Below are 144,179 nucleotides of genomic sequence, written 5' to 3' on the forward strand. Positions count from 1 at the left end.
ATAGTCAGTAGAATATCTGTTGGGGAGCATCACAATAAAGAATTAGCAGATATTAAGCACAGTCTATTTTTTCAGATGTTTAAATGACAAAATACAATTTTTTCAACCGAGTGAATCTACACATGAGAGACCTTCAGAAGTCATAACTTCAGGGGTCAACGGTTTAGGTCAGTTGGCGAAAACATTGCGTGTGTAAAAATCAAATACTGTATTACACTTTACAAAGGATAATCTAGCTTTAAAGTTAGAATAAAAAGTAAAAACCAGACATATCTTCATACCTGTTGTGTTCTGACACAAGGCCATTAACCCTCTGAGGTTGGAAAACGCGCCCCCGCGTTTTGCTGGATTTTCTTCACATTGTAGTACAATAAACTTAAATTACTCCGTCATTTATGGTTATACAGAAAAAAGAAATATAAAAAAAGAATCTGTGATATTTCTACTTTTGTATGTGTCCACTTACAATCAAATCAAAACATTGTGCTTTTGTAAAATAAAGAAAATAAACAGGGTGTGCGTTCTGCCTCTCCGTCGCGGTGAACTTTTTTTTCTTGAGCACGTCTATAAACTGAAACAAAACTCAGCGAATACTTCTCACACATTTATGAGCCATATACCTTTATACACATTTAAGTGTGTACTTTTAAATGATCGGATTCAAACTGAAAACAAATATTCTCTGTTTAAGTAATTTGTATAAAACCAACAGGATGTCCAGTATCTCAAACGCTTGCTAATTACTTTTAATTCGGCCACGCCCACTCGCGCAAAAGAGATTCACATGCAAATCTCCACATGGGACGCGAACGCCCTCGTTACCTCAAACACAAAACACCAAAACACTTCACAAGTCTCTGCTTTTCGTCGAGTTTGGAAGACACGTCTGAGCTTACATTGGATTTACATCAGAAGAAGAAGAACGCGATTTGAAGACAAGAAAGATGTAAGGTAAGAAATTCTTACTTATTAGTTTATGGTATTGTTGCATAAACTTCACATTGCAGTTGAACTGTTGCTAGATATATGGTGAATATTATACTATTTAGACCCGTGTTTACTGTTAAATACTGTTTGTGGATATCTGCTCAAACATAGATATGTATAACCATAATGTTTAATATTTTGGAGCGCGATGGCGTTTGAATGTATCATATTTTGGAGCGCGCTGTGGGTTTGAGTATCATATTTTGGAGTGCGCTGTGGGTTTGAATGTATCATATTTTGGAGCGCGCTGTGGGTTTGAATGTATCATATTTTGGAGCGCGATTGCGTTTGAAAGGAAAAATGCACCAAACATTAGGCTTTATGTTTTTACTATTATCTCATTTCATATCATCATAACGAATGGAAACATTTGAAGTAACATAAGATAATCAATATATTTTTCTCTAGCATTGTTACTGAAATCTTTTGGAAGATTTATAGGCTGCTTTGTAAAATAAAATTATTTTATGCAGTACTGCACATAGCTTATGCCTACAAGGCACAACAAATATGGTGTTCTTTATATTATATATTGTTGGAAACATTTGTTTGTGTGTGTGTGTGTGTGTATTCTGTGAATTTTAAAAAGCAATTTTAACCAGAAAAATCTAAAATGTATTCCCAAAATCGTGCAGGCCTAGTTTCTCTTGATACCAGTATGTTCACTTTTTTCTTTTCTTTCAGGGACCAGATGCAACTAAGTCCTGCTGACTTCAACATTCACATGAGTCTCTGTACATGAACATGGTAAAGTGAAAATCAAACACCTTGGAAATGGTATGTACAATGTTTTTAGGAATGGCACAAAGGTCTCTGTCTTTGGATCATTGTTTTCAATGTGCTCTTTTGTCATTTGTATTTTTGGATTGTGTTGTGTTGTAAATAAATCCAAACAATCTAAAAGCCATTCTTTTTTTAAATCTCCTCATTCTTTGTGCAAGGTTGCTCTGAATGACAGGGCCTGATCGCTCCTAATAGGGCAGTTAGGGGAGTGTCTTTGTCTTTCTCAGGTGTAAAAAGCTTACATATTCATGAGATGATCACGCCTCTTCGAATATGGCTTTGTCACACAAAACACGTCTTAGAAATTTTAAATCAATATATTGTCTTATCTGAATAAGCAGTCAGGGTGATTTTCACATAGTTTTGGAGCAAATATTCTAGGCTACGTCATACAATTTTCAAAAGTCTTGTGAAGAAATAATCAGTATGGGTTTCATGGCCTTATTTCAGTGACAATTTTTTTTTGTATTTTCACAAACCACGCATAAATGTCATTATCTCAAAACTACAAACTTTTACATACATGCTGCTGATATATTATTGTAGCAGAGTTTGTGCTGAATACAGTGTAATTAGACTTTAGCCATGAAAATGTCTCTAGTAACAGAAAAAAACACAAATGTCAGAGCATGTCAGAACACCTCCATGGCCCAGAAAACAGCTCAGACCTCAGAGGGTTAACTTGTTCTTTTTGTTTTATAAATGTATTTCTACAAATATCAACCTGATAAATATGAACTGAATACACGATTAAACAAGATAATCATGCTACCAAATACGTCTGACACAACATTTTTAAGAAAAAACTGTGTTTTAAAATACAACTAAACCATGATAACAGATGATTTTTTGACAGTCCTACAGTTTTTGACAGTCCTACATAAATGCATGTTGATTACTGAGTTTCAGGCATAGTGCAATGTTCGAGAAATCTAATATTGGCGTAATCTTTGCGAGGTCTCACTCACAACGCACAACTTTGTGTTGGGCATACCTTTACTAAAATAAAATATTATGGAAGTCATTTTCAAACTGTAATTATTCCATATTTTATTTATTAATATTATGGCTTCATGTTGATTTTAAGTTTTTTATTTGTTTGTTATTAACTAATACCTTCATCTTTTAACTAACATCCAGCACAAAATTAAAGAGATGTATGAGCTAAGGTTGTTCTCTGACCCCAAATAAACTGATAGTGCAATGTTCACAATCTACAATATACAGTTAGATATTCTCCTACATAGTATGTGTGTAAATAGTTGTGCTTAAATCTTTGGGTGTATTTTTACACACCATAGTGATGCAAAGTTCCACACCCTATGGACTAACTTTAAAACATCATCTTATTCTTTATCTTTAAGATTCAAAAGACCAAATCCCTAAGAAAAGAGGATTGAAAAGCTCCGTTTATAATAAAAAGTATCCAAATGATGGTTTTGTTACTCCGCTAGATTTAGTCATCTTGTTCAGACGACACTGTTTCACATTTTGTATGTTGGACTGTGTGTGTGTGTGTGTGTGTGTGTGTGTGTGTGTGTGTGTGTGTGTGTGTGTGTGTTTTAGGTGAAGACGTTTCTTTGAGAGCAGTCAACATTCAGTGTTTATATAAATAAATGACCATTAAGAATTTAAGTGAAATTTTAAGAAGAAACTTTCCCTCTATCTACGAATCACACAAAGTGCATGCTGTTTTACACTTAAACTATTACAACAGAATCACATCTGACTATGGCACTGAGAGAGGCATATTCATCAAAGCTTGAGGCTGTTAAACAAAGTTCCACACTTTGGTAAAATTGCACAAAAGTAAATTCTAGAGGTCAACTGGGTTAAAAGTAAATGAGCCATTTAAAACAAATACAGAAAAGCCACTATAGTGATCAGTTTTAGCTTTTGAATTCTGTAATTGATCTTGTTTTTGTACAGTTTGCAAAAAGTATATAGTCTCCGAGCGTGGTCAAACATGTTCATATAGGAATGTATGAAAAACATGAAAAAAAATTGCATAAAGAGAATTAAAAGATGGTCCTTCTAGTATGAGAGTGTTTAAGACTAAACAAATCATATTTCTTTTAGAACATCTTTCTACGAAACATCGACATCAAAGATGAGTATTGCACTTCAAACTCGTCTAACTATTACACTTATTTTGTTATTATTACACTGTTATTTTGTGTGTCTGTGTCACTAAACAACAGTTAAGCTAATGAATCACAGTTGATACGTGGTATATTTACGCGAAAGGAGGGTTGATTCATTTTTTATTCTGTCCACACCCGAGTTTTAGGCCCAATCCAGAAAACAGACGTTGTGTTTTATGTCTTAATAATTGTTCTTCTTTTTATGATCTTCTTTTTATTCGGCATAATGCTGAATGTTTGAACATATCGTAAATTTCAATGGTTAGAAAAATCATCTAACTATTATATCTAACAATCAACAGTTATATGTGAAACAAGCTCAGTCGCATTAGAGTCGGATTCTTGTTTATATTGAACATTGTAATTGAACCGCATGTTTAACAGCGCTATTGTTCTCGGCCTCATCAAAGTTTTCACCGGAGCATATCGACTAAGACCAAAGACCAAATATTAGCACGTAACATTTTGGACACCTTTGTTTTTATGCAACTTTGATTTTGTTTGCATTTCTTCTGAAATAACCTGTTTTGAAATTGTTTACCACGGTTTCATTTTTAACATCACTAGCGTAACACTTATCGTATTGCCGGGTGTGATTGTAATGTTTTGTATGGCGTTCTCTTTACACTTTCCCCCGGATATCCGTTTCCTACAGTTAGATGTAATGTTAGTGAACTCTAGGTCTTCTCTTTGTTCGTATACGACAGTATTCACATGAATTGGTTCGATTTGATAAAATGATGGTTTAAACCATCATCTTCACGTGAGACATTATATTATTATACCGTCCTAGTTTTTAAATAGCGCTAAAATGTATATTTTAACCCTTTATGCGGATATAGAATACCACACAAGGTTCTCTGTTCTCTGGTTCTATGTTTTTAAAAATACCGCGAAACAAAGACAAGGACCCTCAAAATCTGTGCATACAACAAAACACATGTAGGTGTACTATGATTTATCAGAAAATTACTTTTGTTTGAAGAAAAACTTCAATCAGCTGGTGCTTGATAACTATTGAAGTTATTAAACACCCCTGAATTAAGTAATGATGCGTTTAATGCGATATCACGTTTTAATTTTAACTCAAAACGCTAAAGGTCTATGAACTTTAACATCTTCATAGTTGGTAAAATTAACTAAAAGCATGCGCAAAATGATTCTTAAAGCACATTAACTTAAAGCATGCACATCCTAACTACTTTCTAAATGTTTGTTACAGAACTTATGGCGAACAATTAACCCATGCATATGTTTTAAACGTGTAATGTTTAATCAGATTTTGTAACTGGATTGAGTAAAAATACTTCTCTCTGGTGGCATGTAGGACTTGTTGTTTATGCAGGAACAAGTTATTTATGGCTTTCCTGATGACGACCCCCGAACATCCTACGCAACAGGGTGGACGGACCCCAATCGCCGTCCTGATAAATATTTCAGGACATCGCACGCTCTAGCTCTACTCTAGCTCTGCTAGCCGCGGACTGCTGTGCTACTGCATCATCTCATTGATCAAAAGCCGCTTCAGCATTCCTGTTTGCCTGAACCTGACGCAAACTACGCTTCTGACCCAAAAACACAAACTTCCGCGCATTAACGCACAAACCCTGGACGATTGTGCCGCAAGGACTCACTCAGGAGATTCCAGGAACATTTCAGGAACGAAAAGCATCTTTCATCATCGAATAGTTGACTATTCGAAAAGTTGGAAAAAATGGCGACACAAAAACAGATGGAGAACGACTCCGCGTTGAGTTCTGGCGATGTGGGGCACAAGTATCATCCGGCGTGTGAGTGCGCCACAGGCAAAGAGTGTCCTTTAACCCTCTGAGGTCTGAGGGGTTTTTGGGGTCCTTGAGATGTTCTGACATGCCCTGACATTTGTGCTTTTTTCAGTTGCTTATAAACATATTAATGGCAAAGGTATAATTACACTCTATTTAGCACAAACAGGGCTACCATAATATGTGAGCAACATGCATATGTTTGTATTTTTGAGAGAATAATGTTTATGCATGGTTATTGAAAAAACTAAAAACTAAAGTTTCTGAAATAAGGCCACAAAACACATACTAAATACGTGTCAATAAGACTTTTGACTAATTGATGTCTTTGCCTAGAGTTTTTTCTTCAAAATGATGTGAAAATCATCCTGCCCTTATCATTCACATAACACAATACATTGATTTAAATCTTGTAAAACACTTTTTGTTTGTAAAGGCAATATGCGCAAGGGGCGTCAACCATTCAACAGCATCATGCATATGTAGTGGTTCACACCTTAGGAGACAATGGGGCCCGCATACTTAATGAGCCATTCATTCAGGTGTGTCACCTATAGCCACAAGAAAGAATGCAAGAGCAATATATATACAGTATATATATATATATATATATATATATATATATATATATTCTACCAAATTGGTTCACAGTTGGAAGCATGTCAATTATTTATTTTTTTCCACAAATTTTGCTTGCAAATTGTATAATATCCAAGGAAAACATGTCTATTAATTGTGCAGTTAATTCTCATACTGTATTTTCAGTTTTGGAATATGTATCCTCTCCCCAAATTTGTCAATAATAAAACACAATAAAAATTATTTAAAGAAAATGCTTATATTTACCTTTTAAAATTTGTTTACATCTACCTTGTAAATATATATATTTTTTATTAAAAAGGTTACAATTACAACAACAATTGAAGTGTAATCTTTCTTTGTAAAAACGAAAGTATACATTTTATCATACATATTTCAAACTTCGAATATAGCCTACATTGACAAAACATACTATATTTAACATATTAGCAAAAATTGGCAAACTAAAGCTTATTTGAGGTGGCAGATATTTTACAGTAAAAATGTGTAATCTATCCAAAACTAATCAACGAAATGTTGTCTTTCATATGTCTGTAACATAGGTCTTTCGTTTTTATTATAAGGAATATAAATGTTAATTTGCAGTTTAATACGTTGCTTATACAAATACATTTTATTTCAACATATTTCAATCGATTTTACTCAGTATAGCAAAATAGTTTGCTAAAAGCAGATCATTTATTCACACACAGAAACGCAATTCAAATTTAAACCGTCTTTTTGCGAGTTGTGGTAAACAGCGCATCTCTGCCGTTCATTCATTCACACAGAAACGCGATTTACTTGAGAATGAAAAAAAAAACTTACTACATTATTCCATCCGTTGCTCCTCGAAATACCAGCACTTCTGAGGTAAGTTTTCCATTATTATTATTCCTCACAGCGCTGCGAGACAGTGTAGACAAGTACACTTATCTGAATAAACTTGATGTGTTTTCTCGAGCTGATATGTGGGCGTTCACAGTTTGTATGGGATCGTCTCAGTCATTTGCGTTTGAATAGCGCGCGCTCTCCGTGGGCGTGGCCGATTAAAACGTAATGAGATGAGATGAGCTCGACTGGAATCGCTCTCTTTTAATACAGATTTCACAAGATGAGAATATTTGTTTTTTATATAAATTACTTCATTTAAAAGAAGAGAATTCAAGCTTCATGCCTGTGTGTCTGTATGCCTGTTTGACTGAGTATTCGCACAGTTATTGTTCATTTTCGGACGCGTTTCAGAATGGACTTCACTGGCAGAGAGAAGGCAGAACTCGCTTCGTGTTTATTTTTCTTTATTTGGCAAAAAGCACAACACTTTGTTTTTATTGTGAGTATACACAAAAATAATACACATTTAACAGAATCGATTGATGTATGAAACTCCTATGGAAAATCAAAGTCAACAGAGTATTTATGAGTTTCTTTTACATTGATAAAAAAAAGCGAGCTGGTATCGCCGTAGACCTCAGGGGGTTAAGAGCTACGCTAGTCTCTATGTTTAAAGATCATTTTAGAGGTCAGATTAGGCTTGATGCACAGGATCATCGATGCTGCGTGTGGTATGAAAAACTATTGTGCGCAGGATACCAAACGTGTGACAAATCTCAAAAATGAAATGGATGTCGTAAGAGGCTTGACAAAGCCATGGACTGATGTAACGCCCATGTTTTTTAACGGCAAAGAGCCGAACGGCGTAATCCTCAAAAAAGTTCTGGATGTGTTGCGTGAATGTTGTGACGAATTCGAAATCACAGAGATACTCGCTATATGGACTTTTGTAACAGATCTCTGCGTGTCACTGGTGTCAAAAAATGCAAAAACTGACGTTGGTGAAATAGTTGAAAGTCTGGTCAACTATACCCTAGACCAAAACATGATAGCCTGCAGAGATTTTCTATTCTTGTTAGACCATCTGTAAACGTCGTTTTACTTTATGTACTGCCGATCTATCATTTTCTTCACTACTTCAATGTATACTCGAAAGTATAATGTTGAAATAAAATTTTCTGAATGAAAAAATGTCTGAGCTCATAAAAATAGTATGACACAACTTATTCTTTAGGAGGTATTAAATAAAATAGTATACATAATAATAATATTTAGAATAATTAAAAAATACTACCTGATTTAAAAGATTAAATATTTAAATATTTGTTTTCTGCATCTTAATTACTGTATTCCTGAGGTGGCAACCATTTCCAAGATGTGTATACCTGAAATTGTGTGGTGATTTTTCAATTTTTTCAATTGTGGTGTTGGACAAAATTTGATTTTGTTCTTAGCATCGGTTCCTGCATCATAGAGGGTATTTAATAAGTTTAATAAGATTATGTGTTCTGTCATGGACGACTAGAGAGGACGACTATGTCCAGCAGAGAGAAGGGCTTGAGTGGACACGCCCTGTGGTCACATTTTTACCCGCTACCGCAAACCTCCTGTCGTCCTCTCACTCTGCCTTTTCCCCCGCTTCACAACGTAGCCATCCTACAGCTTTCTGCCCCTGCGACAGCCGTAACATCGACCACCACGGTATCCGTTTCAGGCCAAATGGAGGAGCAGGTGGGTTACTTAAACACGGCAGTCAGCAACCTGGCCCTCTCCAGTCCTATTTCCTCCCGTGGAGTTGAGGATATGTCTCACCAGCGACCTCCGGCTTGTCACAATCCTGGCATGCGTCGGGAACAGGAACGCCTTGACACCTTTCAGAATTGGACTCTTGCTACAGTAACTCCAGCCGAGCTTGCCAAAAGTGGTTTCTACTACCTTGGTCAGGGCGACAGAGTGGCTTGCTTCAGTTGTGGAGGTCAGCTTAGCAACTGGGAACCGGGAGATCGTGCAGTATCAGAGCACCAGAGGCATTACCCCAACTGCCGCTTCGTTCGAGGTGACCGTGCAGATAATGTACCTTTATCTGGTGGCGGCCTTTCCAATGGATCTAACTCGGCAATGCAACAGTGTGAAGAAAGGTTGCTCACATTTGTCAACTGGCCCTCAAGAATAACTGTTCGACCAGACCAATTGGCTAAGGCTGGTTTTTACTATGTTGGTCGTAATGATGACGTGAAGTGCTTTCGTTGTGATGGTGGACTCAGATGTTGGGAGTCTGGTGATGATCCATGGGTAGAACATTCTAAGTGGTTTCCAAGATGTGAATACCTGTTGCAAGAAAAGGGCCAAGAGTTTGTTCATCAGATTCAAGCAAGATTTCCTTTTGTGTTTGAACAGCTATTGACTAATGGAGACAGCAACTCAAGAGAATTTGTTGATCCACCTGTTGTACACCTGGGTCCTGGAGAAGATGCAGTGATGATGAACAATCCTGTGGTGAAGCAAACCGTTCAAAGCAAGATTCTCGCAAGTGGAGAAAATTACAAAACCGTTCAAGAGTTGGTGTCTGATTTACTACGTGCGGAAGATGAGAAGAGAGAGGAGGAGCGAGAAAGTATGTTTCTTACTTTTCTTAAGAAACATCATCTTGCCGTGTCACAGCAACTAAAAAGTGTGCAGAGCTTAATGGACCGTCTTCTAGAGGAGAACGTCATCTCGCAGAAAGAGTATGGCATTATTCGTAACTGCACTATAGTCAAGCAGCAGACAGGGCAGCTCATTGAGTTAGTCCTGTCGAAAGGAAATGCAGCAGCAGAGGTCTTCTGCAACTGGATCAAGAAGAATGATGTCTGCCTGCTGAGAGAACTGATGGCCCAGACAAGTGAAGCTGCATCCCCGAGTCAAGATCTTTCAGACTTGCCTATGGAAGAACAGTTAAGAAGACTTCAAGAGGAGCGCACATGCAAAGTTTGCATGGATAAGGAAGTGAACACTGTCTTCATCCCCTGTGGTCACCTAGTTGTGTGCAAAGAATGTGCGTCTTCTCTGCGCAAGTGCCCCATATGTAGAGGCTTGGTCAAAGGCGCTGTCCGTACTTTCCTATCATAAAGTTTTCCTATCATTTGGATTTGCAAATTTACATTTAACTTGACGAATAAAAACAATGTAACCAAAAAAAAAAATATATATATATATATATATATATATATATACAACTTAGTCTAAGTAAGAGCAATGTAGAGTCCTCGGATGTCTTAAAAACAACAAAACATTGTGACAGACTTTGACAACATGTTGTATGGACACATTTTTTGTATAAATTAGATCAAAGACGACTAAGTACAGGTTTTCAACCATCTAAAGTTTTTGAACAGACGCTGTTTAGTAACAATTATAATTTAGGTCACCGTTAGACAAAATCATTACATAAGTCTTCTAAGAAGATGAATAGAAGATATGATTTTAATAAAACTTTAAAGATTTTTTCGAGAAAGAAAGTTAAGAACTTTAAACTTCAAACTAAAACAATCTTTCATTTTTAAAATATCTAATTTAAACTTTTAAGGTTATGCTTTTAAATGAATTTAGTGTAAAACTCTGTATGTACTCTGGAACGCAGACTAGATTTACTGTGACATTATCTCCCCGAGTTTTTCAGTTTCAGTTTTTCAACCATCGAAAGTTTTTGAACAGACATTGTCTCACATTATAACAATTATACTTTAGGGTCACCGTTAAACAAAATCATTACAGTAATCTTCTAAAAGATAAATAGAAGATATGAATGTATTCAAACTTTAAAGATTTTTTTAAGAAAGAAAGTTAAGAACTTTAAACTTCAAACTAAAACAACCTTTTATTTTTAAAAGATCATATTGAAACTTTTACGATTATGCTTTGAAATAAATTTAGTACGAACAAAACTTTGGCTCTGGAAAGGCGTTAGCAGACTAACATTACATACGCTGTGACATGATGCACATAGAGATTAGTTCATTTTTAGAACCGTGTGTGTGCGCGCGTGCAATACAGCTTAGAAATGATATTAAATTATTTCTTTATTTTATAGTTTTCTGTGATGGTCGTGTTTAGGTGTACATAATCGAATATGCAGTTACGGTACAAAAATCATCATGGCTATGGAAAGCCATCAAAATTGAAACTCCACACGGACAAAAAATGATGATTGAATCTTTTCATATAAATGAGATTTAAGACGACTAAGTACAGTTTTTCAACCATCTAAAGTTTTTGAACAGACATTGTTTAATAACAATTATACCTTAGTTTCAATTTAAACAAAATCATTACAGTAATCTTCTAAAAGATAAATAGAAGATGTGTATTTATTCAAACTTTAAAAATTTCATTTAAACAATCTTTTATTTTTAAAATATATCATTTAAACTTTTAAGATTATACTTCTTATAAACTCAGCACCTGATATCCTGATCACTGAATTTGTGTGACTCTCTCACAGACAGACAGACACACACACACACACACACACACACACACACACACACACACACACACACACACACACACACACACACACACACACACACACACACACACACACACACACACACACACACACACACACACACACACACACACTTTGGCTGGTGCTTTTTGAAAGCTCCGCAGGTCAAACGCTGGTGTAAAGAGGCCCTTTAGTTATCTAAACATGTAAGATAATTTTTTATTTTCATGAACCCGTTTCATACATTGCGTTGTTTCATGAGCTGTATGTTTTTTCTTCAACTCTCTAAACATTTAACTGATTGTTTCATAACATGTAGGCCTATGTTTTTTTTCTTCTTCAACTCTATAAACATTTAACTCATTGCAATTTTTTTTGTGAATCCATTTGATTTAAACTGGATAGTTGTACATTTATTTCAACTTTTTGTGTGAGGTTTTAGTAAGATCTTTATTTTATATTATTTATTTATAATCATTTAGGGGGGGTGGTGGCGCAATGGATAAGACACATGCCTTTGGTGTGAGAGACCCGGGTTCGAATCCACTGTGAGACACCAATGTGTCCCTGAGCAAGACACTTAACCCCTAGTTGCTCCAGAGGCGTGCGACCTCTGACATATATAGCAATTGTAAGTCGCTTTGAATAAAAGCGTCAGCTAAATGAATAAATGTAAATGTAAATTTATATTCTTTTAAAGAACAGAATGTTTTATGAAAGATGATTTTTTTAGTCTTTTGTTTATCTAAAACTGAAAGAATTGGTTTCAGTAAGATGCTATTTTATATTATTGTATATTATATTATTTGTGTGAAATATACATTATTTTATAAAATCTCTGTTTCTCACTATCACTGTGCTCTGGAATGTGGAGCAGCAGAAGGAGGGGGATGTCAGAATGCGGAGGGCGCGCGCACCACTCAGGCCGGGGCTGTGCTGGAGAGGCGCTTTAGTTATCTAAACATGTGAGATGATTTTTTTATTTTTTATTTTCGTGAACCCGTTTCATTTATTGCGTTGTTTCATAAGCTATATGTTTTTTCTTCAACTCTCTAAACATTTAACTGATTGTTTCATAACCTGTATGGTTTTTTGTTGTTGTTTTTTTAAACTCTATAAACATTTAACTGATTGCAATTGTTTTTGTGACTCCATTTTATTTAAACTTTTTGAGTGAGGTTTTAGTAAGATCTTTATAAACATTTCATTTATATTCTTTTAAAAGAACTGAATGGTTTTTCAACATTTGTGTGAGATAAACTTCCACAGTTTTTTCTTATCAGTTTCACAGTACAGCCCGGATACGCTCAGGAATATGTAGGGAGGATCGTGTGTGTGATACCAACTTCAAAAACACACACTGTCATGTTCAAAAGGCTTCAATAGGCTTCAAACAATTAAAACTAGCTGTCATATAGCCATGACGTATTATTTAATCACAGTGTCTTCAAACGATCAAAAGGCTTCAAAAAAACACTAACTGTCATGTTCAAAAGGCATCAAACTAGCTGTCAGATACCATGACATATTGTTATAACACTTTCTGTCAATATCAAAAGGCTTCAAAAGCCTTCAAAACCTTCTGTCATGTTCAAAAGACTTCAAAAGACTTCAAAAGGCATCAAAACCCGAAACTAGCTGTCAATAACATGATCAAAAGTCATACTAACTGTCAACCTGTCAATCAAAAGTCAAAACTAACTGTCAACCTGTCAATCAAAAGTCAAAACTAACTGTGAACCTGTCAATCAAAAGTCAAAACTAGCTGTCAAAAGCCCTTTGATCCTATGCCAAAAGGGGCGGGACACCTGTCACCGGAAGGGGCGGGACACCGGAAGGGGCGGGACATGTCACCGGAAGGGGCGGGACCTGTCACCGGAAGGGGCGTGGCACCTGTCAATCAATCATTTTTTGACAGGTGTACCAGGGTATCAACTACTTACATGCCTTTATTAGTTCAAGGCTCGATTATTGCAATGCTCTTTATGTCGGTCTGAGTTAGGGATGTTAACCGATGACCGTTTAACCGATGGTTGACCGTATCAACGTTAACCGATCAAAGTTGTCGGTAGTCGGTTAAAAAAAAAAAATCTCTAAATTAGGCTATTATAGACAGTGGACTAAACGCTACTACAGTTAGCCATCTCATTCCAAGATCTTTTTGTGTGAAGTGAACAAATCCCTCACACTCAATTTTTTATAACTCGCCTGTTTGTAGGCGACTTATAATAAACCAATAAAAACATTTGGCGCGAGGTCACAGCGTTTGGGTTTGCGCGCTCACAAGGTTTGCGAAAAGTAAAGGCTACAGGCTAAAACACTCGAGGTTAAGCCGCCTTTCCACTGCGCACGACATTCGCATTCGATTGTCGCATTTCACCCCCTGGTGTCAGTCGCACGGAACTTTGAAATTGGTCGTGATGCAATTACCCTCGGCTATTCACAATGGTAAAATTAATGATTTTAATGAATGTAATGCATGCATGCATATATCCACACAAAACAAATGACCCTCAATACATCTTATATATTAAAAAACTGTCGATTTTATAGAGCTAATCAATATAAATATTGATTTAATATGATACAAATATTTTTTTCAGCCATAATTATTAATAACCATCATTTTGCAGGAATAACGTTTACATTAAAGTATTAAAATATTGGTAATTCTAGCTTCGCGCTCATAGTTTTGATTAGAATACATCACATCCGGTCGACCGGTCGCATACGGTCTAGCCGCAGAAGTTCAGATATTTCAACGCATCCGAAGCTCAAATCGGATCCGAAATTTCCGCATACGCATATGATCGGAACTCCCCGCAGCTCCCGTACGACTCTCCATAGAAAATGAATGACTTCCGGTCCGACGGCTGTCGTTTGTCGTTTGCAGTGGAAAGGCGGCTTTAGAGCCAGGGCAGACGACAGGATGAAGCGTAGCCTACAAAGAAAGGTAGTGTGTGGGACCATTTCACCAAAAAGAATGATGACACAGATGTAAGTTGCAACTTGTGTGATCCAGATCCAGGGCTTAAATACAGTAGTAGCACAGATTTGTCTAAAAAGATCTATTATCTAAATATCGATAAATGACGGCGTTTCCATTAACTGATGTTATGCGACAAAACGTCTTTTTTTCTCTCGCGATTAGTCATTCCAAAAATCACGGCAAAGGACATTGGTAAGTTTATATATATATCACAGCCACCGCATTAGACATTTTTATTATTATTATTAATGGAAGGAGACGTGGCGTGTTATCCAAGCATTAATGGCAGGGAAAGACACTTACTACGAATGACACATAGGAGTTTCTGGGTGTTTCGCCCTCATTCTGCTCCGAGAAGGCTAATTATTGTTTATTTTATAAATTTAATAAAGAACTCTGTCTCGTATTCTGTCCAAACGATCCATGTAGGCTACTTTTGTGTCCATTCGTTTTTCCTTTTTTAACCCGTAATTGAAAAACGAAAAATGAACTGTTGTTGTCTTTTAAAACGTAAAGTTGAACACCAACATTTTAATTTGAACTGGCTACACCAACTGCTGCGCAAAAAAGTAAATAGACGAATTTTCAGATTTTTGTTTATGACTTTTTGCCCCTTTATTAAACATTTAAAATATTCACAAATTAATATGGGAAACATGTCGATTTTACTGGTTTTCTAAGGCCAAATTAGAACCTGGAATTGATATTTTTCCCGCAGTTCTGAATGAGAAGAGCCATTCATATTATTAATAAACTATTGTTTTCTAAGTGTCGGCTAACATCACATCTCCATCGCCGATGTTAAGCAGATGCGCTTTTAGAGAGAAATGCACCTTATACGGATTACATAATCAGAAGGTATTAGCTTTCGATTCGAATTTGTTCGTTTTAAAGTGGACATTTCAAGCTTTAGCCTAGACTATATTTTGTTTAAGTTCTCACGCTCCAGTTTACGGAGATCATGAAAGTGCGTCTGTCTGATTGTTTTATTTTAAATTACAAAAGCACGTTTTCTTGTTATTGTGAGTTCACACAAATAAAAGTAGTTGAGAATAATGTATTATTATTTTCTGTATGACCAGAAATGATAGAGTATTTTAAGATGTTTCCACTGTTGATAGGAAAATGCAAGTGTTCGCGCCCGCGCCTCCGTGCCATGCAGTGCGCGCTCCACACTCAGCTTTGTTCATTTTTTGCATAAAAGCGTCTTCTAAATATAGCCTATTAAATGTTATAATAAAATAATATAAAATTAGTATTATTTGCGTAGCTATGGACATCAAACACACCGCGTCTTCTAAGTCAGGTGACTGTAAATGTTTCCATTGCAGTTTTGCGAAATATTCCTTTTTCGAATTGCCTGAAAAACCACCTCATGCGAGCGTAAAAACTTTTTTGCGATAAACGGGAGTTTATGCGAAATTGACGTGTTTCCATTGTGCGTATTTTCAATTCGCAATTTCAATTTAAAGGGTAATGGAAACGCGGCTTATGATGTATCACCTGAAAACGCGACACCCGCAAGCCTCTTCGGGCGAGAAAGGTAGCCAAAGCCAACCTACCGTGCCATCTATGCTAGCTGGTAGGCAATGTGACAAACAGTGTGTGTGTGTGTGTGTGTGTGTGTGTGTGTGTGTGTGTGTGTGCGCGGGAGGCAGAGCGGCAGAGAGATGAGACAGAGTTGCGAAATTGCAGGCGCAGCTCGAAATGGCTGTTATTTCAAATAGCGCATATTTTAAACTAATCGGTTAACCGGTTTCAACCGACTAATGAGGCTCAGTGGTCGGTCAAGAAAATGTTTAGTTTTCGCCATCCCTAGTCTGAGTCAAACATCTCTTTCCCATCTTCAACTTGTACAAAATGCCGCCGCTTGCTTTTTAACAAGTACACCTAGAAGCGCACACATCACTCCAGTTTTAGCTACTCTACACTGGCTTCCGGTGCATTTTAGGATTGATTTTAAGATTTTATTGTTTGTTTTTAAAGCTGTGAATGGGCTAGCTCCAGAGTACCTGTCTGAGCTCTTAATTCTGGGTGGACAAAATCGGCGGTTGCGGTCTTCTTATAAACGGACTTTACAGGTCCCGAAGTCGAGGTATAAACAGTGGGGCGATAGGGCCTTCGCTGTTGCTGGCCCTAAACTCTGGAACAAGCTCCCACCTGACATTCGTACTGTGACAGACCTTGCACTTTTTAAAACAAAACTTAAAACTTATTTGTTTAAAATGGCTTTTAATACACAGTAGTGGTGCAACTGTTGAAAATTCAACCATCACAACATGGCTTCATGGCGAACAGATCAACTGATACTGCTCTGATTCAAATTTTGCAATCCTGGCATGATGCACTTAACACCAATCCTAAATTGGACATCCATGCTGTTTTTGTTGATTTTACTCGAGCTTTTGACACAATTGATCATTGTCAACTGCTCTATGCTTTAGCTGACATGAATGTCAGACGACCGCTCTGGCTCAGTGTAGGGCTGGGCGATAAAACGATAACGATATGTATCGCGATAGACACGTAATCAATATCAATAAAAAATGCGTTCGATAAAACGTTCGATAATTATTTATTTATTTTTTTCGTTGGAAGAAACCAGCAAAGCAAGTTTGATTGCATTAACAAAGGCACTCACTCTCTAGTAACTAGATAAAACAGAAAAAGTCAGCTCGCCTGACTTAAAGTCTGACCGTAGTCATGCTGCCTTCACGTGCTATGGAAAAGATGATATTTTCCACTTGTGAACTGGTATTTACCAGTGTGTTGTGTTCAAGTGCTTTTGTTGTCGTAATGTAGTACCCGCAAGGTCTGTGTCAGTAGAGTATCTTTTTTATCTTTACAAAAAAAACAAAAACAAAAAAAAACGTAAGTGTGGTGCTTTCTGATGATTAAAACATAATGAATAATAAAAAAATAAATAAAACATGACATAAAATGATTAAATATGAACCAAGGAAATTGCGGCGAAGTTGAAAATTGAGTGTTAACGCATTATATTACAATCGTTAATGACACAACATTGTATAGGCTACAAAAACTATCCGCTAACAGTATTCAAGACTCTTGCGTTGCTCTCCGCCATTTTGAAAAGGTCAAAGGTTATCTCATCTCGGCAACTCGTGCATCAAAATATTCTACGAGTTGCCCAGTTGAAAATACCACATGAGGGGGTGTTCATGTGCATTTTCCATGTCGGCTTTTGGTATTTACCATAATTACCATAGCACGTGAAGGCACCATTAGACCAATGTCGTCTGCAGATTATGCAAGACCGTCGTCAGTTTTTCTGTTATTCGCGTGCTTATGCGCTGTTCTAGCTAGTTTCTCAGCGCATACATGTGAAGCTCACATGCACTAAAAGCCTGTCTACCAGCGCCTGAATACTAAGTTATCTTTCGAGTCTTATTTTGCTAATACTGTTATACACACAAGGTTTACTTAAACTAGTCGGATATGTCTAAAGTGAAAGCAAACTTGAGAAAATTGAGAGAAAATCTGCTTGTCAAATGCGTGTATAATAGACGCGTCGCGCGCAGCTCTTAAAGAGACAGTAGTAATAGTAAACACGCTGCCGCTTGTCCTTAAAGGGATAGTTCACCCAAAAATAAAAATTATCTCATTATTTACGCACTCTAATGTTGTTCCAAACCTGTATTAATTGCCTTCTAATATTTTCTAATATTAATATTTTGAAGAATGTGGGTATCCAAACAGTAGCTGGTCCCCATTGACTTCCATAGGAGGAAAAATATACTATGGAAGTCACTGGGGTACATCAACTGTTTGGTTACCCACATTCTTCCAAATAACTTTTATTTTCAACAGAAGAAAGAAACTTATTCGAGTTTAAAACAACGTGAGAGAGTAAATTATGAAAATTAGAATTTTTAGGAGAACTATCCCTTTAATGTTAATAAAACAACAAAATGTAAAGAGAAAATCACTCACTGCTCTTGACTAATAACTTTATTAATAGCTTTAATAAGTATCAATGTATAATTTATAGAAAATAGAAAGAAATAGATTTATATAATTTATAGAAAGAAATCGTAATATTATATTTTTGCCATATCGCCCACCCCTTTATAAAGCATTTCTTTCGTATTCTTTAATTTTGCACCTTAATGTTAAGAGATAATTGTTAAGTGTTCATTGTGATTTTAGACTTTTGAGTTTTCCATGGTCGTGTTGACATTTCTGCCTTTTTAACTGATGGGATTATAATCAGAGGTAGGTTAAGTTTAAAATAAAAAATCTTTAAATGTAATATATTTGTCTCCTGGACTGGTCCTTATTTTAAATATGTTATAAAAAAATTCAATAATTATCGATATCGACCGATATGAAACACTTATATCGTGATACAGTTTTCAGCCATATCGCCCAGCCCTAGCTCAGTGTAAGGAGCTATCTGAGTAACAGAGAGCAAAAGGTGAAGTGGGGCTCCTGTGTGTCTAACTCCTATCCAGTTTCAGCTGGTGTTCCTCAGGGGGGTCTTCTATCCCCTCTGCTTTTTGTCATCGCCATAAACAGCTTGGATTCCTTTCTGCCTCCTTCAGTAATTCCGGTAAAATATGCTGATGATTTAACAATTACTGAATTTTTAATGGGATCCCTACCAGGATTAACTCAGAGGGCCTTGGATTCAGTGGCAGATTGGGGACAGGAATTTTCATTGGCAATGAATAGAGGTAAGACTGTGGACATGGTCATAAGCGCCAGGAAAGACGAAAACATTCCCTGCCCTTCCTCTCCCGTAATATCAGGACATGCAATTGGCAGAGTTTCCACTTTTAAACTGCTTGGAGTCCAAATTTCCTCTGATCTGTCGTGGGATGCCCACATTAAGTACATGATTTCGAAGGTGCGTCCTAGAATACACTATCTCTGTGTTGCTAAAAATGCGGGTCTCCCTTGTGATGTTTTAATGAAAGTGTATCTAACATTTATACGGCCAGTCCTTGAGTACGCTAGCCCAGTATGGGGTGGACTACCTAAAGGTCTCTCTGATGAGCTAGAGAGGGTCCAAAAACGTTGCTGTCGGATAATAGGTGTTCCAACTTCTACTGTCCCATCACTGAGTGAGAGGCGTGACGAGGCCACTATACGTACTTTTACAAAATTACTCAAAGACAGTTCATCACCACAGCATTGTTTCTTGTCTGTGGCTCCAAGACCTACTTACCTACTACGGCAGCATAGGGAGTTTGTTGTGCCCAGGAGTAAATCAAAAAGACATGAACTTTCTTTTATTCCACGTGCTCTTAAACTGTTTTATAAATAATTTACAGTTTGTTTGTTTTTTGCATGATATCTGATGTATTCCAGGTTTTTTGTGTATCTGTTTTTACTCTACCTGGTTGTTTTATTTATTATTATTTATTTATTTAATTTATTTCAATTAGGTAAGGTTGTTCTGAGTATGTGTTCTGTTTGATACATTTCAGGGTTTTGTCCCTCAATATCCTGCCTTGTCAAACTTTAAATAAAACTAACTAACTAACTAACTAACTAACACCTGATATTAAAATAATGTTTTTGATGCTACATAATTAAGGGACCAGAGACTTTCTCATTTCAATGAGCCACGTGTATTACACCACAAATCAACATACAGTCAGTAACTTACAATGTACATATAGTTACAAAGTTGCATGGGAAAAATCAAACAATTCAGTTCAGACTTTTGTAGCAGTGTCTTTGATAACTCAAGGTTCAGTCTTTAAGTGACGTAGAAGCAAGATGAAATAGTACTTAAGTGCCTTGTTGATGAGGCCCCATCTGCCTGCAACCGAGCTTCCCAGTAACTGTCAATAATGTGAACTGTAGTTATAAAATGAACCATAGATGGCAACAAGATGTTGTGGACAAAACGAAGGCAGTTAATCCCATTTTTGATCAAGGTCCTATCAATAGTTCAGCTTCCAGCTCAGGCCTGCATGTTGAACCCTCTGCATCAAACAAACAGATAAACTTAGTGCCACTATTAACACATTTACTCGTCCCATATTTACATAAACATTACCCAACATCATATATACAAATAAAGTACTAACAAGATCACTTACATTTGAGTTAAAGAACCTCAGGTTCCTCAAATGAGGGGAAAAAAGCATTACAGCATTGGTGAGAAAGCTTCTCCATGTGGTTAACACATACTTCCTACTCCATACTTCTTCTCTTACTCTTTTATGCTACTAGGCATCTCACTGGCTAGAGCGCCCCCTAGTGACAGGATTAAATAACACACGCCCTGAAAGGTAATGGGACAAAATGTAACTGTAAAACTGTTACAAACTAACTAACAATTTTACTCTTTCTTCTGATGATTTTAAGTAATCATACATAGTTATTGTTTTTATGTTTTTCTTCTTATTCTGTTTTTTTTTTTTGTGGTAAATGTGGTGTTTGTTTATTTGTACCTGACGTGAAGCACTTTGGACACCTGGTGGCTGCTGTAAAGTGCTATAGAAAAAAAGTTTGATTGATTGATTGATCATAAAAACAAAACAAAAAAATAGTGTAGCCAATGTGTAGCCTTGTTTTTTACACACGCTTTAACAGATTGACAAAATGATGGGAACATTTTCAGAGACTTTTGATTTAATATTTCTTATTTTGAGACATGGAATGCTTTTATTTGTCAATACAACAGTGCATAGGCCTACATAAAGAACTTTTCAGAGAAAACAAAAAGACATTTTTAGATCTGTTGTCAGACCAAAAATGCATTTACATGAACACAGAAGGAAATCAAATTATCAGCAAACTTAAAGGGTTAGCTTACCCCAAAATGTAAATTCTGTCATTCTTTACTCACCCTCATGTCGTTCCAAACCCACAATACTTTCGTTCATCTTCGGAACACAAATGAAGATATTTTTTAATGACATTTTTGTCCCTCCATTGACAGCTACTTAACTAGCACTTTGATGCTTCAAAAAGTTCATAAAAAGATTGTACAAAAAATTATAATATAAATTGAGTGGTTTAGTCCAAATTTTCTGAAGAGACACGATCACTTTAGATGCTGAACAGATCGAATATAGGCTTTTATTCACATATAAACATTCATCAATGCACACATAAGTTATGGTAAACGGAAGCTCAAGCATGTCGCTTGATGTGCGAGAACCAATGAGGTTCACTCTCGTGTGTTACACAGCACGTTTGAGCTTCCGCAAGAGGTTTGTTCTCGCGCATCAAGCAAGTTTGGTTGAATAAAATCTAGTCTCTTCAGAAAATTTGAACTAAACCGCACAATTCATATGGATTAGTTTTACAATCTCTTTATGTACTTTCTGAAGTGTCAAAGTGGTAGTTGCGTAGCTGTGAATGGATGGACAGAAAACGTTCAGATTTCATTCAAATATCTTCATTTGTGTTCCGAAGATGAACGAAAGTCTTACGGGTTTGGAACAACATGAGGGTGAGTAAATTATGACAGAATATGAATTTTTGGGGTGAATTATCCTTTAAAAAATAAGACTGACCAAATAATTCGATTAGTGCTCAATATATTAGATACTTGTTTATATAAATCACAATCTAATAAAAATCAGCCTTTAAAAGTCCTGTTCTAGCTTCAGCTCTAAACTGCAAAATATTAGACTTTTAATATTTCTGCCTTGTTTTCCAGAAAATCTAAACACCTTTAGGACAAGATATATTTACCTGTTTAGGAAAACAGTTTAAGATAGTAAAATTGTTGTGAAACAATTGCACTGTTGTTTTGCTTAAGTTAAAAAGTTGACAGAACTTCTGCCAGTGACAGAAGACAAATTACACTCACCATCCAATATAGATTTTCTGAAAATTAGTCTTCAGTTTTACACAATTTTCAGGAAAATATATCTTGTTATATGAATGTGTATGTTCTTAGGTACTCCCAAAGAATGATTTTTAGCAGTGCGACTACAGCAAATATTTCCTGACAGTCTTAGGCCAATAAGTGCTGATGATTAATGTGCGAGTTCAAAAGTTTGGTTTGTGTTTCTTGACTTCAACCATCAGATGATGGAGGTTTATGAGCTCAGAGCGCACCGCCAGACTGCGGAATGTTGGCTGGGAGAGGACCTTATGGAAACCATGATAGTACTGGATGAGCTGGGTCAGTGCTCCCTAGTGAATACAACCAGACAAAAATTCATAACATTTAAATGCATAAAATAAATAACTTAATTGGGACACAAACCATCACAAGATTTGTCTCATAAGGTTGTACCTGAATTATGCTGGTTCCGTTTTTAAAGTTGGTGAAGGAACGCATCACATCCTGACTCAGGGCCTCCACAGACTGCTTCCATGTGCTGGAGAAACCCCGCACCAACTGAGTGATACGAGCTGACAAACAGATATAGGCAGACAAATTCTTAAAAAGATGCAGATTCCTGGGATTCACCCAGACCTCTGTGGGTGTTTCTAGGAGCATCCTTTGATGGAAACATTGTAATATGATTAATAAGTTTGGGGACAGGATGATTTTTAAGTTTTTAAAATAAGTCTGTTCACCAATGCAGCATTAATTTGATCAAAAATACAGTAAAAACATGAATACTGTGAAATATTAAATTTCATTTAAAATAATTTCTTGCTATTTAAATTAAGTATTTTTTTGTGATGATAAAGCTGAGTTTTCAGCAGCCATTACTCCAGTCTTTAGTGTCATATGGTCCTTCAGAAATCATTCTATTATGCGGATTTGCTTTGAAACCTTTATTCTAATTTTTATTAGTTGTTGTGCTGCTTAAACTGTGGAAGTGTGGACATGTTTTTTCCCCCAGGACTTTTCTAATGAACAGCATTTATTTGAAACAGAAATCTTTGGTAACATTATAATATATTTAATGCAAGTATTTGCTTTCATTCTTTATTTAAATGTGAATTTAATTTAATTCACCTTAGTTAAATAATTCATCCTAGCTTAAAGTATTAAAGGGATACTTCTCCCCAAAAAGAAAATTTTGTCCTGTATGAGTTTCTCTCTTCAGTTGTACACAAAAGAAGATATTTCAAAGAATGTTGGTAATCAGACAGTAGACGATAGTAGGAAGTCAGTCAATGGCTACAATTTCAATGGCTACGTTGCTGCAATTTCTCAAACAAATGGTCAGAGTAGTCTTTGAATATGGTATGTGAGTGCTGTACGCAGTCAGGTGACGTGTCTGTGGCTGGCAGGCCTAAGCAATGGGCAAGCTTTGAAGCCCAAACTTCTGCCCCTTTAGCTGTGTTTCTATGCTTGTCCTCCTCCCTCTTTTCAAAGGCTTTGTCTCCAAAATGGTTGCTCTTAAAGTGTAACACAGCTCAAAGGCAAAGTAAAATAATTATCTGTAGCAAAGAGGATGTCATCTGCAGGTACCAAGCGTCCTTTTGCGTTAAACGCTGCATTGCGTTGTGTTGTCAACAAGGGCAACAGGCACAGCCATCAAATGCAATGTCACATATACTGTTCTTTGAGTTGAGCTCTCAAGCTACTTACTGGCGGGTATATGGCAAGGCATCTGTACAAACTTTTTGTGACCTACGTGTTTTCCTGCAAGGACAGGGAATAAGAAATTCTGGCCCCATTTTGACAACACAGTGCAGATAAATAAATTTGTAGTAGACGATTGTGTTCAATATCTTTAGGAAGACAAAATCACCTTCAATAACAAAAATCTACATGCTACCTGACAGTTCCAGAGAGGATTCGAATAATAAAAAAAACTAGTAAAGGAACTATATTTCAAGGGAAAGACAGGTTACAACTGAAAAGAATAAATGTAAGGCAGAATTTGCTGTGATTTGTCGGAGCACTGAAGCCACAAGACAGGGTAGCAATATATGCATTATACTGTACCATGAAAATCAGAATGTGCCATTGACAATCAGAACAATCAGTCTGATTGCCAACATTCTTTAAAATATCTTCTTTTGTGTACAACAGGAAAAAGGAACTCATACAGGTTTGGAACAACATGAGCGTGAGTAAGTGATGACAGTATTTTTATTTTTGGGTGACAACATTAAATAGCATTTGAAAAGAAAACATTCACCAGATACAAGTCAAACTAGAAAAAAATTATAATAATATTTTTTTATACTTAAGAGTAAAAAACATTTGTATTTTGCAAATATACGTAAAAAAATAAATAAAGGGGGCAATTGTGTTTAATGATGATGGCGATGCAGATATTACACACCTTAAAAAAAAAAAAAAAAAGATCTGGCCCTTTTGGGTCTGATGCAGCAAACTTAGTTTTAACAAAAGTTTTAATTCAGTTAAACTTTTTTTTTCGAATATGAACTCTACACTGCGTCTTGGATGGATGCTATGGGGACACCATCAGCGTATCCGATGTGTGAAGCACATGTGAAAGCACTCCAATCTGATTGGTTGGCGAAAGTCCATGATGTCATTAGTGGGAGCGCCCGGAAGTATAAGAGGGCATCGTAGCACATGTCATCAGCTTTTTTGTTTTTAGGAGCTGTTTGTTTTGTTAGCGTGTGGTGAAGGCAGGATCATGGAAAATTCTAGCAAACATTTTAGGAAGTTTGTGCCTCCGTAACCCAGGTGTTTGACACCTGAGGACATACACGACCTTGTGCCTTTACTGCTTGGGAGAGGAACATGTGCATTCAGTGCTTGAGGGTTCGGAATGCACCCATTGAGGCTTTGTTCACATTTTTCTCTATTCTTAAGGGATGTGGGACAAGTGTCTGCGCTCTATGGCTCAGGCCCCGCTGTTGTCGGAGCAAAGCGGAGGCTTCAGTTGTGGGGATCGCAGGTCGAGCTCTGGTGCGCTGTCTAGCCAGGATTTGCTGTCTCTCGACATCCAGTCAAGAGAAAGCGGATGTGGTTAAATAAGGTGAGGAAAGTGTGTGTATGGATTCTTCTCAACTTGCCAGCCCAGCATATGGGGAATTGCTGGACCTCATGGCCCGTGCCACAGCCAGATTGGGTAGGCTGATGGTAGGCTGGATAAGTGCTTCCTGTTAGGCCATGGTCTCCCATCCCCCATGAGTCTTCCATTCCTTCCCACCTCCACGCTGAAGTGGAGAAATTGTGGAAGAAGCCATTTTCTGCTCGTATATAACCTTTTCATCATTCTATGGTAAATTATGACAATTTGTAGATTGAAAAGCCTTCTGATTGTATCGTTGTGCAGTGTTTCTCCTGTTTGTCAGTGCTGTTTCACTAGTTTAAATCACAGAGACATTTGTGTTCTTTGCTGAATTCAAACGCTTCTCACTGGATCTCACAGCGCTGTTTAGTGGTCGAGTGACTGAGACCAATCAGCGAGTACACGCATCTCCTCTAGTAAGCTTGTGCTGCCCTGCCGTTTCAACTTTGGGTCGAGCGGATAAATGATTCGTGAGGCAGGCATCCCCGTGGCATGGTGGAGTGGGAATTTTGTTCCCCATAGCGTCCACCCAAGACACAGCTTAGAGTTCCTATTCTAAAGGGAACATCTCAGGTTACTACATTAAATGTGCCTCCATCACAGCAACTTCCCAAACATACACACACAAGCTGGATGTAGGCTTTATTAGTTTATTGTCAAATAGGCTACAGCGCTTCACAGCCGTTACATATCACATAATTGATTGGTCCTGGTTAACTACTTCACTAAAACGCTCCCACATGGTATTTTTCTTTCTTTCCTTCCTTTTGTTTAGTTTGTAATTCTCCTTTTTGAAATTTCTCTAGGATCTGTTTTGCTTCCATTGGATGGACAAAAATGATGAGAGAATCTAAAAAATATCTTAATTTGTGTTCCGAAGATGAATGAAGGACTTAGAACAACATAAGAGTGAGTAAATGATGAAGGGATTTTTGGGTGATGAATAAACCGCATGATAAAAGATGAAAAATAAAGCAGTACAATATAAACCTTAACAGTATAAACAAAGCAGCTCCAGCACTGACCTTCATCATTTTTGAGTTTGTCAAGTTGCCCTTTCTCTATTAGTCCCTCGCTCTCCTTCACAAATGCAATCATCCCTCCAAACGGAGATGAAAGAATCTCCTCTATAAACTCCTGTAAAATTACATATTAACAAACAATGGTTACTTACATGACAATAAGAAAAGCAATGTCCTACTACAAGACAGCTGTCAGTCTGAACCGGTACTTAGTATCCCAGAATGTACCTGTGTTCTAGCCAGCAGGAGCTGCTGAAAGCCCTCAACCTCTTTACTGTCATCAGCTGCTCTCTCCTTTATAACACACACAAAACATATCATCATGATGCATTCTGATACAGTCTTAACAGTGAATAAATAGACTGCGGTGTGCAGTATTTCAGATACATGCATTTAAAATATGTAGGCTATTTGAAACACAAAATGCTATTTTGTATTTTAAAGCCTTTGAAAGAAATCAAATGTATTTTGCATTTAAATACATTTAAGTTGACTATTTTTGTATTTTCAAAATACATAATATACTTTGTGCCAGTCACACTCTTTATTAGGCTGCTGATTTCCTGTACCAACTAGTTAGCCAGTCAGTCTTGATAGTTAATTGGTTTATGGTTATCAACTAGCAACTCAAATGTGTTTAAGAATTACTGCTTGCTACTGATTACTGGGTGATATGACGATATATATCGTGGAATTGATTTAACTTTTTTTTATATCGTTTATATATCGCGTAAGCATATCCATGCAGCTTTTAGTGGGCAGGAGTTATTGACACATTAGAGCAATAAAGAAACATGGACGAATGAGTAATAAAGAGTGGGACGTGCTTGATGTTAAAAAGAGCTATTAAAAGTACAATACAGCACAAAAGAGAACTCGTATTTAGTATTCACACACTGACAGGCAGCTTTCTGTGCACAGGTAAATGGTCAAATGCGCACAAAAATGTGTCAAAATCTGAGTATACACATATACACACAGGTGGTTTATGTTTTGAGTGAAGGTAAACAGATGGGAGAATTTGATATGTATCAATATATTTGGTCCGTGCATAAGCTCTTAAAGTGACTAATATTTTGCTGTTGTCTGTGTCCTTAATCAAACAACAAAAGAAAAAGAAATTCACTCACTGCACTTGATGGAATAACTTTTGTAGCTTTAATAAATATTACTGTGTATTTAATTCATACAGTGAAGACTATGCAGTGTTTTATTTTACTTTATTCAATTTCTGTATTATTTCTGTTAGGTAGACCTACCTGAAAAACTTAGCACACTTTATTTAATTTGTCTCTTTGTTCTACTGTATCTATTTGTCCTATTGCTTTCGTTTTATTTTATTAGTAAAAGGTTTACTTGTCTTCAATAATTACTTGAGAACTTTTTACTTGCATTAATACTTATTATTAGATTTTGCTGTGCTATCGAAACTGGTATTGAAAATAGTGTAATTTCACCTGTATCACTTGGTATCGTAACAACCTTATTTCCCACCCCCAAAAAAAACAAAACAAAACAAAACAAAACATAATATATATTGTTATTGTGAAAATTACTCATATTGTGATATAAGATTTTGGTCATCTAGGCCATTCCTACTCTTTGCTAGATAGCAGGAAATGTTCCCAGTTTTACACGTGATTTAGCGGCATTACATCCAAAAGAGTGGACTTGGATGAAGATTATGAAGGGTTAGGGTTCCATTTGGGACAGGGCCTAAAATAACTTTTCACCACAAGTAATGGGCTGCAGTGTTACCTGGTCAGATATAAATATAGAAGTGGTACCCAGATGACACCTTGAAACCGTCTTTTTTGAAAATTTGGTGGGAGGTAGGTGAAATGAAAACAGTTTCTAAGCAGTTGTACACACCAAAATGTTTTTTGCATTCAGAATAGGTCCAGACAGATTTCAGCCTAATAGTGATACTTCACTGAATGGTCAATTTCACATGTATTCTGTGTATTTCAAAATACAAAAAGTATTTGATATTTCATTTTGATCCATTTCAACTGAGGTATTTTGTATTATATTTTGAAAACATGTATTTATGCCCATTTCTGGCAGCGTGGTATGTGAGTAACCTCACCATGAGCACATTGAGCATCATGTCATAGTTGTTGATGAGGAAGATGAGCTGGTCTCGTCTAGAAGGAAACTCGGCCGCCATTTTCAGCACAAAATTCTCCACCTCAATCTGGAAATCATATCCATGTCAGGTTTCAATATGAGCCACTTCACCTTTCGAGAATACAGAGGGGTTTCTGTTCTGCTTACCTGCAGCTGTCCGAGTAGCGTGTTAGTCCTCTCATTGGGAAAGGTTTGATTTATGCTGACAATAGCAGAGGAGAATTCAGCATACCGGCGTGTAATCTACACAAACAAGAAGCAAAAACAGATGATTTATGCCACATACATGTAAATGTGCATTCATATCACACTGTATGGAAAGAACACAGCACATGTAAGTATCTAAAAATAAAAGTTTTTCTTTAAAATTGAGCATTGATTTTAGGACAGACTTGCTGAATCAGCTGAATCATAAATTTTTCCCTCTTTAATTGAATATTTTATCTTCATACATGGAATGTAAAACTGTAGCTTTGTTACAGTTTTTACTAAGATGTATCTCATATGTTCAATTATCAATACATTTAATGCATGTTTGGTAGGAATAAAAATAAAACTGTTTAAATGGAACAATTGTTATTTCATTTTCAAATCTAAAGACAACATGAGCATAAATGAGCATAATCTTTTAATAATAATTGACGATTGGCTGAGGTCTAGTTGTGAACATACAAAATGTTTGCACTACCAGAAAACCTTTTTTTTGGGTGTGGTATTTCGGCATGTGTTTGTGTATGAGGCTTCGTACATAGTGTGGTCTGGTGTCCAGTACACCCAGTTTCTGAGGGTCAGTGTTTCGAATGCTCTGGATGTTCATCTCCAAAATGAGCTCAAATCTTGGCCACAACAATTCTAGCACAGCCTCCCAGTACCTGCACAATACAAATACAAAAACAAAAAGCCATTTATAAAGATAAATCAACCACAGAAACACACAAGTGTCATGAAACTCGCAGGTAATGCAGAGGAGCTTGTATGTGGGCGATCTGATATCTAATTTCCAGATCCCACCACCTTGTTTCTCCTCATAATTTAAAGTAGTGATGAAATGGAAGTAGTGACTGATTTTTTCTTCTGTATTGTGACGTACTGTATATCAGAGTGAAACAGATTATCAAAAAAGAAAAAAAGTTGTTGACTGGATTTCAGAATGTGAACTAGCAGTCAACTGTAATAGAGGGGTAGGGTTTAAATATATTTATTACCTGTTGCTATAACTTCATTAAACAGCGTTTATTTTGTTATAAACTCTGACGCTAAAGGGAACTTTTTGTGTCTGTATAGTGAAAATATAGTGACTAAAAGCCTGCAAAAGTCTAGGACACATATAGGGAGTGAGAATGTGTTGAACATTCTCTTGTCTCCTCACCAGTGTAACAGAGCATTACGCTTTGTTTTGCTAATGTTGGAGGCTCTTCCTAGAGAAGTGGCTATGATGGCGATGGCATACAAAGTGATAGAATATAATTTAAGAATTATAACCCACTAAATTGCCACTGTTGCCTTTGGGTTGCTTAGTTGGGGTTTAAAATACACTTAATATTCAGTAATATTATCAATTTGGCTACAATGAGACTGTTGGATGAGAACAAAAACTTGAACTGAATTGAGCTGGATGATGACACCACTGTTTTCTGCAAAGCTGCTGGAATATATACTGTAGCTTGCAACATTGACACGGTTATATAAATAAAGGTGATTTGAAGTTAAAAAATAAGATCAAATATAGATGCATGCAGCAATTAAAGGGGCCAAGCAACACAGAGGCAGAATGAGGAGCTACAAATCAAGGCAGCGATCATCAGACAACCACAAAAAGTAAGACATTGTAGCCCATAAATACAATCACTTGTAATGTGACACAATTGGTTATTAGTTTTGAACAATAGGTGACACTCACATCAGATTGATTTGATGTGGTCAGTGTTGGGTGACAATTACACAAAGTTTTGTATCAATATGTTAAATCTTTCCAGAGATACAGCAGGAGATGCAGATTGGCATTATGCCATCAAATTTTAAGATGCGGTATGCTAACACAGTGAAGATGACCTGACTCGAATTTTGTGAAAATTGGGCAAACAATCTAGGAGGAGTTTGAAAAAGTAGGTTTCTACTATGTTCGGTTTATATTCTATGTTCTCAGCATGAACCAAGGAATCTATTAAGACCAGTTTCATAAAAATATGCATGCGCCACTGAATCTAAAGAGACCAGTCTGATGATTTTTGGTCAAACTGTTCAGTTATAAGCAGATACAACTCTATAACTCTATGTATATAAAATGTTCATATCTCATGACTTCTAGGTGGCACTGTGCCAAAACTGTACAGATACTGTCAGCTCATGGTTGTCATTACAAACACCAAGTTTAGTCAGAATACATTAAAGCGTTGTGGAAATATAAACTCACGTCCATTTTGCTGTGTTGTTTGTCAAATTTGTTCTCATGTTAATTTAGAACGGTGTGACAAATTGGCTTGAATGATTTGTTTTTTTGTGTGTGACATTTTCGTGAAAATCAGCACAACGGTTATGCCTGGCTCACACTACAGGAGTTTTAGGCCGATTTATGCCCGATTTCCCCCTCCCGAGAATCGGAGAAAAAATCTTGTCGAGGACCTTGATCGGTTCCGATGTTCGGCGCAGATTATCTGGTAATGTGAGGTGTTCACAGATCGAATCTTGCACCTCCCGATCTGCTCTCACACAAATCGGGCTCGCCCCGATCATATCAAACATGTTTGATATTTAAGATTTTAAATCGGGATGAGCAAGTCTGTGATTACGTCAGTGCTGTCAAAATAGCCAGGAAACAAGTAGGGCTGTTGTGCTGAAGGAATTTCCCTTGAGATAATTTTGAGTGACTCAACTCGATATGCGTTTTTATCTCCATTTATTTATTGCTAAATAAATGAGTGTTACACTGTGGTCAGCAGGCACAAAGACGAGTACATGTTCATGAAACCGAAAGTAAAAAGCGCGTTAAAACGAAGTGGATTAAAATGAAGATACAACACGTCAAAATAAGGGTCGGGGGTCCACATAATATAATAAACACAACATAAACATGACAATGAGCTTGTTAGACCATTGTTATATAACAGTTAATTCCTTGAATCTCACTTTAAGAGAGGCTTTCTGCTGATATTTTTACCAGTATTGACATTGAAAGTCTCTGCGCATTAGAGACTGTCACTCAGTCATTAAACTGTTCTTTCAACGGAAATGTAAAAATGCGGATGCATTCACAGATAGGTGCTAGATGTAATGAAACAAGCTGTTAATTATTTTAATATTTAATTTAAACTTTGAGCTCCACTTTACAAGACTCTGAGCAGGACAACGCTAAAGCTGATGCGTCACTCCATGATCAACGCCGGCATTGATTTATTGTATTGACCAGCGCTGACGCCATTCATGAGAAATATCCTTAAAAGGATGATTTTTGAAAGATTTCGCTTTCCTTGGTCAGGGCTACCTTTTCACCAATATGACTTGATATGAAGGCACACCCGTCGTTTTGGGCGGCCAGGGGGCTGTGGCCGCCCCCAAAAATGCTTGTGTTTTTTTGTGCTATTTGTTAAAATATTATAATGTTATTTTTTTCCATTTAGGCTATGTTGATTATGAAAAGTGAACAGCACGAGTAAGATATGATGTGCAATGTATCGGGAGACATAGAGTGGGTCAGACATGATTTTGACCACTTCATTACGTTTTGCTTTGTAGAAAGCCTTTCTTTAAAGTGAATTTCGTTTTGTATAAATTGTTTCTTAATTTATATAATTTTTTTATCAACCAATTGCCAATTGCCTGGAAGCAAATATAGCAGACAATAATCATGCAACATGACATAGAGGCGCCTGCGCTGTCACTTGCATTGCTCGTGAACTGGAGCGCATCTCATCATAAATTTACCGAAACTCAGTGTATGCCTCACAGACATGAGAAATACATCGAATCTTTAAATGTCTTTAAAAGAAACAATTCAAAACGAAAAGAAATAGGCTACTCTCTGATTATGTAATCCATGTGCATTTCTCTCTATATAGGCGCGTTCACTACGGAGATGGCGATCGTCAACTTCATCTTTGCAGCCGACAGAAAACACTAGTTTATTAATAAAATCAATGCACGCGTCACCGGATTTACAAATGCACATCTAGCTTGTTGCACGCTTGTTGTCGAAATAACGAGATATTATGTTGAAATAACATTATTAGCCTAATAATAATAAATCTTTAATCAATATTTGATTGAATGCTGAATGCTGTGCTTTGGTCAATTTAATAAAATTAATACTTTAATTGTGACAATTAAAATAATTGAATATTAAATATTAAGTGGCCAATTTTTGTAATATGGGCTCGGGTAGGGTCGGGCTTGATTTTTTTGGGCCCGATCTAAGCTCTTAACTCAAAGTACCGGTAGGTTCTTTGTGCGTGTGTGTGTGTGTGTGTGTGTGTCTCATGGCAATGCATGTCCCATATGTTTCCATGCTTTTCCACTTCAGATCTGCTGCTTGAGATCACGTGAGGCGCTTCCTCTGGCACGATAATCTTAATAACATTTTGTAGTGTGTGGTGCACCGCGATTTTCAAACCTTGTAGTGTGAGCATGTTTAAGATTTGAGGGACGAAAATCTGCAAAGATTCTCCTTAAGTGTGTGCTGCAACCAGATTTCAAAATCGGTTAGGATTTTAAAACTCCTGTAGTGTGAGCCAGGCATTAGGTGGAGTTTGAAAAAGTAGGTTTTTAAAATCAGTGTTTGGGGTCCAGCTGACCCCACTGGACTTTTCCTTCATTTAAAAAAAAAAACGTTACCTTCATCTCAGGAGCATGAAACTCTGTGACATTTCCTACATAATCTATCTAAACACGAAAAAAAATAAAAAAAATAATCTGGCCTTGATTTGGTGGTTCTCTGTGTATTATTATTATTATTTTTTTACCGTTTAAGGTGTTTGGAGTCAGATTGCCCCCACATTGAAAATGAATGGGAAAATGAAAAAAAATTACTTTCAAGGTCTGTTTCTAGAGCATAAACACAAAGTGGAACGAACTTTCTATCTCATACACACACACACACACACACACACACACACACACACACACACACACACACACACACACACACACACACACACACACACACACACACACACACACACACGACTGCAACAGAGCATTTTTAGTGTTTTTTTTGTTTGTTTTTTGTGACACACACAAAACTAAAGTCTCATAACTCCAAAACTATAGCAAGGAGATTCAAAAGGTAGGTATCGTTTGATAGAAAACTTTTCAAATTTTTTGAAAATATAAATTACGTTACTTTGACATTCTCATGCTGAGAAACGGCTGAGAAAAGACTATATATATATATATATATATATATATATATATATATATACATAATATATATATATATATATATATATATATATATATATATATATATATATATATATATATATACATATATATATAAAAATATATATATTTTTTTCTTATTATTTGACATGGAATAACTCAGAAAGGAAATAAGGAAATATTTATAAAAAAAAATTGTGAAGTCCCTCTACATGTGAGCTGCATTTGGATCAAATTTTGTGGTGATTGCATAAGTCAAGTCAAGTCAAGTTTATTTGTATAGCGCTTTTCACAATACAGATTGTATCAAAGCAGCTTCACAGTATTAAATTAAAATAATACAACAAAGTTTGTTTCAAGAGGAATTTAATGATTGATAAAATTAGATTAAATATCCCCAAAATATCCCCAACTGAGCAAGCCAAAGGCAACAGTGGCAAGGAACCGAAAAACTCCATCAAGTGACCTAATGGTGTCCTAAAACTCCATCAGGTGACCTAATGGAGAAAGAAAACCTTGGGAGAACACAGGCTCAGTCGGGGGCCAGTTCTCCTCTGGCATTTATGAGCTAGAGGACGGATTGTAGTTTGATCTGTAGGATTATATGAATGCCTGGCTGAAGAGATGCGACTTTAATCTAGTTTTAAACTGGGAGAGCGAGTCTGAGCAACGAACAGTATCAGGAAGACTATTCCAGAGTTTTGGAGCCAAATGTGAAAATGCTCTCCCTCCTTTGGTGGTTCTGGATATCCTAGGTATGACCAAAAGCCTTGAATTTAGTGATCTTAAAGAGCGCGATGGATTATAGGGTGATAGAAGATCCGTTAAATAGACTGGAGCTAAGCCGTTTAGGGCTTTATAAGTCAGTAGCAATACCTTGTAATTAATACAGAACTTTATAGGTAACCAATGCAGTGATGATAAAATCGGTGTTATATGATCATATTTTCTTGATCTCGTAAGAACTCTAGCGGCGGCATTTTGGACTAACTGTAGCTTGTTTATTGAGGATGCAGGACAACCAGCTAATAAAGCATTACAGTAATCCAGTCTCGAGGTCATGAATGCATGAACTAACTTTTCTGCATCAGAAACTGATAGCATGTTACGTAGCTTAGCAATGTTTCTAAGGTGGAAAAAGGCTGTTTTTGTAACATATGAAATATGATTTTCAAAAGACAGGTTGCAATCGAGTATAACACCCAGGTCTTTTACTGTAGAGGATAAAGTAACAGGACATCCTATGATGTTAAAGTTGTATTGTGCAAGGTTTTGTGGGCGTTTTTTTGAACCGATAAGTATTACCTCTGTCTTGTCTGGATTTAATAATAGAAAATTACGCGTCATCCAATCTTTTATATCTTTAACACACTCTGTCAATTTGGAAAATTTAGCGTTTTCATCCGGCCGTGATGAAATATATATTTGAGTGTCATCAGCATAACAATGGAAACTAATTCCATGTTTCCTTATAATATTTCCAAGTGGCATCATATATATGGAAAATAACAGAGGGCCTAATACAGATCCCTGCGGCACTCCATAGTTTACTGGAGTTATGATCGATTTTTCTCCATTTAAATAGACAAAATGGTAGCGGTCAGATAGGTATGATTTGAACCAGCTTAGTGCTTGTCCTTGAACACCAGTATAATTTTGTAGTCGATCTAAGAGTAATGTATGATCTATAGTATCGAACGCAGCACTAAGATCAAGTAAAACTAGTATTGAGATACAGCCTTGGTCAGAAGCTAAAAGTAAATCATTTGTGATTTTAACGAGCGCAGTTTCAGTGCTATGATGCGGTCTGAATCCAGACTGAAACTTTTCATAGATATCATTTTGTTGCAAGAAAGAGCCCAGTTGAGCAGACACCACTTTTTCTAATATTTTAGACATAAATGGAAGATTTGAAATGGGTCTATAATTTGCTAGATTATTATGATCTAATTGTGGTTTCTTAATGAGAGGTTTTATAACTGCCAGTTTAAATGTTCTTGGAACATGACCTAAAGATAAAGACGAGTTAATAATATTAAGGAGAGGCTCTTCCACTACAGGTAACACTTCTTTCAGTAGTTTAGTTGGTATAGGATCTAATAAACATGTTGTTGTTTTAGATGAAGTGATAAGTTTATTTAACTCTTTTTGTTCTATAGTTGTAAAGCACTGTAATTGTTCTTGCGGGGTGATAATTGAAGCTGAATTATAAGGCGCGATTGAAGATTGAACGTTTACAATTGTGGTTCTGATGCTTTCTATTTTCTCAGTGAAGAAGTTCATGAAATCATTACTACTGAACTGTAACGGGATATTTTGTTCGGGTGACATCTGTTTATTTGTTAGTCTAGCCACGGTGTTAAATAAAAACCTTGGATTGTTTTGGTTTTTTTCTATTAGTTTGCGGAGGTGCTCAGCCCTGGCCGCTTTTAGGGCCTTTTTATAACGTGACATACTGTCTTTCCACGCGATTCTAAAGACCTCTAAATTAGTTTGTTTCCATTTACGCTCTAAAATACGGGTTTCTCTCTTTAAAACATGCGTAGTATTGTTATACCATGGTGCTTTATTTTTCTCTCTGACCTTTTTTAATTTAATAGGTGCAACCACATCCAATGTTCTAGAGAGAATGGTGCTCATAGTGCTAGTTAGTTCTTCTAGTTCATCTGTTTGTTTGGGTTCAGGCAGCAGCTGAGACAGATTAGATAAGCAATTTGAGAAATTATCTATGGTGGATGGGAGGATTGTTCTGCCTGGTTGATAACGCGGCGCCGCATGACATATTACAGCAGTACGTAATATGCAAGTTACCATGTAGTGGTCAGTGACATCATCACTTTGTGGAATGATAACTATATCGGTTGGCTCGGTTCCATGTGATATAATTAAATCGAGTGTATGATTAAGACGATGTGTTGGTCCGTTGACGTTTTGCTTGACCCCAAATTAATTTAATAAATCTGTAAACGCAGCTCCTAACGCATCATTTGGATTATCTACGTGTATGTTAAAATCTCCAACAATTAATGCTTTATCGACATTGACTAATAGGTCTGAGAGAAAATCTGCAAACTCTTTTAGGAAATCAGCGTAAGGCCCTGGCGGTCTATATACGGTAGCCAAGGCTAGAGATAATAGGGATGTTTTTCTAACATCTAAGAGCGTAACATTTAGTACAAGTACTTCAAATGAAATAAACGTATAACCCGTTTTCTGAGTAACATTTAGAATATCTTTATAAATGGTTGCAACACCTCCGCCACGACCAATCAGACGGGGCTCATGCTTATAACAGTATCCAGGAGGAGTAGACTCATTAATACCGAAATAATCATTTGGTTTTTAAGCCAGGTTTCAGTAAGGCAAAGTACATCGAAGCTATTATCTGTGACTATTTCATTTACAATAACTGCCTTAGGTGTGAGTGATCTAATGTTTAGAAGACCTAGCTTTAGAAATAGTTTTTGTTTACCAATAGCAACATTTTCTGTTTTAATAACAATTAGATTTTTCCTAGATCCTGCAGTAGATTTACTATTTGATCTCACTAAACGAGGAATAGACACGGTTTCTATGCAATGTTCTACACTAGTATTTATATCAGTTAAATTGGTGCAGCAGAGACTTTGATTTGGACTTTTGGTTACTAGTCAAAGGGTATTTAACATTTTGGAGATGTTATCTGACAGAAGATCCGCATAAAGAACCAAGATAGCATTTTTGTTCAGTCCTTGACACCACCTAATGGGCATTTTTTAAATTGTTACTCCATGAGGAATATCTTGTGATAAACACAATAGATTATGTTCATTTTGGGCTAATTTTAATTGTAATAATATGCTGTATAAAATTATGTGCCATTTTCAACGATCTGTGAATGTTTCCATGAGCTGTATGATGTTTTTGACACATTGCAGTACATAGTAAAAAAATATATATTTTAAAGATTATGAAAAAGAAATTCTATTTATCAGCAAATATCTCTAGGAGTATCACTACTTAGGAGTTAATCAAATTGGCTACATTCACTGTAAACTTCAGACTCTAAGCTTTCAAATGACACCTGTTTTGAGTTGATCTATGTAGTAGTTTAAAAAAAAAAATGTATTATAATTTTTTTCGCAGCTAGGTGTCGCCTGCGGGCGGTACAATCCGTTTTAAAGGGACTACTCAGCAGTCATTAAGAGTTTATCAAAGTGCTAGGATGTATTAAAAAGCTGAGATTCTAAGCTTTAAAATAATACCAATTTTATATCATAAAGTTGTGAGAAATATATATATCATAAAGTTGTGAGGAGAAGTTGAAGCATCAAGAAAAATGAAGTGAAAATGAAATTAGTCCCTATGGACCTCTATTGGATATATGTGGTCATTGCACTTTCTTTCTTTAACTATAATTCCTAAAGTTTTTCCACAAACCTGCAGATGACGTATTCTATCCCTAGTAACACATACAGCAATGTCCAAAAACTATTTAGATTTAATTAAGATCATCATTTAAGTGATTTTTTCACGGAAAAAAAATATTTTTCATCAGCCACTTTATGGCGTAGTGAAGTAATTGTGCAGTAAATAGGTAAAAATACTACTAAATATCCACAAAAACACAGCAATGTGTAGTTGAGAAGAAAAAAAAAGAAAAAAAAAAGATATAAAGTTTGCCATGTAATTTTTTTTTATTTCCTTATGCAATCGCTCTGTAAAAGTCTATCTGACCCCAAACACCAAAAACGTAAACCCTACTTGAACACTGATTAAGGGTTAAAGAAGATCAAAATGGCGGACAGGAAGTTCGGCCAACTATGGCAAAATTGGTATCTATGTTCTTGGCATGACCCACGGAATCTATTAAGACCAGTTTAATTTAGGGGTGTGCACGAATAGTCAAATATTTTATATAAATAAAAATACTATTAAATTTTTACTAAGTTGGTTTGCTGGCCGTAAATGCAGTGAATTTATGATAAATCTCAAGCACTAAAACTTGCAGTTATAATTAAATGCACTGGGTGGCGCTGTGGAGTGCGTTTAACAAGTTTATTGTATTTGATTAGCCTGGGAAAACCCAGACAACTTCCGGCAAATTTAGATTTGCTCTGCAAGTAGTCTGGCAAAGAGCTCATTCAAGCCCATTTCTAATCCGTCGAAATCGCAGCACCAATCAGAAACGTTGGGGCGGGCTTTACACGATGACGATCGCTCTGATTGATTTTAGGTCTATCCAATTGCGCCCAGAGGCATTTGAGCGACGTCCGTTGGTGAAGCGCAGCAACTTTTAAATGCATTATTATATTAAAATTGCAAACACATGAGGACAGTCTCCATTAGTGTTGCACGGTGTACCGATACTTCAAAAGTATCGCGATACTCGGAAATTAAAAACGTCACGATACCTAAATTTATCAGTATCGATACTTAACTTTTTTTTTTTTTTAAAACGCCTCCCTATGGACGTCTGTGTTTTTTTCCTGACGCACGCAGCAAAGAACCTGCCGCTGTCAGTGTCATGTGACAAAACACTACAGTGAGATGGCTGCATGTGCGAGCACAAGTGGTCCACGACTCGTAGAAAAAGATGACGCGAGGAGTGACATATGGAAGTACGTTGCCTACCTTGCTCTGTTGCACGGTGCACCGATACTTCAAAAGTAAATAGGAAATGAAAAACGTCACAATTCCTTAATTTATTAGTATCATACTTCTAAGAATGACCACGTTCCAGATTTGTAAGGCCGGCGACACACTGTCTGCGTGTCGTGTCCTTTTTTATTTCGGCTCCCATGTTAACTGCCTGCGTGACACACGCGTCTGGGCGCAGCTCGAGACGCGCGGAAAACGCGTGTATGCTAGAAATAGAACCGACGCCTATTTTTCACGCGACACGCAAGCCTGTTGGAAGCGTTTCCAGGCAAAATAGAATAGGAAAAGATGTTTCTATGTCATTTTGACACGAATACATATTAATAAATGACATTTTTGATGTTTGAAAGTTTTGACATAAATACAATATAAATGTAATTTAAAAAAATATTATCAATTTTCAAATATTGCACCTCTCAATACAGAACGAATTATTCTGTAGCCTATTGTTGTCTTTGCTGCTATATATTTATGTTTAACATGAAGTATAGGCCTTCCACAACTCTCTCCCCACATGTCAAATATATCACCAATGAGGCTTATCATATGTTACCAATATTAAACATTGTTTAATATAATCGCTGTTCATATTTTTATTCAAAGTTCAGAATCAAGATAAAGCTCTTATGTTTCTTATGATAAATGAGATAATGCTGCTAAATTTATCTTTTTTTTTTCCTTGAATGTCATTGCTCTAATTTATTTTTTATATTTCATATTTCATATTTTGTTCAAATGTTTAATATATCTGCTGTTCATATGTTCATTTATTAGTGTGTTATATGATTAGAATGTTGTCCCGGTTTTAAAATAAAGCACAGCAATGATATTTGAGAGTGTTTCTCCCTTTTCAGGAAAAGTATCGAAATCGCAATACTTGACTTGGTATCGGTATCGAAACAAAAATGTTGGTATCGTGACAACACTAGTCTCCATGAAAGACCCACTGGCAGATGAACGTGCTACTACATTTCTCTCCGAAACGGAAATGAAATTAGATTTAATAGATGATTTTAACTGTGACAAGATGATTGACAGGGCAGTTTACGTGACAGGATGCACGCGACAGATCCGTCCGATAAAGATGACGAAGTAGTATGTCCCAAAGCTTGCCTACTTTTTTGCTACACATTCAAAAGTAAAATACCTTTTCTTCACAAAAAAGAGTACATACTTTTATGGCGTAGTGTAACTTAGGTGAATTGGGACGCAGCATATGGCTTTACACGATGAAGATCGCTCTGATTGGTTTTAGGTCTATCCAATTGTGCCCAGAGGCATTTGAGCGACGTCCGGTTGGTGACGCCCCTTTGGAAATGAGTTATTAATGAAGCTTTGCCAGACCATAACTCAGTTACTACTGAGAATAGTATAGTATAGAATAGTATTTGATCACATAATGCTTTGAATTAGTTTAATGAAAACGATCTTACAAAATGTAATTACTTTTGATCAAATGAATTAATGAAACGGAGTTATCATAATATCACCACCACAATGACAAAATCACATGAAATCCAAACACCAGTCGAATGAGAAAAGACAGCCCATCTCTGCATTCACGACAGGTAAGCGTTACTGTACCCCGAGTGAGCTGAGAAGATAACTTATCTGATAGAAAAATTGTTGTTTTATATTGACGAGAGGACTCTTCATTCTTGTTGCACGTGACTACTACGGATGCCCAACACAATACATCCACATAAATTACATCCCTCTTCTTTTAGCTTTTTGTTATTCTTTTCATTTGCATATAACAAAAAAAATCATAAACAGTTGTAGTGATGACGCTGAAGCCGGGATCGTTCGCCAGCTGTGAAACGGTACGTAATGCGCAAGTTTATGATCGAATCAGAGAAAAAAAAATGCACAAGCGTGGTTTGCAGCTCATAAGCAAACTTAAGACGCTGCGGAGACATTACAAGTCACATCGATGTCACGTGTACTTATGGAATTTTTACGGGTTGTGTGTGAACGCACGCTCTGATTACGGAAAATCACTGGCAGTGTGAATGAACCAAAATCAAACGAACCCGGGTCAAATCCCGGGTCACTTTATCCGTGTATTTTCCGGAATATCTGTGTGAAAGGAGCTTCAGTCTCTGTATCTCACAGGCATTCTCACTAATCTTCCATATCTGGTACGGTATGATTACCTTTGGTCATAATGAGAGTTATCATCAATGTGAGACTCGGGTACTTCCTTGTCGTGAGTATCAGAAACATTTTTCTGTAACTGTTCTACCTCCTACAGACCACTTGTTTCCATGACGATGCCCTTGTCAAATACTGACTTATGGGTCTCTTTTGTTTTCCTTAGATGTTTGCGATTCCTCCTGAACAGGTTTTCATCTGGTACTCTGACCACAAAGGATCTTGGATGCTCTTGTTTCCTTTGGACTACAGCAGGTTGCCAAGACTGTTCTTTCTGCATTCTGATCCTCTCTCCAGGTTGCAGATCCAGTAAGAGTTTGTCTGCCTGTCATAATATAACTTTTGCTTTCTTTGTCATTCTTTGAGCTTTCTTTGCACTTCTTTCATGACATTGGATGCTAGCAGTGCAGATGACGTTGGCAACTTTGTCTTGAGACGTCGCCCCATCAACAGCTGTGCAGGAGACAAGTCAATCCCTTCTTGGTGTGCTGCGATACTCACGCAGTGCAACATATGCATCACTGTTGTTACTTTGTGATTTATTCAACAGATTCTTTATAGTTTGCACAGTCCTTTATGTTTGACCATTAGATCGTACGTAACCAGGACTGAATTTTATATGCTTGAAGTCCCACTTCTCAGCAAGGATAGCAAACTCAGCACTAGCATATTGAGGTCCGTTGTCAGATACTACAACATCTGGAATCCTGTGCCTTGCAAAAGACTTCATCTCCAGGATCACTCCTCGGCTTGTAGTGTCAATGAGCTTTCTAATCTCTGGATATTTTGAAAAGTAATCCACACACAACAGTAATGCAAACCCTTTATGATAAAAAAATGTCTGTCCCAATCTTCTCCCATGGTCGTCCAGGTAATGCGTGTGGCAGCAGTGGCTCTCTCTGGTTGTTGTTTTTGTTATCGTTGCAAACCCCACATTTAGAGACTGTCTCTTTAATATGTGCAGACAAATTGGCCAATACATAATGTCTCTGCCTCTTGTTTTGCACTTCATGATTCCGAGGTGAGACTTTTGCTGAGCATTTCTTGTCTAAGCTGCTGTTGAACAATGAGCTTATTGGCCTTGAATAATAGACCATGAACATAGATGATTTCCTCTCTGAACGTCCAGTAAGGTTGAATTGATCTTGGTAGCGCCAATCTCTCTTTCGATCAGCCATCACTGACAGCGTTCTTTAATGCTTGAATCTCTGCATCATCTGCTGTAGCTCTCTTGAAAACTTCCAGCTTTTTCTCAGAAATAGGAAGTTGTGATGTCACCCAATTCATCTCTAGTTCTTCTCCCAACAGATCCTCTTTTTGCTCTATCAGATAAGCACGGCTCAGAGTATCAGCCATATGTAATTCTTTCCCAGGTTTGTACGTTACATTGAGATTGTACCTCTGCAGACGTGGAAGCAATCTCTGAAGTCTCAACGGAGCTTGATGTAACGGCTTTCTGAAGATGCTTTCTAACTGTTTGTTTTGTTTCTCCCAAGGTTTTTTTCTCCATTCTGTCACCTGATGGAGTTTTGGTTCCTTGCCACTGTTGCCTTGGCTTTTGGCTTGCTTAGTTGGGGACATTTAATATTCAACAATATTATTGATCTGCCTTACTTAAGGTGGACGATGACGCCAATTTTCTTCTAGAAACAAACTTTGTTGTATTATTTTCATGCTATCACTGTGAAGCTGCTTCGATACAATCTGTATTGTAAAAAGCGCTATATAAATAAAGGTGACTTGACTTGACTTGTTTGTGGTCACTTTCAATTGTGATTTATTTTCCATACACATACTGGTGGAATTTCTCACAGCCATATACAATGGCAAGCAGCTCTTTCTCTATTTGTGTGTATCTGTGCTGACAGTCACTCAGGGCTCTAGACCCATAGGCCACTGGCCTTCCTTCTTGTAAGATCGCCGCTCCAATCCCTTCAGAGCTTGCGTCCACCGACAGTGTTAGCCGCTTGCTGACATCACAGAAATTCATCATTGTATTGGACTGTGAGCAATTATCTGTTTATTTTTCAAAACTTCTCTTCTGAGCATCTTCCCAGTGCCATACTGTCTCTTTCTTCAGCAATTTTATCAAAGGTGCACTGATATCAAACAAGTTGGGGATACATTTTGCCAAATATTGAACCACCCCAAGAAATTTCTGCAGCTCCAGTTTGCCCTCTGGTGTTGGTTGCTGAATTACTGCTTTAATATTTTCTTCATCTGTCTTTAGTCCCTGAGCATTGAGGATGTGCCCAATGTATTTGAGTTCTTTCATTCTGATTTTGCATTTGTTTCGGTTTAATTTCAGATTATTTTACCTTGCTCTTCTCAATAACTGCATCAGTCTTTGATCTTACTCTTCAACTGTGTCTCCCCACAGTAATAGGTCATCAATGATGTTCACAACACCTTCCAGACCTTCTATCATTTGGGCAATGGACCTTTGAAAGAACTCTGATGCTGAAGAGATCCCGAAGGGTAAGTGAAGAAAGCGATATCGTCCAATGGGTGTGTTCATTGTGCATAATTTTTAACTCTCTCGATCCAGCTTGATTTGCCAGAAACTTTGGTTTGCATCAAGTACTGAGAAGTACTTTGCATTTGGCATTCTTGAGACCATCTCTTCTACAGTTAACATTTGATAGTGCTCTCATTGTATTTCTTTATTTAGAGCTCTGGGGTCCATGCATATGCAAATTTTGTTTGATGTGACCAGTCACCATGCTGTTGACCCACTCAGTAGGCTCAGTTTGCTTTGCAATAACTCCCATATGTTCCATTCTTTGTAGTTCTTCAATGACTCTATCTCTGAGAGCTACTGGAGCTACTGTTCCTTGGAGCATGTACAACTGGTCTGATGTCTGTGTTTATTTAAATGTGGTGTTCACCGGGTAAGCAGCCTAATCCTACAAACAGATCATCAAACTCTTTGAGAATGTAATTTTTCTCAACTTGATACAGTCTTTTAACAATGCCTAGCTTTTGGCAGGCAGCATGTCCAAGAATTGCTGGTGCAATGATGTTTAGTGCTTTATATGCATTCTCCAACAACACATTGCATTCAGCACCAGTATCAAGTTTAACTGTGACATTTCTCTTATTATTTTGACGTGCTCTTGAACATATCCTCACTCTGTTCAACTGTGTGGATTATTTTACCCTGACTCATATAGCTCTTGGAAGTGCACATTTTAGCGAAGTGATTTTTCTTTTGACAGTTCTTAAATGTTTTCCCAAAGGCAGGACAATTTCTATATTAATGCTTGTTGCCACATTTGCTGCATTTCTTTTTTGTCATTACACTCTGCTCCGATTCACCATCTAATTTCTTTGGCTTCACCGTTTTGACTCTGTGTAGCTCCATCTCGTCGTTCAGCGCTTTCATCTGACACCCTACAGATGTCGATGGCTCGAGAGGTCTGCCTTTCTCAGCAGTCAGCCTTTTAATTGATTGTCTTTTATGTCTTTTAATTGATTGTCCACAATTATAAACGTTCAATCTTCAATCGCGCCTTACAATTCAGCTTCAATTATCACCCCGAAAGAACAATTACAGTGCTTTACAACTATAGAACAAAAAGAGTTAAATAAACTTATCACCTCATCTAAAACAACAACATGTTTATTAGATCCTATACCAACTAAACTACTGAAAGAAGTGTTATCTGTAGTGGAAGAGCCTCTCCTCAATATTATTAACTCGTCTTTATCTTTAGGTCATGTTCCAAGAACATTTAAACTGGCAGTTATAAAACCTCTCATTAAGAAACCACAATTAGATCATAATAATCTAGCAAATTATAGACCCATTTCAAATCTTCCATTTATGTCTAAAATATTAGAAAAAGTGGTGTCCGCTCAACTGGGCTCTTTCTTGCAACAAAATGATATCTATGAAAAGTTTCAGTCTGGATTCAGACCGCATCATAGCACTGAAACTGCGCTCGTTAAAATCACAAATGATTTACTTTTAGCTTCTGACCAAGGCTGTATCTCAATACTAGTTTTACTTGATCTTAGTGCTGCGTTCGATACTATAGATCACACAATACTCTTAGATCGACTACAAAATTATACTGGTGTTCAAGGACAAGCACTAAGCTGGTTCAAATCATACCTATCTGACCGCTACCATTTTGTCTATTTAAATGGAGAAAAATCGATCATAACTCCAGTAAACTATGGAGTGCCGCAGGGATCTGTATTAGGCCCTCTGTTATTTTCAATATATATGATGCCACTTGGAAATATTATAAGGAAACATGGAATTAGTTTCCATTGTTATGCTGATGACACTCAAATATATATTTCATCACGGCCGGATGAAAACGCTACATTTTCCAAATTGACAGAGTGTGTTAAAGATATAAAAGATTGGATGACGCGTAATTTTCTTTTATTAAATCCAGACAAGACAGAGGTAATACTTATCGGTTCAAAAAACCGCCCACAAAACCTCGCACAATACAACTTTAACATCATAGGATGTCCTGTTACTTTATCCTCTACAGTAAAAGACCTGGGTGTTATACTCGATTGCAACCTGTCTTTTGAAAATCATATTTCTTATGTTACAAAAACAGCCTTTTTCCACCTTAGAAACATTGCTAAGCTACGTAATATGCTATCAGTTTCTGATGCAGAAAAGTTAGTTCATGCATTCATGACCTCGAGACTGGATTACTGTAATGCTTTATTAGCTGGTTGTCCTGCATCCTCAATAAACAAGCTACAGTTAGTCCAAAATGCCGCCGCTAGAGTTCTTACGAGATCAAGAAAATATGATCATATAACACCGATTTTATCATCACTGCATTGGTTACCTATAAAGTTCCGTATTAATTACAAGGTATTGCTACTGACTTATAAAGCCCTAAACGGCTTAGCTCCAGTCTATTTAACGGATCTTCTATCGCCCTATAATCCATCGCGCTCTTTGAGATCACTAAATTCAAGGCTTTTGGTCATACCTAGGATATCCAGAACCACCAAAGGAGGGAGAGCATTTTCACATTTGGCTCCAAAACTCTGGAATAGTCTTCCTGATACTGTTCGTTGCTCAGACTCGCTCTCCCAGTTTAAAACTAGATTAAAGTCGCATCTCTTCAGCCAGGCATTCATATAATCCTACAGTTCAAACTACAATCCGGCCTCTATCCAATGCCAGAGGAGAACTGGCCCCCGACTGAGCCTGGGTTCTCCCAAGGTTTTTTTTTCTCCATTAAGGCACCTGATGGAGTTTTAGGACACCATTAGGTCACTTGATGGAGTTTTTCGGTTCCTTGCCACTGTTGCCTTTGGCTTGCTCAGTTGGGGATATTTTGGGGATATTTAATTTAATTTTATCAATCAATAAATTCCTCTTGAAACAAACTTTGTTGTATTATTTTAATTTAATACTGTGAAGCTGCTTTGATGCAATCTGTATTGTGAAAAGCGCTATACAAATAAACTTGACTTGACTTGACTTGACTTATGCCACATACAATTCTGTCACAAATTAATGTCTGGAGATTAAAGTCGTGCAGATCCCCGAACTCACACTTTATTTCTCAGGTCTGTGACATAAGCGCTAATCGTTTCTGTGGGTCCCTGAGAAGTCTTTAAACTTGTTTTTCAGCACTTGTATTTTGTCTTCTCCTGTTCTGCAAAGTGAAACGTGTTACATACTTTAATTTCTCTTTATTTCTCCGTCTCTTCCCCTGCTACATGCAGAAACGTTGCACACCACACCTTCTCGGATTTCTCAGCTATCCCTCGAATCTCTGAATCCAACTCTTCCAATTCTCAGAGAGATTTCCATGCAGGTTTAATGGCGGCGGCTGTAGTTGTGCCATCGTAACTGTAAACTTTTATTCCTAAACTTCTGCAGCCATGTTATGTTTTATATTGACGAGAGGACTCAGAACTGTAGCTCAGATGCCAGTCACTTTTTATTACCTCCATCCTTCTTGTTGCACGTGACTAGTACGAACGCCCAACGGGCACACAATACAGCCACATATATGACATGATTGAGACATAAGCTTCCTTTAAGTTTCGTCGAGGGAGACAGATTTAAGAACAGAAAACACAAAGAGCTCTTAGAAACCTCGCATATCTGTGTCCCTGTAACGTCTGTCAGTGCAGCACATATTTTTCAATGTTTTCAACTAAAAGAAAACCTTAAGATATAACTTAAGCTTGTTGTGTATATTGCCTAATCGTAAGTTTGTTCAGAAATGGTGACAAAAACTTGATGAATAAAACATATTTTTCGTTAAACGTCATGTAAAACGAATATTCGAATATTAGATTTTCATGAGCCCATATATTCGAATACAATATTTTTGAAAAATGCCCATCCCTAGATTCACTACAATAGGCAAAAGTATAATTAAATAATAATGTTTTGAAATTTCATTATAATTCTTGACCACAAGGTGGAGCAGCCCTGAAACTTGTTGAGTACCTTCAGGGCATGGTGCCGATGACACTTAACGATTCGTAACCATACGCCAATGCGTTTGTAAAATATAGAATTTTACAACAGAATTCAAAATATCTGACATCCAAAATTGCAGATATGGGAAAAATGGGAATCATTCGACTTATATGCTATACAAAATCTAAAGAGACCCATTTTTGGTGTGTTGCGATTTTTGGTCAAACCGTTCTGAAGTTATAAGCAAAAATAGCTGTTTTTCATATATCTTGACCACTAAGTAGGACTGCGCCAAAACTGTGCAGGTAACATAGCTCATGGATGTCATAACACACACCAAGTTTGTCAGAATACGCTAAAGCATTGTGGAGGTATGGCCTCACATTCATTTTGGCATGCTCTTTGTCAAATTCGTTTGCGAGTTATTCGAGAACGGTTTAGCTAACCAACTTGAATTCCAAACCATCCAGGAAAAGTTTGAAAAAGATTTTTAGGAAAATTCAAAATGACAGAAAAATTATCATAATGGAAAATGATGTCATAGGGAGCAATAATCTTGAGCCAAGGAATCAGAGGAAAAATAACTTTGTTTCTAGCCCTTAAGTCCTGTTCACAGCCAGCGACACAATGCGACATGATTCCATTAATTTTTTTAATGGAGAGCTGGCGACTTATGGCGAAACAAGCGAAAGTGATCGTTGCCAACAGAATATAAGCGTGTCAAGAAATGCGAGTCATAGACTTCAAGAGCAGGAGGATACAATAGGTGCCTATGCACCTACGGTGCTTAGTCTCTAATAACATGGATTTAGCAAACAGATTATATGACTATATTAAAGTAACACCAAAGCTGTATTGTCCTGTTAAAACTGTTCAGAATGTGAATGTTACATTACTAGAAAGAATAACAACTGTCCTCTTTCCAGGTCTGTGTTAGTGATTCTGTATGTTTGCAATGACAGAGGGACTGACTTGTCAAGTGCAGGGATGTTCCTCTTGGCCGTGATGGCTCTGAAGCGCAGAATGATGTGAATGCAGAGAAACACCGCAATACTGTCATAACAGTCTGACAAGTATGTTGACAGATTCTTCTACAGATAGAGAAAAGAGGGGGAAAAAATAGAATGAGAGAATGTCTAATAAAAACTAAAAAAAAACTACATTTTCACAAACTATTTTAAAAAGTATACTACATAGAGTAGTTTTTGTTAGGAAACTACAAAACACTGTGTAAATATGGAACTTTTAGACCATGTAAAAAAGCAATATCCTGTTTTTCCCTCAAAGATTCTGATACTGTACCAAGAACATGCTGAGCGTTTTTCCCATGATGCTGTTGAACAAATCCAACGCAGAATTTCCAGCCACCATGAAGAAGTCAGATAAGAAGAGGAACTCTCGACAGCCGTTATCCAACAAAGCATAGTGCTGACTGCGGAAGAGAGTTTCATACGGGTACTGACAGAGACAGAGAGAGGTCAGTAAGAAAGTATACTGCTATAGTAATAAATGTAACAAAAATAGTAATTATGCACAAAAATGTTTATGTGTAAAAACTATTTACAGATTAGTGGATCATGATTATTGGTGGGTTTTCACAGCAAAACAACACATGCTGCAGATATTGTAAACTCAGTTATTTTAGGCAGCAAAAAAATCTGAAAAAAGTCCCATGAAATCCTGGTGGAACTGCTCATTAGAATGTTACTATAATATTTCTGTCTCTATTATATGGCTTAATGTAAGTCTATTGGATTTTTTTCATTGGAGTTGGCTGTCACAATATCAGACTTTTCAGTACACTATTATTGGGGCCAAAAGAATTCACGATAACGAGATCACAATATCTATAGAAATCTTGAAAAAAATTTAATAATAATAATGCTATTGGTTAAATTCATTTTTACTTTGTTTGTTTGTTGTTTGTTTGTTGTTTATTTTATATATATATATATATATATATATATATATATATATATATATATATATATACATACACACACACACATTAAAAACATTTTTTTTTTAAGAATCACACCATTGCATAAAAAAGGAACAATTACACTTAATGACAACCAGATTGAAATAACTTCTGTGAACTGATGTGGCTTTTAATCACAGAATGAGGCAGAGATTACATTATTTTATAGTATTCTATACAGTGATAAAGGCTATGTCGATTGGCATTGCATTATAAACAAACTTCTTCAAGATGGCTTGAAGAACACGGATAAACCATATGCCATCACAATGGTGTTAATTCTCTTCATGTTTAATCAGTCAAAATGTCTCTATCTGCATTTTATTCAACTACAGTGATGGCTGGATGGTTTGTCCATATTGGGGATTTCCTGTTTTATTATTCCTATGAGCTCACTTGTGTACTTTCTGCGCAATACAGATTGTTTCAAAGCAGCGTCACAGTGATAATAGGAAATTAATGCAACAAAGTTTGTTTTGGCTATACAGCAGCTCTAGAATAAAGTCATTGTCCAGCTTAAGTAAGTTTTAATTTATTAATTTCTGTTGTAAAAATCATTAGTTACTAACTGAGTACTAAGTACTTAGTACTTGCTTGCACAACACCTTTTTCAACTGAAAACAGAACAACACCTTTTTCAACTGAAAACAGAAAACTTGTAATGCGTTCTGGCCGTTCATTTAGGCTGCCAAAATAGGTTTCAAAATGCAAGTGTTTGAAAATGAGCTATGAAAACGATACCGTTATCATCTCTGTGTAAACTTCAAAAACTTAAATCTGTAAAAATGCCTCTTATGGTTATGGCATGCACATGTGTATTATTACGTGTTTAGTCTATAGCAGTGGCGGTTCTAGACCACAGTAACTGGGGGGGCAAGGCAGGGGCCACTTGTGCTTTTAGGGGGCACACCTTTAACATTCATCTTAACCTATTTTCAGTATTATTTCAAGTCATTTTTCACCATGTCATGTATGACTGCAATCTCTAGAAAAAGCTAATAAATTATATTAGCTAAGCTAATAAAACAATTTCAATTCAAATGAATGTTTCATTATGTTTAATTGTAGTGTGATATAATGATCAATAATAACACATTTTTAGCATCTAAGCACATCTAGTCACTTTTTTACACCTGGGGTGGGCGATATGGCAATAATATCATATCACAATTTTTTTTTTTTTTAAGAAAATCACGATTTTATCACGATTCTTTTTTCATGTTGGTTTTACTATTTTGCAAGTGACTGAGCATTACAGCCAACCTAATTTCCCTATTTTAAAAACAAAGCCTTATAGGTAACAAAATATAAAATAAAAAAGAATGGCAGACATTTAGGCCAAAGGCGAAGATAAAAATCTTTGTCATTATTTTCTTTGTTATTAAAAATTAAGAACAGAGATACATATTACACATACACAACTTTTAATATACAAATGAAATAAACTGCTTTATTTTTTCAGCTATAGGTGTATTTAACAGTATGAGAAAGTAATTAAATGAACAAATATGAAAATAAAATACAACAGACTTAAAGTTCTCAGTCAAGAGCAGTGAATGATTTCCTCTGTGTGTTTTGTTGTTTTATTAACATTAAAGGGATAGTTCTCCTAGCCTGACTACGTCAGACTTCCTACTTCCGCTAATTTCATTTCGCTCCTGTAGTCAGTCTGAGATAGCAGCCTATCTTTCAGTTTTCCACCGGCCTGAAAACAGCCGGGCCAATCAACGAACAGAGGGCGGGCTGAGAGCCGTGACTTAGACGCTGATTGTACCGTGGATGCGTAGATTTACTTCACATAATCTGCAAAAGTCATTCACAGCCATGTTCACTCCGGTATTTCGCTCGATGGTTTAGTTTTTGCATCATACATGCGTTTACAGTGGAAGTTAGATGCGGCTGAGCATGCGCATAACACACGCCATAACCAAACGTTATGTGATTGGCTTACGGGTAACCAATGATTTTAGACTTCAGACAAGCGCCCCCCCGCGCGAGAGAAAACACTTCTCTATTATGCTATGCCAGACTCTGTATACGAAGCAAAGTGAAGTAGCAGAGTCTGGTATTACCAGGCTATAGTTCTCCCCCAAAAAAGTAATATTTACTCTCTTAAGTTGTTTTAAACCCGAATAAGTGTCTTTCTTCTGTTGAAAATAAACGTTATTTGAAAGAATGTGAGTAACCACAACAGTTGATGTACCCCTGTGACTTCCATAGTATTTTTTTTTCCTACTATGTATGGAAGTCAATGGGGACCAGCAACTGTTTGGTTTTGGGTGAACTATCTCTTTAAGGACAAGCGGCAGCGTGTTTATTATTAGGGCTACTGTCTCTTTAAGAACTGCACGCGACGCGTCTAATATACACGCATATGACAAGCAGATTTTAATTAATTTTCTCTGTTTGCTTTCACTTTAGACATAACCAACTTTGTTTATGTAAACAATGTCTGTATTTGACAGTATTAGCGCAATATAAGACTCAAAAGATAACTTAGTCCAGTAACAGGCTTTTAGTACGCGTCGAATGACATGTTTAACCGGCAAGGCTTTAAAGCACATGCAAATAATGAACTTTTGTGAACTGCAGTGTCACGTTCCTCTGCGTTAAAGGTGCTGTAAGCGATGCTGGGAGTCGTAACTTCTTGTTGACATTCGAATTGTTGTCAAACAAAACGGAGGCTAGCTAGACCCTCCCTCCTCTTCATCCCGTCTCCTCCCTCCTCCCCTCCCTTCCGGCATAAAGGAAAGTCTAGTCACTACAAACAAAGTTAAGTTTTACTGAGTTTACATTGTTTACAAGTTTACATTGAATACTTCATTCAATATGTAATGTCGCCAAGTTAGATAAAGGGTTTTATATATTGCAGAACAGAATGCAGAAAAAGATAAACATTATTTTAAAATCGTTTCGCCACCTGAAGCTATAACTAGGCCTATAGCTCCCATACAAGGACGCAATAATAGCAAGATAACGTAGCTTCGCGTTTCCCAGTCAGCATAAACAACGGCGTCGTCGTAAACAAATTTAGTCAAAGTTGTCAACAGCCTATAAATGAACATTCAAATTCATAACAAAGAGTGGATGAAAACAATCATTCACACAAATTGTCGCCCTACTGTGAATTTGCTTGATCATTTACAATAGAGATTGATCGCTAGCTGTTAGAAACATAACGTTATATGTTGTATTCACCAAAGTTAACGCTGACTGCATAGTTCTAGCTAATTACATCCTTGTGTTGGTTTGGCGAACATGAACGTCAGTTTAGAAAGAAATATGGATTTACCTGTTCTGCAAAAACAGAGCAACTGAATGTCGGACTGGAAGCCCTTCTGCCGGCGGAGTTCTCGCCACCTTTCGAAGTTTTTTCCGATGTAAATTCGGTATTTCGCGCGTTCCTTATCCTTGTCCCTTATCCTTGTCCCTCTTCTTTGCAATTTGTTCATCGGAACGTCGTCTCTTTGGTCGTGTGTCGGCCTCAAATACTTCTTGTCGGTGATTGGCTGGAGCACTGTTTGTTGTGTTTCGTGGTGCAGGTGAGCCCAGTTTGTTTTTGTTGCCGTTTGTGGAGCCTGTGGTGTCTACAGAGACCGCGGTTTTTTACAGTGTGTTTAGGGGACAGGCAGCTAGCGGATAGTGAGGAGATGTTTGCTGTATGTGACAAAAAATGTTTTGGCCTAAAAAACGCGTGGCATCGCTTACAGCACCTTTAACATTTGATGTGAATATACGTCGTGCTGCAGTGTAGCCTAGATGAAGGCGCCGCAACTGAATAAATGCGCAGTTGTTTGGTGTGATTTTACGATTCCAAATTTAGGGGGGCCAGAGGAGGGGCCAAGCTTGGTGACACGGGGGCACAGGCCCCCCCCGGGCCCCCCCCTAGAACCGCCACTAGGCATGCGTGTTTGAATGCGTATGTGCGCAGGTGCATACGCTTTCTTTACAAAGTGGCATCGCCAATTACTTGTCTGGCATGTATAATACAGCGTTTTTAATAGTTTCCGCAGATCTGTGTGAACAGGAATCATAAAGCCTTTATGGAACATCTTATTTTGGGTAAAATAGACACTGCTCTCAAAAGATATTTGAAGTAAACATACCTTCAAATAGCCCATACGTTTTTATCCGAATGAGCACACAATTGGACTAAAAGCCCAGAGGGATGAAAATATAATAAAACACAGAGGTGTCAGCAGTTAACAGGTAAATGTAACATTTCCGATTTTAGGAATAGCAAAATAATTGCAACTTACTCTCTGTACAGTGGCCAAATCTACAAGATAACAGAGGCAGAGGTGGATGAACAGGTTGGTGATTTTGCACCTTTAGCACTTCCTGTTGATCTGCAAGTCCTGCAGACTGGGGAGATTGACGAGTCACTTTCGCAGAATCCAAAAAACTTGAGCCACACTGGTAAGCTAACTTTCTTGGAGTGCCGGTAGAGTGTCTCGTCTGTCATATCCGACTACATGCTTTTACACGGCTGTAGCAGCTGTGCACAGCGCATCATGCTTGTCTGCATGTGTTTTATGACAGGTGGCAACCATTAACGTGCAATACCGCCACCTACAGCACGTTAGGATGTCAACCAGATACTGGCACTGGATTATTTACATCATCTATTTTCATGTGATACTATTCATTTTAAATATTACAGTTATCGCCAATACCGATATATTGCGACATCCCTAATTATCATGATAACTATATTTTATTTTTAAAGTACCATGATTTTCGTCAATAGCGGTATGTCACGACACCCCTAGTTATTGTCTTATAACTAAGAAAAGTAATAGTGAACCATGATCTGAAGTATTATTCATGTCCATAGCACATACAATGCTGGAAGAGTTTGCTAAAGCTGGAAGAGTTTGCTAAAGTTTAATTCTTAGGGATAGATTTGTTGAAATCAAGTATTGGTAGCATTAACTGTAATGTGGTATAAAGCAATAGTCTCTCACTCTGGACTCTCCTCTCTGAGCGGCGTGTGGGATCAGTATGGGTCCCTCCAGCTCTGTAGGGTTCAGTACTTCCCCCCTCTGTCCAAGAGTAAAAATAGTGTTCCTACTCTTGAGAGAAGGCTTGGAGAAAAAACCTGCGAAGCAGTTAAAGAAATCACTCCAACACTTTTTGTCAAATAACTGTATATATGAGGTCTTTCAATCTGGGTTTAGGACTGCCCACAGCACTGAGTCCGCTCTCCTGCGAGTGCTAAATGACATTTATATCTCTACTGACTCTGGAGACACTGTGGTTCTAGTTCTCCTAGATCTGTCGGCGGCTTTTGACACCATTGACCACCCTACTCTGTTAGCTAGACTGGAGACATGGGTGGGTATAAAAGGCTCTGTCTTGTCATGGTTCCAGTCTTACCTTTCTGACAGAAAGTTTTTAGTAAAGATGGGAAACTTCTCCAGCTCCATGGCACCTCTGAGCTGTGGTCTTCCACAGGGCTCCATTTTGGCTCCCTCTCTATTTTCTCTCTACATGCTACCGCTGGGCACAATTTTTAGGAAACACTGTGTATCATTTCACCTTTATACAGACGACACCCAAATTTACATTCCAATCAAGCGCAATAATCCTGCAGCATTAAACTCTCTTCTGCTATGCTTAGAGGAGGTGAAGGCATGGCTGGCTCAAAATTTCCTATCTCTTAATGATGATAAGACCGAGGTCATTGTTTTTAGCCCGAGTGAAAGGTCCCAGTGCACATGCCCAGACTTGGGGAGTCTATCTCCCTTTAAATCTACAGGAGTGCGGAACTTAGGTGTTCTTGTTGACCAGTCTTTAAAGTTTGATAAACACATCTCATCTGTAATCAGTTCCGGTTTCTACCAACTTCGCTTACTATTCTAAAATCAAAGGCTTTCTCACTCCAATAACCCTGGAAATGGCGGTTCATGCTTTCATCACGTGTCGGCTGGATTATTGCAACTCACTATATTGCGGTATTTCAGATTCTCAAATTTCCCGTCTTCAGTTAGTCCAAAATGCTGCGGCCAGACTCATCCATAATTGTCGCAAATATGATCATATCTCTCCCATCCTCAGATCTTTACATTGGTTACCAGTTCGGCAGAGAATAGATTTTAAAATCCTTCTCTTTGTCTTCAAATCTTTACACAACATAGCACCGGTTTATCTTTCTGAACTTATTCATCCGTACATTCCGTCCAGAAGTCTCAGATCCCACGACCAGGCGCTGCTGGTAGTCCCTCGTGTCAGACTGAAACGTAGAGGGGAGCGTGCTTTTGCGGTGGCAGGGCCTCGTCTGTGGAACACCCTGCCTCTAGAGATCAGAACGGCTCCCAACCTCTCTGTTTTTAAGTCTCTGGTCAAAACATACCTATTCTCGTTAGCATATTGATTACTTTTCTTGGGCTGTTTTTACTATTTTACATTTGTTTCTTTGTTTTAAAATTAATCTTAGCTTAGTTGTTCTTTAGGTGTTTCTGTGTTGTTTTTTGCTGCTTTTATTTTTATATGCTTGTTCTGTAAAGCACTTTGGTCTGTCTAGCGGCTGTTTAAATGTGCTATATAAATAAATGAACTTGAACTTGAACTTGAACAATGGTATAGAAAACAAATGCCTTTCTCAACCAAACTCAAAAGCAAGTATGTTTGTTGAATTTAATTAAGTCATTTGGCATGCTAATTCTATGTGATTGTGATTAGACATCAGTTTAAAGGATATCTTTTTTGGCTGTATCCTCTTCTCCCATCAGATCATCCTTGTCTGCAACGTCTTCATACTGGCAAAAGGAGAGAGAGAAAGAACAAACACAAGATAAATTGAGACATATATTTTAGAAATAAATATTAGGGTCATATCAAGCACAATATAGCACAGCCTTGAGTGTGTTTTCGCTTTTATACTGTATATTATAGTTTTAACAGTAACTTATCATAACAACTAAGGTTAACAATGGCTTTGGTATGGGTGCTCTGCATTGATCTTTTGAACAGTGGCCTGTTCCATTAATCCAGTTTTAGTGGTAAATTTGAGTTTAGTTTGAGAAAAGAAGGTGGATTGGTTTTGGTGCTGTTCTTTGACATGATAACTTGCGCTACACGGATAACCTGCTCCAGAGCAGATCTTAGATATTGCAAACAAAAACTGGACCAATCAGTGGTGAGTAAAGTTACAGTGATATAAGCAATAAAGTCTGAATCTCTTGCTCCAAATTAAAGCAGTTTATTTATTTATTTATTTTAATTTAAATATCTGAATGTAATAAAAGCTTTAAAATAAATAAAGCTGTTACTATATCGTGTGTATTTTCACATAACTAGAAAGCTGATTAACCAATGAGCATCCAGGACCAAAACTAAACGTGAGAATGGATTAGTGTTGTGGCATTTTCATGTAGTCAAACTTCTAGTAGTAGATGAAGCTTATTTTGGCCCAAAACCACCCAGTTAGACAGGAAGTGATTGTTTAAGCAACATTTAAAGTGACCAGCCATAATTAGTTTTTTTTTTACATGAGCTTTAGTGGTAAGTAAATGTTAAATCAGACACTACTCTAAGAACAAAGCAGGTTATACATGCATGTACGAGGAAATCTTGTTTACTTGTTACTAAGTGTCTCAATCAAAACTTCTAACATCTCTCAAAAAAGTGACGTCAAAAGTTCTCATTGTAGTGGAACTTGCCGGTACAACCGACTTTGTCTCCTGAGCTATAAACATTTCCCTGACTCCCGGAAATTACGTAAAATCGGCCAATCAGATCAAAGCTTGCGGTTTTGGAAAGCTCTTGCCCTTTAAGACTGTGAACTGTAGTGTACTTCCATGCCTGTCACCTGGACTTTCAGCAGTCTGCTGCTGTATGACTTGAAGTAACTGAAGTAGATTTTGCTCATGGTGTCCACATACTCGTCCCGGATCTCCTTTGCAACTGTCCTCTCATTGGCTAACAGGAACTGATAGAAAAATCTGTAGATGAGCAGAAAAACATCCATACTCAGTATTGTGATTCTCATTTAACAGAAATAAGGAAGGGCCATAGTTAAAAGTGGAGATAATAACTTAGAGTGTAATTTATTAATGTTTCTAGATATTGTTTATTTCTGTTATGGTGTTTACTGTAGGTCAGTCTCAGGAAATGGCAGTCATTTTTATTATTTTTTATTTGTGAAAGGCTCTGTTAAACTCAGATTTTTCCAGCTCTGCCGGAAAGTACCATGGCCGTAACTGTCTACTGGACTACAATAGGGGTATCATGTGTGACCCAAAACTTTTAGATAAGTGGTCAACAAATATGAGATCTGATTATTAAGAATTAATTAATAATCCATGACCTTTCTCTTTCAAGACATTTTAAAGAAGATAATTTGGGGTTTACTATTACAGAATTGAAGATTCAAGTAAAAAGTATATAACAAGAGTTTTTGTGTACCACTGTTTGAATTCTGTATACTATTAATAATAATATTAATAATAATGAAAAAGTTTCTCCTTGAAGTCAGAAGTAATGTCACAGCATAATAAGGGTGAATAGAAATTGCAGGGACAAAGACCAATTCTGCATTCTTTGAGAAATGTTTTTGCTTTTATTGAATATATTATAATATATCATATTTTACAGTAATTCTTGTATGCAAACAAATATGTGTAGGGCTGAGCGAATATGGGTAGAACTCTTTACTGCCCTAGTACTTCAGAAATCCTTTTAAAGGTATGCATGTGAATTAAATGTTGCACAATGGCCTTCATCATCACAGTATGCTAATGCCTATCTAGTGCAAGGGATTCATCAATATGCTGATTGAGGACTGTTGTGACACTCCAGGCACAGGATGGTTCTGTCTGGAGAGACAGAGTCGTTTGCGTTATTTGTATATTTGTTATTTGTTATTTGCATTATTTGTTACAACTAAGTTTTCTATACAGTATGTTGTTCCTTTCTACTGTATGTATATTTAAACATGTAACTTAATAAATAACTTTGCCTGCTTTAAAGGCTTTAAGAATCTTTCATTTTATCACTGATAATGTTGAAAAGCTAAAGTGATTATAACTTTCGTTATCTAAACGTTCAGGTTAAATCCTACGTTTTCCTATCAGTTCTAAGAAAGACCTCTACCTTTAAAGAATAAGAGGTTAAAGAAAAACAACAACAACTTTAACTGAGCCAGATTAATTATATTGGAGTTATAAATAAATAACTGAATTATGCACATCATCCTTAAACTGCTTTTTGTTCCAATTATTGGTTCAAAATAGCAGCGTAAGCTTCCAGCCTTACATATGCATCTTAACCAACACGACTAATGAAAATCTGCATTTCAGTAAATTAGGCCCTGTTTACCCCTGGTATTAAGATCGTTTTGGTCGATCGGATCACAGGTGAACGACGCTAAATACAGGTGTAAATGGGGTTTAGAGCTTGTCCACTTTTGACCACTTCCAGAGGTTGTCGAAAACACATTTGACCAGATCGCTTGCGTAGTGTAAACGCTCATGTGGTCGAATGTGTTCGAACAGCCACAAAAGACCACCTACTGACCTAATGCGTTTGGCATGGTCTTGTGGCTATCAGAGCAAAACCGAAAGCTGCTGCCCTCCATATGTTTTTCCGTCATCTCTGGGCGCGTACATATGTAAATTGCGCAAACTTATTTAGTCAATTAGATCTAAATATCTGAAAAAACCCATACATTTAACCGCCCATAGACCATCCCCTCGAAGAAATCAGGACAGAAGTGGTTGAAAGTGGACAAAATTTTGTATTTCAAGATTGAAATACTAGGTGTCTCCCCCGTCTACTTGTGATCCAATTGACCAAAATGCATCTTAATACCTGGTGTAAACCTGAGACATTTAGCATGTGAGGACAACTAAATATATAGTTGTGTTTTTTGATGTACACAATCTCATCACATTCATTTTTTTATTTAATTTTTTTGCTGTGGCATTGTAGATGAATTAAAATGTAATGTGATGAATGACAACATGCAAATTTGCTGATATTGCAATGACAACCTTTTATTTTAAAATATATACTGCATTACACTAAACAGAGCTAAATCTATCTTGTTAATTAGCAGTAATTCACTGGGACACACAATTTCTGAGAATAACCCTTGTGCTGGTACTGAAATAATGTTATCATGCAACTTTGTATGATTTGATTGTGAGGAGTGCATTTTGTACCTGTACTTGAGTAGTGTGTTCTGAGGGATTTGGTAGTTGGTCATGGGCTTTCTGAATGAATAGATCTTCTGTAGGATGAACTCACGGATCTTTGAGACGGCCTATGAACAGAATCAAAACAGATACATTCAGCAACAGAAAACTGAACATTAATTTTGCATGCATCTCTTATATCAAGAATGGGTTATACCAGCCAGTCTTTGATTTGCTCTCACTTTAATTTTGAGGCGATCAACGATGTCCTGTATATCAGAGCAGGCGAGGGTCTCTCTGAAGCTGAGCTCTTTAGCAAAGTTGATCTTGTTGTTAAGCTCATGAAGCTGCTCCAAAAACTCCTGCTCTGTTACAGGACTGTCTAGAATCACACTGCAACACACATACAGTTTGTCAATCTGTGATTTAAGAAGGTAAAGCAAAATCTCCCTGGAACAATACCCTCAATATATATCCTTACGAAATCATGGTGCTGGGAACGACCAGTTCGTCAACCAGCTGGCTGAGCTGACTGCGGACGGCTTGACGGTTCTTCAGCCTCATGTTCATACTGACTGACTGCTGCTGCAGTGTCTGAATCTCACTGCTGATGGATGACAGGTCGCTCTGAAAACTGCTCAACATGCCTTCCATACGCTAGACAGAAAAGAAAGTAGATGCACAGTTCAGGTCAAATAGCACCACAGCTGAACACAGAAGAAAATGTAGGCAGCTTCAAATTCATCTGACCAAATTACAGCTCTAAATGTGCAATACAAAAATGTACTATAAAAACTCACATGCACACGCACAAACACGCACTGTGATATTTCAAAACCCATGTTCCTGTTTTCTTAAGATATGCTGTGTCAACAAAATAAGAAAACTGTGCTAATAAACTGATTTCTAAAAAAAAAAATGTGGCCCCTAAATGAGGTAATAGCATATAATGGCATTCTCCAGGACTTCTATTATGAGTAAATACAGTACATTAAAATATAAATACAAGTGATAAATAATAATATATTCCAAAAATTACTCTTTAAACCAGGCAGCTTTTTTTCCCTTAATTATAGTTTGTATTATTTTAAACTTGAATGAGTTTCCTTGATTTTTGATTTTCCGCCAAGAGGTTAAACGGTGATGTTTAGATTTTTGAATGGTAAAATATCTTTTCACAATATGAAATTGCAGGTCATAGTTTGCAAACCACAACAGCTAAAGTCCTACTGTCCACTAAATCCACTCACCTCCAGTATTGAGTCACAGGCTGTGATCTGGTTGTGTAAAGAGGCAATATTCTGACTCTCTTTGATATCTACACAAGTGCTACTTGTTAAGGATTCTTTATTAATATCCATTACGGTTTAAAAAAAGTCTTAATTACTGAACCATAAACCATGCTTCATGTTCATTGATCCAAGAGTATCAATAAAAAAAATTAAATAAAAAAAATGGTTATACTTTATTTTAAGGTGACGTAGTTACATAGTACTTAATTAACTACATGTACCTAATATAGAGTTACGGTTAGGGTTTGGTTTAGGGTTTTTACTTGGAACTATGCATAATTTAATGTTATCACTATAGTAAGTACATGTAGAAACGTGTAACTATGCCACCTTTAATTAAAGTGTTACCAAAAAAATATATAAGCAAAATCATTACAGGTTATTGCATCAATATGAGAGTGAATCTCACAAAGTAGTCAAATCAAGTTTTTTTTCTTTTGATTTCAAACTACTATAAAGCCATTAAAAACAGCAGTATGGATACAGTCTTTGATTGATGCTTGTTCAATTCGCTGCAGCTCGGTCTCCACCTGCTTAGAGTACTGCCGCAAATCCACACCCTGTTCCAAAAAAACAAACAAAAAAACAACAACATTTAACACGTAATGATGATCACACACACATCATCAGCTGAACTTTCATCTCACCGTCTTGAGCGCCTCTTTCACCAGATCATCCTCCAGATTAGCTTGAATGTGAACTAAAAAAGGACAAATGACAGAGAACTTATTAATGCATGATGAATTAAGTTTATTAAAAATAAAGATGAAAAACCGCACTCTCAAGTCATATTTTCGTACATTTATTACTACTATGTCCTCACAGACGCGTTTCGGCCCAAGCCATCATCAGTGTGTACTGTGAAACACCGAAAAGATTGTTTTAAAAAAAAAAAACACACATCACAGGTGAACCTCATTCCGCAAATCATCAGCACCTTCAGGTGCATCAAGTTACCAACATTGTGGAAACACCAGAAATGACACAACACAATATACCATCTGTAATGTCCATGTGACCCTTATGAACACTTTATACAAAAACAAAAAGTAAAAAAAGTTAAAAAAAATAATAAATATATATATATGAAAAAATAAAATAAAATAAATATAAACAAATTAATTTCAGAATGCCTGGTAAATACAGAAAAACCCCTCATGAATCTGGAATACAAAAATACAATAGTAACAGCCTCTCCCAAAAAAAAAAAAAAAAAAAAAAAAAAAACATGAATAATAAATGTAATTGATTTCAAAATACATGATTTCATAAAAAACAATTCAAAGGCAATTCTTCATTTAAACCATTGGGGTATACTGTTTGAAGTGTATAAATCCAAAAGGCCTCTCGTTGAAGAAGGTAGCGCTCCCTATCTCCACCCCGTTGAAAAGGTTTAACTAACTCGATGCCTTGAAATTTCAAAGTACAAATATCATGTCCAAACCCATTAAAATGTCTCGCCACGGGTGACTTAATATCGTGATTACGTATGTTACTTTTGTGTTCGTGTAGTCTTGTTCTTAACTATCTTTTTGTTTTACCAACATAACAAAGCCCACATGGGCATTTGAGCAAGTAAACAACAAAGGACGTACGGCAAGTAATTCTCCCTCTCACAGAGAATGTCTTGCCAGTCCGTGGATGAGAAAAGGAATTACCCATAATCATCGCATTACAATTAATGCAACTCCTACAAGGGAAATTGCCCGGATCAAGGGCTGTAAGCCAATTGGTAGGCGGAATATAAGAATCAGCTCTAACCAGCATATCTCTCAAATTACGCGATCTCTTATAAGCAAAAAGCGGAGGGTTTTGAAAAGACTGGCCGATCTGTGTGTCACTAGATAAAATATGCCAATGTTTATTCACTATTGATTTGATCTTACCCGAAAGAGGAGAAAATGTCGTAGATAAGACAACTCGATTATCTGAAATGACTGTTTTTTTCTTAAAAAGTAATTCACGTTCAATGCCACGTACCCTGTCCAAACTCGAGTCGAGATTCATATTATCGTAACCTTTTGAAAGGAACCGGTTATATACTACTTTCACCTGATTTTCAAATTCTTCATCGGTACTACAAATCCTTCTTATACGCAAAAACTGACTATACGGGAGGCTTTTTTTCATAGATGGAGGATGGTAACTTTTAGAATGTAAAAAATTATTCTTATCTGTGGATTTACGAAATACTGTCGTCTGAAGAGTCTGTCCAGTAGATCTAAAAACCTTAACGTCAAGAAACGATATAGAAGACATACTGTATTCCAAGGAAAATCGTATAGAGTCAAGTCTGGAGTTTAAGAATTCGTGAAATTGATTAAGTTCTTCAACTGTTCCACTAAAAACGAAAAACACATCATCAATATATCGAAACCAACATTTCAAACAGTGATGAAAAATGTTACTTGAAGAATACACAAAGTCTGCTTCAAATTTGCCCATCAACAAGTTTGCATAATTAGGGGCAAATGGAGATCCCATAGCCGTACCTTTCACTTGATGATAAAAAAACGTTTTCAAATTTGAAATAGTTCATGGTCAGCACTGTATGTGCCAAATCCCATAAAAACTTTGTTGGAGGCTTATCAACATCTCTTGATTTTAAATAATGTTCTAAAGCACATAAGCCTAAATCATGTGGAATATTAGTATACAGGCTAGTTACATCCATAGTGCATAACAAATCATCATCCGATATATGAACATTCATCAGTTTGCTCAGAAAATCAGTAGTGTCCCTTAGATATGAGGGTAATGTCCAGACAATTGGCTTAATGTGCCAGTCTACATACTGAGAAATAGGCTCAGTTAAGGATTGGCAACCGGCCACGATTGGACGGCCTGGAATAGTTCCTTCACATTTTTTGTGGATTTTCGGCAAGGTATAAAAAACCGGTCGTACTGGATGAGTTTGTAATAAAAAGTCAAATTCCTCCTTAGTGATGTAATTGTCTGATTCGCCACCAATCAAAGTTTTTTTTATCATATTAAAGAAGCGACTCGTAGGATCGCAAGTAAGGGAGGAATAAAATTCCTGATTTCCGAGTTGATGCAAAATTTCGTTACGGTATGAATCTTTGTCTTGTATTACAACAGCACCACCTTTGTCGGCAGGCTTAATCACAATCGAAACATCTTCAGATGAACGTGAAGCTTTGGGGGCTCTTAGTGAAGATGTTTCGATTGTGATTAAGCCTGCCGACAAAGGTGGTGCTGTTGTAATACAAGACAAAGATTCATACCGTAACGAAATTTTGCATCAACTCGGAAATCAGGAATTTTATTCCTCCCTTACTTGCGATCCTACGAGTCGCTTCTTTAATATGATAAAAAAAACTTTGATTGGTGGCGAATCAGACAATTACATCACTAAGGAGGAATTTGACTTTTTATTACAAACTCATCCAGTACGACCGGTTTTTTATACCTTGCCGAAAATCCACAAAAAATGTGAAGGAACTATTCCAGGCCGTCCAATCGTGGCCGGTTGCCAATCCTTAACTGAGCCTATTTCTCAGTATGTAGACTGGCACATTAAGCCAATTGTCTGGACATTACCCTCATATCTAAGGGACACTACTGATTTTCTGAGCAAACTGATGAATGTTCATATATCGGATGATGATTTGTTATGCACTATGGATGTAACTAGCCTGTATACTAATATTCCACATGATTTAGGCTTATGTGCTTTAGAACATTATTTAAAATCAAGAGATGTTGATAAGCCTCCAACAAAGTTTTTATGGGATTTGGCACATACAGTGCTGACAATGAACTATTTCAAATTTGAAAACGGTTTTTTATCATCAAGTGAAAGGTACGGCTATGGGATCTCCATTTGCCCCTAATTATGCAAACTTGTTGATGGGCAAATTTGAAGCAGACTTTGTGTATTCTTCAAGTAACATTTTTCATCACTGTTTGAAATGTTGGTTTCGATATATTGATGATGTGTTTTTCGTTTTTAGTGGAACAGTTGAAGAACTTAATCAATTTCACGAATTCTTAAACTCCAGACTTGACTCTATACGATTTTCCTTGGAATACAGTATGTCTTCTATATCGTTTCTTGACGTTAAGGTTTTTAGATCTACTGGACAGACTCTTCAGATGACAGTATTTCGTAAATCCACAGATAAGAATAATTTTTTACATTCTAAAAGTTACCATCCTCCATCTATGAAAAAAAGCCTCCCGTATAGTCAGTTTTTGCGTATAAGAAGGATTTGTAGTACCGATGAAGAATTTGAAAATCAGGTGAAAGTAGTATATAACCGGTTCCTTTCAAAAGGTTACGATAATATGAATCTCGACTCGAGTTTGGACAGGGTACGTGGCATTGAACGTGAATTACTTTTTAAGAAAAAAACAGTCATTTCAGATAATCGAGTTGTCTTATCTACGACATTTTCTCCTCTTTCGGGTAAGATCAAATCAATAGTGAATAAACATTGGCATATTTTATCTAGTGACACACAGATCGGCCAGTCTTTTCAAAACCCTCCGCTTTTTGCTTATAAGAGATCGCGTAATTTGAGAGATATGCTGGTTAGAGCTGATTCTTATATTCCGCCTACCAATTGGCTTACAGCCCTTGATCCGGGCAATTTCCCTTGTAGGAGTTGCATTAATTGTAATGCGATGATTATGGGTAATTCCTTTTCTCATCCACGGACCGGCAAGACATTCTCTGTGAGAGGGAGAATTACTTGCCGTACGTCCTTTGTTGTTTACTTGCTCAAATGCCCATGTGGGCTTTGTTATGTTGGTAAAACAAAAAGAGAGTTAAGAACAAGACTACACGAACACAAAAGTAACATACGTAATCACGATATTAAGTCACCCGTGGCGAGACATTTTAATGAGTTTGGACATGATATTTGTACTTTGAAATTTCAAGGCATCGAGTTAGTTAAACCTTTTCAACGGGGTGGAGATAGGGAGCGCTACCTTCTTCAACGAGAGGCCTTTTGGATTTATACACTTCAAACAGTATACCCCAATGGTTTAAATGAAGAATTGCCTTTGAATTGTTTTTTATGAAATCATGTATTTTGAAATCAATTACATTTATTATTCATGTTTTTTTTTGGTTTTTTTTGGAGAGGCTGTTACTATTGTATTTTTGTATTCCAGATTCATGAGGGGTTTTTCTGTATTTACCAGGCATTCTGAAATTAATTTGTTTATATTTATTTTATTTTATTTTTTCATATATATATATATATATATTTATTTTTTTATTTTTTTTACTTTTTGTTTTTATATAAAGTGTTCATAAGGGTCACATGGACATTACAGATGGTATATTGTGTTGTGTCATTTCTGGTGTTTCCACAATGTTGGTAACTTGATGCACCTGAAGGTGCTGATGATTTGCGGAATGAGGTTCACCTGTGATGTGTGTTTTTTTAAAAAAAACAATCTTTTCGGTGTTTCACAGTACACACTGATGATGGCTTAGGCCGAAACGCGTCTGTGAGGACATAGTAGTAATAAATGTACGGAAATATGACTTGAGAGTGCGGTTTTTCATCTTTATTTTTGATAAACGTCTTTATTACTCGCACCCATATATTATTTTGGGAGTTGAGCGCGCCTGCTCTTAATACGAATTAAGTTTATTGGCACTTCCCTTACTTAAAGGGATACTCCACTTTAAAATGAAAATTCTGTCATCATATACTCACCCTCATGTTGTTTCAAACCTGTATGAATTTCTTTCTTCTGCTGAACAGAAAGGAAGATATTTAGAAGAATATCAGTAACCAGACAGTTTCTGGTCTCATTGACTTCCATAGTATATATTTTTCCTACTATGGCAGTCAATGAGACCAGAAACTGTCTGGTTACTGATATTCTTCTAAATATCTTCCATTCTGTTCAGCAGAAGAAAGAAATTCATACAGGTTTGAAACAACATGAGGGTGAGTATATGATGACAGAATTTTCATTTTAAAGTGGAGTATCCCTTTAACTGATAAAAACCAAAACTAAACTCACGGTCCACCTCATCCAGAATGAACTCATCTGTGGTGATGTCCAGATCACCCAAATTTAGTGGAGGAACCACATCAAAGTCTGACTTCTGCCAACACATTACAAAGAGAGACAATCATCACTAAACAGTCGATCTTGCTGATCCAAGCATTAATGCAGATTCAAAAAGCGTTAACCTGAGAGGAGGAGAGCAATATTAACAGATCAAAACCCAAACAAATTGATCACTAAGTGTTCAACCCTGCTGCCGCTCTACTGAATATGAGCAGGGAGGGACTGGCTGTACGGAGCATCGGGGCTTTGAGACCAGTCAAGTTATATAAAGAAATATGTTTTAAACAAAAGAAAATTCAAATATGAGGCAGGCCCATTTGAGAAATGTGGAGGATAATTTTTCATATTTCCAAATAATTTATTCAAGTCATACTGCTGTGGCAAATAGTATTGGCACTGACATAAATGTTGTTTCTCAAAGTTTGCTGCTTCAGTATTTGTACATTTTTTCCCACGTTTCTATGGTATACTTGAAAACAATGACAAGCATTTCATAATTTTAAAGGCTTTTATTGAAAAACAACAATCAATATATGCAAAGAAGTGTCACTATTTACAGTGTTGCCCCTTTTTCTTCATAACAATTATATAAATTCGCTCTGGCATGCTGGATATAAGCTTCTGGGCAATATCCTGACTGACGGTGATCCATTCTTGCTCAGAGTTGATCACAAGAAGTTGTGGGCTTCAGTTTGTCCACTCACTTGCTTTTTGAGGATTGACCGCAGGTTTTCTATGGGATTAAGATCTGGGGAGTTGCCTGGTCATGGATTCAGTATTCCAATTCCAATGTAATGTTCTCTGAGCCACTTCATTATCACACTTGACTTGTGACATGGTGCTTTATTCATGGCAGTGTTTTGGGGCAGAATTATGAGACAGCCCACTCCCTTGGATGAAAAACAACCCCACATATGGTCTTCACTGTTTGCATGACACAGTACTCATGGTAGCAGATACATTTTCCAGATGTCCCAAACAGTAAGGAACAGGTTACATCAGAGAAAATAACTTTACACCAGTCCTCTGCTGTTCAATTCCTGTACTTTCTGCAGAGTTTCAGTCTGTCCTTGATGTTTGTCTTTGTTGCTTCCCTTCTTGACACTCTCTATTCTCTCAAACTACTTAAATAAAATTTGTATTTATATGCATATTTTGTAATAAATGTAAAATATATTGTTTACATAAATGTTTTGTGGCGGGAGGAGCAAATGACAGACACATTGGGAGTGCTGTCATGCCTCAGAGAGGCATTTATTTAACATAAAGAAACTGTCATAGCATAAAGAAAAATGTCCAAAAATGGGGAAATAAAGTTTTAAAACAAAAAGGGGATCTGGTGTCCTCGTTGTGCCAGGGAATCGTGAAGGATGAGTAGTGATCAGATGGGATGGGTCCTAGTAAGGGGGCGGTGTCCGACGGTCGCACGCGCTTCTCTCTTTTCAGTCTGACGATACGGATCCACTTGTCCGTGCAACACTTCTGTCGCGCCGCACTCCACTTTATTCCTATGGGTGACGTCAAGCGACTTTAACCAAGGGGGTAAGCCAGCACCCGGAACGCGTAGCTTCCATGGGGGCAGCCATTGGCTAGCAAGCCATCACCTGCTGTTAGCATTCCATTGACTCCCATTCATTTTGGCGTCACTTTGACAGCGAATAACTTCACATCTGAGGCATTTAAAGACTCCATTTGTCCATTATTTATTTCTAAAGAAACACAACAATGTATAAAAGGCTCCATTACCTTGTATCTTACGTTATGGCCCAGTAGAAGCCATTTTTTGTAAAAAATAGGCTAACGATTGCATCATAACCAAGCGACTCTCTGTCGCACAGTATAGAAATTACCGTATAGACGAGAGGAGAAGCTCGCAGGCAATCGGGGGGACATGGAGGCATAAAGTCCGATGAAGTCAAGGGAGAAGCCCATAGATAGTCATACAGTTGCTCCTGCTCCTAGCTCATGGACAGCTCCTACTCAAACTCTCCGTCTCTGCAAGATTCGGAAGGGAATGATTCAGATTTATCTTGGTACAGCTACTAGAAGACTTACAACTGTCAGAGAGGTTGCTCATGTCACATCTACGTCGTCAAGCTCAGTTTGAGGCTGCGCAGTACGTACTGCTCAGCCATCAGGAAGTGAGTGCATCTAATTACTTCACTTTTCTCCGCTGAATTCTTTGGGGTCGCTGTGTCCATTTCTTTTACTGTCTATGACTTTAATGCGCCCGCAAAGCATCCCGGGAAGGCGGTGCTGCAATTGAAAAAATGCTGCGCGTCAAAAAGCTGGCCGATGCCCATCTTTATGCAAATTAATCCGTTGAACGCGACGCGACTATCCAATAGAAGTAGAGCACATGGAGACTGGGGGAATCATGAGCCGCTGGCTCAAAACCACGCCCATAGCAGTAAACTTGAGGAACGCCCATCAACATACAAATGAGGGGAGGCGTCACGACACCACGCTTCAGTCGCGTTGCAAAAGTGGATCCGTAACGTGAGGCGAGAGGGGTGGCGCCTTCGGCATATCGGCTTGTCCTCTTTAGGCCATGACAACTGAGGGGAATGGCGGCCCATCATCCTAGCCTGTCAGCGACGTCACGCATGATTCTCCATTCTGGACCGCGGGTCCGGCATCTCACATCTTTGGCGGCGCGGGAATCCCTCTGCCCTCCCTTCCTGGACCCACGAGGACACCAGCGTGCATGCACAGGGAATGAGACCGGTCTCTTGAGGAGAGGTGCGCTCAGCATTTAAAAGTGTCAGTGATGAGGCTTCATTATCTTCAGGTGTGCCTCATCACACGCCAATTCTCCTCTTCAGCTCCACTACTCTCGAATTACACCCACTCCAGTTGGGAACCTGGTGAAGGGCGGCGAGTTAAGGGACGGGGTGGCGCTGATTATAAGGGAGAGGCAGCCGTTCCGTCATACATATACATACACACACATACATATATACATACATACATACATACATACATACACAGATTTCACACATACATTATATATACATACACACCAGTGATGCGCGGGTTGATCCGAAATGAGCGGGTGCCTGCGGTCACCCGCGGTTACCCGCGGTTACGAGTCATCCAAAAATATTTTTTATGATATTCGGGTCGCGGTCGGTCGGGTCGTTTGAAATAAAGATGCCAATTAAACCTTTGTAATTTATATAGTACTAGAGAGCATATGAGCGGAGTGGAGCGGTGAGAATCTCCGCTCATCGCTCACGGAACTGTCCACCCCTCCGCTCCCCCGCTCAAACATCAGGCCGCTCCGCTCATTATCGCTCAGCGCTCAACGCAGTTTGCTCCGCGCTCCACCAAAATCGCCCCCCGCTCGCTCCAAAAAAGGAAAAAAAATCTACATGTATATCACTGTTAGCTTAGACCACAGCCTTACCTCCTAAAGAACTAATGAGCAACAACAACATTTTTCAAATAGAAATGTTTTATTTCAAATTAGGCCTAGGCTATAAGGAATATAGCCTACACAAAGTCCTGTAAAATTTAACGAATAAATGGGCCTAATAATATAAATAACAATTATATAAACAAAAATATAGCCTACATACATTTCTTTTAAATAAATTTACTATTAGGCCAGAATTTTGATAAGTTAATTAAAATTTAAATGGGCTTATATCCATTGTACACATAAACTGCTGTAAAATAAAACGAATAAATGGGCCTAATAATATAAATAAAATTTATATAAACAAAAATATAAAAAAATATACATAAACGTTTTAAAAGTTGGCTAAATTAACTATTAGGCCAACATTCTTATAACTGAACTTTTGCGCAGCGCGCAGGATTAAAATTGAAATGGGCTTGTATCAATTGTTTGAATATTACGCTATATTTAATTTACACTTTGTTACAAGTTATACCGTAGGCCATTCAATTTGCTAACCTTTTGCTTTCTTCCCAGCGTGTTCAGATAGCACACTGCATGTTTTCGAGAGATGTGTCTTTTTAGATTCCAAAATGAATCTTTACTGACTGAAACGATGTCTCCACATTCGTTTTCTTCTACCACATTATAGTTAGTTTTATATTATAGTGTAGCCTACCTGTATGACTTCTTATTTTCCTTTTTGAAGTAGCCTACTTTTTGAACTCCATTATTGAGCCGAGTTTTGACTGAAAATAGAATCCATCTTGCAGTCATCAACTGAGTCAGGCTGAGCATGCTTCAGAATCGTGGTGTGCGCGGAGCGAAATTGGAGCGGGAAATAGGGCGACGCTCCATCCTTTTAAAAATGCCGCTCTGCGCTCTGTCCAAGATCCGCCCGCTCGCTCCCGCTCCACTCCGCTCACATGCAATTTTCTATGAAATACATAGGCCTGCTACACTTTATTGGCTGAATAACTGGCGCGAAGGCACGAGCTCAGTCTGCAGGTAGAGATGGAGGCGGCAAGAGAAAAGGTGAAGACTGGGGAGTGGAAGCTCCGCAAATACAAAAAACAGAAAGAGCAAAATGTGGGAGACATTTGCCGAAATAATGAAAGATGATGACCAAAGTGCTGGCTTTGTCATGTGTACTTCTTGCTATGCATTTACTACTTTTAAAAAATGCGGGTCAGGAAGCGGGTCGGGTACAATATTTTCTTCTTTTTTTTTTTGCGGTCCGAGTTGCGGGCGGGTTAGTTGAAAACGTCGGTCGGGTGCAGGTTGTTTATACATTGACCCGCGCATCACTGATACACACATACATATATATATATATATATATATATATTAGGGCTGTCGCGATGTTAGATTTTTCACACCACGGTTATTGTGGCCAAAAGAATTCACGATATCGATATATTGCGATATCTATAGAATCTATTTTGGGTAGTTATCAGTCAAATTCATTTTTACTTTGTTTATATAGCCTAGTTTTTCTTTTTTACCCAACAAACATAAGGATACTGATAGACAAGGCACATGCATTTTTTACATCTTGCGTACTCAATCTATGGCAAATTCTTGTGAAGGAAGACAAGCATGTGAAGTTTATCTGGTTTCAAACTGAAGCAAAACACTGTCTGAAGGTTTCCTGAAGAACTGAAAAGCTCTTAAACCTATTGTTGCACCGGCGCCAATAAAGTCATGCAGATAGCAGATTTGAATAAAAAAATTAAGTGCAAATACAAATACAAAAATAAGATGAGTAAAGAAAACGGGGTTCTTAATTTTAATAATCACCCTTTATTAATATATGAACACAGAAACCCCGTTAACAGTTAATGTCTCGTCTCCCATTCCATGACTAGTAAAATAATAGCCGCGTCGCGTCTATGACAACTCGAGGTATCGCGTCTCAGTTTATGGCCAGCAATATCATTGTTTAAGGACATTATGGAATTGAGATAATGTCTGTACTATGTTATGATTACACTGTACAATAGTTGTGAGCGTCCGTTAACTGAATTAATTGAGAATATCACCTGAAAATCTGATAACATCTGCAATTTTCATTCAAGCAGCTGATTTCTGTAAATTAATGTAAAATTAAATGTATATTGCAGCACAGGGTGAAATCATTTACGATGATTTGAGACAAATATAATGTAAATTTAATATAAAACGATGTAAATGACGCTCTGTGTCGCGGCAGGATTTTGAACAAGGTCCTGAGCCGTTGCTGGGCGTCGCAGCCGCCGGTGTGTGTAGGCTACGTTACACTCATAGAGAATGTGTTCGAATTTTAAAGACGTGGCGCTGCGCTTCTCGTCCGGTGTGCGACCACCTTTAAGGTGCTGTTTTCTTTGAAGCCGAAGAACTCTGTTCTTAATACGGGCGAGCTTACTTTTTTCGGGTGTGGCCAGAGTGTTCCACTCTAGCTGCGCGGGCGCGGACGAGCGCTGCGTCGTCTTCTTATTTGACAGGTGTCAGCGGGTGCAATACTGCCACCTGAGAGGTCAACCAGGTACTGGCGCTGGAGTATTTACGTGTCATGTTATCATAAGAGTCCTATTCATTTTAAACATTGTGGTTATCGCCAATACCGGTATATTGTCACACTCTAAATTAACACGATGTCGATATTTCATGCTTTGAATATCACGATTATCGTCAACACCGGTATATTGCGACACCCCTAATATATATACACACTCACCTAAAGGATTATTAGGAACACCATACTAATACTGTGTTTGACCCCCTTTCGCCTTCAGAACTGCCTTAATTCTACGTGGTATTGATTCAACAAGGTGCTGAAAGCATTCTTTAGAAATGTTGGCCCATATTGATAGGATAGCATCTTGCAGTTGATGGAGATTTGTGGGATGCACATCCAGGGCACGAAGCTCCCGTTCCACCACATCCCAAAGATGCTCTATCGGGTTGAGATCTGGTGACTGTGGGGGCCATTTTAGTACAGTGAACTCATTGTCATGTTCAAGAAACCAATTTGAAATGATTCGAGCTTTGTGACATGGTGCATTATCCTGCTGGAAGTAGCCATCAGAGGATGGGTACATGGTGGTCATAAAGGGATGGACATGGTCAGAAACAATGCTCAGGTAGGCCGTGGCATTTAAATGATGCCCAATTGGCACTAAAGGGCCTAAAGTGTGCCAAGAAAACATCCCCCACACCATTACACCACCACCACCAGCCTGCGCAGTGGTAACAAGGCATGGTGGATCCATGTTCTCATTCTGTTTACGCCAAATTCTGACTCTACCATCTGAATGTCTCAACAGAAATCGAGACTCATCAGACAAGGCAACATTTTTCCAGTCTTCACCTGTCCAATTTTGGTGTAGCCTCTTTTTCCTATTTGTAGTGGAGATGAGTGGTACCCGGTGGGGTCTTCTGCTGTTGTAGCCCATCCGCCTCAAGGTTGTGCGTGTTGTGGCTTCACAAATGCTTTGCTGCATACCTCGGTTGTAACGAGTGGTTATTTCAGTCAAAGTTGCTCTTCTATCAGCTTGAATCAGTCGGCCCATTCTCCTCTGACCTCTAGCATCAACAAGGCATTTTAGCCCACAGGACTGCCGCATACTGGATGTTTTTCCCTTTTCACACCATTCTTTGTAAACCCTAGAAATGGTTGTGCGTGAAAATCCCAGTAACTGAGCAGATTGTGAAATACTCAGACCGGCCCGTCTGGCACCAACAACCATGCCACGCTCAAAATTGCTTAAATCACCTTTGTTTCCCATTCTGACATTCAGTTTGGAGTTCAGGAGATTGTCTTGACCAGGACCACACCCCTAAATGCATTGAAGCAACTGCCATGTGATTGGTTGATTAGATAATTGCATTAATGAGAAATTGAACAGGTGTTCCTAATAATCCTTTAGGTGAGTATATATATATATATATATATATATATATATATATATATATATATATATATATATATATATATATATAAAAACACCTGTCAAAACAAAACCAACCTGCCAAAGCATGGACCTCTGAAGGTGTCCTGTGGTCTCTAGCACCAAGACGTTAGCAGGAGATGCTTCAAGTCCTGTGGGTTTCAAGGTGGAGCCACAGTGGAACAAACTTGTTGGTCCAGCACATCCCACAGATGCTCAATTGGATTGAGATCTGGGGAATTTGCAGGTCAGGGCAACACATTGAACTCTTCATCGTGTTCCTCAAACCATATCTGAATATTATGTGCAGTGTGGCAGGGTGCATTATCCTGCTGAAAGAGGCCACTTCCACTGCTTCATTTGCAAGCAATCATTGCAGGTGCTTTCGACAATGGACGGGTATCATAGGCACTCTGATTGCTTGGTCTGCACCTACGCAGCCACATACAGAACAGAGTGTGATGGACTGTATGTTGACACATTCATCCCATAACATCATTAAAATGTTGTGTGACTTGTGCCACAGTAGACCTTCTGTTGCATCAGACCAGACCGGATAACCTTTGTTGCCCTGTGCATCGATGAGCCTTGAGTGCCCAACACCCTGTTGCCGGTTTGTGTGTTGTCCCTCCTTGGTAGCCTGGCAAGCCAGACCCACATCAAGATGTTGGGTCTGGGAACTCAACATTGGCAGGGCTCAATCCGAGGGGCAGGATAAACGATTGTCTTTCAAATTCCCTTTGCACGCAATAGGATAGCGCTACAACCAACCAGAGCGTTTTCCCACATGCGGAGCTAGTTGATAGATTAAACTTTTGCCGTATCTGGTCGGCAAAACTACGAACACATCTTCCTTTTTTAAGAATGACTTAAGTGCCGTTCTTTGTTCTTTTCTCAAAGAAAAGCTTAACTCCTAGTCTTCCAGAGTTGCAGCCAAAGCCGATTCGAAAGACCGCTGTTCGCCAGCAGCAGCAGCCATTCTTTGTTTTCAAGTAGAAGGGAATTCACGCGGAACCGTCGCAACTCTGTCGTCATTATGTTAAGCCCGCCCGCCGACTCTATACACAATGTGATTGGCCTGACTAAAGTTTGTTTTTTCCAGCTCGAAAGTAGGGTTGGGCATCGTTTTGATTTGAACGATTCTGATTCCGATTCCGATTCTTCATTTCGATTTCGGTTCTTTTCGATTCTCGATTCCGATTCTTTGAGGGGTGGAGTCAAAACCTGTCACAGGCTCATTTCACAGAGGAAAATTTTATTTTGATTTAGTTTTAGTTTTGGGAGCTGCAGCCCACGTGGGAGAAAATTAGGAATGCCTCTGCACCAGACCAAAAAACTGATTTATGCAGAACTTGCACCCTGGTCTGGACTCTCTGGACATAACTAACTCATTGTATAAAAGCTCACTTTAAAACACCATTGATTTGTATCATATTCCGGTCGCGGTTTAAAATGGTTTTAAGTAAAAAAAAAAAGATGTTGAAATATGTTATATTTAGCATTTTATATGCAGCTAATAGCTACCTTGCTTAGCACATATACTATAAACATTCTCTATTCATAAAAAAAAAAAAAAATCATATCACGTTGGTCCACGTGAGATGATTGACAGCTGTACAGCGAATGAGAGAGCGCTGATATCATAAACTGACGCGAATCATTTTACAAACATGTGATGATAAATCATTATTTCTCCAAATATGCGCACCATTGGATTAAGAGCCCTGGCGGATGCTGGTTATTGCATGTATGTGAACACAAATAAACCGGAGGAGACGTGAATGACGCTTTATGAGTGATGATTTCTATTCAAAATAACAAACATTACAGATTAATTATTTTGCACTCGATCCTGGCAACGTTACTAACGTTGGTCGCGCAGGGTTGCCTGAGGAGGACGAGACAGTGGACCAGCGCTCAGAGACAGTGGACATATGTCGAACACGCTACACTCCTTGTACATTTTGTACACCATGCAGGCGTAACGTTAGGTGTTTAGTCATATTTGTAGTGCATCCGCCCGTGCAAGAAATAAGTTTGTCACATGTGTTGCACTCTGCCGACCCAGGCTTTTTTAAGGTGAAATAAAGCCACACTTTTGAGCGCCGCTTACCGTGCTCCATGCCTGCAACAGAACAAGCGGGCGCGGCAAGCACTTCCGGAAATCCAGTGGCCACTATGGAAACCAAAACTTGCGCGTTTGGAACCGATGATCGGAATCGAAAACAAATTTTCTAAACGATTCCAATGGCATCGTTATTTTTTAAACGGTTCCCAGTTGGAACCGGTTCTCGATGCCCAACCCTACTCGAAAGCCAACGGAGAGTTGCTAAACCACCCTGGCTGCAAAATAAAATTTGCTGCCGCTAGGGTGCGTCAAGATTTGTAGGCTACCTCCTTGGACCACTGTTGGTAAATTCTCACCACTGCTGACAGGAAGCAGCCAACAAACCTTGCTGTTTCAGAGATACTCTGACCCACAGTCGCCTTGTCATAACAATTTGGCCTTGTCAAATACTTATTTGTTTGCTTCCAAATTGCACGAGAGAAACACGGCTATGTAAGCGCAAGTTTTTAGGCTAAAGCTTAACTTATATTAAACTACTATAAATAATACTGAATATAATGTATATTGCTAGTTTATTTGCTAGTCCTCATAATGCCTTCACCAGTATATTTAAAGTGCATTATTTTACTTAATATGCTTTTTTTTTATATTTCAAAAGAACTCAATCATGATACAAGCTGTACAAAAAGTGTTCAAAAATAAAAACAAAGTTACTTAAGTTTTGTCGGCATGTTCAAAAAAATGTAAAGGTCATTTTTACATATTAGGAACACAAATGCCACGAGTAGTGTATAATTATAGGCTATAGTAAATATACTACACATATCAAAGAAAAAAGGCAGAAAATAAGACAATAATCAGTGATAAATAACTTTAAAGAACAGTGCACAGAATGACAGTATTTCCTGTTGTGTTCTGTAGTCTGTCATGCCAACTTGTTTCAATTTTAACATCTGAGATTCCAGAGCGTTATTGTGTGGGGTTTGTACACATCACTGCACTGTCACATGATCTACAGGATATGACATTTAAAATCTTCAGATATTGTCTGAAATAAAGACCTGCATAGGCCAATAACAGTCGCGATCAGTAAAACAACATTCAAAGGAATTATAATAAATATGATTGATAAAAAACCGCATGCCATGTCTGTGTTATCTCTATTAGATTCAGCTCTGATGCTGTTAACAGAGCTACGCGCTTACGGGTAAAAAGTGTAACATACTCAGTGAAAAATATCACGGATGCTGCTATAGTATAAAAGAAAGTCATCACCTTATCCTGTAAATACGCCATCGCACCGCTCATGGAATCAACGGGTGTGTTTATATGAACAGCTCCAGTGATCAGCGTCTCCGCCATGGCGTATGTAGTTCACAAAAACTACAGGTCCGTTCAGTATTTCAGTCCCTCCAGTCATTAATTCCCCCAAAAATGACACCCTGTAAAATCATAATAAATCTATTTACAAAAGAGTAATTGCTCTTACAAATATATGCTAAAACATTCAAAAACAGCAATAACTGCGTTTTATACGTTCAAACTTTATCGGTTTAAAGTATTGTTTTGTATAGCATCTGCCCATCGGACATGTACATTGTGACGGAATCTGTTCCTGTCAAAGTTCGCATGGCGAGTGGACAAATTATCGCGAGATCGTGACCACTTCCTCTTTGCGCGGAACCAGCGAACAAGATGGTGAGTGTGAAATTAAATCCTCAAGATTTTCTATGAAATCTAGTAACATCGTCCGTAATTTTGTGTTTATGTTAGTAATGATTCAACATTAAGTGTTTTGTATGCATGTAGAACGTATATAAATTGATATTTTAGGCTTACAGTATAGAGTTAACGTTTAAGTGAGTTATGAAAGTAAGCCCGTGTTCAGTCCGCGCCGGTTTAAGTTTATAAAAGAAAATACCATGGTATTACCACAGTATTTTGAAGGTTCATGCAGAAATTGAACACTAACATTTTTGTAAAATTAAAATGTTATGTTTACTTTAAACCAGAGAGATGCATGTTTCTATATTTCTAGTCAGTAAGCTAACGTTAGCTGTACAGCAACGTTACGCCTTTACACTAGCGTTCTAAACTACAGTTCCGTCTACTTGCGTCAAATTCATCAAATGTGACTTTTAAACGGTAACGTTATTTGTCGCACACGGTGACTCTGTTTTCTCTTAGTCGCTCGTCATTCCAGAGAAGTTCCAGCACATCCTTCGTGTTCTCAACACGAACATTGACGGAAGACGCAAAATCGCATTTGCCATCACTGCCATCAAGGTGAGTGAATTCAACTTAAATCATTTCGCTTTGCAATGCCAGTGAAGTTGACGTTCTCAAGCCTCCGTGTTGTTCATTTACTCCTCCACAGGGTGTTGGAAGGCGTTATGCCCATGTGGTCCTGAGGAAAGCTGACATTGATCTGAGCAAGCGGGCTGGAGAACTCACTGATGACGAGGTGAGTTTGTAGATTAGTGTTAAATGTTTCTTGCTTTAACTTTTTTAAATGTTTTAGTGAAGTTACAAAAACATATAAATCCATATATAAATAGTATTTAAATAGAGATACCTTTTTTACCAACAACACACAAATCAGCCATATGACTGTTACATTAATTGTTTACTGTTATTTTTTCCATAAAAATTTAATAATTATTGAAATTCTAAAACTGGGTGCACACTGTACGATTTGCCCATCTGAGACATGATTTGCAAATTCTGGCAGTGTCAGAAGTTTTGGGGCTTAGTCCTGCAGTGTGGCTTCTATGATGACCATCAAATCAAAAACCAATACGAGTGCAGAATCTGATGTAGTTGGTGCAAGAACAACAAACCACCACTTGCTCCACACTTTTTTTTTAAGCCATGATCAAAATCAAGAGATTGTTTTTCTTTGCTAACCAACATTTCAATCCTGCATATGCAGCTCATAGTCAACGAATGTGTCATGGATTAACGTAAAACTCTGGACGAGTCTTCTTGTGAGTCCTTTTTAATGAGTTTTAACTGCTGTACAGTCTGACATTAATGACAAATGAGATCCCACTGTGTGACATGGCTTACAGCTGGGATCATGTTCATACAGTCTGACTAGCAACAATTGTAAAGGCAACTGGCTTAAGTCAACGGAGAACGTTCTAATATTTGGTACAGTTGACATTGCTTTGTGATGTATCCCAAACACGGTAAAAAAGAAATATATAATTGTATTGTCAATAAGACTATGGATAAGAAGTTATAAAACCAATGATAACCTTCATTTTAGCTGGGAAAAAACGGAAGCTTAAAGGACAAGTTCGGTGTTTTACACTTAAAGCCCTGTTTTCAGATCGTTTCTGATGAAATAGAACAGTTAAGATTGAATTTTGGACACATGCTGCTGGCCCGAGAATTTTAGGTTTCTGTGGTAGCAATTATTATCACTTTAACTTGTCTGTCACTTTAAAATTACATTTTATGGCTTTGCTTTGAATGCATGTTTAAAATCCTGCTCGAAGTGTCAAGACGGGCCGCTTCTAGCAACTCGCATAAGAATTGCACATTGGATGTGTGCTTCGCTTTCAGTTAAAGACAGCAGTCCAAAACTGAACAAAAGGAAAAAGAAAGCGCAGTCTATTGGGGCTTTTGAACTTTGTTGAAAGGTTTTGATCCACTTCAAATGTTGACTACTGTAGTTCGGACTGTGCCAATATGTAGTCCATGCAGTGATATTTGTGTATTTTTTTAAATGACAGACCTATAGGTTAGAACGTTTTGTTCATGGCATTTATTCCTGTAAAATAAAAGGCTGTTAACTTCTGCTTTGTGATTAAAAAGATTGAGTGAATGTACATAATAGTTCTAGTGGATGAAGGGCCCCTCAAGACAGGGCCTGAATTTCATTTTGGAAAATGGGGGGGAAATCCCCCCTTAGGTGATTCTTATGGGGGGGAATTTTTAATTTGAGGGGGGAGTTTAGACTTTTTTTTTTATTATTACATTTATCTCGCCTAAATGTATGCTCACTCATCGCATTTTTACAATGGGGTAATTTTGTTCTTAAGAATTTACACAACACAAGGAAGCTTGATTTCAATATTTGAATTAAATTGAAAAAAGTAGCACAAATAAATACAATAGAATAAAGATACCAATAAAGAGAAATAAAGAGAAGTTTTGCTTAGGTCTAATTAGGTCTAGTATTCAGAAATACAGAGACTGAATAAAGTAATCAAATGTAAAATAACACTGGGTAGTATTTTAGTCCTGACTAAATTAAATACATAGGCGATTAATCCTGATTCCTTAAAATGAAAGCTGTTTTGTTGTTTTGACAACCAAATTAATGACAGACACATATGGCTGCTGTCCCTTTAAGAGCTAGTGCACGGATCCTGTGTTCATTATACGGTCTTGTGCGATTTATGCTTATTTAAGACATAACCGACTGTGTTTGGAGGATACTCACCAAGACCGAAATTGACATAATTTTCGCATGTTTTTGACTGTTAAAGCGATATAATCCACGAAAAATAACTTTTGTTACCCGCGAGCTGTTTGTGAGGCGGCTTTACTCTATGTATGTGTGCAGAGAAACATCTCTCAGACGCACGTACCGAAGAGTTTAAAATCGCATGAATGCTTAAACTGGTAAGACTTAAAAAGACGTGCAAATGGTAAACTTTAGTTACTCATGATGCAATGCTGGCCTGGCCCGATTATGCAAGTGACAACTCCGTCTATCCCGACTCCCGAAACGCGAGAGTGTATTATCGCCGTCTGCAGCGCGCTTAACGATTGCTTTGTGCAACCCATTTTGAGAGACGAGAGATAGAAGACGCAGCACCGCTGAATCACTCATGCTGTTTGAGAAATTGCGTCTCGCAGACAGTTTTAAAATGACTGATTTGATTTTATAATCTGTGTGGATTAATTTACTAATACAACCTACAGGCTAAAGTGAATCAATGTTTGCGGGAATTTCCCGCATTATAAGTGGGAGACCTGCGGGAATTATTAAAATTATGCGCAATACCCGCAATCCCGCGCCGAAATTCAAGCCCTGCAAGAGGTAAAGCCCAGGGGTCTCTGATAGTCTTAATGTGACCCTGAGTGCAAGGGAAAGCTACATAATCATCACATGCTATTACATAGACATGGAATGGGCGATGAAGTCAGTGGTCTTGCTTACAGAGAGCTTGTCATAGAAACAAACCTCAGACAGAATTCTATAGAAGCTCAAGTTATGGGATATCACAAGGGAAGTTATAGCCTGTTCACGCAAAATTTGTCACTGAATTACCATTTTAGTTGAAAATTAAATAAATTGATGTCAAAATATAAATATATTTAGAACTGCCAAAGATTTCAAACTAGCCGTTTATTTCAAAACCTTTCACTTGAAAAACTTTTTGTTGGTGAAAATGTTTTGTCTGGTGAAAGAAATGCATAAAAAAAGAAGAAATACATCCATGACATTTAAGATTTAGGCTATTTACTAGGGGTGCACGATTCAGAAAATTTCACGATTCGATACCGATTTTTAGTCTCAAGATTCGATTCAAAATCGATTTTCGATTCAAAAACGATTCTCGATTCAAAAAACGATTCACAGTATGTAAATGTAGTTGACTTTTTCCTGTGTGATTGCAGTAGACATACAATTTAAAAGAAAATAAATTTAACAAATTTATAACAAAAGAATAACAAATTAAATGAAGTTTGATATTACTTTGTCTTCATACAAACTTTTGCAACTAAACAGTGCAAAGTGCCAAGCTTTGGCCAGCTTTCGAATACATTTAATTCAAGTTTAAATTAAAACTTAAATACATTTTTTTTTTTTTTTTTTTTTTTTTTTTTACATTTAGCTTTAAAGTGCTGTAGTCAGATCAAACAAACAATACTGCTAAATGTAGTTTAAGGAGTAGGCTATTGACGGCAAAATAGGCTACAGAATATTTCGTTCTGTATTCCCTTACAGAAAAAACACATGAATTTCACATGTTATCACATGTTTTCCACATGTGACCTCATATGATCACATGTGTTCTCATGTGAACATGTCACCACATGTGAACAACATGTCACCACATGTGAACATAATGGAGCATGTGGCACATGTGGAAAACATGTTACTATAGGTTATAATGTGGAGCTCATGTGAAATATATTTGCACATGTTGTAAAATAATGTTTAAAATGTGAATCATGTTACCACGTCACAAATACTGTACATTTTCAGCTTCTTTGTAATGGGAAGTTCAGATATTTTACTGACTCGGATCTTTTGAATCGCGTTCATAAAATGTTATATGTTAATGGACAAATCCCCAAACACAACTTACACGATGTTTCATTCATCCCCATAAGCTGAGCTTATTGACAGGTGCAATTTTTGAAAATCGATAATAAAAAAAATACAATAAGCCTACATTATATCTGCATTTATGTCAAAACCTAGACTTTCAAACATCAAAATGTAATTTATTAATATGAATATTCGTGTCAAAATGACATATAAACATTCTATTTTGCCTGGAAACGCTTCCAACCCGGATAGCAATGAGTCAGCGGACCACCGCCGGTGCTCCGGCGGCAGTAGAAGCGGCAGAACGGCGACATCGCAAACACGTTGGACGGCGCACCGCCGGCGCACCACGCTTGCCTTCCTACCGCCTTCGTTCTTCACCGTTCCGCCGCCTTTATATTGAAGGCGGCCCGCCGGAGGCAAGCGCTATTTTCGAGCGATCTGCCGCCGCTTATTCTGGCTATATATAATATTTAATATTTATAGCATGCAGTTTATCAAGAATAATGATTGCTCAAACCAAACAAATATCCATTTTTGGTTTATTGGTGCATGTCTCCATTGTGCATAAATCAAAGAAATGTAAACAATTTTCACCTAAGTGCATAAAATAATTCGATATATTTTACATATAGCCTATAGGCTACTGTATCGCTTCAGAGTTTCAAAGTAATTTAAATGTAATTTCCTAAACTTTACCTTATGGAATCAAGAGTCAAGAATATGTTATAAACCCTAATGGCTTTGGAGCAAAAAAACAAACTAATATTTGATATAATTCACATATCGGCTATTATGATTTTATAATCGCTTCAAATGTGAAAAGTAGTTAAAATGCTGTCAGTTCCACTTCCATTCTAACTCCCAACATGCCAAACATAGCCATGACTGCTGGTCGATTTTAGAGTAGAAATCCTTGTATTTCAAAGCGGCTTGCCGCCAGCCGGCCGCGGTCCATTAGACGGAGGCAACCGCCAAAGAAAATGAAGCAGTCGGCCCGCCGGCGGCATCTCGCAAGAAATGGGAGTGACGTATTCGACGGCAAACGTTTCATCCCCGCCAGCGGGACGCACCTATAGCCGACAGCTTAGGGCCGGCGGCAAAAAGAAGCCGTGCGTATATTTTTTGCTATCTGGGAACACGCTTGCGTGTCGCGAGAAAAATTGGCGTTGGTTCTATTTCTAGCATGCACGCGTTTTCCGCACGACTCGGGCCACACCTGAGATGCGCGTGTCATGCAGGCTGTGTGCAAGCTCTAACCTGTTAACATGGGAGCCGAAATAAAAACAGACACGCCACACAGCCAGCCAGCCTTCCTTCTGCTCCGCTTCTGCTCATAGACAGTATAAGAAGCTTCTGCTGCACTTCTTCTTTTGGCTATGACAAGAGTGTGCAGGCGTAAGTGTGAATTCGATGCAGCGCCATCTATGGGAATGGCAAGCTAAACTCATTTCAGGACAATACCAAAAAAATATATATATATATATATATAAAAACAACAACAAGAATCGATTTTTGGAATTCTATGAATCAATTTTGAATCGGTAACGTTTGAATCGCGATTCATATGTGAATCGATTTTTTTTGTCCACCCCTACTATTTACAGAGTAATCCACTATTTTGTAGAGGGGGGTCAAAATTAAAATTTTCACATGAGATTTGGAGCCAAATTACAGGGGGATAATATCAGGTGAAAATTTTCGTTTTGACCCCCTAGACAAAATAGTGGATTCCTCAGTCAGTATACATTCACAACATTTAATATTTTAGCTCTTATCACTATATTTGTCTGTCTTCAGGAAAATATTAACAAAATCAAAAATTTGTGCCGGGGAAGTTTCCGAAATTTAACACAGAATGACCTAAATGTGTGTAATGCACTTTTTTAAGCATAGGGATTTACCGCAATTGACTGCAAATAACATGATTGTAACAAAACCAATTTGCTCTATTTGTTGAACAGGTTGAAAGGGTGGTGACCATTATGCAGAATCCTCGCCAGTACAAAATCCCTGACTGGTTCCTGAACAGACAGAAGGACATTAAAGATGGAAAATACAGTCAGGTATGATTGGAATGCCTTTTTTGTGCTTTTGGGTGTGATAAAGGCTTGTGTCAGTGCATATCTGACTGCAAAATGAGGTATTTCGTGCCCTCCAGAGTTTGGAGTTCAAGTCTTCAAGAGACTGGCATAACATTTTAATAATTCATTAATAAACCAGTGTTATCTGAGTCTATTGGCTGCAAAGATATTGATGCAGGCTTGTAATCTCCAGTATAGTGGATGTGTCTATTAGAGAGAAATGTACGTTAAAGGGATGGTTCGGAGTAATTTCAACCTAGGGTCCTTTGCACCATGACCTCGAGCCAAACACCCCAGAAGCTTTTTTTCCCTTGGTCGAACATTATTAAAGTTAGAGGTTTGGCTCGAGGTCATGGTGCAAAGGACCCTAGGTTTAAATTACTGCGAACCATCCCTTTAAGTTAAATGTAACGTTGTAAGCGCTGCACTAATTTAGCTTCCACACTCTGCACGAACATTTGGATATGCGCCTAACAATGGTGCACATTTATCAGTCCCACCAGGTTTTTGCGATAAATCACAAAGAAAAAAATTGGTGGTGGTAATTTCCAGAAACGTTTTTTTATTTTTATATATATATATAAATAAAATTGAATGGTTGAAGGATTTCCCTGCCAGACATGCTGTCACATGCACATGGACCGATCGATCGTAAGGATCGGGTGCGTTTCCCAAATCCAGCTATGATCGCAAGTTCTGTCGTTACCAAAACAATTCAACAGAACTTGCGACCATAGATGGCTAATGATGCTTTTGGGAAATGCCCCGTCCGTCACAGATGTGACTTTGCCACTTCTTGTAGATAATTTTTTATTTTATTTTTCTTCCTGCAACAAACTAATTGAAGTTTGGTCGACTAAGCCTTTTCTCGTTGACTAACGTTAAGTAAACTATTAAGGGGGCAGCCCTACTAATAATCATCACAATTAGGGCTGTCACTAACGATTATTTTGGTAATCGGTTGATTATTTTGATTAATCGGGTAATCATATTTTTGTGTGGTAATAAAAATAGACCCAAGCCTTTAAAATCACTAAAAACATAAAAATTAGGCAATACTATTTGGTTCAAATAAAGTATCAAAAGCAAGTAATTATATGGTTTTATAGAACCCTAATAATATATATAATTTGTATTATAACAAATACCTGCAGAGGGTGCCAACAGCCTGGTGATTTTGTTTTTGTTACACGTACATCATCAGCTACTTGTTTAATATTGGCCAAACAACATTTTTTTAATTTTCACTTGATCTTTAACATTTGGCCACTTCACGATTGAAAAGCTTCAGCCACTGTAATTGCTTGAACAGGAATATGTGGACATCAAAACAAAACTCAGAGCAAGGGTTTAAACTTTTATTTTGAAATCGCGATTAACAAATTGCATATAGAAACATATTGGCGTAGGTTTATAAATGATTTGTAACAAATCTGATGAAATGGTGCACACTCCACACATGTAAATTACTTTTAACAGAGCAGAGGCGCACGTATTGTTAAATTCATGTATCACTTTGATGAAAGGTTATGATCCACTTCAAATGTTGACTACTGTATATTAAATCAGCAGCGCATTTATTAATTTAACTGAATCGCAGCCTTTGAATTCACTATAACACTATGCTATATTGTGGTTTTTAAATTATTTCATTTAGGGCTGGGCGATTAAATTGATTTTGATCAATTAACTCGAATGTGTAGTTTACGTCGACTTGTTTGAATGAAAATCAGTTTTCTTTAACATCCGCCAACGCTCCCCTCTGGGTTCCCATAGTTCCGAACGGGCTCAGTGTTTGCCATAGAGATACACAAACATGGCAAATGAACAAGACTGCGGCAGCATTAGCACACCTGCCAAAAACATTTACAAACTGCCTGAATTCACTGTGAGACTCACGCAATTGTCACTTTTTACATGCTCTCACGCCACACATCCATTTTCTCACGCAGAGAAAAATTGCGAAGCAAAGAGAGGACACTGACACCAACAGGCAAGACAGAGAAGGTTACTATTGATATTAAACAGATTCTCAGCTCTCAGATTCTGTCAATTTAATTAAAAAATTCAAACAATAAACACCGTTTTGGCGCTTGTAAATGTGACGTGACTGATCGCTGACAGATCTCAGTTCAAGCGGCATGTGAACCGATCATCTGTTACTCTTTACTACTAGTTAATAGTAAATAAACACGAATGATCAATAGGTAATTTGAAAGATACAGTTCAACTTACCGAAATGTAATAAAATCGATTGATCAGTTTTCCTTCCTATCAATCTACATACCACATTAACGTATCTACTGTACCTAATATTTATCCAAAGGAATCGATATCAGAGGATCAGAATCAAGTCACAAGAATTTAATTGAATTTGTGAAATTTGTCAAGCAATTTTTTTTCCCAAGGGGGAAATCCAGATCAAAACCCAGAAGGGAAAATCAAAACATAAAGTTAAAACTAGTTTTGAACAATTTCTGTCATCTGCAGATTGATTAAGGAGGGGAGGGGATCGATTAAAATCGTAAATCAGATTTTTTGAGGGAATTTTTTTTTATTTTTTTTATGCCATATCACCCAGCCCTAATTTCAATACATTGTGTGGCCTTAGAAAACGGTCTAATAATGCAGTTCATGGATTCCTGTCCGTGGAATGTGACACCTCAGGTATTTTGAAAATTATGTTAATGTTGTGGTTTTCCCAAGGTTCTTGCTAACGGTCTGGACAACAAACTCCGAGAAGATCTGGAGAGGCTGAAGAAGATCAGGGCTCACCGTGGTCTCCGTCACTTCTGGGGGTGAGTTTCACTGCAAATATTTTCCTGCAGTACAGTTGATGTCATTGATTTTAGGAAAATGAAGAACTGAGGAAATTATTTATGTGATCAGAGATACAGTGACTTGTATACATGCAACACTTGTTACAATAGCCATGATTTCGTTGGAAACAGATGCAATCAGGTCCAGTGATGTTTGGCACAGGGTGCTTTTTTTAAATTACTTTTAATAATTATCTGTAAAGGTCATGATATCTTTAATGGTCAACTCAAATATAAGTTTCAAAATACTTATGACCAATCCTTAAATGTGATATAATTGTTTTACTTACTGACTGTCTTTTTTTTCTTTAGTTTGCGTGTGCGTGGTCAGCACACCAAGACTACTGGTCGTCGCGGTCGTACTGTGGGCGTGTCCAAGAAGAAGTAAACTCAAAATAAAACTGAACTGTTCAGCCATTTGGTGTCTTGGTCTCCATTGGTCTCAGCCAAATTTGTGATTGTATGCCCGATTTGCATGATTTTTTTTCTAACATTGTCATAAGTTAGGAAAAAACAAACAATGTTTTACCCCAATCCCCTCAGTAAGGAGGGAGTGAATTTATGGATTCTGCAGAATCCATGTCCCTGGAATATTAGTACAGCTACGATCTGTTAATTCTCAATTAGGATTAAAAAAATTAAACATTAATTAGGATAAAACATTATTTGATACTTGCAAACTTTTTATTTATTTTTATTTATAAAGGCACTATTGCTGAGAAAGCAGTTAAAGGTATTGTTCAACCAAAACTGAAAATTGTCATTTATGCAATAGTTCCAACCTTGTATGAATTTCTTTCCTCTGCTGAACACAAGCATTCTGAAGAATGTTGTAACCAAACAGTTGATGGATCCCTTTGACTTCCATAGTATGGGGGGAAAAAATGGTTGTCAGCGGGGTCCCATCAACTTTGGTTACTGACATTCTTCAAAATATCATCTTTTGTGATAAGCAGAGGAAAGAAATTCACAGGTTTGAAGGATGACAGTCACAACTTAAAGGTGCGTAAATTATGACAATTTTAAATTAGACGATGAGACCACAGATTCATTAAGTTCAACAGTGTAGACAAGTATAAATGTGTTTTTATTGATGGGGGAAAAATGCATGGTGGCATTTTTCAAGGCAAGGGTAAAATGTTCAATAAATCAATTATGAAATAGCAATGAAAATAACAAATCTCTTTTTAGCCACTATATCAATATATCCCATGAATTCTGATTATGTTCCCATAATTCAAATCAATTTAGATTAGAAGATGCGACTATACTTTAAACATTAGCATGAAGGGATAGAATGTAAATAGAGATCTATGTCAGTTTCTAACCAGAGGCTATTTGGAAGAATCTGTACAAAACAGAAGTTATGAGTTTAATTAGTGTTGTCAGTTAGGGGTGCAACAATATATTGTCACACATCACAATACAAAAATGCATCAATCTGTATTGTGGATAGTTTTTATAAAAATTACTGTGTGAGATTTTTGTATGTGATTTTTTTTTTTTGAGTTTTAGTGTCAGTCCAACATTAAACTACTATATATAATGTTGAATATAATGTATAATAATGCAATGGGGGAATATTTGTGGGTCCTGATAATGTCTAATGTTACCAGAAAAAATTGGCCTATATTATTTTAAATATATCTACTCCGTGACAGAGTGCAAGCATATTCTTCTAAAATAATTCTGTATTTTCAGCTTCAGAATCATGAATATTTTTATTCTGGTGTCACTACTGTCCTGTGCTTTGGGTTTCCAGCACAAAGTCCAAGCTTATTCATTTACACTCCCAATGTAAAACCAAATTTAGCATTTTAATCAACAGTACATTTTTTGTTAACCTTTTATCATATGTTTTGGAGTATCATAATAACATCGTATCGTGATATGTATGGAATCGTGACATGACTATCGTTACACCCCTATTGTCAATAGATTTTAAATAATTTAGTCTGATTATTTGTTACTGCACTCATTGACTTCCATAGTAAAAAAAAAAAAAAAAAACTATGGAAGTCAATGGGGTCCATCAACTGTTTGGTTACAGACATTTTTCAAAATATCTTCTTTTGTGTTCAGCAGAAAAAAGAAAATCATACAGGTTTGAAACAACTTGAGGGTGAGTAAATGATGACAGAATTTTCATTTTTGGGTGAACTATCCCTTTAATTGCTGAGGACACTAGACTACAAGCCTCAGAAGGGCTGAACTAGGAAGGACGCAGTCTGAGTAGGATGCAGGCTTCCATTTGAGAAACACCCTTTGTGATGTTCCGTGCTGTAGTCACATGCAGTGTGTCTGTCACAGGTTTTGACGTTATCGTTGTGTATCGTTAAGAGTGACGCAAAATACCATTTAAAATCCGATTCAAGCAGCCAGTGTGCCCAAACTGAAAAGCATTTGTAAAAAAAAAAAAAAAAAAACACCTCCAAATGTGGTTTGAATCACATTTGGGAAAAAGAAAATCTTATTTCATGTGTGGTTTTTTGTTTGTTTTTTGTCCAGACTTTCAAAAACCCATCTGGATATGCAAAAAATATATATTTTTGCAGGTGGTCTAAACATGGCCAAAATGCCCCAATCCACTGGGAATATTGGATCCAGTCTCTTTACCAGATCCCATCAGAAGCTGTTTTGTCTGATATCTGCACAGGAAGCGGAACATATTGCATTGCATCAACCCCAGAGGCAGGGGGAAAGCAGGAAGCAGTACATTAAGTGATTGTAAAAATGAGAATATAAATCGTTAAATGACTATATGAATAAATGTGATAAATTAGTATAAATGAACAAAAACAAATGAAATTATACAAATGCATGGCCACTCTTTTGGGCTACACACACAGGTTGCTACCAAGAATCCTCAGATCCTTCAATATAGACAGTTCAGAGATAGTTTTTTGACTCCTCATAAACTTTTATACATACTGTGTTTCACTAATATAAGCTGAGAACATGCCACCATACAACAGCTGCAAATTACTTGAATTTAGGGTCTGCCCTATTACCAACACTTGCGGTCTTTGCACTTCACCACTTGTCTACTTGCATGATGTATTTGGCCCAAGTGTTCCAGTGAGTGTGAAAACCACAAGTGTGTGTGTAGAACTTTGATTCCTTAATGTAACACATAGTTTTTTGTGTGTGTGTTTTTTTTTACAAAGCTGTATTTACATTTAATATTTTGATTTAGGTGGATTCAAGTTTGGAGTAAGATCATTTGTAACAAGATTATAAATTGTGGTGCTTTAATTTAAGTGATGAAAAGCAGTTGCAAACATTTTACAAAATACACATCTCTGAAACATTTTACGTTTTACTGCCAAATTATATGCAGTATCTAATTTATTTAACTTACACTGGAATGTTTTTCTTGACATATCACAATTTGAGTTTCTGACGACAATAAATGATGGGATACGCAGCTGCGAAGCAATATTAGAGATAGTGTAAAATTTTAGTGTGTGTTAAGGGCACTGAGCTTTGACATTTTTCAGACCCCGAACAGTATTGCACATGTTGTTCCTGTTGCATGCACACACTCTCAAGTGTCCAAGACCACAAGTGTAGCTATTGGAGCAAACCCTTCGTTTCTACAAATTTACGTTTATTGCCTCATCTATGGTAATTGCTTTGTTATGGTACATACGAAAAAAATGGGTGGGCAACACTGATCTACATGCCCATCTCTCCAGTCCTTCAGTGGTGTGGACTGACTAGTTGACTAGACCCAGTGGTTCTCAAACCTGTCCTGGGGACCTTCCGCCAGTGCACATTTTAGATTTCTCCCTCATCTAACACACCTGGTTTAACTCATCAGCTCATTAGTAGAGACTGCAAAACCCAAAATTGGTGCGTCCATTAAGAGAGACATCCAAAATGTGCAGTGGAGGGGGGTCCCCAGGACAGGTTTGAGTAGCATTGGTCTAGACTGGAGGTTCATGTATCTGTGCAGGAGGATTATGGTGATCTTGATCAACTGTCTCTAAACTCATGAGTTAGTCACAGTTGTATAAAGAGACCGTTATTCGCCTTTAGATTAAAGATAATTTAGATAACATCCATATGTCCCAGTTGAGGTGTCTGATTCTCCTGCTGCTGCTTCTGGTCTTGTGTAGGAGCATAGAAGAGTTCCAGAGGCTTACAGACCTTCCAGAACTTCTCATTCACCAGCTCCAAAGTCAAAGAGCCATTTAGTGTCTGAAAGACAGAAATGATAAAGATAAGACAAGCCAAACTCTGATTTCTCTGTAATTAGAGTACTGATGGCAGCATGACTCACAGAGAACTGTCCTCGTGCTGTGCTGATGTAGATAGTAAACTGTTTTTCACTGACATCCTGCAGACTACTACTACTACTGTTGCCAGCTCCCGGCTCTCCCTCCATATTTCTGTTCCCCTGCGTGTCACTCTGACTTTCCTCCAGAGCAATGCGGAGAGCCAGGTATTTGGAGAGGTGGTCTACAGTTGCGTTTGCTGTGGTTTTGACATATCTGACAACAGAAAGGAGAATGTAGCACCCAATATGTTAATTCCCATAATTACATTTCCATCCATAAAGCTTTAGGAGTAACAACTTAAAAAAAGAAAAAGAAAACAATGTTCAATATGTGTTAATACACAGCACTCTGAAATGTTTTGTTCTGATTGGTCAGTCATGACATTCTGAGGTCAGGTATTCCCTAATAATTACTATCTAGCACTGTTTATTACTATTATACACAATTATTACTAGCACTGGCTTCTTTTCTCTCTTATCACAATTCGAAGTCAGCTGCTGCCATCTTCGCCTCAGTTATCGACTATTTACTGTAAAATGAAACCGGAGGACCTCAGTATTAATGGTAACTGTAAGCATATGGTAATATTGTTGAAGTGTTCAATCTTTTTGCTAGAATGATAGTTTTGTAAACTGCGATGGATTATAAGATAATAAACAGATAAGATTTTAAAGCTCAAATCAATATTTCATGTCCCCATCATTATTCATGTGGTGAAAAGTTGTGTAATAAGGTACATTACATTATCCCTAAAATGTCTGTCTTGTTTGAACTTTGTCTAGACTTAAAGCTGCTTGCTATGATTACCCCCAAGATTACTGTTATAAACACGAGCATCGCCTGAAAGGCAAAGGGGTAATTTATAGTAATATCTTCAGTATTACTTAAGAAGTCTAGTTTCAAATATAATTCTTCTGATGTGATGGTCCTTTATGTAATGCTATCTAGTGTAAGTGATAAATCCCGCTTGACATTTGTGCTGGCTACTGTATACAAGCCACCATACAGACTGATTTTCTATCAGTTAGTACTGGCTGCAGATAAAGTCCTAATTGTAGATGATTTTAAAATCCACTTACATAATGGAAAAGGCGCATTGGGATTGGCATTTAGAGACATTCTAAACTCTATTGGAGTTATGCCGGGGACACACTTAACGACTAGCTGAAACATTTTAAGACTGAACTCAACACACTTAAAGACTGTTTCCATCGACTGGAGCAGATTTTATTCTTGAAAGTCAGAGATGAGCACAAACCTAACGACTGAGTCTGTCCACTACACAACACACTTAATGATTAGTGAGTCACGAAAGGACATTCTGCCAAAATCAACTGTGCAAGATCTTATACCGAAACCATGGATGTCAACAGACAGCCACCACTACTTATTTGCAGTGCAATTTGTGCAGACCCAGTTTTTCTTTTCTACTGGTTTTCTTTTTGCCGTTATCGCCTGAGTAGACAAAATTCATTATGCATTTCCTCATTCATTTCATTAATCACAACATTTCTAGAGCTATTTTTTTAAACCTATAATCAAACAATAATGTAGACTTTTATTCTTAAATCAGGAATTAAAAACTAATTGGTTCGTTCTGAGCAAAAACGCTAATAAAAACAAAATAAAATACTGTTGTTTTTTCCTTTTTAATTTTCCTTTTATCAGTCTAAAGTAAATGTACAACACTCCCATAACTATTTAACAGGACTGCCAACACTGGAAACTCTGAGAGCATGACTTTATTTGACAAAGAGCTGCAGAGATATTTAAGGAACTGCATTTCCTTATATTTCCACAAATATATTAGATATTATTAAGTGTATATAATAATTTTATTTACAAATGTCAAGTTTGATTTTTTTTTTTTTATTCATTAGACTATTTAAATTAACATTCAGAAGTGCAGTTATATAGCCTACATAAAATACTTTTACTTTTTCCATCTGCAGAACAAATTTAATAGCCTAAAACAATTAATGTGTTTGATAAAATTCCAAGAATGATGTTGACAGGGTCAAGCTGCTGAATGAAGACAGGGAGGGCATCTTCTCAGCATAATCGCCGGCACCAGTTGCAAATAATACACATTTAATAAAATCTTTGTGAGGACGACTGGCAACAGCTTACTCTTAAATTCTAAGACTAGAATATTTAGACACCGCACACTACATGACTTTAAACAACGACTGAGCGCAAAAGGAACAAACTCGGTCCGTTTGAGCATGATCAGTCGTAACAACCAATTTACATTCATAATCGGTCTGACAGTCGTTAAGTGTCCCCAGCTTTAGGCAACACCTGTCAGGACACACTCATTGTCGTAATCATACTTTAGATCTAATGTTGTCACATGGAATCAATGTTGATGGCGTTGAAATTCTGCAGCAGAGCGATGACATCTCAGATCATTATCTAGTATACTCCATTCAGTAAAGGCTGAAAAACCAACTCCCTGTTACAAATATAGTAAAAACTATCACTTCTACCCCTAAAGACTGCTTTATAAATAATATTCCTGATATGTCCTCCTCATACCAGATAGCTTAGAAAAACTCCATGTTCCAACAGAAACTACTGACTCTCTCTTTTCCAGCACTTTAGACCGTTGCGCCGTGGTACAATGAGCACACTCAGGGCCCCCATAGAGAGCAGCCCGAAAATTGGAGCGCAGCTGGAAGAAAACAAAACTAGAGGTTTTCCACATTTTGTGGAAAGACAGCACTACTGCATACAGAAAAACTGCTAGATCTGCTTATTTGTCAACCCTCTTAGAAGAAAACAAACACAACCCTAGGTATTTATTTGATACAGTGGCTAATTAACGAGAAATAAAGCTTCAACCCCAGACGTTTCCAAACAGCACAGCAGTAATGACTTTATGAACTTCTTTGCTAGCAAGATTGTTAATATTAGAGAGAAAATTATAACCACGCAACTGTCTAATACAGCATCGCATCAGACAGTGCATTGTAGTGTCCCGGAGGAAAACTTCCATTTATTCATTGCTATAGGTGAGGAAAAATTGTCTAAACTCTTTAAATCATCTAAATCAACAACATGTATGTTAGACCCTATACCGACTAAGCTACTGAAAGAGATGCTTCCAGAGGTCATAGGTCCTCTTCTGAATATCATTAATTCCTCTTTGTCATTAGGACACATACCGAAAACTTTTAAGCTGACTATTATTAAACCGCTTATTAAAAAAACGCAACTTGATCCTACAAAATTTGTCAATTACAGGCCGTTCTCAAATCTACCTTTTCTGTCAAAAATACTAGAAAAGGCAGTATCCTCACAACTGTTCCTTTTTAGAAAGAAATGGTAGCTGCGGGGATTTTCATTCAGGATTTAGACCGTACCAAAGTACTGAGACTGCTCTCATTAGAGTTGCAAATGATTTGCTCTTATCATCCGATCGTGGTTATATCTCTCTATTAGTGTTAATGGATCTTAGTGCTGCATTTGATAATATCAACCACAACATTCTTTTGAATAGACTCGAAAATGATGTTGGCATTAGTGGAATTGCATTGGCATGGTTCAAATCATGCTTATCTGATGTTATTAGTTTGTAGCAGTAAATGAAGGGATGTCATTTCAAGTTCAGTATGGAGTACCTCAAGGCTCAGTACTAGGACCGTTGCTTTTCACCCTGTACATGCTACCCTTGGGAGATATATCATTAGGAAGAATTTCTTTAGCTTTCACTGTTATGCTGATGATACTCAGCTCTATATTTCTTCGCACCCCGACAAAACTTACCAATTCACAAAATTAATGGTATGCATAACTGATATTAAAAAAATTTATGACAAGTAATTTCCTACTACTTAATTCTGAAAAAACAGAGATTCTAATTATTAGACCAAAAACCCCTGCACGTAATACCTGGGCGTGCTCTTTGATACCAATCTTTCATTTGAAAGCTACCAATCTTAGCATTTGTAAAATCGCATTCTTCCATCTTAAAAATATATATATATATAAATTATGCTCTCAATGACAAATGTGGAAAAGTTAGCTCATGCATTCATGACCTCAAGGCTAGATTATTGCCTATGCTATACTGGTTGGTTGCCCTGCACGCATAAACTCCAGCTGGTCCAAAATGCAGAACCAGGAAGTATGATCATATTAGCCCGGTTCCCTTTCATAGGTTTCTCAACACTGCAATATCACTATGGGAAGACCTTTGGTGTGGACGAATGTCTGAAGCCCTTATACCATCACGCCAATTTGATTGGCCAATAGCGCTTAGCACCACCCTAAGAATACTTCATATTAGTGTGCTGCGTGCCATTTCCTCAGATGTTATTCCTTCAGGAAGCGGATTTTCTGTTGCCCGTAGGAAAACGTGTTTATTGTGTTCTTTGCTATAATTCAGAGCAGTTTTACCACTTCTCTCAAGTGGACACGACGAGTTTCAAGAAATGCATCGACCCTTGTGACAGGTTCATCACAGGAGGAGACACTCATGACAAGTGCGTGCAATGTCTGGATCTTAAACATGCCCAGGTGACACTTAATGGCCTATCTGACTGTTGTCACTGTGATAGCCTGTGTTTGAAAGTTTTGCGCTTTAGAATCAACTGCTTTCTGAGGAAAGAAGGCCTTGCATGAGTCTAACCCCCGCCTCTCCATTTCTGCGGTTGCCGAGGCACCGCACGAGATGGGTGCTTGGGGTGACGATTATGAGCTAGAGCGCATAGAGAGCGAGCAGATGGAATATTCGCCCTTTCTCTCTCTCTCGGACCCCGTCATTTTTGTTCGTGATGATTTGCGGCCTACTCCAGAAGCTCGCGATGTGATTTCTTTCGGTTGTGGCCCGTTCGACGAAGACGTTTTGTCTACGGTGGCCTCTGATTCTGAGGAGCTTATAGGCATTCTGTGGGCTCTCTCCCTCTGAACGGACAGGAAAAGCGCACTTCTCCGTCCTATAACAAGCTGTTATACGTGGTTACTCGTGCTGTAAACAAGCTGGGGCTGGATTGGGACAGCGAGCCTGCACAAACTCAGGCCCAGTCAAAGCTGGACGACCGCTATTTGACTAGCCCTGTAGGCCTCTCCCTTTCTTCCAAGACCTCCACCACGAGGTTTCGAAGTCTTGGAAGCAGCCTTTTTCGGCGCGAATCACAAATACTGCGGTTGCGCACAGTCTCTAAAATGGCGGATCACGGCTACGGCGATCGTCGAAGAGACTCTCGTGGCTCATATCGCGCCTTCTTCGGCTCCGACTTGGAAAATGCGGCCTGCCCTGCCATCCAAACCGTGTAGAGTTACTTTCGCTTTCCACCTTACAGATCTGTGGGATTGACCACATCCCTTTGTCCTTAAGAAAAGGCAATAGGCAAAGGCAGCTGAATCAACGGGAAGCTTTCTGGATATATCGCCTGCAGGCTACTAAATATCCAGGCTTGAATGAGGAACTTGACCTTAGTGTATATCTTTGATGTTCTGTTGTCCTATGGTGGTTTGAAATTTGTATACTATGCTTGTATTTTAACTTGTATGGGTCACCGTGTTGGGTACTGACATGTTCCTTTCATGAAGTCAGTTTTTGTGTGTACTTAATTGATTTGGTAAGAAGTGGAAATGATGACATCTGCTGTCTCTTGGGTGTACTAACAATTGTAACCTTAGCGCCACAGTTGACAGATGGAGACTTCTGATTGGTGGACTGTTAGTTCATAAGAAACTTTGTTTGTTTGAGATCTGTTTAACTCCCAGAAGAAGGCATGTAGCCGAAACGCGTTGGAGTTTTTTAGAAGGTTAATGTGACCAAGCCATAATAATAAAGGCTTTTTAACTTTTGCAATTGAGAGTGCCTTGGAGTTCCTTTTTTCCTTTTTGATTTTTTACTTTCGCTTTGGTTGGGAAATCCTACATGGCCGCTGGGCAGGCAGCAGCTTCTCTTCATTCGATGGCTGTACTTCAGGTCTATCAAGCAGAGCTGCTTAAAGAGTTGGATGAGGGAGAAGGCCTGACTCCAGAGGCTGTTAAAGAGCTCAGACAGGCCACTGACTTGGCGCTTAGAGCTACCAAGCACACTGCCCGAGCAGTAGGCCGGTCCATGGGTATGGTGTCTGTAGAGCGCCACCTTTGGCTCACTCTTACTTACATCAAAAGAAAGAGATAAGAACTTCCTGTTGGATGCCCCCATGTCCAAGGACGGTCTATTTGGCGAGTCTGTAACCGCAGTGTGTGGAGAAATCGAGCAGCGAAAGAGCAATCTGCTGTTTTCCTCTAGCTTATTCCACGTAGGCATAGGGAGAGCGACAACCACCTACGTGCTCGTCTTCCCTGCAGCGCCCCCGTGAGGCACAGTGAAGTAAAACATCGCCTATGGAGCCCCCTCGCAGAGACTGGGGCCCTAAGACGGGCCTGGACTAGCTCTGGCTCCTCGAACGTTCACAAAGTGTATGGATGCAGCTCTGGTCCCGCTGCAGCTCCAGGGCGTCTGAAATCTTAAACTACCTGGACGATTGGCTGATATTAGCTTAATCTCAGGACTTGGCAATAGTACATCGAAACTTGGTACTCAGCCATTTGAGGAGCTTGGGTTTACGCATAAACTTTCAGAAGAGTGTGTTACTGCCACGTCAACACACAACTTTTCTGGGCATAAAACTAGGCTCTCACACGATGCGGGCATGGTCGTCTCCTGCACGTGTTCAGTCATTGCAGTACTGTCTGAGTCAATTCAGGACAGGATGTCAAGTCCAGGTGGGTTTGTGCCACAGACTGATGGGTCTTATGGCAGCAGCGTCCCCTGTGGTTCAGTTTGGCCTGCTCCACATGCGACCGTTCCAGTGGTGGATAAAAAAAATCAAGGGATCACACCCCATTGCCACCCGTTTTGCAGAGTAATGATCACACGCAGAGGCTTTTATGCTCTGCATCCGTAGTCGAGACTTTCACTCCTTTACAGAGGAGTCTAGCTGGGGGCGTGTTGTCGTTGCAAGACGATCACGACAGACGCATCCCTCACAGGCTGGGGGGCAGTCTATCAAGGTCGCCCAATTTCTGGAGTCTGGAAAGAGGAACATTGCGGGTGGCATATAAATCCTTTGGAATTGCTAGCAGTGTTTCTGTCACTCAAACGTTTCTCACCCTGTCTGAAGGGGTATCACATATTGGTCAGGACGGACAACATGACTGTAGTTTCGTACCTGAATTGCCAAGGAGGTCTACACTCACGTCCCCTGTACAGGTTGGCAAAGCGTGTCCTCCTTTGGGTGCAGACCAAGTTTCTGTCGGTCAGGGCGGTTCACATTCCAGGCCATCTGAACCTGGGAGTAGACCTGCTTTCAAAGCAGGGCTTGGAACTGGGGGAATGGAGGTTGCACCCTCAAGTGGTGAGCCTCACATGGTAGCTGTTTGGCCGAGGGGAGGTAGATTTGTTTGCGTCAAACATGACTGCACACTGCCCCACTCTGGTTCTCCCCGTCTCCTCCGTCGCCTCTGGGACTGGATGCTCTGGCTCAGGAGTGGCCCAGGGCCAGGCTTTGTGCATTACCACCATTTCGATTACACTCAGCGGTCCTCCACAGAGTAAAAGAAGTCAAAGTGAGACATTTGTTGCTGGTGGCCCCGTTTTGGTCCACTCCGATATGGTTTTCAGACCTGGTCAGTCTGTTAGTCAGCCCTCCGTGGGAGGTTCCCATAAGATCAGACCTGTTGACTCAGGCCCAGGGTATGATTTGGCATCCCAGTTAGGGCTGTGACGGTGGCAGTTTTTTTTTACCACCGCGGTGGTAATTAACCAACTACCGGCGGTGGTACGGTGGTTGGGGGGTTATTTAGAAAAACATTCAATAATAATAATAATAAAGTGTGTATTTGAGCAATTCCGTCAAATAAACAACACACTAAAGCATGTAATGCATTGAAATAAATATCAGTAAATAATGGTAACTTAAATAATATAATAAAGTGAAATCGAAATGATTATTTTTTTACTTTTTTTTTTTTTTCAAAGATGCATAAGCCTACCGCTCTGCGCTTTGAGAGGGATGTGGGACACGAGCAGGAAAGAGACAATCGACCTCTTTTCTGATATCTTCATGTTTTCTACTTGTTGTAAATGGTCTGAAGAGCGAATTTTATCTTCCACAAGGGCAAGACATTTAGGCTGTTTGATTTAGCGCTGCCAGAGAAAGCGAAACTAAAATCACCCGCGCATGTGAAACACGTACGGTTTAGCCTACAAATAAATTTTACGCGACTTACTATGTCTAATAACAAGCACAAACTGTGTTAAAAAGAATTTGACGTGCCAGTAAAAATGTAGGCTATCTGTCCTACAGCGTTTTTCTACTTTACCACAGTAAAGAATGCAAATATAATAGGCCTAATTAAAAGCGAACCAATGAAGAAACTTTTATGACAAGACGTGAGTGAAGATTTGGGAAAAGAAACAAGAGATTCCATGCAGGATGAGTCATGATTTATGAATATTCAATTAGTTTATTTAATTATAGAATATCGCATAGGTTGTGCGATTGTTCTCTAAAATAAAATCTCCATGTTTTCGGTGCTGATGCGGTGGTTCATGTAACCAGAGGGTGACGCTGCCAATAACGCACATAACAGCTGTCACAAAGAACTGCAAAAGTAATGATTATGAATGTGTCAAATATAGCAAGGAGACATTTGAATCGTTTATCAATAAACTAGCGTTTTCTTTGTCAGTGTTGGCTGCAAAAATTAAGTTGACGATGCTGACTCGTCATCTTCGCAGTGCCTATAGAGAGAAATGCACATTTCATACGGATTAGCCTACATAAGCAGAGAGTAGGCTAGCCGGTTTCTTTTCGTTTTGAATTGTTTTGTTTAAAAGTAGACAATTCAAGCTTTCTATATGGAATAACTAATGGAATATTGTTAAATTCGCTGATAATCGGGTGACCAGATCGCAAACCAGAATTCAAAGCCGACAAAGCTTAAATGTATGGGCTCACGCACAACTCTCTCATTCGTCATGAATCCCAATGTTTCCATGGCTGCGATGTAACATTTAATTGCGAACCTATTATTTATTTTGTAAACAAAGCTTTGTGCTTCACTCGTGTCATATTCATGTAAAACAGCATTCATCTACAAAAAATTTTTTGGGCGGACCATCGCCGGTGCTACTCAGCCACCGCGGTGGTGCAGTTGTCAAGTTTACCGGCACAGCCCTAATCCCAGTCCGGAGCTATGGAAGCTGTGGGTTTGGCCCCTAATTGGGGTGCGCTAATGTATTCTGGACTCTCAGCTGAGATTACAGATACTATCCTTAATTCTAGGGCCCCCTCTACGAGGCGTCTGTATGCTTATACACTGCGTGCGGAATTATTAGGCACGTTGTTTTTCATATTTTTTTTCCAGGCACATTTTACCAATTCCAAACCACATTAATCTTAATAATTACTATTAATTTTGTATTTAATCATTTAAAAGTGATATATAGTTGTTCATGAAGGCTGGAAATGAAAAACGCCTTATATTCAGGTGTGCATAATTATTAGGCACGTTTTCTTTTACAGATAAAATAAGCCAAAAAAGAGATTTAACTCAGACTGAAATTTAAAAATTATTAAATGCCCATGAGAAACATGCAATACTAATGCAATACCAGAAATCGCAGTTAAGGCATGACCATTGGACAGTGAAATGCTCATTGGGTCAGCAGGGTCAGACAAATACAGATGGAGAAGAAAAGACATGTTGACGGCTTGGGTTGAAAACGCTTAACCACTCCCCTCAAACCGTTAGTCTGCTTTGAGCGAGAGATGGAGAGGAGGAGGGCTAAAGTAAAACCCTGCCCTCTGTTCAATATTCCGTTTCACTTGGAAATACGTCAAAACACTGGAGAAAAGTCGTTTGCAACTTCCGGTTCACGGGGACTTTAAGTTCTTTTGGTGGCCCTTTCCTCTCTTAAGAGAATAGGGGACCTGCAGGCTCTTTCTGTCAGCTCTTCCTGTATGGACTTTGCCCCCAGGCTGGTTAAAGTCTCGGGCCAGGATACGTTCCTAAGGTTATGTAAACCCCTTTTTGTTCCCAGCAGGTGGTTCTGGAGGCTTTTTCCCCTCCTGATTCGGAAACTGGGAGTGATGCACTCTGCCTCTGCCCGGTCAGGGCACTGAAGGTCAATGTCGACCGCTCAGCCCAGTGGCGTAGATCGGAGCAATTGTTTGTGTGTTTATTGTTTGGCTTTGCCTCTAGGTGGGCGTGCCCATTCCACTAGAGGAATGGCTTCTTCTCAAGCTCTTTTTAGGGGTTCTTCTTTGGAGGATATTTGTGTTGCGGCAGGATGGTCCTCTCCGAACACTTTTATCAAGTTCTATGGTCTGGATGTGAAGATGGCTCCCAGCTCCCAGGTCTTATCTGCTTGAGCGGATGCTTTCCACGGTCTTCCAGCTATTCTCAGATATGTGAAGGCGTTATGGTATAAATCGTTCCCATAGCGATATTCGCAGTGTTGAGAGACCTATGAAAGGGAACATCTCAGTTACGTATGTAACCTTTGTTCCCTGAGTAGGGAACGAGACACTGCGATCCCGGCCTTCCCATACTTGAATAGTGCTTCCTTCGTCTTGGTATCTGAGGAAATAGCGTGCAGCACACTAATATGAAGCACACGTGACGTATTCTTAGGGTGGTGCTAAGCGCTATTGGCCAATCAAATTGGAATGATGGTATATGGGCTTCAGGCATTTGTCCACACCAAAGGTGTTCCCATAGCGATATACGCAGTTATATCTCAGTTATACGCAGTTCTCGTTTTTTGTTCTTTCTATAATTCAAATTATGTAAAATGATTATTAGGCTGCATAAATGATGTCAGCCGGAACCGGGAACACTTCTCATAACACCTGATGCACTCATTACATCATAAGAAGAATGGCATCTACACTAATATTAGTCTCTCTGTTTATCCCGAGGTTTACTGTACTCAGCCGGTTCTGGGCCGTATACAGATCAGATGAAGCCTGCGCCTAGACACGACCACAACGCAGCCCTGACGTGTCAGCAGAGACTGTGTTAACTAGACTATCCCCTGCGAAGGCCTCATCAACATAAATGTCCTCTGAACAAATGAAAACATTATGAAAATTATTCCTGTTCACACGCATCCGCGATAACGACTAAAAACACTGTATTATGCATGCCAGACAATTAATTGGCAATGTCACTTTGTAAAGAAAGACTACATGCTGTAGCACATACGCATTCAAACGCGCATGCCTATAAACTAAACACGTAATAAGCATGCCGTCACCGTTTTCACAGATTCACGTTTTTGAAGTTTACACGGAGATGATGACGGTATTGCTCTCAAAACTTGAAAACTTTCAAAATTGCTTTCAAAAATTGTTTTTAAAACTTGCACTTTGAAACCTACTTCAAAGTTTGCATTTTCAGGCCACCAAAACGTTGTTGTCGTGTAAATGAACAGCTAGAATGCATTAAAAGTTTTCTGTTTTCGGTTGAAAACGATTTTGTGCAAGCTAAGTTAATAACTAATGATTTTTACAACGGAAATTAATCAATTAAAAACTTACTTAAAGGCACACTATGCAAGATGTGTACCTTAATATAACAGCTTTGAAATCATTTCGATGGTAAACAAACTCGTAGTAGGGCGAATCATCCCGATAGCAAAGAAGGGGGGGGGGACGCCACTGGCAAAACCAGCAATGCAGGTATGAGAGGTGGCGCGCCGACAAATCTCGTGAGAATCACGACTTGCTTTATGGCACGACGTCACATACATTAACAACATATGAAGCAGCCTCTTTGGAAGACACTAGCACGCATTTCAGACATGAATCATGGCAGTCGACGAAGAAAGCGCAGTCGGAAGAGTCAAGGAAAAGAAAATGACGGCTCTGCGTGAGTGGTATTTACAACAGTAATGTTAAATACAAGTACTCCACAGCAACTCTTGGGGTCACTGTTTGAGAAAAACGGAAACTGCATTGTGTGCCTTTAAGATAGACAATGACTTTCTTCTAGAGCTGCTGTACAGCCAAAACTATTCCTATTATCACTGTAAAGTTGCTTTGAAACAATCTGTATTGTAAAAAGCATTATATAATGATTATATAATAATATAATGAAGGTGACTTGACTATGAACAGTTTTCCTTTGCAGAAATGTTGAGCTTAATGAGGAAATCAAATATAAAAATAAAATATTTCAAATATTTTAGCTCAAATCAATATTTTTTCCAATTATTTACTTATATGGCAAGTAGCCATGTAATAATTAACATCCAGCCAGTTGCTATCGCAAAATAAATCCAGACAAGGTGATTAGGACCCCGACGAGAAGCTTAAAACATTTACTAACATGTCCCGGGAGAAAGATCTCTTCCTGGCCTTAATGTGGAAGTCTGAGTATGCGAGTAGGTGACGTAGGTAAAATATAGAAATTATGGCAAATGTAATATTTCTACATTACTATGCTGTTACAATTTATCATGTAAAATTGTCCTCTCACTAAAAAATTGCCCATATACCCTCAGTCACTCATTTTCCTTATACCTTGTCTGGCTGTACTGTTGGTTGTTGACCAGCAGGGGATGTGGGCAAAATATAAGTTCAATTTCTGAGCTCAGCCCATGGCCTGGCAGTTGTCCAGGAGGTGTACGACTCTCTCCAAAAGCCTCAGGTCCAGAATCATCAGACATTTGCTGTTTTTTACTGCAACTCGGTCCGGCCTCTGGAGCGTAGCTTGCAGGGGCAGAGGTATGGTGTGAAGGCGCAGAGTCGTGCGAGACGTGTGAACGAGTGTCACCATTGTCTTCACCACCGCTAAAGGTAGTGTTTTCACTCTCTGGATGCAGCTTACGGACACGCTGAGCTCTAAAAAAAGGGAGGAAATGCACTCTGTTTATCCAACATGCAAACTTTGTTACTCATTTCAGATATATAAATAAAATATCTTAAAAGTACAGTACTCCTATTTTACCAAGTCTCAGCGAGAAGGTGGAAAATGGTCATGAAAACCCTTGGCAAACATAAGTGCATCTAAGGTAAAATTAAATAAAATGATATGAACACTTAAGGATAAACAGTCTATATACTATAGATGGGGAGATACCAACCAAAAGTACCATTAGTAGTATACAAAACTTGTGCACTATATGCCAAGTCTTTAGATGCCAGAAGCAATTAAGTTTGATGTTACCATTAACATTCAACCTGTTGCAGCAGTGCACATTTTTCTTTCCCTATAGAAAGTGCTGCATGAAAATTGCTCAAGATTTTTATTCAGTGTTCAACTGAAGGTATATAAATAATGAGAGAATTGTCATTTTTGAGGCACTATTTCTTTGTTGACATGCATATGCACTCCTAGCTGTGCTGTGACCTGTGTCTGGCCTGCATACGCAGTCCCTGCTCGATGCTGCTGTTGAGTGCCTCTTTGTTGTGCAGTCGACTGAGCTGCTCCAGAACTTTGTCCTGATGGGCCTCATACTCATCACGGCTAGGGTACATCTTAGAGATCAGGGCATCAAAATTTGGGTCAGCACGTAGAGAACGCTTGGACACAAGCTTCTTCCTGCAGGTCGGACATTCTTTATTTCTGCAGCGGAAAATAATTAAAGGGCAAAACTGAGCAAAAAATATCTGATTAATTGAAAGCACCAAAAAAAATGGCAGATGATCTGATCATTCTTAAATGTAAAAGAAAAAGTGTTCGATAAGAAAATGTGGTCTTACCCTGATCGGAGTGCAGTGACGATGCACTCGGAGCAGAAACGATGCAGACACTCTTTGGTGGTCATGGTGTTTTTTAGCATGTCCAGACAGATGGGACACATAAGCTCACTGTGGAGGCTTCTGGGCGACACAGCAATCTCTGTGCTGTCCATGATCGCCTCCTGAAACAATCCATACATGGGTGGAACTTACTATAACTTCTATAAACAATAAAAACTGTAAATTAAAAGTGTGCATCAAATTCTGATTCATCTCTATGTTTCAGGAATAGATAGGGGCACTAGGATGAAAGGGCCAGTGTGAATGATTGGGAAATTGATTTATTAATCACCATTATTTTGTTTGCTGCTGCTATTATTGACGCAGAAACTGACGGCACTTTTAACTTTATGGAAATGGAGACTGTAATGGAAATGGACTGTAGTCAAGAGTCAGAGAAATAGAAAGTAAATATCACATCTCAAAACACATTTGAAGAATCATTAATAAATGACGCATCGAATAATATGGCTAAGGTTGCAAACTGCAGGTAGAACTAGGAATGCCTAGTGACAGTACAACACCTAGCGACATGCAATGACTGTGAATGGGGCTTTGAACAACATCCATAAGGGTTAACGTTAATCTCAAATGGTCCAATGGAGATTGTCTAACCGTTTTTAATTTCCCTTTTATTCTTTGATTAGTATTGCAAAACCATAACGTTACTTGCCTATGTAACTGTTACCTACAAAAAAAGTTGGGTGGATCTTTCCTATTATAAAATTATAATTGTGTGAGTCATTTGTGTGTGTACCTGTGGCGTTCGGTGGAGTTCATATAGACTCAGTTCCCATGTCTTACTCAGAGTCTGAACACTAACTGGATTCGCCATCATGACTTCACTGACAACTGAAACAGAACACACTTTATACGCACAACCCATGCAAACTTCATAGGCTAATACTGCCAGTTTAAGAACATAGTCATTCAAATGGTTATTTTAGAATATTAACAAAATGAAATGTAACCCGTTTGAAACAAAACATGCACACATAAGACAAACTTCCTGGACTGATTCGATGAAACAATCTTTATTACGAAATAATTTTCTCCTACAAATTTTTTTGTTGTTTTCTGCTTTATTTTAAAATTTATAACATAAAAAAATGAACTATTAGTAGGTAGATTTACGGTTTGAACGATAAATGATAATACCACGTTTCTGAATGATACCAACATTGGTATTTACATGATGCCCCAATGTAACGTTACTTAAAAAAACTACCACAGTACCATGTCTTAGAAACATGGCAATACTATAGTACTTTTCGGTACTTTTATGTTAGTTTAATCGACAGTAAGAGATGATGAAGATCTAACGAAAACTGACACTCACCCTCAAATGTCTGTGTGCGGTCAGAGTGTCATCTGCTGCTGAACTTTTTCAGCACACGCGAGAAAAACCTCCTAATATTCTAACATCCTAATACCGGATGTTTTTATCTTCGGAGTCACCTCTCACTTCCTGCCCGATTCCCTCTAGTGGCGAATTACAGTACTGCGCGCACGTGTTTCTTTCTTTCTTCTTTTGTTCTTTTCTTTTTTAAAATTATTATTATTAAATGCTTGAAAGAACAGTAACAACAATTGTCATCATTGTCATACCATAATAATACAACAATACTCCAGGGTCCTTCAGTATTTCAGTCCAGATTAAGTGCCAAGTCCTTAAACACGTCACTGTTATAGCACATTTTTTAGAGAACTCAATAGATTCAAAATACATTTTCATCTCAAGTTTAAAAAAAATAAAAAAAAAGGTTTTCATTTAGAACATTTACATTTGTGAATGTGATATATGGATAAAAATCAGGTTTATTATATATTATATATTTATTCTTTTCACATTCATAAAAAACAAACATTATATTTCTATATGTAAATTCCAAATTAGGATTCCCATAACATTTAAAATCACATATGTCACACCAAAATGTCATTGTGTGAGAACAATTCCAAAATAAATATAGCGTTTCAGGTTTCTCTAAACAGAAATAACAAGAGGGTATTAATATAATTCTTCAGTCTTTTGAGAGACCATCTGGGTAAAACCTACAAATTAGCTTAAAGGTAATTTCTCTCATGTAGTTAGTTATCAGATATTTGTGAGGTAATGCCCAAACTTTCTTCCAAGTAATGTCACTTACAAGCCCATTATTCCAGTAAGAAATGACATATGTGTCACAGATTCAACCAACACATCCACAAGCACTGGGTCTTTCAGCTCCACACACTCGTTCCCAATCACCCAAGTATTAACTCTCCACACTTGTCACATCATAGTCAAGCGCCACATAAGCACCCAGTTCACTGCACTCATTGTCTGGTTTCGTCAGTTTCTACACAAGAGTCACTTACCTATGCATTCACCTGCTGATGCCTACCTTCTTCGCCCTCCTCCAGATACTTGTTTCCTTGGACCTCTTATCTTCATCATTCTTGCCATCAACCTTGCAAGTTATAAAAGACTGTCTGTTAAGTGTGACTTTTATCTGATCTGCTTATACTAACCACAGAAGATCTTCCAGATCGTCATCAACCTGTCAATAAAGCATTGTTACGTTTTCCATGTCTCCTCTGCAGTTTCATGACAATATGGCAAAGAAACAGACTCTTTTTAGATACTATTTAGATGAAGAAAGCCGCTGGCAACAAATCTTGCGAGAATCACATCTTGCTTTACGGCACGACGTCACATACATCAGAAGCAGCCTCTATGGAAGACACTAGCACGCATTTCAGACGTGAATCATGGCAGAGTCGACGAAGAAAATGAAGAAAGCGCGGTCAGAAGAGTGCAGAGACAGCTCTGCGTGAGTGGTATTTATGACAGTAAAGTTAAATACAAGTACTCCACAGCGACTCTATGGGTCGCTGTTTGAGAAAAACGGAAACTGCATAGTGTGCCTTTAACAAACCCACAGTCAGTCAGGCTGGGTTCCTATCATTCCTCAGTTCTGGCCCTCATCACTGGGGTCCCCCAAAACTGTGTACGGAGTCCTCTGCAATACACCCATGACTGTACACCAATCTATGTACACTACTGTAGTGGGATTGATTTATAATAATGAGAGGTCTGCCTACAGAGATGAAGTCCAAAAACTCACTGCCTGGTGCTCTGAAGGCAATCTGGCACTCAACTCCTCAAAAACAAAGGAGTTGATTTTAGGAGGAAGAGGGAGGAACCTGCCCCTCTTTACATCAAAGGGGACATTGTGGAGAGGGTCAGTGATTTTAAATTCCTGGGAACACACATCTGTCAGGACCTCACATGGTCTGTTACTGTAATACCAATGCCCTTTTGAAAAAAAGCACAGCATTGACTGTGCTTTTTGAGGACACTGAGGAGAGTAAATCTGTCCCAGGAACTGTTGCTGTCTTTTTACAAGTGTTCTGTTGAGAGTATCATCACCTACGGCATCCTGGTGTGGTTTAAAAGCTGCACTGTGGCTGATAAAAAAAAGGCTATGGAGAGAGTCAGGAAGTCAGCACAGAACATTATGTCATTGACTGATATATACAGAGCCAGATGTCTGTGTCGTGCAGAACGCATTATCAAATACTGTTCCCAGGAAACAGTCTGTTCACACGGCTGCCTTCTGGGAGGCGCTACAGATCCATTTGGGCCCGCAGCTCTAGACTTATGAAGTGTGTGTGTGTAAGTGTGTGTGTGTGTAAGTGTGTGTAAGTGTGTGTAAGTGTGTGTGTAAGTGTGTGTGTGTAAGTGTGTGTAAGTGTGTGTAAGTGTGTGTGTAAGTGTGTGTGTGTGTGTGTGTGTGTGTGTGTGTGTGTGTGTGTGTGTGTGTGTGTGTGTGTGTGTGTGTGTGTGTGTGTGTGTGTGTGTGTGTGTGTGTGTGTGTGTGTGTGTGTGTGTGTGTGTGTGTGTGTGTGTGTGTGTGTGTGTGATATATAACATAACTATTTCATGTCAAATAATGATCTTTTAACATTTTGTTGCTAACACTTATGTCATAAAAACCTTATGAAACTTTTAATTGGGTTGATATAATCCCTCTATATTTGTGACAATATCTTGAAATTGACTATATGCATATGAGTCACACACAGACTTCAACATTCTGCATGCAAACCACAACAATAGTAACAATTACATTTTATTTAAAGTAAATTATCAAGTACTCTCTACAGTTCTTTTTTAGTTACTAGAGCTCTCTTGCAAGTGAATTATACTAACTAAGCATTGGTTGGTACAACATACTATTCCTATTTCACTTTATTTTTATATTTTTTTAAGGCAATCAGTTTGCATGCGTTTTTTTAAGTAAGTCTAACTAATTAGATTTTAAAGTGTAGTTTGTAAAACAAGAACATTATAGGCATCAGATTCCATATAAATGGGGGCTTATTAATAAAGTTGTATCCAATTTATTTAAAATGTATTGTTTAAAGTGGTAAAATAAAGAAAGTTTCCTTCTCAATGGTGTTCATAAGTACAGATTTTCTGACAAAATTAGTTTTATAACAAATTTGAGGAGCATTGTATAATTTTTTTTAAGAATGCCGTTGTTGATATTTAAAGAAAGAGAAGCGTATTTTAACCTTGACAAGCCTTCAGCTTTGGCTAGCCTTTAAGACAGATCTTGCTGGAGCCATACATAAAGTTTTTTTTTTTTTTTAATTAGTGGATTACAATTTAAGGGAGCATTTTTATTATTAATAATAATAATAATAATAATAATACAAATTATATAAATATAATAATACCTAAATATAATACCTCATCTCTAATTTGAATATACAAATTTCTGACAAATTACACTCTTTGATGGACATCAATTCACATTTCGATAGGTTCAAGAATAAGCCTGCGGCTGAAGCTTTTGAGACTTGCTGGATATGTCTAGTGCTAACGGAACTTGGTTAGCATCGTAAAAGTGTGGTATCATCAGCCAACTGACTGATTAGTATCTGTTTGTCAGCAATAGTGATACCACGAAGACCACTTTTAGAAATATAAGATGCAAATATCTGAGAAACTAGTAGACTGACTCATGGGCATTTATTGAAAGGTGAAGAAGCACCAAAATGTCAATACTGTAGTACCAACTTGTCTGTAAAACATTCGTTTGGACTGCCCTTTAATGCTCTTTAATCTTTAATGTTATGAGACAGCCCTTTTATCAGGACAAACTTTTAAGAACTTTATGTATCCATAATTTATTTGAAAATTTTTAGCACAAGTAAAGAATCTTTTATAGAACTCTACTCATTTTGTACATGTACATATTTTTGTTTTCATTATGTTATACTTATGATATTATGTTGTTAAATGTTTAATATGTATGCCTTGTAATAGCCGGTGATGCCGATGTGGCAATAAACTCAAATACTACTACTACTACCACTTCTACTACTACTACTGAGAAACTAGTAAAAACAAATAAGGGGACATTATTGGACACCCTTGTCTATTACCACGTGACAAATAAAACCTAGGAAAAGTATAGGCTATATTTTAATTTGATTGTACTGTTACAGTTGTTATAAAGAGTCCTTCTCGCCTTACAAAAAAAATTCACAGAAACAAAATGTTTTAACTGATTTAAAAATACATTGATGTTCTACTCAATCAAAAGCTTTATAAAATTCTTATTTTATCAATTATTATGTTCCACCAAATCCCTATAGTCAAATAAATCTAAAACGAATCTAATGTTATTCATTATGTGTCAGTCCCTCATAAATCTGAGTCTCATCTATAACACTATCCAAAAAGTCTTTTAGCAAATATTATGTTATTGTTAAGGAGTGTGATGGGTCGCCAATTGTCCAAATTGGTAAGATCTTTCTTTGGTTTAGGAATTAGTGTGATGATACCCTGCGTTAAAGTAAAATGTAAAGCTTCTTTATCAATATATAACACATAATTTGTACAGCTCAGCTGTAAGCCTATCAAATCCTGAGGATTTATTGTTTTTCAAGCTCTTAATTGTGTTTTGTAGCCTACTTCCTCGTGAGTTACAATGCCATCACAACACATTCTATTACTTTAGAGATAACTTTAACCTAACTAACTGAATCCAGAAACAAAGTTGTTATTTGCTCTGGACATTTAGAACTATAAAGTTCCCTTTCAAGGGAACTCCCGTTGCGTCGAGAAAATGACGCTGTGGGAACGCTTTGCGTGATGACGTCTTGAAGCACATGTAAAATCAGTCCAATGGTGTGGCGGAACGTCAGAGGCGGGTGACGTCACGTACCAGGAAACTATAAAAGCCGGCCCAAAACAGAAAACGAAAGCTTTCTGAGTCTTCAGTTGCGCTCTGTGTTGAAATCTGTCCTTGTTATTTGGTGTTGTCTGTCTCTATATATATATATATTGATTCAGTTATGGCGAGCAAGCAGCAGTATCGAGTGTGTGTCCATCCCTGCCCGCGTTATTTAACGGGAGGTGACACACACACTCTTTGTGTTGTTTGTTTGGGAGAGGAGCATGCCCAGTCAGCACTCGAGGGTGGTGACTGTGAGCATTGCTGTGCGCTTCCATTGCGTACGCTCCGATCCCGTTTGGCTCGGTTCAATCCCGACCACGTTCCCCAGGGCTCGGGTCCCGCCGCGGCTGAGGCTCGGCGGCGATCTCAGACCTGGGGTTCGCAAATGGATCTGTCAGTGGATGTTGAGACGGGCTCTGCCTTATCTCAGCATCAATCTGACAGATCCAGTGCCTCTCATCAGGGTGCGGAAGCACGCGCTGCGGTTTCTTCCCCCCTGATAGAGGCACCAATACTGCAATTGTCCAGCTCTGAGGAGTTGGATGTTGTGAGTGTTGAAGCTGAGTCTGAGGATTCGCCACCTCAGTCTCATGCGTTTGAGGAACTGCTCGATGTGATTACTAGAGCAGTTGACAGACTTTCTATTGAGTGGCCAGAGGATAGGCAGGACGTTCGCTCGAAAAGTAAGCTCGACGAACGCTTCCTGCCATCTCGTGCTCAGCCTCAGCGAAGAAGCCTGCCGTTTTTCCCCGATCTCCACACCGAGGTGTCGAGATCGTGGGGAAAACCGGTTTCATACAGAGTTTATGCACCACAAACATCTCATTATTCATCTATTCAGAAATATAAAGATTATGGTTATGGGGAGATGCCGAAGGTGGAGGAGACGCTTGCGAGCTATCTCTCTCCAGCAACGGCATCTTCCCTGAAAGCTCCTTCACTTCCCTCTAAACCAGTAAAATATACTTCATCCCTGGTTCATAAATCTTATGCAGCCGCTGGTCAAGCAGCAGCGTGTCTGCATACGATGTCCATTATGCAAGCATATCAAGCAGAATTATTGGGGGATTTAGAGGAGGGCGGGGGAATTGGTCCCGATACAGTGGCTGAACTACGCAGAGCCACAGATTTGTCTCTCAGGGCCACCAAGGAGACCGCTAAATCAATCGGGCGGTCTATGGCAGCCCTGGTGGCCACTGAGAGGCATCTGTGGCTCAACCTGAGTGATATAAAAGAGAAAGAAAAACATGTTCTTTTAGATGCTCCGGTTTCCACTGTGGGTTTATTTGGCGATGCAGTAAACAGTGCAGTAGCTAAATCTCAAGAAGCTGCTAAACAGGCAGCTGCATTGCAGAAACTCCTCCCCCGCCGTTCTTTCTATGAGGCTGCTGAGCGGGAGCAGCCTCACTCCTCTAAAAAGAGCGCTGAGCACCGTGCCACTCAAAAACAGAGCGTTTCCTCCCGTGCTCCCCCACAAAAACCTCGGGGACACGGAGGGCGCGCTCAAACCCAGCAGTCTTCGAGGGGTAGAACGGATCTGCGGACCGTTATTACCGCCAAGAAGGCTGCTGGGAAAAAGTCCTGACGTCCGAGGACCCAGGACAAATGAGGGTAGTCCCCCCCGAAGTAGAGCGGTTAACACCTCATTTTACGGTGCCCGTCTCTCTTCGGTGCCCTCAGGGGGCCGTTCTGCCAACCCTGCCACCTCTGGTGTTACAGGGCGCAGCGGTCTCCGGCGAGCACATATCTCAAGGTCCACCCGGAAACGTAGTGGCCTCGGGATGCCCGCCCCCTCCGAGGAGGGTGCTAGAGCAGTCTGTTCGGTCGTTCCCTGCCGGTTCGCCGTTACAGGGCGTCGAACCAACTACTCAACAGCAACAAAATCCAGAAACCAGTCTCGAGAGGCTGGTACCTCTAGTAGAATCTTTGACAGCGTGGAAGCTACTGTCAAATGTTTCTCGTTGGGTCCTGCAGACCGTGGAAAAAGGGTATCAGATACAATTCAAGAAACGCCCACCTCGGTTTATGGGGGTCCTGCCCACAGTGGTGGGCCCCGAGCAGGTTCTGGTTATGGAACAGGAAGTGAACACTCTGTTAGAGAAAGGGGCCATAGAATATGTACCTCCCTCCAGCAGGGAAACCGGGTTTTACAGCCGGTACTTCATAGTTCCAAAAAAGGACGGGGGATTGTGTCCCATTTTAGATCTTCGAGTTCTGAACGAGACAGTCATGCAGCTCAAGTTCAAAATGTTAACATTGAGGCAGATCGTGCCACAGATCAGGTCCGAGGACTGGTTTGTCACGATAGACCTCAAGGACGCATATTTCCACATATCCATCCGTCCGTGTCATTGGAAGTTCCTGAGGTTTGCTTTCGGGGGCAAAGCATACCAATATCGAGTTCTTCCATTCGGCCTAGCTTTATCACCCCGCACTTTCACCAAATGCATGGATGCAGCTCTGGCGCCACTGCGCCTCCAGGGTATTCGCATTATGAACTACATCGACGATTGGTTGATTTTAGCTCATTCGCATCAGATGGCGGTTCAACATCGAGATGTTGTTCTCGCCCACATGAAAGAGTTGGGGTTACGGCTGAACGCCAAGAAGAGTGTGCTTTCTCCATTACAGAGGACCACTTTTCTAGGCGTGGTGTGGGATTCTGTGTCGATGCAGGCGCGCCTGTCACCGCCACGGATAGATTCCATCCTTGCAGCTGTGAAAAGTGTAAAGCTAGGCCAGCTACTCACTGTCAAACAGTTCCAGAGACTGTTGGGTCTCATGGCAGCAGCTTCCAACGTGATACCTTTTGGACTGCTACACATGAGGCCCCTGCAGTGGTGGCTCAGGACCAGGGGGTTTTCCCCGAGGGGCAACCCATTTCGCACAATCAAGGTCACGCGGCGATGCCTACGTGCCTTGGTTATGTGGAAGAAGCCTTGGTTCCTGTCCCAGGGCCCAGTGTTGGGAGCTCCTTGTCGTCGCAAATTGCTAACGACGGATGCTTCCCTCACGGGCTGGGGAGCGATCCTGGAGGGTCGCTCGGCTCAAGGTCTGTGGGAAGACCATCATCGTTCCTGGCATATCAATCGCCTAGAGATGTTAGCTGTCTTCCGGGCTCTGAGGAGCTTTATCACAGATCTCAGGGGGCACCATGTGTTAGTACATACGGACAACACATCGGTAGTCGCCTATATCAACCACCAAGGGGGTTTGCGCTCGCGCCCGTTATCCAACTTGGCACGCCATATCCTCTTGTGGTCCCAGGGGAAGTTACTGTCACTCAGGGCAGCTTACATCCCCGGGGTACAGAATATAGGAGCAGACACTCTGTCGAGGCAGGGGCCGAGGCCCGGGGAATGGAGGCTCCACCCCGAGGTGGTGGAGCTGATATGGAGGGAGTTTGGCCAAGCACAAGTGGATCTGTTTGCGTCTCGAGAGACGTCTCACTGTCCACTTTGGTTCTCCCTCACGCATCCAGCTCCTCTCGGACTGGATGCTATGGTACAGACGTGGCCGAGGCTACGTCTGTACGCCTTTCCCCCAGTTGCTCTGCTCCCGGGAGTTCTGGAAAGAGTTCGCAGGGACCGGGTCCATCTACTTCTTATAGCCCCGCGCTGGCCGGGCAGAGTATGGTTTCCCGATCTTGTGTCCCTCCTCGACGGGCATCCTCTGGAGTTACCCGTCAGGAGGGACCTTCTGTCCCAGGCAGAGGGCTCGATATTTCACCCTCGGCCAGAACTGTGGAACCTGTGGGCTTGGCCTCTGAGGGGGCCCAGCTCATAGAGTCAGGTCTCTCAACCGAGGTTGTTGAGACCATTCTACAGTCCAGAGCTCCCTCCACGAGGAAACTTTATGCCCTGAAGTGGAGAGTTTTCACTTCCTGGTGTAGTGACCGTCGGTTGGACCCAGTCCACTGCCCAATTGGTACAGTGCTGGAGTTCCTGCAGGACCGGTTCACTGCAGGTCTGACCCCGTCCACTTTAAAGGTTTATGTGGCGGCCATAGGTGCTTACCACATTCCTTTGGGTGGAATGTCTGTGGGGAAAGACCCTCTGGTATCTCGTTTCCTTCGTGGCACCTGGAGGCTGAGGCCTGCAGTTCGCTCTAGGGTGCCACCTTGGGATTTGTCCTTTGTGCTACAAGGCTTATCCCAGGCCCCCTTTGAGCCCATTGAGGAGGTTCCTGAGAAGTTTCTTACTCTGAAAGCTCTTTTCCTTCTGGCTATTTCTTCTCTTAAGAGAATAGGGGATCTTCAAGCATTGTCGGTGGCTCCGTCATGCTTAGAGTTTGCTCCGGGTATGGTTAAAGCGTTCCTTCATCCGAGACCGGGTTATATCCCCAAGGTCCCCACTAATGTGGCTAGACCTATTGTTCTACAGGCCTTCTGTCCTCCTCCCTTTCAAAATGCTGACCAGGAGGCTAATAATTTGCTTTGCCCTGTGCGGGCGTTAGACGCTTACGTCCACAGAGCTGCCCTGTGGCGTAAAAGTGATCAATTATTTGTGTGCTTTGGGTCCCCTAACAAAGGGGGCCCGGTGTCTAAGCAAAGGATGAGCAAGTGGGTGGTCGAGGCTATCTCACTTGCTTATGAGGCGGCTGGGCAGCCTTCTCCTTTGGCTGTCCGGTCGCACTCGACGAGGAGTATGGCGGCCTCTAAGGCCCTTATTTCAGGAGTTTCTTTACAGGACGTCTGTGATGCGGCAGGCTGGTCCTCACCGCACACTTTCGTCAGGTTTTACTCTCTGGATCTAGACTCTGCTCCAGGGTCTCATGTTTTGTCTTCCTAGTGCTGCTCTACGGATTTCACACAGGACAGACATTTGTAGCTATGGAGGCGTTGGTATAGACGTTCCCACAGCGTCATTTTCTCGACGCAACGGGAGTTCCCTTGAAAGGGAACGCCTCGGTTACGACTGTAACCTCGGTTCCCTGAAGAGGGAACGAGCGTTGCGTCGCCCTGCCATATCTCCTTCATGCCTGTCAGCTCGACTTCAGACTTTTACGAAGCTTTCGTTTTCTGTTTTGGGCCGGCTTTTATAGTTTCCTGGTACGTGACGTCACCCGCCTCTGACGTTCCGCCACACCATTGGACTGATTTTACATGTGCTTCAAGACGTCATCACGCAAAGCGTTCCCACAGCGTCATTTTCTCGACGCAACGCTCGTTCCCTCTTCAGGGAACCGAGGTTACAGTCGTAACCGAGGCGATTTTTATACAAATTGGCACTGAAATTGGCTATATCCTTTCGATCTTTTATAATTTTGCCACATAATTGCAATTGTTGAGAGGGCAAAATTATGTTTTTCAAGTTTAAAGCGACACTATGTAACTTTTCAACCTTCATAATATATTTCCAAGATCCTTGTGATGGTACATCGACTTACAATAGGTTGAATGACACGTCTGCCATAGCCTGACAGGGTCTGTATCGCTTTTACTGGCACTATGTAACTTCGGGGTTCGGGTAGTAACAAGAGCACAAAAAGAACTACAAAATTCGACTGCTTTACGGCACACGTCACTTCCCCCACCACTTCGTCAAATTTGGACGTGAGAGGCCAACCAGCGTTTGTTTTCGGCTTTCGTGCGTATGTTTTTGTCATGGGGGTTGTTTACACCTGGCCACTTCATGCGTTTTCTCAGATCGGATAGCCATCCGATCGTGAAAAGTCCAGGTTTAAATGCCCTCCGAAACGCATTTGAGACGGATTTGAATCCGATCCCTCAAACCACTTCAGGAGGAGATCTGAGACGCATTCCAGACGAAACTGGACAAGTGTAAATGCATATGGTTTTTGAAACCACATAATATGTAAATTGTACTCCTCCCAAAAATGCTAAAAAATAAATAAATAAATAAATAAAAACGTGTGAGAGCGTTGTATAGGCTATTATGTTATATCCAGATATGACGACTCGCTGGAACACGCATCACCGCAGATGAGCAACTGCATCAAGCCAACGTGCAAACTATCGCAAATCAAAGTGAAATAAGTCGCAGACGCTTAACACACAATCCTCATCATTAAAAGTAAAGAAACGAAATGATCATACCAGGGCTGTTACTGCTCTCTCTTATTGCGGTCTTTGATTTTGAAATTTTAGCTGATGATCTATAAAATGCAGCTCATATCTGTTGCTTTCGGTGACGTGAACTCCATTAAATCTGCATAAAGCGCAAGAATTGAAGATCGAATTTAAATCCGTTTCGCAAAAATACATTTATGTGACCAGGTGTAAATGGAATTGTTTTGATAAATCAGATAGCTATGCCTCACGAATTAGTTTGCCAGCTGAACTCAGTGTTGTGAGGTGTATTTATCACGTAGTCCTGACGGATATCAGATGACGCTGTTGACGTTGATTCCTGCGATTATCATGAGCACAGCTTTCAATATCTCACATAATTATCATAAATAAGTCTAACATAGAGGTTGTAAATAGTGTAAATGAACACAATTTGCAAACTATTATGATAAATTGCAATAATCATGTCTAATGACATCATAACGGCCAATGTTATGAAATAATGCGACTTACATTTAACTTAATTGATGTTATCTGGCATTTTGTAATGTTTACATTCCAATAAAAACAACACAAATTAAATTATACAGTAGGCCTAGACTATAGACTATTTACTTGTGATTTAGCTGCAATCATGTAAAAATGTTATAATATAATTTACGACTCTAGGGGTCGCTGTTTGACAAAACACAATTTCTACTTAGTGTGGCTTTAAAGGAATATAATCTAATTTAGTTTGCAAAGCTGCCATTTCAGATTTTTTCAGACTAGAACTAAGTAACTGAGTGAACCAAAAGAGTAACCCTTTCAACTCACTTTCCTCAAAGCAAATGGGTGGAGCTTATGTCTAGCTCCCCCTCGCTTGACTAACCCTCCACCCCATTAGAGGTCCAGAGAGGTGGAGCTGGAGTCAGAGTCAAATGACATCCAGCTCCTCCTCTCTGGATGTCTAATGCGGTGGAGGGATAGAGTTGTGGGTAGTGGTGGGCAGATCGAGGCTTTCGTGGAACACTGAAACAGTTGAAGCAAATGTGCCATATTGTGCGGAGGCTTAGAAACAATCCGACCCCGTCTCCACAGTGACCCCTAGTGGTCAGAACAGTGTAAATGCAACAAAAACCTGTAAAAACACCTTTTACAAATCTATTGCACATTTTTTATTGAAAGTAAAATCTTTCAGATGTAATTATCTAATCATTTAATACGTTTATCAAGTGTCTACATGTTATTTGATCAATTGTCAGGGTTTGTTTTGTTTGTTCTATGAATGTCTCGCAGCTAAACGGACTAGTAAGAGACTATTAACTACCATTATTCATTTTAATTATACTTTTGTCTAATTAAAACGTCTACAAATGTATAAAATTGATCAGAGATAAGGTAAAACCCACAGACACTTGTTCAGTGGTTGACATTTCGAAGTGTTTCGAAACAGTTATGACGTAATGAAGCCTTGTTTATCTGGCAGTTTGATAGCCTACACGCTCCAAACCACTGATTCAGAACAAAAGATTTGTAAAGGTTTCGAAGCTTCATGAAGCAGTGTTTTGAAATTGCCATCACTAATTGCGGGTAGGGTATAGGGTGTGGTCAGACATTCTAGCTATACCTATTAGGCCCAAATTACATTCGCTTCTCCTCGCTGGACGTCTAGCGAGGAGGAGCTAGATGTAAGCTCCACTCATTTGCTCTGCAGTGAGCAGCCTCTCCAAGACTCTGCAGTGAGCACCACTTGTCAAACTTCTGTATTTTAAGCTGTATTGTACCCTCCCTTTTTCTTACGTGCCGGTACCAAGGTCATCACTAGTCGCTTTTTCTCTGTAAACTGTACACAAATTCGTGATCGCCTCATTCCCCCTTTAAACCTCACATGATAAAGTTTTCGCTGCGTTCACCCCTCATCACACTATTGCTTTACTCCAACTAAACGGAACATGAAGACACTTTAGAAAATGTTAGGATATTTCCATTTGAAAATTTAAATTTTCAATTTAAACATATTATTGTGGATGTGGCATTAGATTAATATCATGCACAGAAACTATTAAAGACTCAATCACACTGTAAAAATTATTTGTTGGTTGGACTTCAACCCAGTAATCTTGGCCCGGATGTGTCTTCAAGCTGGCACTGCTAGCCTCCTGTCAGCAATGGCATGTATACTGGGCCAGAGCTGGGCCATTTGTGGCAATGATAGCACAGCATGGATCTCGGCAAACAATTTATTTAATTTGAAATGACTGAGTTTTATTCTGTTATAACTTTTCATTTCAAAGATTCATTTATTTTTTTACTTTTATTTTTAATAATTTTGATTTACAAGATTAACATTGAAAGTAAAAACAATATTCACAGAAGGGTGGAAAGGAAATTATGCATATACATATCAAATATATGCTACATAGCGTACACAGCTGTATACTTTTAAATACATATCAGAGCATATTCTTAAATATCAATGAACATATGCATACATACAAACGAGAAAGAAAGAAAAAGAAACAAAACAAAAAAACAGAACAACAAAGCCAAACAGGTGAGGTTAACCATTCCTTTAACAATTACTGTTTACTTAGTTGAGGATGTATTTACGTTCTTTATATATCAACCAGTTTTCCCAGTCCATTTTGAAAGCACTTCTTTTCATCTTTAGAATATATGTAAGTTCTTCCATAACCAGGATTTCTTCAATAATTCCAAACCATTGTTTACACTTCAAAGTAGTATCTTTAAGCCAGTTCCTAGTTATAGTTTTTTTTGCAAGCCACAAGAAGAATATTACATAAATATCACTTTTAGGAACTATGCCTTTAATATTTCCCATAAGTAAAAACAAAGAGGTTCTGGGTATTTTATAATCAAACACTTCAGACATAACTACCTACAAAAGACAGAATTTTCTCACAACTCCAAAAAATATGTGTGTGACCCACTTCTAACTGTCCACACTGTCTCCAGCAAGCCTGCTGCCTGGAAACTTGTTTGTTTCTGATCTTAGGTGTTATAAAGAAGTGGATCAGGCACTTCCAGCTAAACGTTTTGTTGTAGTTATCCCTTAACTGGAAATATCTTGTTAGGGGTTAAAAGTTTAGGACCCAAGGACCAGATGTTTGAAAGAAGATTTAAGAAAAGTTGTACTGAAGATAGTTTGCAGTTTCGTCAGTAGAAGTCAGCTTCAAGACTCACACAGGAGTTCGTAGGCCGCTTACAGTTACAAAGATCACAGCAGTTATACCACTTCCAAGGTCTAAGCTACGTCATTGCTTACAGGTTGAATGATTCTCATTGGCTAAGAAATAGATAAACATAGTAATTTTCCACAAAGATAGACTGAAGCATATCTCCATAGATTATGCAGCTGACACTTGGACACTGAAGTCAGGCGTCGTGACCTTCCAGGTCGCAGATTTGGGTTGCTGGGTGCCAGCATGTCCCGAACAAGAACTCAGTCAATCTCCAATAATGCCAGTGGTTCCTTAACCTGTAACCAAGAAGAATAACACACACACCGACACACAGCTTTCCAAGGTTGGATTTGGCCAGGCTCTAACTATAAACAGGAGAGTCCTCTCAAAACATCAAGATAACAAGTTCTTTTTCTCAAGGATATAGGACACTTTAGTCTAAATGGAAAATATAGGCTTTAACTGAGAAATGGTCCCTTAAACTATAGACTTCAATGACCCCTATTTGTTTTAAAGGAACACTCCACCGTTTTTTGAAATAGGGCTTATTCACCTTCTTTCCCACATTTAGATAGGTGGGCAAATGCATTTTTGTCTCAGTGCATGCATTGTTTTAGTTTGACAGGGTCGGCGTGAGCTTAGCTTAGCATAATGAATGGAATCATTTGTTGCCAGCTAGCATGTCCTGAATAAAAGTGATAAAAAAAAAACCCTACCTAATTACTTCTTGTGGCCTGCGTATTCACAACAAGCACAAATAGCGATGCAGATTAACACTAGGCGATTTCCTAGGCAGATATTGACTTATATATTAAGGACTATATTAGGGGGAAGCACAGGCGAAGCACTGCTACTTGGGCGTGATATCTCTGCGCCCAAATAGCAGTGCTTCGCCTGTGCTTCCCCCTAATATAGTCCCAAGTCAAAATCTGCATAGGAAATCGCCTAGTGTTAATCTGCATCGCTATTTGTACTTGTTGTGAATACGCAGGCCACAAGAAGTAATTAGGTGGGTTTTTAATTTTTTTTATATCACTTTTACTCAGGACATGCTAGCTGGCAACAAAGGATTCCATTCATTATGCTAAGCTAAGCTAGCGCCAACCCTGTCAAACTAAAACAATGCATGCACTGAGACAAAAATGCATTTGCCCACCTATCTAAATGTAGGAAAGAAGGTGAATAAGCCCTATTTCAAAAAACGGTGGAGTGTTCCTTTAACACGTTGAAGACCTTTCTCAAACACAAAACCAGTCCCTGTTTCATTTCTGGAAGCCAGGATAAATAGGCAAACACTGTTACTGCATTCAAATATCAAATGCAGACATTAAAAAGAATACATGAAAAGAACATTTCAGTAATCACACTGGTAACTTCTATAACAAAGTAAAATCTCCGGAGAAGTCATTCAACTCATTTGATATTTAGAAGGAAAAATATTGATTAATACCTTGATTATAATTACTCATTACATATACATTGAAGCAGCAGTGGATTCCAATCCACCCCCTTCAATCTAAATAAATCCTGATTTCTTAGTCCGAAGTTATCCTTTAAGTCCTGGAAGCTTCTAATTTCACAACACAGAAATGCTGTTATTCCCCTATCCTTCCACTGTTGAAATATTGGATCATCCCTAAGTATTCCAATTTCTTTCTCCAATTTGAAATGTTTAACAATAGAGCCAAAACAGCCAAACCTTCAATGAGAGTGTCATTATTGGATCCAGTTTGTCTTTACTAAATCCATGAAGTTTACTCTCCCCTACAAGTGACTGAACTTGGAGATCTTGTATATTTGTTTCTATGTCTTTCCACTTGGCTATGTAACTAGAAGTGCACAAATATAAGATGGGACGTAATTCTGCTGCACATAAATAATTTTTCAGATTTGGAAGAGCAATACCATATTTTTCTTTAGGTAATTGGAGTGTTGAATAGCGCACTCTGTGCTCCCCTGTGAATTGATTAAAATTTCTGTGATAATTTAACCATCATGCAATATTTCATTAGTTTTGTTTATCATGGGGCATATTAATATCCTGTCATAAAATACACCATACCACCTGTGCTGTAATCCAAATCTTCAGGATGTGGTGCTTTGTGTAAGGGACTATTGTAGAGTGAGATTTAAAAGTTGTATGTGAATATTTATTACAGTCTAACTTTAAAAAAGCAGCAAAGAAGAAAAAGAAGAATATTTATTGTCATGGTATGCACACAGTAGTACACATAAAAAAAATGGGGTTAACAGCTCTAAAAAGATGGCTAAAACAGTAAGTTATAAATGAATAATTAGTAGAATAACAATAAACAATATAAATAAATATAAATTAAACAATATACACAGTATAAACAGTAGTGCAGCCACAATATAGTGTTGTAAACTGAGGTAGTGTAAGAGTACTTTAAAACAGCATCAGTATTGCACTCATGTGCATAATTGTAACCAGTTTTCACAGTAAAACGGTACATAGTATCTGTAATGTAGACTCCCAGGAAACGGATGCTGGGAACCCTCTCCACCCTCTCTCCATTGATGAAGACTAGTGATGGGTCGGTCATGACGATCACAATCTTTAGAATCAGAATCAGAATCAGAATCAGAAAGAGCTTTATTGCCAAGTGTGCTTGCACCCACAAGGAATTTTTCTTGGTACTGAAGCTTCCAGTGCACATATACAAATACAAATACAACAAGAAACATAGTAATACAAATTCTAAGAATAAAATATATAAAAAAAATAAAAATAGTATAAAAAGTCAAAAAAGGGGTCACAGTTGGGTTTAGTCTGAATAAACATTTACAGATTATGAACATATTTACAGTATGTTGAGTAATATGAATTATAATATAAATATAAATATCACCTGAGTTAGAGAATATTACACTAGACAGTGGGAGTCTAGTGCATGTTACAGATTATGAACATATTTACAGTATTTTGAGTAGTATGAATAATATAAATATAAATATCACCTGACTTAGAGAATAGAATATTGCACTAGACAGTGGGAGTATTGCACTTACAGGCATATGCATTGGGGGGCATGTTAAGTGTTCAGAAGGGAAATGGCCTGTGGAAAGAAACTGTTCCTGTGCCTGGATGTTCTTGTGGCCAGTGATCTGTGTCGCCGTCCTGACGGTAACAGTTCAAACAGGGGGTGTCCAGGGTGAGTGGAGTCTGTGATGATTTTACCTGCTCTCTTCCTCACTCTGGAAGAGTACAGGTCCTGGAGGGTTGGCAAGGTGGCACCAATAATCCTCTCTGCAGTCCGGACTGTCCGTTGTAGTCTCCTGATGTCCGATTTGGTAGCTGAACCAAACCAGACAGTGATGGAAGTGCTTAAAACAGACTCAATGACAGCTGAGTAGAACTGGATCAGCAGCTCCTGTGGCAGATTGAACTTCTTCAGCTGGCGAAGGAAGTACAGTCTCTGCTGGGCCTTTTTCACAATGGAGTCAATGTGATTTGCCCACTTCAGGTCCTGAGAGATGGTAGAGCCCAGGAACCTGAATGACTCCACTGCTTCCACAGTGCTGTTCATGATGGTAAGAGGGGGGAGTGCTGGGGATTTTCTCCTGAAGTCCACAATCATCTCCACTGTTTTGAGCGTGTTCAGCTCAAGGTTGTTATAGCTGCACCAGACAGCCAGCTGTTCAACCCCCAGTCTGTAAGCAGACTCGTCACCATTTTGGATGAGACCGATGACGGTGGTGTCGTCTGCAAATTTCAGGAGCTTGACAGAGGGGTCTTTAGAAGTGCAGTCATTAGTGTACAGGGAGAAGAGCAGTGGGGAGAGAACGCACCCTTGGGGGGCGCCAGTGCTGATGGTGAGGGTCCTGGATGTGAGCTTCCCCAGTCTCACTCGCTGCTGCCGGTCCGTCAGGAAGCTGGAGATCCACTGACAGATTGAGGATGGCATGGAGAGCTGAGTCAGTTTGGCTGTGAGAAGATCAGGGATGATGGTATTGAAGGCCGAACTGAAGTCCACAAATAAGATCCGTGCATAAGTCCCAGGTCTGTCAAGATGTTGCAGGATATAGTGCAGTCCCATGTTGACTGCATCATCCACAGACCTGTTTGCTCTGTAAGCAAACTGAAAGGGATCCAGCAGGGGTCCAGTGATGTCCTTCAGATAGGCCAGCACCAGTCTTTCAAACGACTTCATGACCACAGACGTGAGAGCGACAGGTCTGTAGTCATTAAGTCCAGTGATTTTAGTTTTTTTGGGAACCGGAATGATAGTGGAGCGTTTGAAGCAGCAGGGAACTTCACACTGCTCCAATGATCTGTTGAAGATCTGCGTGAAGACTGGGGCCAGTTGGTCAGCGCAGGCTTTTAGACAAGCAGATGAGATGCCGTCTGGGCCTGAAGCTTTCCTAGTCTTCTGTTTTTTGAAGACTCGGCTCACGTCCTCCACACAGACCTTAAGCTCAGGTTGGATGGCAGAAGGGGGGAGGAGAGGGGTTGCAGGAGGTGATGGTGGATGTGTGAAGTGCACATCAGAGCGGGTGTGAGGTGTGAGTCTGGGCTTCTCAAACCTGCAATAAAATGCATTGAGAGTGTCGGCCAGTTGTTGATTCTCCACAGATCGGGGGGATGGTTTAATATGACTTGGGACAACCAAGTTGTCTCAGAGAGTGAATCGTTCATTTTGTGTTTACCGCGCATGTGCAACATCCTATGGGTTCTGTACTGGAAACAGAAATTATTAGTTCATCTCTCAAGTCTTCGGGTTTGGCTCAGAGTCTTTCGTTCTTTCTGTCAGTCCCATAGAGACTAAGCTGGCTGTATCGGAAAGATAAATGATTAGTTCACCTCTCGAGTCTTCGGGTTCGGGTCCGAGTCTTTCGTTCTTCCTGTCAGTCCCATGCTATGCTGTCGGTACCGGAAAGAGAAATTATTAGTTCACCTCTCGAGTCTTCGGGTCTGATTCTTCTGAGTCTTTCTTTCTTTTGTAAATGAACATAATGAACGAATGACTCGAACCCGAAGACTCAAAAGATTAACTAATAAATTCTGTATCCGAAACTACAGACTACATAGCTCAGTTTATGAGGATGTCACGGGATGAACGAATGGCTTCAGGCGGTGAGGTAAACTAACAGACTGCATAGCCTGATGACCAAGATAAATTAATTAATCGTTTATTTTTCTTATAATTTGGCCTTTTCCTTGCATTGCAACTTTTTTCTTATTCTAATAATAATAATAATAATAATTCATTACATTTATATAGCGCTTTTCTCGACACTCAAAGCGCTTTACATAGAAGGGGGGAATCTCCTCAACCACCACCAATGTGCAGCATCCACTTGGATGATGCGACGGCAGCCATATTGCGCCAGAACGCTCACCACACACCAGCTTACTGGTGGAGAGGAGACAGTGATGAAGCCAATCAGTATATGGGGATGATTAGGAGGTCATGATGGACAGAGGCCAAGGGGCAAATTTGGCCAGGACACCGGGGTTACACCCCTACTCTTTCGAAAGACATCCTGGGATTTTTAATGACCACAGAGAGTCAGGACCTCGGTTTAACATCTCATCCGAAGGACTAAATGTGATCAACATTTGATGTGTTTGGCTAACATGTAACATTTTAAACACATTCTGCTGAAATGAACGAAATGACGAAAAAAGATTTGTTCATTTTGATGAACGAGATTCAAAGATCTGAGTCAGTAAAATGATCCGAACTTCCCACTACTAATGAAGACCGGAGCATAATTCCCATCCTGGGATCTCCTAAAGTCGATGATGAGCTCCTTGGTCTTCCCAATGTTAGATTGTTCTCCAAACACCAATCCGCCAAATTCTGAACCTCTGCTCTATGCCAGGGACGACTTGCTGAAGCATTCTAAGACTGAAATGAACACACTTACAGACTGTTTCCAATGACTGGAGCAGATTTTAAACACCGACTGTGAACACCAACTGAATGCAACTGTTTCTGGCTTGGCGCGTTTGGGCATGATCAGTCATAAGTATCAAATTACATTCATAATCGGCCTTACAGTCATTAAGTGTGTCCCCGGCTTAAGCTGATTCATCATTATTCGTGATCAGCCCCATTACAGTTGTGTCATCCGCAGACTTTACTATGGTATTAGTGTCAAATGCAGGAACACAGTCATGGACGAAGAGGGAGTACAGGATTTAACCCCTACGGTGTAACAGTGCTCAGAGTGATAGGGGCCCAGGATGTATAGGGGCCCAGTCTCACTACCTGGGATTGTAGAGCAGTGGGCTCAGGCCTAACTTGTAGAGTTTTATGGTCAGTTTGCAGGGGATGACAATATTAAATGCCGAGCTGATTGGGATAACGCTTAGGGAGCCTGTCATCTTCGAGTATTGATAAAACGAGCCAATGCATATTGGCGTGTGAGATTTGCATCTCGCGCTCCACCCCGCAGCGCGGATATAAATACGGAAGCGGATGCACGGACCATTTGTTTTTGGGTGCATGGTGCGTCTTGGGATTGATACGCAAAGACGATGGCATCCACTATCCAGTGGGCCAACCTCTGCTTGGAGACAGCCTTTCCCTTCTGCTGGCCTCCATAACAGACAAAGAGCTGATCTGAGGCCCTTAGGCTTTGCATTCTGTCCACGTACAGGCGCAGAGCGTGGACGGGACAGAGAAAAGCCAGGGCTGGGTCTGCCTCCTCCGGGGGCAGTGCTTGCAGGTTCACAACCTGGTCCCGAAAGGGAGTGGTAGGAACCTTGGGCACATATCCAGGCCGGGGTCTCAGGATGATGTGAGAGTTTTCCCGAATTCTCTCACAGGCACGAATTCCAGGCACAATTCGTCGACTGATAATGCGTGCAGGTCCCCTACCCTCTTGGTAGAGGCCAAAGCAAGCAAGATAACTGTTTTTATAGAGAGTAAAAACAGGAAAAATGTATCTGCCATCAACTGCATCGTGATGTGCGGCAATAGAGGCAACATACACTTTTGAGCGTGGAGACAGCACTCGCTCAAACCCATCTTGCAGGAAGGAAAGCACAGTACCGATCGAACATCTTCGGGAGTCTTCTCAGTGAGAAGAATACCACTCAATGAACAGGTTCCAGTTCAGGGCGTAAGCATGCCTTGTAGGGTCTTCATATCGGCTGGAGGGACCGGCTCTATCGCATCCTTCGCCAGTAGGACTGCGATCTCCGCACATGATGGGCACGTTCGCTCAATACTGAAGTTTAACGAACACCGCTGAACTTTGGCGGACGCCGGCCGAACTGAATCACATATCTGTGTCTGATGGTGCGGAGGAGCCAGCTGGACCGGTTGGGAAGCACTTTCCAGGCTTCCACGAACTGGGCCAGGGGGACCAAAGGCACCACAGACGTACCCGGGGGGGAGCAGCGAATTGGATGACAGGGACCCGACTCGGAAGGCCCGGGGGCGGCCCGAAGAGTGGTCTGATTGTGCGGTGCAACACTTACCTGTCTCCACAGGTCGGCAGGGGGTGCGTGAGAAGGCGTAATCGGGTCCTCGAACCGCACCTGACTGCCGACTGGTGATACAAGAGGGGGCTGAGGGTGGCAAGGCTTTTCAGGGTCGCACGCTGCCAGTCTGGCCCTCTTGGGACCCAGGAACAGAGGAATTTGCTCTTTCTTTGATAATGTGGGTGCCACAAAATGTGGGTGTCACAAAATGTGGGAACAAAAACAGAAACAAAACAAAGATTCTCCATCCAGCCCTCCTTTGGGGGAGGGAGTGGTCACCATCTCCGGATGAGCTCGTTCCTCCATTCCTGGGTGGCCCGTCTCAGGGACGCTTGTGCTTGCGCTTGCCACCTGGCCTGGCAGCGCCTGAGACGGGCTGGGCGGACTGCCTGCAGCCAGCTCCACGCTCCACAGGCTGTGGCATAGTGGGAGCGGAGGGGGAGGGGGGTAGTGAGGGGGGAGGAGGTACTAAGGTGGTTTCTGGCAGAAAAAGGTGCCGTCCACGACCTTGTAACCTCCTCATGCACTTCGGGAAAGAATGGCACTGGGGCGGGGAGCTGAGGACCAGCATGGCAATGAGAACATGAGCCATTCACAAAAGCTGCTTCAGTGTGCTGAATGCCCAAACATGTGATGTATCTATTGTGACCATCAGCTGGGGACAGGGAACGACTGCATCCAGAAATGCACGGGTGGAATGGCATATTGAAAAAGACGCGGACACACCTGTGTTGCTCTTTCAGGAAATAGTACTCTTCACCAGTTCCGGAGCACACAGGGGAATGACCATGGCAACACTGACAGGGGATGGTGCAGCCTGTACCAGTGAAGCACTCACTTCTTCGCCCTCTAACCAGCCGTTAACAAACAAACACAAAGAATGCTGTTGAAACAGAAGAGCTCAGAACCTTGCGATCACTGCTGCACTCGCACTGTAGAAACACCAGCACCGGGAGAGACTTCCAGAAGAGGCACCGACACACTCACTCGTTGAATACACCAACACTCTTCAGAGATATCGACATGAAGACCGATCGGCTCAGAAGCGAAAGACAAATGGTGTGTGCATCCGCTTCCGTATTTATAACTGTGCTGGGGGGCAGAGCGCGATATGCAAATCTTGCATGCCAATGTGCATTGGCTCGTTTTATCAATACTCGAAGATGACAGGCTCCCTAAGCAGGATCCCAATCAGTGCGGTACGTTCGACTACGTCAAACGTGACTGAACTGAAAGGGAACAATAGATAAAGCTATGAAAATGACTTGTGAGCTTAAATTTTCAATTCTCTCTATATCTTTATCAACTATAAACTAACTTCACAACTTTTACTTGCACTGACATAGCAAGATGTTTTCTTTTAGTTGTCCTCTTTCATAGACAGCTCATTTCTTCTTGCTGTGTAAATTTGTTTAAATTCGTAATATTTTTCAATCTCGTAATATTCTGCAGAAGAGTGAAGTGAATCGCGCTGCTTTTCTTGTGAGAAGAGAATCACAGTCTCACTCTTCCACAGCATGTGATTGGCTGTTCGCTAATGATGAGGAGGGAACGTTCTCCTTGCGCAACGTTCCCTAAAAGTTATCAAAAGGCGAAGAAAATCCTGAACCTTTACAGAACATTAGGGACGTTCCTAAAACATCCTCTTTTGTTTATGAAAGTAATGCAGTTCAACGTTCCTTATATGACTTTAGGGGGACATTCCATTTGAGTTATTTTATGGTCACAAAGAGGACATTTGAGACGTTAATAGAACGTTTCCACATTGTCCACTGTTGGTCATAACGTTCCCAATATGACTTTAGGGGGACGTTCCATATTGGTCATTCTATGGTCACCCAGCAATGTTAGGTAATTTGGGACATTAACAGAACGTTCCCATACGGTTTCCTGTTTGTCAGATGGGCATGTTTCATTAGGGACTGCGCTGCAACTTGCAAGGAAGATTTAACAAAACAAAACATGTTAACAGCATTGAGGGTAACAATCCCCTGCCGAAGACAGATGTGACATCGCCTTTTATACTTCCGGCAGATCGTCATGGAGACAGCGGACAAATCCCGGATGACTGACAAAACGGGAAGTCAATCAGAATCTGGTGGAAAACACAGACCATGAATATAAACATGACTGATCGTTACACACTTCCCCCTCATGAGTTTAAAAAAAACAAAAAAAAACAAACAAAAAAAACAAGAAGGTTATACTGTCAGCTACAACATTTCTGAACCCCTTTTATGTCTGATTTGTAACTTGTTGTAACTCTGCATAATCAATGCCCGGTGCATAAGTCGTTGATTGTGATTATACGTTCGGGAAAGAAACACCAAAGGGTTATGGTCAGTAAAAACAGTCACGGGTGAAGAAGAGGAACTCAAAAAAAACTTTAAAGAATTGCAAAGCAAAAATAAGTGCTAGGGTTTCCTTTTTTTATTGTTGAATAGGTCAATTGATATTTATTGAACTTCCAAGAAAACTAACGGACAGGATGCTGTAACAGACGCTGGAGAAGTCAGGTAGCTCGCAGGAGGCAAGGTGAGTAGTCTCCTTTCAAACCAACAAATGAGACCAGGGGCCGGTTGCATAAACCTCTAAGACTAAGGGCCCTATTTTAACGATCTGAAACGCAAGTGTCAAGCGCAAAGCGCAAGTAACTTTGTGGGCGGGTCTCGGCGCTGTTGCTATTTTCCCGGCGGGATAAATGACTCTTGCGCCAGGCGCAAATCTAAAATGGGTTGGTCTGAAGTAGCTTCATTATTCATAGGTGTGGTTTGGGCGTAACGTGAAATAAATCAATCAGAGCGTCATCTCACATTCCCTTTAAGAGCAGACGCGCTTTTTCCATAGCGGATTGCTATTGTAACGGCGGATTTGCCAGGCGCGCGCCAGGAGCGGTTCACAACCAAGGAGAGCAACGCTCTCGTCACGGCCGTAAAAGAGAGAAGTTACATTGAAATGGAGAAACCCACCCATATTAACTTCGGTTAAACAGGCGTATGATAATTTGGGTAAATGTGTAAGCTAGATGTATGCTTTTATAATAAATTATCTATCTATCTATCTATCTATCTATCTATCTATCTATCTATCTATCTATCTATCTATCGTAATAATGTATGATTTGCAAAAATGAAAACTGCTGCTTCTGTGTAGATGAGAGAATCAAAGTGTATGCGCGTTGTGCACACGCTACATTGATTATGGCCAAGCATGCGCCCTTAAAATAGCATATGAATAACATGCGCAACGCGCCACTGACTTTAAACTATTTTTTCCTGGATAGTGGCGCAATTGTTTTCTAAACCTGCAAAATAGCATGAAGGAACATTTGCGCCGGAACACGCCTCCTCTTTGCGCTGAACCGCCCCCGGGAGTGCAAGTGTATTTCCTAACTTACCGACGTGCTTCTGTGGAGGGAAAAGTCCGCTTTACGCGGGTGCAAAATAGGAATGATACATGCGTCGGTGTACAAAGTCACTTGCGCTGGGTGCAAGATAGGGCCCTAAGTCTTACAAGTTAGACATCAATTTATTTTCTTTAAGACGGTTTATAGCTTTTTTAAACCAGTTACATAAAAACGTAGATAAGCCTACTTTGATACCAAAAACTAAGACTGACTGCCCTATGGAAGTAAAATAATGTCAAATGTTTTTGAAATAAAAAGCCTGTTGAATTGCACTACTTGAAAAAAAATAGGCATTGCATTAACCATGCTTGCATTTTAATGCATTGTATTTTTAGTGCTTACATTTTTATGGGCTGAAATTCAACATGGTTGAATATTTAAGCTGTGAATATTTCAATTAAAAACATTTCAAACACCTTTTCATTATTAAAAATTCAATAATCCATTTTCACCTTTCATATTTCACTTCCAAAATATTCAAACTGTTTAAAAATACAACCAATAATATTCAACAGGCAATTTTCGGTCCATTTTATTTCGCTTTGCAAATTCGCTTCCACAAATTCAGTGGTTCAAATTCGACAGTAAATTCAACATTGACCTCCAGGAACTGCAGGAAAAGCAGTAGATTTCCGAGCATACTCTCCATCTGCTGTTAGTCTACCTCACCAGCAGATGGTGCAAAAGCGCGTGTTGAAGACCAGCAACAGTTAGAACAAGTCATTCATTCATAAAACTCATTTACAGCAATGTAAGTGTATTTGTGATTATTATGACGGCTGTTTTATGTTAAATTCAGTGTCTTCACGGTTACTTTTCCTGTGTAGCCTACATGCATCTTTCTCTACCGTGAACGAGATTATAATGTTATTCCCCGATGCGGATATACAGATCCAATGTTACATTTTTGAGGTTGACATATATTTCTCTTGGTTGTTTAGTTGCCTTAACTTTATATTGTGGATGTGCTGCATGCAGGCTATTAGGGTTTCCCTCAATACTTAAGGATTCCCCTGCTGGACATATACAACGCTTAACGTAGCTTAATGGACTACAGTGATGTAAAGACCAAACTCGCAGGCAAGCAGATGGACTCAGAATAACGCGCAAAGCTTAATGCTGAGCGTTTCCCAGTGATAGACTGGCATAAAGATGGCTTGATGTTGGACATTCGCACATTTAGTGCTTCTCTAAAGTGTATAAGACTTCTCTAAAGTGTATAAGACTTTGGTATACACGTTTCTAACTCCGATAGCATTTGAATAGAACGACTTACAGTCATAAAACCAACTGTAAAGTGTTCATTTAGTGTCAGGCATAATGCGCACCCTTTGGATTTTTGATATTTATTCAAATAAATTTAAGTTTGCTATTGAAGTTAGAAACGTGTATGCCAATGTTGTATGCAACTTTAGAGACGGTCCCTAAATGTGTGAATGTCCAATGTCTTTTACATTTAGTCATTTAGCAGAAGCTTTTATCCAAATTGATTTACAGTTAAACTAACAATAGGAGGACAATATGCAAGTGCTGTGACAGTTTAAGCTAATGCAATACACGTATGCATACTATATATATATATATATATATATATATATATATATATATATATATATATATATATGTATATGTGTTGATTTTATGCCAGTATCACGAAACGCTCAGCAAGAAACTTTGCCCGTTAAGTTCATATTCTGAGTCCATCTTCTTGCCTGTAGCCTATATAATAGCCTACAGCCTACTTCCCTAATAAGGTGCAAGATTGGTCTTTCATATCACTGTATCAACGGAAGGGAAATCCTTGAGTATGAGGTATTGAGGGAAACCGATAATAATCCTGTTCATGGTAGAGAAAGCTGATGACATGTAGAATACACAGGGAAAGTAACAATGAAGTTATTGAATGAAACATAAACACAGCTTTTGTGTGTTTATCATCTTTTCCGCATATACTGACACAGATAATCATTTTCATTTTATGAATGAATGTCTTCGTCAACAACAAGCGCTTTTGCACCATCTGCTGGTGAGGTCGACTAACAGCAGATGGAGAGTATGCTCGGCAATCTACTGCTTTTCCTGCAGTTCCTGGATGTCAATGTTGAATTGACTGTCGAATTTGAACCACTGAATTTGTGGAAGCGAATTTGCAAAGCGAAATAAAATGGACCGAAAATTGCCTGTTGAATATTATTGGTTGTATTTTTAAACAGTTTGAATATTTTGGAAGTGAAATATGAAAGGTGAATATGGATTATTGAATTTTTAATAATGAAAAGGTGTTTGAAATGTTTTTAATTGAAATATTCACAGCTTAAATATTCAACCATGTTGAATTTCAGCCCATAAAAATGTAAGCACTAAAAATACAATGCATTAAAATGCAAGCATGGTTAATGCAATGCCTATTTTTTTTTCAAGTAGTGCAATTCAACAGGCTTTTTATTTCAAAAACATTTGACATTATTCTACTTCCATACTGCCCCTGACTAACTGCTAGTGATGTTATGTATGACACTGAAGCTTCGATGCACGTGTCACACAAGCGACACTATAGGCTTGTTTGAGATGAGCAAAATCTGCGCAGAACCGATCACCGGTGATCAGCGCGAGATGCATGCCGGTTAGAAATGTGTTTCCGAGTGCGGTCCGCCGGACATGTCGGATTCTGCAGTCGGGCGCAGTTGCTCTCCACCGACTGCGCTGATCAAAAGCACTATGGGAAACGACTTGCTGACGACACAGCTTAATGCTCATTGGTTTAAACAACCGTGTGATGTATTGTTCTCTTTTAAAATGTTTGATTTTAAAACTCCGATATCATGTTTTATGTGTATACGTAATGTGTGAATATTCCCAAACTATCTGACAGTGCGATCTCTATGGGTTATGCAATGTAATTTTTATTTTGAAAAATAAAACACATATGTCTGTATTAAAGAAAAAATTATTGATAAACATGTATTTGGAATGGAATTAAATAAGTACTTTGGGTGTCTTCATTATATTTACTTTCATATAAAAACAACAGAACTTAAATTACATCCAGTTTATACTGTGCACGAGCGTGAATCCCGCGATATCCGTCTTTGATCTCACAGGTGTCTGATCCACTACGAGAAGAGAGAACTGTCCGGCTTGCCTGCACTTTTTTCACTCCTCCTCTCACTGCAGCCGCCTACTCTTGCATACATTCCAGGAGAGGCAAGGCGCATCTCAAACAAGCCTAATTTCTAGTGAAGCCCCGATGTCGCAGCCGATGTCGAACACACCTGAAAAAGCCTCACTTTCTGTCCAATCACGTGCGCGTTTCGCTTTGGGTGTCAGAAGGCTCGAACTCCTTATTTAACGAGTCACTAGAGGCTTGTTCGACTTCATGCAGCTCTGCGCAGACCGATCGGCGGCTGACTTAAAGCAGTGCATGCCGGTTAGAAATTTTGTCCGACTTGATACAGCGCCGACGCCACGTGACTGTGACGTATGCCATCAAAGTACCGCGAGAGCAATTCGAGAGTAGCCGGAGAACTCAGCCAGCGCAGCTTCTCAAGAGCGGCTGCACTGGGCTGCACGTGGGCTGATGACGACACAGCTGTTCCACGATTGGCCGGATTCACCGCATGACAACGATCACGTGTGTTTCGTGTTTATTCGAACACCTTTAGTTCCTCTAAAGCTCTCAAATCAGTTTATTATAACAGTGAACACTCTTTTCATGTCGTTGTCATGTTATATTGTGTCATGTTTATCAAATTAAAACTGCTTAAAAAACGTAGACTCCACTTCATTGATAGTAGCTAAATGTTGAACTTTATTCTTGTTCAAACAGACGCTGTATGAAGCAGTACATAAAGTATTGAATGAAAATGTCTCTGAAACATCTGTGTATTATTTGGCAAATATTACATTTATTTCACTGCAGCTGTGGTAAAGTATGCAAACAACACGTGAGCTGTCACTACGGGAACCAGAAAGTGTCCGACTTCACGTCTCCGTTTGCTGCTCCTCTCCGCCTGCACGCGGCTACTCTCGCCGATCGGTTACATCCAGCCGCAGCCGATGTCGAACACACCTTGTGTTCGACATCGGCTGCGGCTGGATGTAACCGATCGGCGAGAGTAGCCGCGTGCAGGCAGGGAGGAGCTGCAAACGGAGACGTGAAGTCGGACACTTTCTGGTTCCCGTAGTGACTGCTCACGTGGTGTTTGCATACTTTACCACAGCTGAAGTGAAATAAATGCAATATTTGCCAAATAATACACAGATGTTTCAGAGACATTTTCATTCAATACTTTATGTACTGCTTCATAGAGCGTCTGTTTGAACAAGAATAAAGTTCAACATAAGCTACTATCAATGAAGTGGAGTCTACGTTTTTTAAGCAGTTTTAATTTGATAAACATGACACAATATAACATGACAACGACATGAAAAGAGTGTTCACTGTTATAATAAACTGATTTGAGAGCTTTAGAGGAACTAAAGGTGTTCGATAAACACGAAACACACGTGATCGTTGTCATGCGGTGAATCTGGCCAATCGTGGGACAGCTGTGTCGTCATCAGCCCTCCTGCAGCCCAGTGCAGCCGCTCTTGAGAAGCTGCGCTGGCTGAGTTCTCCGGCTACTCTCGAATCGCTCTCGCGGTACTTTGATGGCATATGTCACAGTCACGTGGCGTCGGCGCTGTATCAAGTCGGACAAAATTTCTAACCGGCATGCACTGCTTCAAGTCAGCCGCCGATCGGTCTGCGCAGAGCTGCATGAAGTCGAACAAGCCTATTGTCTCAGTCTGGTTGATGGGTTTGTGAGGAGAGTACTGTACTTTGAAAGTTAATCAATATCATAGACAATAAAATAGATCAATATATTACATTTAATAAGCAAAATTTATTTTTCACTACTTAGGCTATTATTTTTTGTTGTTGTTGTGTCTTTTTGTTTTTGTAAAATCTTTGCACTTTTTGGTGATTTTAGGTAATTTGGTGTTGGTATTTGGGTTTAGGGTGGGATTAGGGGGGGGGGGTGGGGGGGGGGGGGGGGGGGGGGGATAGGGTGTTGGTGTTTGGTGAAGGGTTTGTATTTAGAGCAATGGCAACAGCCAAAACTAATAAAACTAATTAAAACCTTTATCACCTTTCTGTCATTCCTACAGTTACATAAGCACTATCAGTAACAAGTGTCATAAGCACATTTAATAACAGATGATCCTATCAGACAATGTCCTTATTCTGTGTGTGTGTGTGTGTGTGTGTGTGTGTGTGTGTGTGTGTGTGTGTGTGTGTGTGTGTGTGTGTGTGTGTGTGTGTGTGTGTGTGTGTGTGTGTGTGTGTGAATCATATAAGCTTATATTATATTTTATTGTCACACTTTAATGGGAAAATTAATTTATTTAATTAACAAATCAAACACAAACATGTAAGGCTTTTATTTGTACACATAACATTGAAACTATGGAGTGTGTTGTGGTTGCTTCATCTGCCAGAGCTTCTAACACATCCTTCTGGCTGCTTTATTTTAAATAAGCACCAGATGGCGCTGTTCTCGACACTCTCGAAGCTTTGAATCTTTTCCCGGAACAGTCAGGAGAAAGCCTCAGTGATTCATGAGGCTTCATTTCCCCCATCCCTACTAACTGCTAGTAGGTCATACTAGAACTTAAGACACTAGGCTTGTTTGAGATGCGCCTTGCCTCGCCTGAAATGTATGCGAGAGTAGGCGGCTGCAGTGAGGGGAGGAGTGAAAAAAAGCGCAGGCAAGCTGGATCTCTCTTCTCGCAGTGGATCTGACACCTGTGAGATCAAAGATATGGATATCGCGGGATTCACGCTCGTGCACAGTGTTGCTAAGGGAAATGTAGTGCAGGATCCTGGCAGACCTGTAACAATTAAGGGAATGTAACATTCAAATTCTGTCACTAAAGCTATTGCAATGAAGTGCAATTTAAACAGTGGTAAAAAGTAAAGAGGAGGAAAACACAATTTCAAAAGAGAAAGAACATTTATTAATTTAAACCCCCAACCAGTATACAAAAAAAATACAAAACAAAGTAGAGAACAAATCAAAGAACTAAATAAAAACACAACTACAACCTTTAAATCTAACCGAGTCGAAAAATAAAATAAAAAACCTCTTCAGCGTGCTACACGCACGCCTTAATTCACCTAATCTGACTATCAATATACTGCCGTTCTCGACGTACCTTTGTATTGTGTGGGGATTTAGCACTTACTTGCATGAAGAATAAATAGACACAGGCTGTGCATAGAGACCGATTAAAGACTAAATCTCTCTTCGATACAAAAACATACCATGTGTGAGTTCCTGTTTTTAATGTTGATTACATTAGGCTATACGAATATACACACGATTGCAAATGTGACATTGATTTTGTACAACAGTTCAACAAACGAAAGGTATTAATATTAAGTGATGTTCATTTTCAACACAGTAGGCGTATTGTCAGTATTTTTTACAACAAAATAACTCCAACGAAAACCACAGCATGAACACAGCAGTGTTTGTTTGTGAACGAATTTGCGGCTTTGAACGAATCGTGAAGGTCAATGATTCATTCATAAACAGCCACTTGCTTCGTTACTGTATGAATGAATGACTCGGTGGCTCACTCATAAAGACCTACTGCCACCTACTGGCGGTTTTAATTTTAAAGCATTATTTATTTTATAAAGGTATTTGTAAAGGTAAAAAAAAATCCACTGGAAAAAACGATTTAAGATTGCTCGATTAATACTAGACACTACTTAATCCAATTCAAATCTTTACATAGAGTATACATGTGTAAAACTAAATTGCATAAGATTTTCCCTGAAGTATCACCGGTATGTAATAAATGCAAGGTTGCAGAAGGTAGGTACACTTCTACATTCATTATGGACATGTTGCAACCTTCACAAGTACTGGATTGATATTTTCGACCTACTTTCAAAAGTGTACAAAAAAGAGATAGCTCCAGATCCGGTGTTTGCCATTTTTGGGGTGATTTCAGTACCTTCTTTCAGTAAATTTGAGAAACAGGGTATTTCTTTATTTATGGTTCTTGCAAAAAGACTGATTCTTCAGAGGTGAAAACTGGATATTGCTCCAACATTCGAAGTGCTGCAAAGTGAGCTAGTGAACATTATTCATATTGAGAAGTTACGATTTATAAATAACGACAAGCTAGAAATATTTAGGAAAATATGGAAGCCTGTATTAGATTACTTTGGAATGTGATAAATATATACTGGGTCTTCATTACATATTTGTAACTCTTAATTTACTCATCTGATGTTAACACTGTGATCTGTCAGGAACTCCTCTATCCTATGTATCAGAAATACTAATCTGTAACTAGAGTTGCTTCACTTTTTAATGTATTTGGTATTCCGTGCTAATGTTTCCATTTTGGACCTCTGTTCAGTAAAACAATATATATAATCTTTTTTTTTTTTTTTACAACAATCTTCATTAAAAAAAAGAAAAGAAAAAAACTAACATTTAAGGGGGCAAATATTGTCCCTTATTGAAAAAGGTGTGACTGCAGAGAGGGGGTATGCAGAAGGATGTTAAAAGCCTCAGGGGATACACCACTCTACAAAGTTTGAGAACCACTGGGTTAAGGAATAGAACAAAATAAACATCAACATCAAAGCACAATACACATACCAAGGGAAGAAAGTAATATACAGAGATCACTTGCAAAGTTAGGTTAAAGATACAAACAAAGAGGGATTCAAGCAAATAACATATCAATAACAAGGTAGAATTTACAGACTGAACTGAAGAATAGTATTCAGAGAAGGAAAAAAATAAGATTTTTAAGTGGTTTTTGAAGGAGAGAAGTGTGGATGCTTGACGGATGTCTTGAGGAAGAGCATTCCACAACATGGGAGCCACAAGGCTAAAAGACCTGGCTGCCATGGTTACCAAGCTATTGAAACTGACTGAATATGGCACATCCCTAAACAATAAAAATTGTTATTTGAATAGGCTACAGTGTTTTCTTTATTCATAACACAATGTGTGTAAAGACTAATGTTTTATGTATTTGAGGTTTGGAGAATAGTGTCTTAGTATTTGTCGTCTAGTCATAGCCAATACAGCCTGTGCATAACACTTCGTCTTTTATAACACAAGTTTTTTGCCAAGTATATTAAATGACACTGAGCACCCACATAACTCTTTTGTAACCTGTTGGTTGATAAAAACTTAAAGGGTTAATATTCCAAAATTTACTCACCCTCAAGCCATCCTAGGTGTATATTACTTTCCTCTTACAGCCAAACACAGTCGGAGTTATATTAAAAAATATCCTGGCTCTTTCAAGCTTTATAATGGTACCATAGATTTTGAAGCCCCCAAAAGCACATCCATGGGGTTAATACCAGTTTTAATGTGTTTGAAAGGCAAATTACTTACTAAGTGATAATTCAAATAATAATTGTGTTTGTCAGGAGCTGAATAGATATACAATGTTGCAATGTTGGGAAAACACTTAAAGTGAAATGATTTCTATAAATCCAGTGATCAAATGCTGTTGGTCTCTGTTTTCAGCAATAGGCATGACTGGCTGGTCTGTGTGTGCAATTCCACAAACCTGGAAGACCTTCTGAACATTTGACCTATTTGCAGTGAATGGATTGTCTGAGGTAAATTGAGTTTGTTGGTTGCTAGTGCTTTAAAAAAAAGCACTTTTTTCCCCCCACAAATAATCCAACAAATCAACATGCAATGATAAACTTTAGTTTACTTGCATCTTTTTTCACAATACAGTATATTGAAGGTTCATTACTGTAATACAAGTCAGACAAGATTCAAGAACAACAGTTTATTTATGTAAAAATACAGTCTGTAAAATGTACATCATGTGCATGACAGTGCAATGAGAAACTTTCAGCCTTTATAAATTAAAAATAAAGTAACATGATATATTATAATTATGTATAAAATATACTTCATAGAGATATTTTAAGTCCACCATGAGTGTGACATCAAGACAAGAGAAAAGCAGATTAAGGTGAGGAGTGTGTGTGAGTGACCAAGCGTGTGTGCTGTGTCCATGCAAATGTGTGAGCGTGCATGATGTGTGCACACATGCATGACTCTCTGTGTGAGTGAGGATTAGTGTGTGTGTGTGTGTGTGTGTGTGTGTGTGTGTGTGTGTGTGTGTGTGTGTGTGTGTGTGTGTGTGTGTGTGTGTGTGTGAGTGTGAGTGTGTTTGGGGGGGGGGGAGGGGGGGGGGGGGGGGGGATTAACCTCAGTGTGTGTCCAGCAGTGATTAGCCTGGTCAGTAAAGCTGTTGTGTATTCACTCAGTTCATTAGCATATTAATGCCCGTCTCTCTTGATCTCTCTCCCTCTTTCTTTCTTTTTGCTGTTCACTATGTTGCTTTTCTTTCATTTCCATCTGCACAAATAGATTGTCACAATATACCTCTGATTTGAGCCTTTGGTTACACTTTATTTTGATAGTCCTCTTTAGACATTCTACTAACTATAATACATTTTGCAACTACATTCTCTCATTACATAATTAGTAGACAGTAGGTTTAGGGGTTTGGTTAGGGTAAGTAGAATAAGTTGACCTATAGTTGTAAAGTTACTTATTATTGGTAGTAGAATGTCTAAAGAGTTTATTTATATATTTTTATTTCAGATTTTCACCTTGTCTACTGCTTACGCTCATAAATTTTTCTGTGTAACAATTCGGTTTCAGCTCTTACAGTCCTTTATAACTACATCCTTTACACTTCATCTTTAAATATCTAATTTCAGTAAACTTCTGTTTATTTGTTTTTTGTCTCCCTCTAATTTCTAATACACATTCAAAGGAAAATTAAATTGCCAAGAGTTTGCTCTTTTATCATTTAGGAGACTTAATGGAGTTAGTTATGGTTCATTTAATCGTCAACTTTGTCTTAGAGGTTTTACCTATACTGATTAAGACACTTATAAACAAGACAAAAACAAGGCAATAATTGAAATATAAATACACTGGGGAAAAAATGGTGTAGTAGACATTATTTTCACTCAGAAATTGCTAGTACATTTCACAAGCTATTACAAAGAAACAGCAAGTAAAATTACTTTTTTTTTTCTTTTTCTTTTTTCTTTTAAAATTTAAATGAATTATAGTATTTTCTTGTAAAACTTACAATAATCTCAAATGTGTTATTTACATTTTTTGAATCTTTTTGGATTTATTATTATATATTTTTTTATGGTTTAGTTGTAGCGCCAAATCAATGGTTCTCAATCCTTGATCCTTTGATGTCTCTCTTATCTAACACACAAATTTGAGGTCTTGGAGTCTTTACTAACGAGCTGATGAGTGTAATTAGTTGTGTTTTTTTTCATTAGGGAGACATAAAATGGGCAGTACTGGAGGAGTAACCCTGCGCTAAATTAATGTGGATCAGTTCATATTGACTTTGGTTTCTTGGCAAATCTGAGCACAGTTCGAGGCATTGTTGAGGTCTCTTGAAGTGACTCTCTTCTGAAACTCTATAGACCAGGGATTCCCAAACTTTTTTTGTCAGCCAAAGCCCTTTGACTTAAAGGGTTAGTTCACCCAAAATTGAAAATTATCCCATAGTTTACTCACCCTCAAGCCATCCTAGGTGTATATGACTTTCTTCTTTCAGTCAAACACAATCAAAGTTTTATAAAAAAATATCCTGTCTCTTCCAAGCTTTATAATTGGAGTGAATAGTAACTTAGATTTTGAAGCCCAAAAAAAGCACATCCATCTATCATAAAAGTAATCCATACGGCTCCAGGGGGTTAATAAAGGCCTTCTGAAGCGAAGTGATGCGTTTTTGTACGAAAATTATACATATTTATAACTATAATCACTGGGTTCAATGGCCGCAAGCAAGTCTAGTTCCGGCAGAAGAGTGACCTCTGAACCGTGCTTGGAACACTCTCAGAAAAAAAGGTGTCACTGTGGCGGTACCTTTTCAAAAGGTTCACTTTTGTACCTAAAGAGTACATATTAGTCCCTCAAAGGTACATATATGTACCTCAAAGGTACATATATGTACCTTTGCGGGACTAATATACATATATGTACCTTTGAGGGACTAATATACATATATGTACCTTTGCGGGACTAATATACATATATGTACCTTTGAGGGACTAATATGTACTCTTTAGGTACAAAAGTGTACCTTTTGAAAAGGTACCGCCACAGTGACAGCTTTTGTACCTTTTTTTCTGACAGTGAAGAGACAGGATATTTTTTATATAATTCTGATTGTTTTTGGCTGAAAGAAGAAATATACTAGGATGGCTTGATGGTGAGTAAATGATAGGATAATTTTCATTTTTGGGTAAACTAACCCTTTAAATATTTACTTGAAGTTGAAATTTTAACACATTTACATGTTCATGTTCTCTGATGTCAGTTAATGGTCCACATGGCATGCAAGTCTTTAGTGTTTTTTTGTTTATTTATTTTTATTTAAAAGGATTAATCAAATCTGGGAGTAAATGAAGATAAGACATTTTTGGATTTTTTTCTTGTTTTAGAGTATTT

General features: G+C 38.8%; 4 protein-coding genes and 1 long non-coding RNA gene across 5 annotated transcripts; 3 read left to right on the forward strand and 2 right to left on the reverse strand.

Annotated features, from left to right (window-relative positions):
• The first annotated feature begins 8,629 nt into the window (after positions 1 to 8,629).
• On the forward strand, positions 8,630 to 11,417 carry LOC309510397 (putative inhibitor of apoptosis). The gene has a single exon (XM_082185140.1). It carries the CDS (start codon positions 8,648 to 8,650, stop codon positions 10,217 to 10,219), a length of 1,572 nt encoding a protein of 523 aa, XP_082041266.1. The 5' UTR covers positions 8,630 to 8,647; the 3' UTR covers positions 10,220 to 11,417.
• A 9,760-nt stretch (positions 11,418 to 21,177) lies between these two features.
• On the reverse strand, positions 21,178 to 78,613 carry vps52 (VPS52 subunit of GARP complex). Its single transcript, XM_082186722.1, has 20 exons — positions 78,366 to 78,613; positions 67,640 to 67,724; positions 62,278 to 62,330; positions 62,115 to 62,190; positions 61,589 to 61,656; positions 60,820 to 60,995; positions 60,581 to 60,731; positions 60,366 to 60,466; positions 58,013 to 58,145; positions 56,903 to 56,960; positions 55,167 to 55,300; positions 49,521 to 49,676; positions 49,191 to 49,309; positions 29,376 to 29,499; positions 28,775 to 28,870; positions 28,587 to 28,694; positions 26,726 to 26,791; positions 26,501 to 26,612; positions 22,817 to 22,935; positions 21,178 to 22,713 (listed from the first exon to the last, which is right to left on the reverse strand). Exons 1-20 carry the CDS (start codon positions 78,450 to 78,452, stop codon positions 22,567 to 22,569), a joined length of 2,169 nt encoding a protein of 722 aa, XP_082042848.1. The 5' UTR covers positions 78,453 to 78,613; the 3' UTR covers positions 21,178 to 22,566.
• A 133-nt stretch (positions 78,614 to 78,746) lies between these two features.
• rps18 (ribosomal protein S18) lies at positions 78,747 to 88,705 on the forward strand. Its single transcript, XM_082186831.1, has 6 exons — positions 78,747 to 78,788; positions 79,278 to 79,376; positions 79,468 to 79,554; positions 85,350 to 85,451; positions 88,176 to 88,267; positions 88,601 to 88,705. Exons 1-6 carry the CDS (start codon positions 78,786 to 78,788, stop codon positions 88,674 to 88,676), a joined length of 459 nt encoding a protein of 152 aa, XP_082042957.1. The 5' UTR covers positions 78,747 to 78,785; the 3' UTR covers positions 88,677 to 88,705.
• Positions 88,706 to 89,357: 652 nt separating this feature from the next.
• LOC309511513 (E3 ubiquitin-protein ligase RING2-A-like) lies at positions 89,358 to 107,804 on the reverse strand. The gene is made up of 7 exons (XM_082186769.1): positions 107,668 to 107,804; positions 107,086 to 107,180; positions 106,290 to 106,450; positions 105,937 to 106,152; positions 105,108 to 105,428; positions 92,574 to 92,784; positions 89,358 to 92,491 (listed from the first exon to the last, which is right to left on the reverse strand). The coding sequence occupies exons 2-7, from the start codon at positions 107,164 to 107,166 to the stop codon at positions 92,342 to 92,344; spliced, it is 1,140 nt and encodes a 379-aa protein (XP_082042895.1). The 5' UTR covers positions 107,167 to 107,180; positions 107,668 to 107,804; the 3' UTR covers positions 89,358 to 92,341.
• On the forward strand, positions 92,791 to 98,396 carry LOC309511621. The gene is made up of 2 exons (XR_014210732.1): positions 92,791 to 93,391; positions 93,464 to 98,396. It is a non-coding gene; the product is annotated as an uncharacterized lncRNA (long non-coding RNA).
• Positions 107,805 to 144,179: the final 36,375 nt, after the last annotated feature.

The sequence above is a fragment of the Leuciscus leuciscus genome, assembly GCF_965113295.1.
Source record: "Leuciscus leuciscus genome assembly, chromosome: 12".
In the NCBI taxonomy this organism is placed as follows: domain Eukaryota; kingdom Metazoa; phylum Chordata; class Actinopteri; order Cypriniformes; family Leuciscidae; genus Leuciscus; species Leuciscus leuciscus.

Bases quoted from the DNA above. Each gene is read 5' to 3' on its own strand.
- LOC309510397 (XM_082185140.1), top strand. From the start codon at position 8,648: ATGTCCAGCAGAGAGAAGGGCTTGAGTGGACACGCCCTGTGGTCACAT.
- vps52 (XM_082186722.1), bottom strand. From the start codon at position 78,452: ATGGCGGAGACGCTGATCACTGGAGCTGTTCATATAAACACACCCGTT. The intron at 62,191-62,277 runs GTGAGATGAAAG...TTTTTGGAACAG, and splicing joins TGAAAGAGGCGCTCAAGACG to GGTGTGGATTTGCGGCAGTA. The intron at 49,677-55,166 runs GTGAGAGACTAT...TGTCTCTGTCAG, and splicing joins CTCAGAGAGGAGAGTCCAGA to TACCCGTATGAAACTCTCTT.
- rps18 (XM_082186831.1), top strand. The intron at 79,377-79,467 runs GTGAGTGAATTC...ACTCCTCCACAG, and splicing joins TTGCCATCACTGCCATCAAG to GGTGTTGGAAGGCGTTATGC. The intron at 88,268-88,600 runs GTGAGTTTCACT...TTTTTTCTTTAG, and splicing joins GGTCTCCGTCACTTCTGGGG to TTTGCGTGTGCGTGGTCAGC.
- LOC309511513 (XM_082186769.1), bottom strand. From the start codon at position 107,166: ATGATGGCGAATCCAGTTAGTGTTCAGACTCTGAGTAAGACATGGGAA. The intron at 105,429-105,936 runs GTCACAGCACAG...CCCTTTTTTTAG, and splicing joins CGTATGCAGGCCAGACACAG to AGCTCAGCGTGTCCGTAAGC. The intron at 92,785-105,107 runs GTATAAGGAAAA...TTCTGTTGTCAG, and splicing joins CAACAGTACAGCCAGACAAG to ATATGTCAAAACCACAGCAA.